The 144,179-nt window shown below is 35.4% G+C and overlaps 5 protein-coding genes, 2 long non-coding RNA genes and 5 pseudogenes across 20 annotated transcripts; 9 read left to right on the top strand and 3 right to left on the bottom strand.

Annotated features, from left to right (window-relative positions):
• The first annotated feature begins 21,653 nt into the window (after nt 1-21,653).
• Nucleotides 21,654-22,364, top strand: LOC147485529 (uncharacterized). Its single transcript, XR_015201797.1, has 2 exons — nt 21,654-21,749; nt 21,911-22,364. It is a non-coding gene; the product is annotated as an uncharacterized LOC147485529 (long non-coding RNA).
• A 9,154-nt stretch (nt 22,365-31,518) lies between these two features.
• On the top strand, nt 31,519-32,508 carry LOC147485530 (L10-interacting MYB domain-containing protein-like). The gene is made up of 2 exons (XM_086573542.1): nt 31,519-31,845; nt 31,930-32,508. The coding sequence occupies exons 1-2, from the start codon at nt 31,519-31,521 to the stop codon at nt 32,506-32,508; spliced, it is 906 nt and encodes a 301-aa protein (XP_086429668.1).
• A 3,006-nt stretch (nt 32,509-35,514) lies between these two features.
• On the top strand, nt 35,515-76,780 carry LOC147485531 (protein NRT1/ PTR FAMILY 5.6-like; annotated as a pseudogene).
• On the bottom strand, nt 40,168-43,918 carry LOC147485532 (hydroxymethylglutaryl-CoA lyase, mitochondrial-like). 6 transcript variants are annotated; one of them, XR_015203099.1, is made up of 5 exons: nt 43,560-43,918; nt 43,089-43,466; nt 42,359-42,482; nt 42,130-42,245; nt 40,168-41,541 (listed from the first exon to the last, which is right to left on the bottom strand). XR_015203099.1 is itself a non-coding variant. In XM_086575030.1 (4 exons), the coding sequence occupies exons 1-4, from the start codon at nt 43,652-43,654 to the stop codon at nt 41,515-41,517; spliced, it is 366 nt and encodes a 121-aa protein (XP_086431156.1). In that variant the 5' UTR covers nt 43,655-43,918; the 3' UTR covers nt 40,168-41,514. The 6 variants fall into 6 exon arrangements, 1 of the variants encoding a protein (XP_086431156.1); XM_086575030.1 differs by lacking the exon at nt 43,089-43,466 and having other exon boundaries at nt 42,355-42,482; XR_015203097.1 differs by lacking the exon at nt 40,168-41,541 and adding an exon at nt 41,604-41,755 and having other exon boundaries at nt 42,130-42,482.
• LOC147485533 (uncharacterized) lies at nt 44,158-45,850 on the top strand. 2 transcript variants are annotated; one of them, XR_015202944.1, is made up of 3 exons: nt 44,218-44,432; nt 44,642-45,646; nt 45,735-45,850. XR_015202944.1 is itself a non-coding variant. In XM_086574922.1 (2 exons), exons 1-2 carry the CDS (start codon nt 44,375-44,377, stop codon nt 45,496-45,498), a joined length of 915 nt encoding a protein of 304 aa, XP_086431048.1. In that variant the 5' UTR covers nt 44,158-44,374; the 3' UTR covers nt 45,499-45,850. The 2 variants fall into 2 exon arrangements, 1 of the variants encoding a protein (XP_086431048.1); XM_086574922.1 differs by having other exon boundaries at nt 44,158-44,432; nt 44,642-45,850.
• On the top strand, nt 48,237-51,892 carry LOC147485534 (disease resistance protein At4g27190-like; annotated as a pseudogene). Its single transcript, XR_015202774.1, has 2 exons — nt 48,237-51,107; nt 51,400-51,892. The product of XR_015202774.1 is annotated as a disease resistance protein At4g27190-like (transcript).
• A 1,400-nt stretch (nt 76,781-78,180) lies between the features above and the next one.
• LOC147485535 (uncharacterized) lies at nt 78,181-83,595 on the top strand. 4 transcript variants are annotated; one of them, XR_015202615.1, is made up of 3 exons: nt 78,181-79,142; nt 79,297-81,253; nt 81,415-83,595. It is a non-coding gene; the product is annotated as an uncharacterized LOC147485535 (long non-coding RNA). The 4 variants fall into 4 exon arrangements; XR_015202617.1 differs by having other exon boundaries at nt 79,297-79,360; nt 80,909-83,595; XR_015202616.1 differs by having other exon boundaries at nt 79,297-79,360; nt 80,941-83,595.
• A 1,850-nt stretch (nt 83,596-85,445) lies between these two features.
• On the top strand, nt 85,446-88,224 carry LOC147485536 (protein FAR-RED IMPAIRED RESPONSE 1 pseudogene; annotated as a pseudogene). Its single transcript, XR_015202736.1, has 3 exons — nt 85,446-86,116; nt 86,250-87,858; nt 87,958-88,224. The product of XR_015202736.1 is annotated as a protein FAR-RED IMPAIRED RESPONSE 1 pseudogene (transcript).
• A 167-nt stretch (nt 88,225-88,391) lies between these two features.
• On the bottom strand, nt 88,392-90,026 carry LOC147485537 (clathrin light chain 1 pseudogene; annotated as a pseudogene). The gene is made up of 2 exons (XR_015202737.1): nt 89,813-90,026; nt 88,392-88,931 (listed from the first exon to the last, which is right to left on the bottom strand). The product of XR_015202737.1 is annotated as a clathrin light chain 1 pseudogene (transcript).
• Nucleotides 90,027-92,025: 1,999 nt separating this feature from the next.
• On the top strand, nt 92,026-92,700 carry LOC147485538 (uncharacterized). The gene has a single exon (XM_086573543.1). The coding sequence runs from the start codon at nt 92,026-92,028 to the stop codon at nt 92,698-92,700; it is 675 nt and encodes a 224-aa protein (XP_086429669.1).
• A 2,736-nt stretch (nt 92,701-95,436) lies between these two features.
• LOC147485539 (transcription termination factor MTERF15, mitochondrial-like) lies at nt 95,437-100,709 on the bottom strand (annotated as a pseudogene). The gene is made up of 4 exons (XR_015202738.1): nt 100,700-100,709; nt 98,227-98,318; nt 95,835-98,112; nt 95,437-95,760 (listed from the first exon to the last, which is right to left on the bottom strand). The product of XR_015202738.1 is annotated as a transcription termination factor MTERF15, mitochondrial-like (transcript).
• Nucleotides 100,710-141,944: 41,235 nt separating this feature from the next.
• Nucleotides 141,945-143,532, top strand: LOC147485540 (uncharacterized). Its single transcript, XM_086571918.1, has one exon. It carries the CDS (start codon nt 142,062-142,064, stop codon nt 143,346-143,348), a length of 1,287 nt encoding a protein of 428 aa, XP_086428044.1. The 5' UTR covers nt 141,945-142,061; the 3' UTR covers nt 143,349-143,532.
• Nucleotides 143,533-144,179: the final 647 nt, after the last annotated feature.

Raw genomic sequence — 144,179 nt, forward strand, 5'->3', positions numbered from 1 at the left:
TAGCCTCAAAGAAGTTAGATAGACTCCTAATGTACTCAGCTAGACATTCAGAATTCTAATAGTTTGTAAGGAGTCAATTTGCACTTCAAGTTTTTTACTACCGATTATAATTCCCTTCATCTACCACAAGGCCTCCCTATGCAAATGATATCTTTCAAATTTAACCGTATTCTCATCCTCAGCCTAGGTAATGACTGATGAACTATTGTACTTAGCCTAGGGTTTTGTTGCATATGGGCCAGGCAGGCATGTTTCAGAAAAACTAATGTGCATATCCGTTTTCAAAAAGGAGGCTATCCTGCGTTGAAAACAGTTAGGTGACCAACCTGTGATACTCCTCTCCTTACAAGTGTATCCTCATTGCCAATTGTTCCTTTGCGCAAAAGTCAAAGTTGCAAAGAACGACGGTGACTTGCAAGGCAGGGGTACGATCTATGCATGCATGTTGAAAGAGTACTAATTCCCGGATATAGACCTTACGAGCGATATAGAAGGTCAAGAAGAGGTTTCATTCAGATCAACCAAATGAATCGAAACATCTCCTATGGTGATGTGCCAAAGGAGCAAAACAAGACAGGAGCTTAAGGAGTTTTAATATAAAAAAAAAGTGATGTAACTACTCCTGTTGACAAGGGAGGATATATCATTTCAATAAAAAGTGACAACAAACACAGTATTAAAAGGACTGCAAGAAAATGCCAGTCTAGAAAAAACCTCACTCAAATGTGAACATAAGAGTGATGGCGATGTTATCACTAAGGCCTTTTCATATAGTAACCTTCAGTGGTAACTTCTCAAAGTAACTAATAAGACGTACATGTATCATTGTGATGAAGTTGAACATATTTCAATATAGTATTGCAAGCACAAGTAAATTTTAATCTACAATGAGATATATACTAGAAAACTTGAAAGACATCAGACAAAGACTAATGACGAGATGATGAAAGTAACGATGGCTGTTTTACTAATCTAACTATTACTTCCCTTCACTCAATTCTACCCAAAGCCCTCATAACACAAATGCAGGTGATAAGAGCCCAAAACTGTAGTTTTAAACCCTTAACAATTGTACTTTTAGACCAATTATGTGAATAATAAGTAAGAGTTAATACTAATTATGTGTTTTTATGCATTTCAGGCTTCAAAGTCCATTATGTGCAGAAATTTGCCACTTTAGCGAGATAAAGGAGCAAAGGTCGGTTGCTAAGGAGCTCTGTGAATAAAGGCCAGGATTCAAGGAGACAAAGCCTTTGTAAAGCCCGGTCAAAAGCTGAAAAGTCAACACGGGCAGAAATAGTACACAAGTCAGCAGAACTTCCGAAGGCCGTATCTTTGGACTCAGACCTTGGAATTGGGTCTACCTTATGTCAAAATGACCGGCTCGGAAAGAGCTTTCCAATGGTCCAAGCCTTGACCCAATCAGAGGAGCAAAAGTAGACGAAAAGTCTGTTGAAGCCAAATCCAGCTGAAGAGCCCTTTCCGGACTGAAAGAATTGGGTTTTGGGCCCGATTTTCCGGCCCAAAACATGGCTCCAAGCCCATGCACGATTTTTGGATCTGAAAGTATAAAAACAAAAGCTTGACTCTTTGTTAATGGTAGATAATTAGGTTAGAAAATAAATTAGGTTAGGATAAGAAAAGTAGTCATTAAACCTGAGTTCTAGATTTAGTTTTAGAATCCATTTTTTAATTAGTTTCATATCTTGTTTTAAATTCAGTATTACATTATTGTATTGATTTTTATTAGATTAATAAATTAGTGTTCTTGATAATCTAGTTCATTTCCATTACTTAATTAGTTTAATTCTTAGATTCCATAGTTTGACTTTATTAGATTGAAATAATTCTTGCATGAGTAGTTGCTATTTGAAGTTTAAATTAAGCAAGTTTCAATCTTTATATCATGTCTTGTTCGAATTTGATTGGGAATGACAGCGTGATAATTCTCGGCTAAACCTCCATTAGAGGGGGTTGTGAAGCCTTGATGAAAGCTTGATTCGTGTTAATGTTGAATAGTCGTAATTTCCTTTCCACTCTAGAAATGATTAGTTCACCATGAGAATGGGTTTAATCATTCACATGTTAGTTATGAATTGGTAGAAATGCCATGTGTAATTAGGGATTAGGAAGAACCAATTGTTCTGCGTAGCAGTTCAATTCGGATTACTACGATTCGTCGTTAGTGGATTAAGTTGAGTTAAGGTGGAATCAATCCCCCTCTAACTCCTTATCATAGAATCAACGTAGTATTCCCATAGTTGTTTATTTAGTTGACTAGTTGCATCTTATGGGTAGTTGCATCGTAGTCTAGTTATCACTTCGTAAATCTCTCACTTGACTTAGAGTAGAGTAATTAGACTTAAAAAACACAGCATGCGGAAGGACTAGGAGTGGAACGAACTTCCTACTCAACTATATATGTTCAATAGATCGAGAGTAGACAATCTTTGATAAAACACCCCTTTCACAACATAGCAGAGAACCAGCTAGTTCTACTAGCGTTTAGAGTTCTCGCGAGCTTTATTCATTGGTAAAACTAGCGTTTTACTTAGTATCAGCAGGTTCACCAAAGGTTAGGTCTTTGGTGAAAACTAAACAGAGTCTACCTGTGTACAAAAAAAAGTCACGTTGTACAGGGAGATTAGGAGCAAGAAAGCTTCAAGGGGGAGCAGCCTAGAGGTCACTTTTAAAAGATCATGACAGAAAAGGGGGGGGGGGGGGAGGGGGGGAAAGTACGAATCGAAAATATAGTGTATTAACTAGTAGAAACAGAATATTTATATTTGCCTAACGAGGCTTTAAATTATTACTAATAAAAGAGGAGGTTTAAAATATCTGAAGTTAAGAACGAAACTACAGATATACATATATCATATATGTATGTACATGTGAAACCAGCTTTTTCTGAAATGCTTTTTAGTTAAAGGGATCTTATGTTTGTAAAATTTGAAAGCCAGGACTTTAGAAGCCAAATTTGAAGGAATCATGGAAATCTTTGATATACATCTAAGAGAAGCTCACACAATTTTTGAAAGTACTGCGCCTAACATACAGTGAAACAACGTCGTGGACACTGTTTCGGCGTCTGACATGGGTATGATATGTCAGACACATTGACCAACATATACGTGATAAGCAAATCCTATTAAAGAACCTGACTAAATGCAAGCATCATGGTTGATTACGCCTAGGATCAAATTATGAGAGACTTTCTTATTATGATTATTATACTTTTAATGCAGGAAGCAAGTAAATACATCAGTAACAGTATGTAGCCAACATCCTTAGATCTTTTTGATGATTCTCAGGCATTAGATATGCCATTCACAGCTGATTCCAAAGAGTTAGACCTAAGAATCAAGCAGAGGACCAAAGGCGACAACATATATCTCAATGGAAAGACATTTGCATCAGCTTCCATTGTATGCAAAGTCGTTAGAAAATCGTAAGTTTTCTCACTTTGTATTGATATCTTCATTGGTGCTATCTTATCATAATCATCACATTGATAGTTTGAGACTATAATAATATGATTACTCTGGCTTTCAATAGACTGCCTAAGGAGATTATAGTCTACACAGAGGGAACAACAAGGTTCATATATGGATATGCATTAGTTCCTTGGGATGTGAGCAGGGGCTAGAGCTGAACTATGCACTAATAGTACTTAGACTTGAGAATTAACTTTAGAAAGGGGTGGGGGGTGTCTTAGGCATTTTGAACGGAGTTTCTACTTTTGTCATAATTAGAACTTAGAAATGTGCAGTCCAAAAGTTCTCTTTGAAACTTGAAGTCAATCATAACTTATTTGTAATAGCCCCGCCTTTTCATGGGTTTTTCAAAAAAGTTGCTATTTCTCAAACTGAAAGTTTAAGTATGCCTCAATAACTATCTTATTGCTTACTGTATTAGGGTTTTTCTATCATTGCTATCTGCCTATCTAATAATAAGCTTAGCGCTTTTAGAGTATCGGTGTTGTTTTTGCACGTACTAGACATTCATTTTGCCTGATGCATGGATTCTTTCTTCTTTCCTTTTATTTTATGTTCTTTAGATATTTTTGTATATCACAAGAATGTATTATCTTACACGGACCTTTCATAAAGTGTTTATCAACTTTGTACCCGAACTTCACTGCGTTAGGAAGATACCAATGTGATTTGTTTTAATCTCCTAAACTAGCAAGGAAGTATACGGTCTAATTCCCAGGCCTACATAAGGACTTCTTCTACCAAAAGAATCATATTTATACTTAACTTCCTAAACAAACCTATCTAATAAGAATCCTATTAATACTAAACTTCTAATGACATTAGAAAACCTAATCAATTAACCTAAACAAACCTATATATATAAAAAAAAAACAACGATCCTCCTAACACAAAACAAAAAACAAAGGTAAACTTTCAGTTTTTTCTTTTAGTCTGATTTACATTAGTTTTACATATATAACTGAGTTCTTTTTCTTTTTTTCATTGCATACAATAGAAGATATTCAATCAAGGCTTCAGAAAGAGTTAACAAAAATGGATAAGGTAAACTATTTCTTTTCCAGTATCTTATTTAATAATTTTGTTGATTTCTCTTTTTTGATTCAACTAATGATAAAAAAATAATAATAATATTAATATTAAAGTTTAAACACATGAGATATTAGTGTAAGCCTGTAACGGTTTGTTTTTTCTTATTCTTTTAATTCAAAATTATATTGAACTTAAGACCTATATTAGTGTAACAACCACTCACTATTAATTGTTCCTGGAACCCCTCTTACCCCTCTTCTTTAAAATTCTTCTCAATATTGTGAAATCAGTGGGACTATGGGAGAGACAAGTCTCGAGTTGAAGCTATTGAGTCAATCAATCCAACACCACAATTATTTTATCTTAAAGAACTTCAACATCAAATCTTCCATTATATAATTTTCTATACTCAACAACATAACTTCGATATGATGAAATTATATGAAATATAAGAGCAGACCTAAGGAGAACATATCAACTTTCAAATCATCCATATGCTTTAAAATTTATTTCAAGGGGGGAAGGTATGTGTGTATAGGGTACGGTATAGTATATATATGTAAGTAGAGTATAAGAAAATGCATGTTTTTATAGCAAAATTATGTAATGCTGGAACCAAGTTTAGTGGTATATATATACCTGCTTAGAGTCTCCCATAATATCGGTTATAACTCTATATCCATCTTCCATGACATTTCTCCTTCCTCTCCTACTGGCCACAAAAAAATCTTTTCCTTCCATCTCAAACTCAGGAAAAGTTCCGCATGGAAGTAGCACCTATTCACTATAGCCCACTTTGACACACATTTGGTATCCTCCCACAAAGCCTACAAAACAGTAAAAGATCCATCAATAAAACAAAACCTAAAATTTGCATGTTCTAAAAATACCAAATTACTATATGCCCTGACAATGGTGAGACTGCATATTTCTGGATAATATAAACTAATGTAATTTTAAAAATGCAGCTCATAGAGTATGAAACCAAACACAAAATTTCACTCAAGACAGCGTTGAGGGAAATTCTAATCAAGGAAAAAATTCAGGGAGAACCAGTTTACATATCAAAGATTGAAAACAACCAATATGCTGCAGATGTCATAATAGATTTGCCGATAATGAGAGAAATCTTCAAAAATCCGAATTATCGTATAAGCCAATCATTTCTGGGGACGTATCAAACTAAGAAAGTGGACTCAGAAAATGCGGCTGCAGGAAACACTATCCACTTTCTACAGCAGCTATACAAATTTGAGGTTTTAGATGTCAACAACAAAGAAGTCATTACTAAACGTGAAAAGCTACATGAAGCAAATACTAGAGAAAAACAACTTCATCAATATATTGAAAACTTGAGAAAAGAAAATGCCTATTTGAAGTCAATAAATGAAGCATTGCTTATAGGAGGACCAAATTGGGATATGGACTACCTAAGCATCCCAAATAATTCATCAGATTTGGATAAGGATTAACGTAGTGTTTTTCAAGCTGAATTCTATATTGGATGAGGATTAGCACAGTGTTAGATCCATCAAATTTATGTTTTTGTTTTTTTCAATTTGAATTATCTATAGTTCATCATAACTTAATGAAATATTTATTTTAGGACATATACAGAGTCGTTCAGAATTTTCTTTGTGTTATATTTTCGTGTACTATAGAGATTCTTTCAAAGTTCACGTCATAGTCAATACTTATTCCGATAGTATTATAGACAAATTAAGATAATTGCAAGATCAATACAGTTCTTACAAGAAACTCACATTGAGCACACAAACAGAATATATGGTACATTAGCTTTGCAATCAAAGATACATAATTGCCAGTTTTATGTATGTATTGGTAGCATGCCAGTTTTACAGATAATGGAATTAAAAATGCAAATACACTAGATTTTGTGTTTCAGTAGTCAGGTACTTGAGAATGATACTCCGGGATTGGTTGAATAACCAAAATTTGCTGAAACAAGAAGTATACTGATCTGGCACAGAAAAGCTGCTTCGACACAAATTTTCATCCATTTAATGACATCAGTAGGTTAAAAAGAGTGTGTTCAAATAACCATGTCCAAGGATCAGGACGTGAAGGTACACTATTTGAGATTGAAAGTCTTCCACCTATGGATTATAAAGTATAAACCAGCACAAGTTTATGGGTTTACTAATTAAAACCTATAAATCAGAAAAACGATGCTTATAGTCCTCATGAAGATAAGCAATTTCACGAGCTGCACTAGCAGCAAACTTAGACCTGGTTCCCCATTCCATAACAGGCCTCCCGTCGCCTGAAAAATGTGAATGAGAAAATTAAGAGAAAAGCTAAAGATACAATTCTTGAGAACACATCCACATAATTAGATACATATCTTACCATGAAGATTGGAGCAATTTAGTGTGAAATGAAGCTGCGTGGAAAAGAGGTAGCAACTCAAATTTGAATTGAATTTGAGATACAATACCCGCTTAAAACATATGTTATAATTTGTTGGGCCCAGGCCCAATAGTAATAGTAAACTTAGAGGTTTCTAAACCCAATTGCTTTTACCTAATTAAAAAAAAATCTAATTTAAAATAAGGTGATTTAGCTTTAGGTCGTCCCAATAATATGGGTATTTGCATTGGACCCAAAGTTTTTCGTTTCTTAGCTTTAGGTAACCCTATCGTTAGTTAACGATTCATTTACCAAGTTTGACCGACTATTGTGGTGTGTCTGGTGTTATGCCCTTTCAAAATGCCACAACTACCCCTCACACGTTTTGCACGTGCCCACACCATAAAACTCAAAATCCAAATTTCAAATTACCCGACACGTGTCATAATCCATGCTCCTAATAGAGTGGAGGCTGCAAAAAAAGAGAAGCTCGTTGTTCCAAAATATCAAAATTTAAGAGATATACAAAACTAGAATCCTACGAAAAGTGAACTTCCAATCACTTAGTAAAACATAATCTATTAAACTCAAAAAAAACAATTGAACTACACATATCGAAAAACTAGGTAGCCTATTTTCTTCCTCTTCTCCATTATTTACAATTATTTACTAACTTCATTTTATTATGTATATTGCAGATAATGGCGTATGAAAATTACAGCTTATGTAAAAAAAAAATTGCTAAAGGAAATTCTAGAAGCAGGACTTAACATTCAACAAGATCCGGTCTACAACACAGAATTAGAGAGCGGACGATTCAAAAGCACTGTAACATTATAGGTACCGAAAGACTTATTCTTTAACAATGAAGACATCATAGTTAAAGAAATTGATGGAAGCACCACATATTCTGTTGCAAAAGCAGAGGATTCAGCAGCTTTTCACGCAATACAATTTATAAAGGATGAATGTGATATGGAAATTGAAGACTTTAATTTCAAAGAACTTATGAAGAAAAGAAAAGAAGTTGAAGAGAAACAGAATCAACTCGACATCCTCAAAAATATTATGCTAGATTGTTTGATTGATGATAAACACAATAAAGATAAGATATATTATCTCGAACAAAAAATTAAAGGAATGAAGGACATGGAGAGTTCCATAATAAAGAAAAGATAAAACCATGAGGATTAGTACTTGAATACCAAAATTTTATTATGTTGGTCACATAGTATTTTTTCTGTTAAACATTTATTTTAAACTTTATATATGAATTAATTTCATTTATTTACTTCATTTGAAGCAAAATAATGTTGTTTTGAAATATATTCGTAGTTAATGTGCTATTCGAATTGTAGCATTACAAAATAAGTCTTCTGATTTAACTAAAGTTCGTGCCTAAAACGAATGAACCTAAAAATGGACGGACAATAACCCAAATTTATTGGGGGAAGCAATGAAAATTTAACTCTTATAACGAGTAGTTAAGTGGGTCAAATGGCGCATACTTGAGGATTTCGAACATTATCTCCCAATAACTAAAAAAAACATATTTAGAAATATATGTGGGCCTAAAAGAATGACTAAAGATCAAGAATAGTGCTCCTTTATCTGTTTCGTCTTCAAAGATAGTGAGCAAACCATTTTCCGTATACTTTACCAGTAGCCAAGCTATATCCAATAATATAAGCATATGCCATGGTATAAGCTTTTTTCAAACTTGCAAAGTATCAAAACATATTACATTTCAAAACAAAAAAAAGTGCCCTCCAAATTCATAAAAACTAACACCAACTTTCTAAAACTAACAAAACAGCAGTTAGTATTTCTTAACAATATCCACAGCTAACATATGTGCTTCAGCATTGAACTTTGCTAACCATTTCTGTGTTTTTAGAGCTACACAGTTGTCTTCCCAATCCATACTCTGAAATATTACTCCTGATGCAAATTTACTACTAAATCTGTCGAATCAAACATAAAATATTCAATTCAACCTAAACATAAATTAGGAAAAGATAACACCCAAGTCCCCAACACATGCACATGTACAACACAGCCCATTTTGTTTCCTAAGTATCTTAAGCAATTGGACTAAAACAATATTTGACTAAAAGAACTTACACATCCATGGCGTCTATGGTAGTAGATAAGTAAGACTACAATGAATAAGAAATCAATATAGCAGAGAGCAACAACTATGAGTGTTTCGACCCCCACCTACGTGGCGAACGTCCATTGGTAGGAATCTCCACTTTATTCGTTTAATCGACAGGGCTAAAGCCCAATTGGCAATACCATGAATCGATCTACAGGCCCATTAACTCATGTGTCTAAGGCTGAACCTTAGCCACATGGCTTGCCACTAATGTACGTTAATTATCACAATGACTCAAGCTACAAGAATACTTGAGCTACAAGGATTCTCTACTCTATCTATATAAATACCAAACTATTTTTCATTCAGAACTACGTTTTTGAGACTTGATCCCATCGATAATTTGGGTACGTAGGCAACCGAAAGGTACAGTCTCATCATTCTCTCAATCACCATCACTTTTCTCACTACTCTTCTACGTTACTCACCTCTTTCGTCATCACTTAGTGTTTTGATCATATTTGGTCGAAACATAATTGGCGCCATCTGCGGTTCTTATACTACACCCTCGATCACGTTCTGCGAAAGTTATGACGCATACTCAAAGAGCTCAAGGTCCCGATGTGATTACTGACGATCATCACGAACATGATAGTCAAGGACAACTTGGCGCTGACAGCATAATACCTTATAATACTGTCGTTCCACTAATGCGCCAAATTATTCAGCACGAAGTTATTGCCTCTGACGATTCTTCGTTATCTGTTGCGGATAATGTCCATCATATGTCTCGAGGCATTCTTGTATTGAAAATATTACATTGGCCTTGTTTCATGCTGTCAAACGTCTTAAGTTTATTTCAAAGAAGGAATAGTCGAAGTTTATACTTGTCGAATATCCGCTGCGCAAGTTTTTTCGCAACGTCTACGGATCGAGTCGCAGAATGGAAAAGTTACCTTAGCGTTTACAACTTTGTCTCTGACACTCATACAATTAAACAGAGACAAACTTTGGTTTCGCTAATGACTGATTTTCTTATTGATGATATTCCTATGTCGAAAGCATTACTCAATGAGGAAAACGTCGATCTCTAATTGTCATTACCGATAGTTCGCATAATAAGTCCGCCTCCGGTCTTGTTTGTGTTATCTTGAAGCTGAATGAAGACATAATTGAGAGGTCTCTACATTGGGGATTTGACGCGTCAAATAATATGGCCGAGTCCGAAACTATCATTTGTGGTATACGCACAACTCTTCAGCTGGGGGCGACTAAGTTACGATTAATTATTCTAAGTTAGTCGTTAGCCAATTTGAATGATAATATGCGGCTCGCAATGATAAAATGGACATTTATTTAAACTTCGTTCAACGAATTGCATGAAATTTTACATCTATCATTACTGTATAGTATCCGCGTTAGGATGTAAGGCATCCTGATTCTATCGCATACTTATCCGTGGAAAATCAAGTCGTCACTGTTATGACAACACTGGATTAACCACTTATGCTGTAAGATGAGTCCAACGAGCTTGCCACTGATAATGTCTCAAGATTCATCGACGACGATCATCGCACCGACGATGCTCGAGAATTCGATGATTCTATCACGCGGCGACAAGTCTCAATCCTATCTTTCGTTGTTTTTGGGCGAATCGAACAATTTACTAGGCCTCGAAGAAATTCATTCAGACTATGTGAACACCACTCCGGGGCTAGTCTCGCTCACATAGCAATGACCCAATGGTATTGGTGGCTATACATGCCAAAGGATGTTAAGCGTTTGTCTGAGAAGTGTGTGCCTTGTCAAACACATGATATATGATATGGGTCAACTTCCCGCGACGAAGTGTCATCCAATCCATAAACCTTGGTCATTTGCGAAATGGGGCTTTGACATTGTTGGTTTATTTAGATAGCCTCTGACAGTGTTCGTTTCTGTCTCGTCACAACAAATTATTTTACTAAGTGAGCGGACAAAATTAACAAGTTGAACGAAAAACATAACAAAAATTTGTTAGTCTGTGTCCAGTTCAATTGTTTCTTTTCTGTTATTATCTTTGCACTTTTCAGGATTTGGTGATCAATAAAGTCTTTCTTTCACTTAAGTTATAATGGAATAATTATGTTTTCATCGCAACATTATTATCACTACGACAAAATCTGACGAAGTTACCGCGTTTAATTTCGTCGGTCTAAGTTTGAAAGCTTTTACGCTCGCTTAGTTCGTTACTATCGCTACAACAAAATCTGACGAAGTTACCGCGTTTAGCTTCGTCAGTCTAAGTTTGAACGCTTTTACGCTTTTCGGCTTCCGCAGTTCGTTACTATCGCTACGACAAAATCGAAAATCGAAGTTACCGCGATTTAGCTATCGCTCGACAAAATCGAAATTACGGTTTAGCTAAGTTTGAACGCTTTTACGCTATCGCTTAGTTCGTTACTATCGCGACAAAATCTGGACGGTTACCACAAAATCGCGCGTTTAGCTTTCGTCGATCTAAGTTTGAACGCTTTTATTCTCGCTTTAGTTCGTTACTATCGCTATTTACAAAATCTAATGAAATTACCGCGTTGAAGTTACCGAACGTTTAGCCGTTAGTTACTTTAAGTTTGAACGCTTTTCTTTGAACGCTTTAGTTCGTTACTATCGCTACGACAAAATCTAATTACCGAAGTTTGACGCTTTTACGCCGCTTAGTTTTACTATCGCCGACAAAATCGTAAGTTTGAACGCTTTTAAACGAACGCTTTAGTTTAGTTCACTATCGCTCACGACAAAATCGAAGAAGTTACCACGCGTTTAGCCGTCGGTCTAAGTTTGAACGCTTTTACGCCGTTTTACGCTTTTAGTTCATTACTATCGCGCTTTACGACAAAATCTGAAGAAGTTACCGTTTAACCGTCTAAGTTTAAGTTTGAACGCTTTTACAAAATCTGAGTTCATTACTATCGCTTTGAACGACAAAATTACTATCGAAGTTTACGCGTTTAACCGTTTCGCGATCTAAGTTTGAAATCGCGAAATTACCGTTTTACAAGCTTTGAACGAAGTTACTATTACTATCAACTTCGACAAAATCGTGAAAGTTACCGCGTTTACGATCCTAAGTTTGAGCGCGTCGGTCTAAGTTTGAACGTTTTTACGCTCGCTTAGTTCGTTATTATTAAGTTCTTTGACAAAATCGGCGAAGTTACCGCGTTTAAACCGTCGGTCTAAGTTTGAACGCTTTTCTTCGCTATCGCGAGTCGTTACTATCACTCTACGGCAAAACTCGGCAAAATTACCGCGTTTAATTTCGTCAATCTAAGTTGAACGTTTCTACGCTCGCTTAGTCGTTACTATCGCTCCGACAAAATCTAACGAAATTACCACGTTTAATTTCGGCAGTCTAAGTTGAACGCCGTTACACTCGCTTAGTCTTACTATCGCTACGACAAAATCTGACGAGGTTACCGCGTTTAGCTTCGTCAGTCTAAGTTTGAACGCTTTTACGCTCGCTTAGTTCATTATTATCGCTACGACAAAATCTGACGAAGTTACCGCATTTAGCTTCGTCAGTCTAAGTTTGAACGCTTTTACGCTCGCTTAGTCGTTACTATGACTACAACAAACTCTGGCGAAATTACCACGTTTAATTTTGTCAGTCTAAGTTGAACGTTTCTACGCTCGCTTAGTCGTTACTATCGCTCCGATAAAATCTGACGAAATTACCACGTTTAATTTCGGTCTAAGTTGAACGTCGTTACGCTCGCTTAGTCGTATTATCGCTTCGACAAAATCTAGCGAACTTACCACATTTAATTTCGTCAGTCTTGATTAAACGATTTTACGCTCGCTTAGTCGGTTACTCGCGCTATGTCAACATCTGATGAAGTTACCCCGTTTCGTTTCGTCAGTTCTGCGTCGGAGCATTTTTTCGCTCAATCTAATTTTGCAAGCTTAAAGTTAGCATTGGGGGCGTTTCATTCTATTTCGAGTCATTTATATAATTCAACAACATTGTCAATTTTCCACAGGTATGTTATCTGACATCACAATGATATTCAATTGCCAACACATACTTTATTTTATTAAAAAAGAAGTTTTAGCTCTATAGTATTGCATTTACACAATTATCTAATCAATTGTCTCTGTCAATTGTCTTACGGTTGTTCGATTAAATCTTCATTTTCTTTTTCGAAATTTGCATTCGCTTCGCTTAGCACTTTCGGTTAACTATTTTCCGCAGTTATTCTTTTTTCTAAGGCATTGTGCCAATCTTTCTACGGAACCTTGCCGAGCGAAAATTTTCGACAGCTTCGGCATTCTGCTAATCTTTCTACGAGTAATTTTCCGAGCGAAAATTTTCGACAGCTTTGTTTTTTTTTTGTTTTTTTTTCTAAGGCATTGCGCCGCTCTTTCTCAACGAAACTTCTGTCAGCTTCTTTAATTCTTCTTCAACATTAATTGACACCTTGTTACGCAAAAAATTTCTCCGTCGACTCTTTGTGAATATATTTTGCTCGTACTACTGCTGTTTCTCCGTGCGGCAAAAAATTCGCATTACTTTAACTTTCCGAGCGGATTGAAAATTCTCTTCACCTTATTTATTTTTTCCAATGCATTGAGATCATGCGGAGCGAAACTTTTATTCGCGGTCTTTTCGTGAATTTCTTTCTCCCGTCATACTGCCGTTTCTACCTGCGACGACAAGAATAAACTTTTCGTCAGTCTTTCAGACTTAACCAAAATTTTACGATAACTGATTAAAAAAAAAAAAAAATACTAACATATCTGTTTCCGACACCGCTTTGTCATATTCTCCGCACTTTTCTCCGTTTTCTTCATCTTCTTCGACAGGCCAAATTTAATTTTTATCAAAACTAAATAATTTAAGTTTAATATCCTAGCCGATCCAATTTGAAGCTGCTCGATACTGAGCTAGATTATGCTGCGGCCTCGTGTAGTCGCTGTATATGTCACCTTTTTTCCACCTTACCAAGTCTGCGATCGTCATCGAGTCTTCCTCTTCTCGATTATATTTCGCCCGTATAGTACGGTCGTTTCTACCTGCAAAAAAAAAAACCCCGAGTCAGATTGCTCAAAAATCGGATTTATTAACTCCAGTTAACCGGGTCAATTTAAGGCAACAGGTACGGTGCCCCTCCCTTCCTGGCGCTGCACCGTATCTTGTTTGGTTGTAACATGTTTTTCTGTATACTGGCGCCATCAGTATCGCCACCTCACCATCTTCTCCAGCCGATCTTCAGAGGGTCACTACAAACAAACCAAAGTTCATATGATAGACCCTTACAAGGTAAGGTGAGTTAAGGTCATTCGACCTATGGACAAAGACGGCTGGTACTATAAACACTTTCAACCTTTGGCTACATACTACTGTATCCCTATAAAACAATGCTGCTGTATCCCTACTTTTATCTTCTATCCTACTCCTGCACTATTAATGGAAGTATCTAGAAGCACTTCAGGGTGCGGTTCAATTTCAGTTGACATCTCTTCCACGGAATCTGAGGAAACTACTTCATTTCCTTCATTCTCGGACACATGACACTGAACCACAATGAACGGCATGTCTTCATGTACAGAAAGTGGAGCTTGACAGCTTCTAACCATGCTAGTGCTAGAAAAACTGGAGTAATTATCATTGCTGCCCAAGACTTCTAACTTGGAATTTCCTTCACAGTGACGACGAAGAAGAGAAGAAGAAGAAAAACCAAACTCAAGTATTACAGGTTCGAGGAAGCCCCTTAAAACAAAGAAAGAAGAATTGGTGTTTTTGTTGTTTTGAGGAGAAAGAGAAAAAAGATGCCCCACCACTAAAACAGTCACCTTTGCTTGCTTTCTATCACTTTAATAAAATTTCATAGCCCTTCACTATACTAAATCCAAACAGTACCATATCACACGGTTAATTCCCAACAATTTTCATAGTGGATGACGTACTTTCTCGTTGTCTCTCGCACTCGCAGAATATTTTCGTTCCTCACAGCAAACGACTTGAAATTTGCATTCTAGTGTCTTGCGCCACCAACACTTATATAATATTTCATAGATAAAGTTTTACTGGGTGGATTCTTATCTAACCCGGATTCTTATCTCATTCAGGGTAGCATACAGTTTTAGTCGCTCAAGTCTTCACTTTGAACTCCAATTCGTATTTCACTTATTTTTCTTACTATTATTACTATACTTCCCCTACGTTTAATTTTCAACGGTATAATCCAAGTATCGCTATTCCGTTGGCACGCATCGTCGAATTCAAATTTCGTATTATTACGTGACGCGTTCGATACAGTTTTTACCAATCGAATTTTTTTGCAATTTTATTTCTGTGCATATTTTATTTTTTTCTATGCATTTTCGGCAATCTTTTATTTAACTACATTGTGTCCCGTATACGTTAGTTTGACATTATTTCGTTCCCGATAATTCACGAATTTTTTTCGACAGTCAATTTTCCAATTATTTCTTTTCGAACGACACTTCGTTATACATTCCGCTCATTTTTCTTTCTTCTTTGCCATATGAACTTTGTTCTCATGCCAAAGAGGGGGCGGTGTTTCGACCCCCACCTACATGGCGAATGTCCATTGGTAGGAATCTCCACTTTATTCGTTTAATCGACAGGGCTAAAGCCCAATTCGCAATACCATGAATCGATGTACAGGCCCATTAACTCATGTGTCTAAGGCTGAACCTTAGCCACATGGCTTGCCACTAATGTACGTTAATTTATGTCCAAATTCGTTTCTTATCAAAAGAGATAATTATCAGTTGAGAGTTATAAATTATCACAATGACTCAAGCTACAAGAATACTTGAGCTACAAGGATTCTCTACTCTATCTATATAAATACCAAACTATTTTTCATTCAGAACTACGTTCTTGAGACTTGATCTCATCGATAATTTGGGTACGTAGGCAACCGAAAGGTACAGTCTCATCATTCTCTCAATCACCATCACTTTCCTCACTACTCTTCTACGTTACTCACCTCTTTTGTCATCACTTAGTGTTTTGATCATATTTGGTCGAAACAATGAGTTTAGGGGAAATTGGTTTGTGGCTGGAGGTGTAAGGAATGATGACGGAAGAACTTTTACACTTTGACTGAAATAAACTTCAAACATCATAAATTCCTATTTTATTGTGTTTAAACAATTAAATTTCAGCTTATGTCGTCTTCCAATGACAAATAAAACAAACAAAATAAACAGAAAAAACAAAATTGAAAATAACCAAAGACCAAACCAAAATAACATAACCTATTTCAAAGCCCATTTGAAAGCTCATAAACAAATGTTTACAATATGTCTTATTTTCAAAGCAGAAAATTTACACTGAGCCACTTATTTAACATTTTAACCTACTATTTAAATCTACTTATGTATCAAAACTCCTAATAAGTGCAAGATTATACATCAAAGCTAAGATAGTTGTTAATCCTAATAAGTTAAACAGCTCAACATTCGTTAGACTTAAAAACCAATGACAAATGAAATAAACGAAATAAACCGAAAAAACAAAATTGAAAATAAGCAGAGACCAAACAAAAATAACATAACCCATTTCAAAGCCTTACACAAACGGGGCAATTATATGATAAAGCAGAACATGTGGATAACAGTTACACAACCGAACTAGAGAAGACAAATAACCGTCCACATAAAAAATTTAGTGAAAGCCAATATAATATTCATATCTCTTAGCTTTACATAGTTACTAATAATTTTCATAATAATTTAATATACTCAATCACTATCTGTTTTCCCATTAATTTTTGTCATAAATCAAATTATTTATGTTTGTTGAATTTTTTTTTTTAATTATTAATACTATGTTTGTTTGTTTTTTTTCGATAATAATTATTAATACTATGTTGTAGTATTAGTGTTGACTTCAAAATTTGAAACACTACAATATTCTATAGTTAACACTTTTTGGCACATAAGGGCATCTCCAATGGAGAGTGTAAAAATCCACCTCCACGTAGGCTCCACATAGGTGCCATTAGGATTATATACTCTATGATATCCATGTGGTTTACCTCATCAAAAAGTTGTATATAATTACAATATATAGCTCTATACTCATATGTGTATAAAGGAAAGGTGTATAGACTGTATATGGGCATAGTATACAGTCTGATTATAGTCCACAATTTATGTGTCTTTATGATACCAAATCATAAATACTTGCAACAAAAGTTTCTAAAGTAATATTACACGTACATGTACAACTCAGCCCATTTTGTCTCTTAAGTATCTTAAGAAATTGGACTAAAACAATATTTGACTAAAAAAACTTACCCATCCATAGCGTCTACAGTAGTAGATAAGTAAGACTACAATGAATATGAAACCAAAAGAGCAGAGAGTGAAGACTATGAGTTTAGGGGAAATGGGTTGGTGGCTGAAGGTGTAAAGAATGATGACGAAAAAACTTCTACACTTTCACCGAAACAAACTTCAAACATCATAAATTCCTCTTTTTTTGTGTTTAAACAATTAAATCTCAGTTCACGTCGTTTTCCAATGACAAATAAAAGAAACAAAATAAACCGAAAAAATAAAATGAAAATAACCAAAGACCAAACCAAAATAACATAGCCCATTTCAAAGCTCATAGACAAGTGTTTAAAATATGTATTATTTTCACAGCAGTAAATTTACACCGACAAGAATTTATTTTTGCCTTGCAAAACACTATTTATGTTTCACAAACGGAGAAAATATATGATAAAGCAGAACATGTGGATAACAGTTACACAACTGAACTAGAGAAAACAAAGAACCGTCCACATCAATTTTTTTTTAAAGCCAATATAATATTCATACCTCATATATAGCTACATATATAGTTACTAATAATTTACTATACTCAACCACTCTCTGTTTTTCCATAATTTTTTGTCATAAATCAAATTAATTATGTTTGTTAACCTATTTTTTTCTTTTATTAATACTATATTATAGTATTAGTGTTGACATCAAAATTTGAAACTCTACAATATTTTATATATAGTTAAAACTTTTTGACACATAATAGTTCATGAAAACGATCATCATAAACAAGGATTCATAACTACTACAAAGAAAAGGTACACATTACAATAAATTTTTTTTCAATCTTATTAGATTTTTTAATAATATTAGTTAACATGTGTTATTTTAAACCATGAATTCAGTATAAATATTCGAACAGATAGTTGTATGCTTTTAGACTGTGAATTTCAACCCATGACCAGTACTAACCACCACAAGCCTAGGCATCCTATCAACAAGTCATAATTCCTTACACATATGAACCCAATCCGGTACTTCCCAATCAAACTGCTGCAAAATTTCAATCACACCTGTTTTCTGCCCTTCCAGCCTCAAATAATTCAAATAATTCACAAGATAAATAGGCAACTCAGCCGTAATCTCCTATCAAGACTCAAAACAAAAGCTCCATTCACAATAGGTTGAACCAATTGCACCATCGATATTCTATCCATAAGTAAAAACACAATGGCAGGAATACCACCAACAACGCAAAAAGCAAAAAATAAAACAATCATACCCAAATCTTTAAACTACCAGTATCACTAATCCCACAATGTTTAACCAATAAATCATTCATACCCAATGTTTCTTTGCCATACCTTTCAACAAAGCCCAAAACAAATTAGAATTACCTTCAAATGCACTAACAATATGGTCACCCATTCATTTTTACTCCAAATGCCACATCCATAAGGCAAAGTAGTCTTACCAATGCATGAATCAAATCAAGTTTTCCAATATTGCCTATCAAATTTTTATAATTCTTCCATATCATGTCTAATAGATTGATATATTGTTCTCAATATGGATCTACATTTAGTTCAGAATGTGTATTGCTACATTTAGTTATTTCAATTAAAAAAATAATCTTCTACTTAGTACAGTGTGAACATAACACTTTTTCTTAGCTATCTTATATAAAAAAAAAAACATAAAAGGATCACTATGGAGATGAGGCCAGAGTAGTATTCAAGAGGGATTGAAGTGTCATTCAAACCCATGCTGGAAGAAATAATGAAAGACCTAAATCTAGATCAACCTTTTTACGAAAGTTCATTTCATAACAGAATGTACAATGCAAGTGTCAGGGTGAGAAATGATGTAGTTGGTGTGGAAGGTGCGTCTGAAATCATAAGTTTTAAAGGAGTACCATCAAAATCCCTTGACGAGTCTGAAAACACTACAGCAAGACGGCCAATTGAATTTACACAAAAAGTTAATGAATTCGAAGTTGTTGACTACAACTTCAAGGAGTTGAAAATAAAGCGAAAGTTCATTAAAGAACAACAAGAAAGAATTGAAGTCCTCGAGAAATCAATGAATATCAAACAACGAACAATGGCAAGTTTTTTATTTAATATGATTTTTCATATGTTATAAATCACTAACTTTTAAAAGTTTAGGTTGGAAGAAATGAAGCACATCGCGGGATATCCAGTACAAATATTAGAATTATTATTTTAGACAATACCAAACTCATGATCAAAGAGAATAAAGAACGGTACTCGAGTCTTAACAAATTCAATAAAAAGGTAAACAAATTCAACATTCATATTTTGTTTGGTTAATTGTAATTTTCAAGTGTTTTACTAACAATAAATTGATGCAGCGAATCCAATTTCGGAAACTTATCCCTCTAAAATTCAAAGATATGCTAATGCACTGCACCAAAATATTAAAGATAGACAACCCAGAATTTCGCAACAAAATATTGGGAGAAAATCAATACAGATGTCAAATATCAATTGACATTCCAATATTTAACATCAAAGAAAATCACCAATTCGAAGGAAACTCAACAACTCAAGAAGATTCAGAAAATTCGGCATCAAAGAAAACAATTGATTTTCTGCGTAGTGAGATAGGCTTTGAAGTATTAGACTATAACTACAAAGAAATAGAAGAAATTTGCAACAAACTTGAGATTGCAGAAAAGAACGACGTGCTTAAAAATCAGTGCATACAAATTCAAAAAGAAAAAATTATGAGTCTGAAAGAAGATATTGATTATCTAAAGGCAATTATAAAGAGGGAATGGTAGAATTATGACTCTCTCTACTTAATTATCTGTTCAATCTTGGAAATGAGATGACTTATCAGACATTTTTACATATATGGAATCATATCTTTAGTAATTTTTAAATCAAACAATTTTCTATATGATTTCTTTGTGCGTTGTTACAACTCATTTTTCTGTTTCGTATAACATTACGAAATTGAAAGTAACCAGATACCAAATCAATATATCATAACCCATTTCAAATTTCATAGACAAGTGAGAAGCAAATGCAAGAAAAATATCCCAGTAGCTATGTAACCAGTAAGCTAAGGGGTTCACAATGTTCTGTGCTTGAAGAAACCTCTGCATTGCCAAATTCAGAGCAGAAGCATAGAGTTAAGGGAGCATGCCGCGAGCAAATATCTGGGTTTGATCAGCTATATCTGCTTAGGCCCAATGCTTGCAAGATTGTACTCGAGTACCAATATAGAAAGGAGAATAGTAATGCTGCTCCCAAGTGCAAAATTATGCCCTGTTGGCAAATGACAACGAGTAATGCGTAATTCTTTGCTCCATAGGCAAACATAAGCAAGCAGAGAGATAGACGTAAAGTATATCGAACTACCAAAAATTGTGTTTAGAATGCACAAGGAGGTAACCCTTGCCTAGAATGCATCAGATTATTCCTGCTCTTCCTTATAAATTCACCATTCCTTATAAAACCTCAAGACAAGTTCATCAACACAGTGAGGCCAGTGATTTCAGCATGGTGATAAGGTAAGTGCCATGGCACAAAATATTCATGTTGGTTTCCTTAAAATATCTTCTATTTTATCCTAGAAAAGAACAATGAAACATGCATAGAAAGAGGAAATGAAAGCTTCAATTCACTTGAAAAGTGAAATATGAAAACCAGTTATTGTCTCTTCTACTGCGCGTTATCCCATAAGATTAATACATAATCATAAATAACAACAAAGATGCAGTGATAACATTTCTTCTGTGCAGCTGCAGTTCTTTGCTCTTACTTTCTGCCAGTACAAAATTTTATGAATTTACACCATTTACATTAAAAGACTGAAAAAGACATCATGTCCAATCAACAACAAGTTCTATGTACAATGAAAGAGTTGTGGGATAATGCAACCCAGGATAATCTTTCTCCTCAAATCCTACAGTTTCCGGCAACCTTCAATTTACACATGTACTCTGTCCACAATCACTTATTTCCCAATTCCTTTACATAAAACCACAAAAATATAGCTGATAATGGATGTAAACTTTCAAAGATTAACACTTTTTTGCTAAACAGCAAGAAACCATTACTAAATGCTCGATATTAATTTATTAATAGTGTAGCCCAGTATAATTCTCTAATAACTAGATTGAAGCAATATTACGTGACAGCTATTTCAACTTTAGGTTATTTCAGCATCTTTTTTTTCAACATAAGAGATATACTGATTAATGATATTCATAGGAATCACATAAAAAATTTAGTGTAACCCAATATGATATTTATATTCATATCTCATAGCTATCCACATCAAAAATTAAGTAAAAGCTAATATAATAATTTAATATAACGGCACCCCTTCATAGAACGGTTCGAAAACTAGTTACAACCCCAAAAGCAATAGAACATAACTAGATAAGTTCGAAGTTATGTGTGTTAAGGAATTACAAATCAACTCGGACTATTGAGGTCTATAAAACTGGATCGAGCTTCTCTTCCAAAAACACTAATCTTGATATTCTCCTTGCTATAAAAATCGCTATACATAGCTTTCTTTGTTTATTAACACGATGGTAAAGATAACAACTACTCTTCTAGCATACTTGGCTGTGACTTGTGTTCTTTTGCAGACTGGAGTTTTTGGCTGGGTGTTTATTGAATGGCTCCGTTTTGCCAAACTGGAGCAAAAGGATTGGGACTTGTATGGCAAACACATCAGAGACAATATGTTATTTGTATTGCTTTTCTGTATTCCGGCTTTCTATGTCACTGTTTTTCCAATCCTAATATTCTTGGCGTCGAAAGATGGATCCGGAGTCAATGATGCTGCAGCGCAAGAAGCCACCCAAGCAGAAATCCAGTCCGACGCAACCAGTGATGATCATAAGAAAAGCCATTAAGGCATGTGTATTTTACTGTTTTCTTTGGGGGCATTGATTTTTTGGATCTTATGTTTTACCCTGGACAGAGTTATATATATATATATACGTATGTTACAATTGCAGCAATCTATTTATATATATGAAAAGTTCTTGATGTGTATATGTAATCGGCATTCATTAGTTAGTTTTTTCTGTCGTTCTTTGTTTACTTTTGATTACTAGATGGCTTTTCATGGTCTGAGTTGAAAATTATTGTGAAGCTGATTATAAAAGTTTTTTTTTTTTTTTTTTTGGCTAAATGGTAATTGTATTAAGCAATTGAAATTTTTACAGTTTACACATGTGAGCGCCTTCTTAGGCACTCCAACAGTTGGTGAAGAGGATACAACACTGTAAATCTGTAATAAGAAGAATGTTGGTTTTCTACCCGCCTATGCACAAATAAAATGAGGCTTGTTTGGCCACCATTGCTTCGCTCCCGGCCATAGGAAGCGCAGCACCTTTCTTGGCACATGAATATGCTCTCCCTCCGGCCAAGTGCTGGTGAGCAAGATGTTGGTTTGGTTTTTGACCCTATTCCATTGAGCCTCTAACGTGCCAGTGTGCATTGTCAGTTTGAAAAGGCTTGATAGCAGCTATGGAGTCAGACTCTACCCATGTAGCCCACCCCAACCTTATAGCTTTCCTTTTATGACTGCCATAGATTCTGCCCAGTCCACCAACGCCAGATCCGCCTACAACCTCACATGTACATGCACTCTGAGCATCACTCCCCATCCATCAGCATTGGCTTTTATCGTGTTAGGCACTGGTGCAGTCCAGTAGAATTCGATGGTACACTCTTTTGATAGCGGTAATGATTCGCACTTAAACTTGCCTAGTTGCCTTGCATTTGCCCTGCCCTGCATCAACATACAACACCTTATTTCTTGATTTCCAGACCTCCACCAGACAAGCAAGTGCTGCCTGCGGACCAATGTTCTCTAACTAATGAGCTCCTGCTCTTGTAAGATATCAATGTATCATGCTTGTTAGAGACTATATTGTGCAACTGAAATTTGATTTGTAGAGACTATAAAAAGGGTGCAAATTTTGTTATTTAAAAAGAAAGAAGTCTCTTGAATATGAAGTTTACTCCGATCCGTAAGCTCGCTGTTCTTTTATGATTGTTATTCTTGTCGAGTTGTTGTTGTTTTTCTATTGGAAAAGGGCCTAATACATTCAGTTAGGCCGACGAAAAATAAACAAACAGCATGTCTATGATTCGAGTAAGACAAATCAAAGCGAATATGAGACATGATGCTTTTTTTTTTCGCTTAAAGGTAATTGATTAAAAGAATAAAGGGTTATAAGGAAAAAGAATAAAAAGTGTTAAGAATTGTATAGTATGAGTATCATCAGTTGTGTACCCACCTATTACATCCTACATATAACTTATGAAACGGAAGTAAGTAGTAAAGTGGTTCTCCATATCTCTCACAAAAGGAGGTTTGTTGTCCCACCATTTACTTTCTCCATTTTGCAATGCTGCTCCATATCTCGCACAGCTATCCACACCTTTGTTTGTCTCCCTCCATGTAGCTGTAACATTGATCCATGATGCTTTCTCCCTGAGTTGCATCCATTTTGTTCTAACCCTCTCCCTCCATGTAGCTGTAACATTGATCCATGATGCTTTCTCCCTGAGTTGCATCCATTTTGTTCTAACCCTCTCCCTCCATGTAGCTGTAACATTGATCCATGATGCTTTCTCCCTGAGTTGCATCCATTTTGTTCTAACCCTCTAATGCATTGTGTCTTCCTGAAAGGCTTTGACTACCATACCGATGCAGAGTCGGATTCCACCCATATATATCTCCAGTCCCGATCCAGTGCCCTCTGAATCCCTTCTATAATAGCATAAGTTTCTGCCATATAGTTAGTACATACCCCAAGTCCTCCTGCTGCTGCCCCCAAAAAGTTACCCATGTCATCTTTGAGAATCACTCCCCAACCAGCCCTGCCTGGGTTCCCTCGTGAACTTCCATCAACATTAATTTTTATGATGCCAGGAGGTGGTAGAAGCCAGTAACATTCCAGAATTTTGGGTGCTCTTCTCAGTTTGTGTTGGAGATTAAGGGTGTGAAGAATTTTCATATCGGTCACTGTGTAATTTTGGGTGAGACATGATGCTGATACTCTATTAAGTAGTTACTTTTCCTCGTTGCTTTAAAAAAGTAATTAATTAATGACAAAAAAGTAATTACTTGGTGATAATGGATATGGATTACTCATAAATAAATCTATTCATCGGATTAATGAGACTACAAAATGATGGTAGTATAATACTTTGGAACTATCGCTGTTCTGTGGGCACTGCATTGGTTGTTTCGGAAAATTCTACTGGTACTCTTCAAACAGGTAGTCGAATACTACTGAAGTGTTTGCCGAATTGGTCATTTTGGGCTTGTCAAACAAGTAGCAGATGAGTACTCCGGCCTGGAAGGCGACCAAGTAGAAGAAGAGCAGGACATAAGGAGTAAGAAAAGAGTAAAGCAGTCCCTAATACTGGTCCCTTCCATTCCCTTTTTTAATGGCAACCAAGTTTAACTGTTTTAGGCCACCTACCTGTATGGAAAAGCTAGTTTGCTATGAAAGTTGTATCTAAGGTCTTACAAGCTAGTTGAATATAGTTGCAGATAAGCTCATATCCAAGGCTTCATACCTGAAAGATGTATACACTCCAACATTAGACTTGCATCAGAGAGATGATAGTTAAATGAGCTTTTGACAAAATGATTTGGAGGCAATTAATATTTATAGTATAACGAAGAATGGGAAAAAATGGTTAAATAAGGTGACATAGGCTGTCCCTCCTCAATTACAAGCTAAAAGATCTTGACTAAGACACATTTACATGCATATCGTCGTCACATAATATTGCTCAAATCTCTCATAAGGCAGCTCCCATTTCTGTGATAAACTTACCTCAGGATTCGTCTTGAGAAGATTTGGATTTTGTGAACCTTCAGGGCTGGGTGCATGCTAATGTCAAGATGGCTAAAATCTGTCTTGGTGAACGTTTGTCCCCTCAATCTGCTCTTTGCCTTAGCAGAAGATGTTATCAGTACATGAGTCTCTTACTTAACGTAACTTTAACATTTTTTTTCCATTTTTGCTAGAGGTACCTTTTTAGCAAAAAAAAGGTGAAGATGTTCTTAGTAGCTAGAGGTATCTCTGAGTCTCTCACCTTAGAGCTGTTACTGTCATCAAGCCAAGAATGGTCTTCAAAGGCGAAGGTGAATGCTTATGGGATTTCAGATATGGAACTGATGACTTTGGTTTATACATGAGAAGCAAATGAATGACCACTGAGACTACAGAGTTTTTTCGGTGATTGGCCATGCCAGGCATAAGAAAAGTTAGTTCACCATGAAGTTGCTGCTAGTAGAAGTCAGTGGCTGATTGGTCATGGAGCGCTTGAGAACCTGTTCAAATGTAATCTGTCCTGTTTCTCATAAACAAGTATAAACGACTTTACCGAGTCAATCATTCATTCATCATCTATTAAAACTTTGTTCACGTACCATACGTGTAATAATGCCGTGTATGCAATCCACATATAGCTTTGAGCCTGGCTCTCATTATGTAGTTATAGCCTAGTTGGTCTGCAACCTGAAACGGCATCAGATTCTTGCAATCCTTCTTGCAATTCTATGGATGGATGTAACTAAGCTGAGTTTGGAACCCTCACAAAAAACAAAAGAGGGAACACCGAGGTCTTCCCTCGAAATTCCATCATATTCTTGCAATTCTTCTCTGGAACTAACGAACTAGAAAATACCAAGTAAAACAGTTTCCTCCACCAACCTAGAAATCCAGTTTCATTCCTACTACTTCATGACAATCATACTTCATGACAGTCAGATTGAGATCGAAGAGCTAGAGAATGGATATCATATATTGTAACCAAACAACTATAAAATGCTTACCAAGGAAATCAACAAACAAATGAATACAACAGATAACTCATTAAGAATCCACATTTGAAACTTCATACCACTGCACATAACCACGAGTCATCATATCTTTGTACCAAAATGTGACCAGTTCAATTTCACATACAACACCATTGATGGAAATGTTTTCACAGTAGAAGCAAATTCAAAAACAGTGATCGAGCATATACAAACTATCACATGTTGTAACAAACAACTCACAAGTGGAATCGAAAAAAATACAAAAACTCGATCATCACGTCTCATGTGTATGCTGCTGAATGGGAAGTGTCTTCATCAGCTTTTTGGAGCAGACGAACTTGATGTATGTGTAGATCACCAAAGCTAGATGCCAACATTCAATTGTTGTGGCAAAAAGAAGGCTGCAAGTCCCCAAGTAATGAATGGTGGTGGGTATAGACAATGACAGCATGACAAACCAAAATCTCACGTAAGTCGACGAGAGATGTAAAATGCATAAGATCTCGCCTTTTGTTTCCGTGTTGTGTGGATTGAAAGCCATTTTTTTGGTGAAGTAGAACAAGGACCAGAGTGTGGCAGCCAGGTTTAATTCACAAAAAGCTTTCAAAAAAGGGTTTGGGATAATATGAGGGTAACAGTCTAGATATAGGGCTAGCAGGTTAAAGACGACATTCAAAGATGAAATTATGAACTCTTTTTTCTGAGCAGCAACATTGGTCAAGAAAATTTTGAGATACTTAGACGTGTAAGCAACAAAAGAAGAGGCAACAATGATCTGTGTCGTACCTACAATAAAGGCCACACTATGATTAAACAACATAAAAATAATCAGTTTTTCATATGGTAATAAGGTTTCCAAATTCCAACAACCCTGTCTACATTACCAATTAAACAAGAAAACCCAAACCAATTATGAAAATTGTCCATTAAACAAGAAATTTACTACAAAAGATCTTCACATTACATAACAAATTCTATTAAATTAAAACATCTAATCGACCAAGAAATCCAAAATTGGGCTGATATAAAAACCAGGGTCGGCTCAAGATAATCGGGGCCCTAAGCAAAGTTCGAATAGGGAATCTTCTATGATTAATATATACTAATAAAAATTGTTACATTTTTTTTATTTTTTTTCTCACAACATCTTATTGATTTGTTTACGTTATTTCATATGATCCCAACTTTTTCTTTTTGTCTTTCTTGAATAGTCTTCACACAAACTTGAAACTTCAATTGATTTATTTAACAACAAATTGCAAATAGAGAGAGAATGTAAAATAATTATACAACAAATAAAACAAATATAGAAAGGAAGAGAGATTATAGGGAAAAACCATAAAAGGCAAAAATATGATATAAGTAAGATTGAATTGTTGGCGTTATATATACTTGATTATTTGTTATAGGGTGATGAAGAACTTTAATAAATTATGGAAGCGTGCTACTTTTTGTTGGAGGAGGCGAGGGAACCGAAAGAGTTTAAGTGTTTAACACTATTTTAACAAATAAAAATTGTTACATCTTTTTTAATTTTTTTCTCACAACATCTTATTGATTTGCATACATTATTTCATATGATCCCAACTTTTTCTTTTTTCTTTCTTGAATAGTCTTCGCACAAAGTTGAAACTTTAATAGATTTATTTAACAAAGAATTACAAATAGAGAGAGAGAATGTAGAATAATTTTAGACAAAATAAAACAAATATAGAAAGAAAAATAGATTATAGGAATAAATCATAGAAGACAAAAAAAATGACATAGGTAAGATTGAATTGTTAGTGTTATACTTAATTATTTGTTATGGGGTGATGAAGAACTTTAATTAGTTATGGAGGTGTGCTATTTTCTGTTGGAGAAGGCGAGGGAACCAAAGTAGTTTAAGTGTTTAACACTACTTTAACAAATAAAAATTGTTACATCTTTTTTATTTTTTTTCTCACAACATATTATTGATTTGTTTACATTATTTCATATGATCCAAACTTTATCTTTTTTTCTTTCTTGAATAGTCTTCGCACAAATTTGAAACTTTAATAGATTTATTTAACAAAGAATTGCAAATAGAGAGAGAATGCAGAATAATTTTACACCAAATAAAACAAATATAGAAAAAAAAAAAAGATTATAGAGAAAAATCATAGAAGACAAAAAAATGATATAGGTAAGATTGAATTGTTAGTGTTATACTTAATTATTTGTTATGGGGTGATGAAGAACTTTAATTAGTTATGGAGGTGTGTTATTTTCTGTTGGAGAAGGCGAGAGAACCAAAGTAGTTTAAGTGTTTAACACTACTTTAACAAATAAAAATTGTTACATCTTTTTTATTTTTTTTCTCACAACATATTATTGATTTGTTTACGTTATTTCATATGATCCAAACTTTATCTTTTTTCTTTCTTGAATAGTCTTAACAAATTTGAAACTTCAATAGATTTATTTAACAAAGAATTGCGAATATAGAGAGAGAATGCAAAATAATTCTACCAAATAAAACAAATAAAACAAATATTGAGAGAGAGAGAGAGAGAGAGAGAGAGAGATTATAGAGAAAATCATAAAAGGCAAAAAAATGATATAGGTAAGATTAAATTGTTGGCGTATATATACTTGATTATTTGTCATGGGGTGATGAAGAACTTTAATTAGTTATGGAGGTGTGCTATTTTTTGTTAGAGAAGGCGAGAGAACTGAAGGAGTTTAAGTGTTTAACACTACTTTAACATGATTTTATGGTTTCCAATTTGCCAATAAAAACATTCATCCAACAGTTAAAAATAAATGAAAAACAATAGTGGCAATAGTGGGCAATGGCTGGATTATATTATAGGGGGGCCCTTGGGCTACGGGGCCCTAAGCGGAGGCCTACTTTGCTATATGGTTGAGCCGGCCCTAATAAAAACCGAAACAAGAATGAACATTAAATTCATACCGATTGCTTCAAAACGGATTTTTGAAACCAAGTTGCTCTTATGAAGTGATGGAGGTGAAGTAAAGTGTTGAATCATATCTTGTTGAATAATTGCGGAAGTAATAGCTGTAAAAAATCCAAGTAGAATAAGGAGAGTGAGGATTCTTGTTGACACCATTGTTGGTGAGTGAAGGTTTCTTTTGATTGTTTGAGGTGGAGAAGACAGAGAGTGAGAAGCAAGAAGAAGAAGCAAATGTGTTGAGGTGGAGGAGCGTGAGCGAGAGAGAATGAGAAATTGAGGCGGGAACTCGAAGTTGCCAGAAACCGAATTAGTTACATGTTAGTTATGTTTTCGTTAAGTCTGTTAGAGTTGTTAAAGGTTTTGACGAAAATAACCCCACGTGGCAATTATCATTACTTCACCAAGTTAGGATTACTAAGTTTATGAAAAAACTAAGATTAAACCCCTGTAATGTAAATGCAGAGTAACACCATTTTTCAGTGTTCATCAGAACTAGTACTCTTCCTCAGTGAATTTTCTTGAGCAAGGAATAACTTATCGTTTTTGGCTACTAAAAGCACTATAACTTAACATTGAGGCATACAAGTAATGAATACACATTGCACTTTGCCAATGAGCTTGTTGAACTTTATCTCTTCGACGTTAAGTATGACATAGAGACCTACCAGCTATGTACGTGACATGGGAGGAGGACAAAATTGACTTCTTGGCATGTCAACCTTGCACAAGTGAAGGTTTGTGAAAATCTGGGGTTCAAGTACATAGAATGAATGAAGTCTAGTATTACGGAGTATCAAGACTTAGGGGGTGTTTGGATCCTATTTATTTTTTGGCAAAAAGTGTTTATTAGTCAAAAAAAGTTTTTTGAAAAAATAAATGCATCTGGTCTCTATTTTTCAAAAAAATTGTTTTTCATCGAAAAAACATTTATTAGTTCGAAAAACTGGTTTTATGAAAATTAGGTAAAACTTGTTTTTTACGACAAAAAACTGTTTTTTCATCTCTTTCTCACATCTGCGCTAAAGGCAAACTGACTGCCCGGTTATTTTCTCCAAATAAAACTCGTTTTTTTTTTTCGATATCTCGTCTCGATCTCTCACTCGAACAGCATCTCTCACTTGATTTCTAAAGGTAAGAAGATCTTAAAAACGCGATTTTTTTTTTGTTTGAATTCATTATACATGATTTGCATCTATGGATCTATATTAGATTGATTCTATTGTGTGTTTCTGTATAATTTCTTACTCTAGTATTCATCTAAGAAAGTATACACTGCCTCATCCTTCTGTGACTTGCGTCGACTAAGCAAGGATTTGAGAAGGCGTTTACTTTTGCTTGAAAACTGTTCGACGTCATTTTGATTGGCCCTTTCAGCATGAAGATGCAGTTTTGATGGTTGTTACTAGTTTTGAAGTAACTGCTAATAAGTAGGAACAATTGGTAGTTGCACCTGATGTTGTGATGTTAAGTGGTGTTGTTGTTCTTTGAAGCGCCATTTTTATTTTGGAGTTAAGGTTGAACAATCTACTCAGAGTTGCTAGAGCCTCAGACAAAAGGCTTCTTGTAAAGAAAGGAGCATCCATGAAATAATAAAAGGTTAAGTGGGCATGCTCGCTACACTAGCTTAACGGCGTATCAGCCACTTAGAGTACACTACTTACAACACACTACTGATTAAGGATTCTAGATTGCAACACGTACATGACTTAGAGTTTCGACTCAACTCTGTTGAGTTTAATCAATGCTTGAGGGTGGGTATGGTTTGCTAATACTATTTGACTCCTTTGCGATTTTGATACCTAGGAATTCTTTTTGGTTATGTTCACCAATAGAGTTAGAGAGTTGGTTCGGTGATGCTTCTTTTCTTTTCCCTGCTCTTGTCCCTTTGTTTCTTGTTTTCTAGTGGTACCGCTACATCCACCACCCTTTGTTAGCAGCAGCATTCCTGTCATCTCTCTCTCTGTCACTCTCTGTTTTGTTGTTTTTGGTGTTTTGAGGTGGTGAGAATGAAGTGGTGTGTTTTGAACATAAGTGTTAGATTTGTTGTTGGGTTTTAAAGTGGTGTTTATTTTTTGAAGTGTTCGAAGTGTTCAGAAGTTCAAACGGCCACATGAATTCAAATCAAATGCTTCTTTTATCACTTTGAGTGTGTATAATTGTTGATACTTTTGGTAAAGTTCTAAAAATCCATGCCCTCATTGTAAATTGAATATGAAGCTCAACAAGGTTCTTGGCGTTGGTATGATTATATTGGTGAATTATATTTGAATTTAATTCAATTCCTAAATATGGTCCCTTGTGTCGGATATTAATTTGAATCATTCCATTCTCATTTTTTTAAGACTTATCAAGAATTTTTTTTTTTTTTATACTTGAGATGTTTTTGTTGCTGTCACTATATATAGAAGGGGTCATCTTTACTTGAGAGTTGATCATTAGTTGTTGTCACCATATATAGATGAGTAAAGGTACCACTTCTGGAAAAGCACGTGCAAATTGGAATGACAACCTTGATGTGATCTTTTCAGATGCGGTGGTTAAGGAGACTTTAGATGGTAATGTCACCCAAAATGGGTTCACCAAAGTCGGTTGGAATAATATATTGAAAGACTTCAACGAGCAGTCACAATGTGACTATAATATGGATCAAGTTCGTAACCGCTTGAATAATTTGAAGTCAAAATACAAAGTCGCAAAGGCACTTACTGTTTTATCTGGTTTTGGGTGGGATCCGACTACTTGTGTGTTCACCGCTAGCAGTGCTGTTTGGGATGAATACTTGAAAGTACGTAATGTTTATCGGAAAATGTATATCCATATCTTGAAGATTTTGATGTTATTAGACTATTAATAAAAGGAATGTACACAGGCACATCCAGATGCAAAATGTTTTAAAAAATCACCATTTCTCGTGTATGATCATATGGCTTTTCTATGTGATGGAAAAGTTACTGAAGGAAAATTTCGGAAGTCGTACCACAGACAACCAAATCAAGAACGGGTTTCTATCGACATACTTGAAGACACACAAGAGATAAGGGCAAATGGTGAGTCTTTGCCTTTACAGGATGAGCCAGTTATACAACGAGAAGAGTCTGTGCATTCACCTGATAACGAACGAAGTGTTACTAAAGATGCAAACAAGGGAAGAGAAACAACTAATGCTAAGCGAAAGGCTTCTAATATTAGTGAATTGTCTGAAGCTGTAACAGAGTTAGTTGAGGCACATCGATTTAGGGCATCTTATTTTCAATCGGTTGATGATCCTTACGGCTTGAACAAATGTATTACTACACTAGAGAAATTGGAAGGCATTGAAGAAGAAGAGATCTATGATGCAATAGAATTGTTTGAAAAACCTCATGCTAGGGAAGCATTTATGTCTCTTAAGCCACATCGTCGTTTAAATTGGCTTAGGAGGGAGCTTTCTCGACCAACTATGGTTTAGAGGCTCTCTTAATTATGTTATATATGTTTAGAACGATTGTGACGTTCCATCTTTTTACTATTTAAGTTTAGTTGTGTGTTGAGCTGGAAGAATCTTCCTTTTTGATGATTTAGATATTATGATGTCTATGTTCTTTTGGGATTTTAGTTGGTTTGAACGTCTTGGGAAAATTCTCTATGTCTGGTGGGTTTTTCAGTTTCTTCTTCCCCTTTTTTTTGCTTTATTCATTGATGTTTGTTTGTTTAGTATGATATATGAAGGTGATGTTAATATCATTATATATGAGACATGCTACATCTTAGATATATGATGCAGTGTGTTTCCTGTCAGTGAAAAAATACTTGTGACTTGAACCTCTTTCCTGTCAGTACCTTAAGACACTAAATTGATTGAGATCTTCAGTTTCTTGGCTTTAGAGTTACGTGAGTAGTTTGATTTCATCATTTTCATGGCTTGAAAGTGGAGAGACTTGTCTTTTGAGTCTCCCTCAAAATTGTTTTACTTTGTTGTGAATTGTTATGCAGTTATGAGATGAACTTGTTGGCATTTCACTCGGTTCTTTTTAATTCTCAGGCACATTAAGCAAAAGATGTAATGGTTTTTTAAGAATTTTGAACCTGTAATGAGTCACTTGTCAGTTGTCATCTTGATGAGGTGAAGATTTTGCTACTTATTATAGTTTTATCCAATTACAAAGTAATACCGCAGGTTCGAGTATTCACAAGTGGAAGTAACCGCAGCCATTAAACCGACAAGTTTCCGTTTCTAGTTTTATTCAATTACAAAGTAATCTTGCAGTCATGCTTTGATTGGAGATCTACTTCTTCTCTCTTCAGCAAGTTTGCATGCCACTTCAGCTGCCAAGTATTCAGCTAAAGCACCACTCCCGCTTCTCCTTGTCCCAATACCGTGTCATATGCAGCATCAATTTTTATACGTGTGTTGAGATTAAATCCTCATATTCCTGTTCAAACTCATGATCTAAAGTATGCAGGACACATTTGAAATTAGTAAAGTGAAAACAATTGAGTTAAGAGCTTCTGTTCAAACTCAATAATCTAAACTATTTCTGCCTTGTCGTAAAGTATCTCTGAAGTCATGAACTAGTAAGTAGTAATATCAGATGTGGTGTGAAAAGAATACGACCTTGTCGTGATGTTGTATTCGTATGATGAGTATATGTTGTATGTTATTGAATAATGATGAGTATTCTTAACAGGTGAGATATTTTTCAATTATGGATTTCGATGATGAGCTAGAAGAAATTGAAGAATACCTCATAGAACAGGTGATTGCATATGCTATTGGTATAATTGGAAGGCGTTTTGACAAGCAACCTTGTAATGATTCTATGCTTAGTGGTGGTGCCTATATGAATGAGGTTTTAGAGGGGCACAATGATCGATGCCGCAGAATGTTTCGTATGGATAAACCTGTTTTTGTGAAGTTTTGTAAGATTCTCAAAGATAATGAGTTGCTACAAGATTCTTTTACTATTAGTGTACGAGAACAAGTAGGAATGTTTTTATATACTATGGGTCATTGTGCGCCAAATCGGATTTGTCAAGAACGATTTCAGCATTCCGGTGAAACAATTAGCCGCCATTTTCACAATGTTCTAAATGCAGTTTTATCCTTATCAGAAGAGTTCATTCACCCACCTACAACTAATACGCCTCCTGAGATTCAAAATAATGAAAGGTTTTTTCCTTTTTTCAAGGTAATTTATAAACATTGTTTTTAGTTTAAAGTCATATGTTTTTCATTTGGTATTATGTATCTGACATGATTGACTATTTGAAAATTATAGGATTGCATTGGGGCTTTGGATGGTACTCACATACCTGCTAATCTTCTACTAAATCAGCAAGTTAGCTTTCGTAATAGGAAAAACGATATCACACAAAATGTTTTGGTGGCTTGTACTTTTGACATGCAAATTTGCTATGTATATGCCGGTTGGGAAGGCTCCGCAGCTGATGCACGTGTGCTAAAATCTGCACTGGAAGACCCAGATGCTAGATTTCCTCACCCACCTGAAGGTATATATGTTTATGTTGATTTCTAATTTATTTAATATGCATTCCACATTATCATATAATTATTTACTTAATTCTAATTTTGTTCTTGAACTAGGCAAGTATTATGTTGTTGATGCTGGGTATGCAAATACAAAAGGGTTTTTGGCTCCTTATTGAGGAGTTCGATATCATTTGCAAGATTACAGAGGGAGTAAAAATCCACCAAGAACTAAAGAAGAGTTGTATAACCATAGACATTCATCTCTTAGAAATGTCATCGAGCGTTGTTTTGGAGTTCTTAAATCTCGATTTCTGATACTTAAATTTGCGCCAGCCTATCCATTTGAGACGCAACGTGATATTGTATTTGCAGCATGTGTGTTACACAACTACATTCGTCTGGAAGGGAAAAATGATTGGATTTTCACTAGGTATGAAAATATGGCAGATGAAAACATCCCAAGTGAAGAAAATGACCAAGTGGAGGTGGTTGCATCACGACCAAGTGCGCGTGTTCAAAGAGTTAACCAATGCCAAGCTTCATTACTAAGGGATTCAATTGCACACGACTTATGGAGTGCAAGAGATTGAGCATATTTGATCAATCAATTTTATGATATGGGGTTGTTTTTAATTTTTATATAACTTGAACGGTTTGTAATAACTTTTTTTATTATATTATCTGAGCGAGTTTAGTTTATTAAGATTGACTATTTTTCCACGCACAAATTTGGACTCTAAATAAATACGTTTGGTTCCTATTTTTTAAGAAAAAAATATTTTTTTTTATAAAAATAGTTTTAAAAAAAAATCTCAACCAAACATGTTTATTCAAAAACTGTTTTTAGAATAAATATTTTTTCAAAAAAACACTTTTTGAGATAAAACTGATTTTTGGAATAAATAGGATCCAAACACCCACTTAACAACAGACAATGTTTAAATTTTACAATGTACCTAGATATTTAGTTTCTTAATTTCTAACATGTTTTTTTTTGTCGCAACGATTGAGTTTAGTGAAAGGTTGACTTATTTTGGAATTGCTACAAATCTTATTACCTACATACCTCACCAAAGTGATACATCAAAACCTCAAAACAGCAGCTGAAAGCGTAAATTATTGGTCAGGAGTAACCATGATGCCTCTCATTGGTGGCTTTCTTGCCTACTTTGGGAGGTTCATCATGGTTCTGATATCTTCGGTCATATAACTTATGTCCGGTAATTCCTTTCTTAACTTATTCATTTCCTCAAATATTTCCCTGTGCTGCCTGATAATATATTAGAATAAGGAAAGTATGTCTCTACTCGGCGTTATTGAGTCTTGTTTACGGTTTTGTCCTCAGGGTTTGAGCCTCTTGACAATGTCCGAGATAATCCCAAGCTTGAAGCAGGCCATGTCACATACTCACTTGTGAGAAGCCCAAGAAGCCTCATGAAGTGTTCTTCTTCCTGGTTATCTATTTGATATCAATCTGTAGGAACTGGAGGACACAAACCCTCTTTGGAAAGCTTTGGAGCTGATTAATTTGATGAAGATCACTCTGGAGAAAGGAAGAAAAAGATGTCATACTTCAACTGGTGGAACTTTGGACTTTGTTCTGGGCTGTTGCTAGTTGTTTACGTTCAAGACGAAGTGGGTTGGGCTGCTGCAGATATCATTCTTACAGTGAGTATGGCAATTGTTGTTAGTGGATAGGTTGGAGAAAGTGTTAGTAGATTGGATGAAGATGAAGAAAGATGGAGGATGGAAAACTAGGGTTAGAGTTCATTACTTACTCTACCCAAAATTCATATATATATATAGCAAAGTCTGATACAATAGAAACACGAAAATAGGAAACACATTCTATATCTGTCGTACTGACAAGAGGGAGCGCACACCCTCAATAAGCCCATACACAAAGGGCACGCGCACCTTATGCTTTAACACCCCCCTTCAAGCTGGAACATAGATATCACTCATGCCCAACTTTTGCAAAAAGACGGAATCTTTGGGCGGACGAAAAGAGTGGTTTGGTGAAGATATCTGCCAACTGATTACTTGATGTTACATGAGGAGTAGATATCTCCTTTGCTTCAACTTTATGCCTGACATAATGACAATCCACCTCGATGTGCTTAGTCCTCTCATGAAATACCGGGTTGGAGGCAATATGAATGGCTGCCTGATTATCACAATATAGTGGTATAGGCATCTGTACTGAGAAACCCAACTCACGTAATAGATTGTGTATCCACATTAACTCACCAGTGCCCTAAGCCATAGCCCTATACTCAACCTCTACACTTGACTTGGCAACAACTGTTTGCTCTTCCAAGTAACCAAATTACCTCCCAAAAAGGTACAATACCCAGTAGTAGATCTTCTGTCAGAAACTGACCCTGCATAATCAACATCTGCATATCCAACAACATCAAGATTGCCATTTGAACGATAGACAAGTCCACATCCTGGAGAACCTTTCAAGTATCGCACAATGCGAATAACGGCCTGAAAATGAGGAACTCTGGGCACATGCATAAACTAAGATACTACACTGACAGCAAAAGAAATATATGGACGAGTGATAGTGGCATAAATTAGTTTGCCCACTAATCGACGATATCCCTCAACATCTGCATACAACTCTCCCATATCTGACTGGAGTTTGTTGTTCGGATCCATAGGAGTCTCCACTGGGCGTGCTCCTAAATTGCCAGTCTCACTGAGCAAGTCCAGTACATACTTTCGCTGTGAAAGATGAGTTTCACCAGGAAACCTTGTGACTTCAATGCCTAGGAAGTACTTCAACTCTCCAAGGTCTTTGGTTTGAAAATTCTTCAAGAGATTAACTTTGAGACTAGCAATGCCTTCTTTGTCAGAACCAGTGACAACTATATCATCGACATATACAACCAAGATAATGATGCCTTGCTCGGTTTTCCTGTAAAATATAGAGTGATCATACTCACATCGAGTCATGCCATTAGCCATTACCACCTGACCGAATTTTGCAAACCAAGCTCTAGGAGATTGCTTGAGCCCATACAAAGACTTCTGTATGCGACATACTTGCCCCCCTTGAACAACAAAACCAGGAGGCTGCACCATATAGATTTCTTCTTGTAGGTCACCGTGCAAAAATGCGTTCTTCACATCTAACTGATACAGGCCCAATTGGGATTGAATGTAAGAGAGATCACAATACGCACAGAGTCTAACTTTGCCACAGGAGAAAAAGTCTCAGAGTAGTGAATACTATATGTCTGAGTGAAGCCTTTAGCAACCAACCGAGCTTTTAAACGAGAGACAGTCACATCTGGATTGTGCTTGACTGTGAAAACCCACTTACAAGCAACCACTTTCTTCCCAGGGGGGAAAAGAGTAAGCACCCAAGTCTGATTGGAATATAATGCACTCAACTCCTCTTCCATAGCTTGCTTCCAACCAGGATGAGATAAAGCGTCCCTTTAATTAGTAGGAATAGAGACAAAGAGCAACGAGATAGCAAATGCCTTGACAGGCGGTGGTAAATGATCATGAGAGATAAACTGAGAAATAGAGTACTGAGCATACTGACGAAGAATACATGTACTACTAGGAGGATGTTCAACACAAAAAAAAACACACACACACACGCGCGAACATGAACAATGTTTTTTCACTATTCATGTGAACAATGTTTTCTTGTAATAATTTTAAAATTAATTCTTTAATAAAAAAATAAAAAACATCGTTCACATGAATAGTATTTTTTAATAAAGAATTAATTTTTAAGATTGATTAAAAATTATTACAAAAAACACACACACACACACAAACGAACATGAACAATGTTTTTCACTATTGACGTGAACAATGTTTTCTTTGTAATAATTTTAAAATTAATTCTTTAATAAAAAATAAAAACACTGTTCACATGAATAGTGTTTTTTTAATAAAGAATTAATTTTTAAGATTGATTAAAGATTATTACAAAAAAAATGTTCACGTTAATAGTTTTTTTGTTTTTTTAATAAAGAATTAATTTTTAAGATTGATTAAAGATTATTACAAAAAAAATGTTCACGTTAATAGTTTTTTTGTTTTTTTAAGATTGATTTAAAAAAATACTGTTCACATGAATAGCGCTAACGTGAATAGTGCTAACGCCGTTAGTGAAATCGGACGGAATTGGATGGAATTGAATGGAAAATGTCTTGAGGTACTAAATTGAAACAAATTGAAAGTTCGTGGTACCAATATGCGAGAAACAAAATTCAGGTACCATTTAGAAAAAAAAGTGAAAGTACGTGGTACTAAATATTCATAAACTCATTTTTTTTTTTCCCACCGCTACATCCACTCCTCTCTGGGTTTTACACCAATCTTCTTCCACTTCGATTTTGTTTAATCCACCTATTTATTATTAATAACCTTAATAGATTACTAACATTCAAAAGATTGAAAAAAAGTTAAAAGATTTCTTACATTTTACTGATCAATGGATGGAGTGCAATCAAGATAACGTACTTTATTTTCATTGTTTAAGAAATGGGGTTGTGTCAAACTTTGATTTTTATTCGTCTTTTGTGTAGTTGGTTTGAAGACGAAAGAAGGTGTTGTGCTTGCTGTCGAAAAACGCATTACTTCGCCATTACTGGTAGAGGTAAGTTTACTACTGGTAAATTCATGGTAGAAATGGTGTACACAATTATGTAAAATGTCAAATTTTGAGAGTCTTTCGTTGATGAGTTGAACAATTTGTTTTTCATGGTATATATATTGAGTTGCATTCAATATATATTGAAAGTGGTGTTAAGAAAGTTGTGTTTTAGGCTTAATTTGGGCTCGCTTAAATGCATCCCTTGAATTCCTTAAACTTCACATTGTATCCACTACTTAAGTCGTATTACTACTTAATGGAGATGTTTGTCTTTGAGCATTTTTTTTACACGTTACTTCAAGTCTTTTTGAACACCACTTTGCATTAGTATGATTAGATTGCTCTAAAACTTCCTTGGATATTATTTCACTTAGCAATCCTCGAGGACTTCTTTTTTATGGTATTATATTTTCTTGGGGTTGATCCAAAAACTTTATTTCTTTTGGTAGGGTATCATAATTTGTCAATGAATGATTTGGTGACCCTTAAGATAATATATTGGTAGGGTATCATATTGATTCATAGTCTTCTTCAGATCATTGGTGTTGAATATATTGTGTTTTATCCCAAGCGTTGGCAGAAGTTGATTTATATTCTTCTTTATATCATTGGTATTGAATATATTGTACGTGTTGATTATATTGAGTTTTATCCCAAGTGATTTATGTCATTGAATGTTTTCTTTTCTACCTTTTTAGTGAGCTTTAGAGTGATGTATTGAGAGAATGTGTCACCCAGATCATGACTGCTTCAAAGGAAAAAAAGAAATAAAATTTGTGGAAACAGTTGAACTTTCGATTGGGCTGAAGAACTATGACCCACGTAAAAGACAAAGCGTTTCAGTGGTTTTGTAAGCTTCCCCATATCCCTCGCCTAAGAAGAAGGTCTGCATGTTTGGTGATGCTCAACACGTTGAAGAAGTAAGTATTGGTGTACTTGAACATATAATTTTTTGATACGTATAAATTGCTCATGTGTGTGTTATGACTTATGACAAATTATTTGAGATGCGGTTCCATTAATTATATGTTCAAGACAAATTTTATTTTTTTTCCTTTTTTTTTAAGGACAACTGCTCTAAGGTGAAATTTTTGTGTACCACTAGAATTGTGCCAATATATGGTTTGTGGATATATGCTCTGCGCACATTTCTATTGTATAAATCACCTTTGTTGTAGTTTTGGTTTGGGAATGACAGTACTGGATTAGGTATGTTAAAGAGGATGTGAAGTCTCATTTTATTTTTGGTTTGTGATTGAGGTTAAACTAAATAAGTCGTGTGAGGCACACATGTAGTATGCAGAAAATTTAGAATTTTGTTCAAGTTATTTGACTTGGGCCACATATACTTTTGATTCACAAAATGGGTTGGATACCAAGTTGGAGAAGTCATGCCCAGGAACACAATTGAAGGAGAGGAAGAATAGGGCTAAGAAGATCCGTGGAGTTACTGTAATTTCAAATATGTGGTTGTACAAGACTCCCTGTTTCACCTTTGGCATAATTCTTATGTTTTTTCCTGTTTTGCAGACCAAGGCCGGGGATGATGCCAAAGCTGGAAAGAAGAAGTTAAGTGGATGATCAAGATGTGTCTATGGCTCCTGTTTTTGTTGCATTTGGTTTCATTTTCTTTATGAGTAGGAAAGACATGAAATTATTGTTTTGGTAGTAGAGCCCATCTGTTGATTCTTAATTTTAAGGTCTTGCTTAACCATACCATCTCCATATTTCCATGTAAGTTTACTTTTCGAAATTCCATTTTGAATCACATTATTTTTTAACTTCAATAAAAATTCAATTATGTTTGTTTCAATTCACATGGTTTGATTGATTAAAATTTGTACGTAATTGATTGGAGATGAGGTTTTGTTTGAAGGTGTAGTAGAGATCGTGTACAATGAATACAAGTAAGTGAAATGCTCATGGAAGCTTCATTTGAAAACCTCATTACATACATATTAGTATATTACTATAATGTTTCCAATTGTTGTCAGGTTTGAAACTGAATTGAGGTGTAAAACAGTTTCCTTTTGTTGTCAGGTTTCATCTTATTGCAACTCAAGAGTGTAGAGTTATCGTCTAATGTAGATAGTAGATACCCAGTCAAGTTTGGATAGAGTAGGCTTGAACATTTGTGCCACGGAAATATCATGATCTATAACGACCCACCATGTTGATTATTTAGTCATTTGTTGATGCTTAGTTTTTTTTACACAATTTCAACTTGATTATTTGCCCTTGATGTTTACAGATCCAAAGTACATATGTATTACACAATTTCAAATAGATTATTTGCCCTTGATGTTTACAGATCTGCTATGAGAGTTTATCCCCACAATTTCCTCTTTCTTAGTAAGCTAATAGGCATCATGATGGCTTGGTTGCTGTTGCCGAAGAAAATACAAGTTTACACAATATCAGTATTTCATGGCTAAACAAAAAATTGATAAACGAAGAAGTGATTTGCTGGGTGGTTTCCTATTGATATTGGTTGAACCACTTTGTAATATCACTAATTTTGAAAGTCAGTTTCTAAGTATAACGAATCAAGCTTCAATAGATATTACATATCTAACATGGCTTTGCACGTAACTTGACCTGTAAGTTCATATGTTCAATGCGTCACTAAGCTTTTCTTGAAATGTTTGTTTCGACTGGACTACTCTTCATTATCAGTTACCAGAGAAAGTTAAGGCATGCTGTCTTCAAGAATACTTTAATTCATAATGAATCTAGGAACGTCGTTCATTTTCCTTTACGAAAAATCTCATGTATACTTTTATATCACACTGTCAAGGATGCCTCTTTAAGGAATCCATGCCGAAGGCACGAGCATTAACTAGTCAAGTAACATATGCTGTCCTGCTTCTCATTTCCCAAAACCCAACACAATCTTCAACCAAATTGATATTGACATGAGCAGGTCTCTGGATTGTTATGTTCTTAAAAAGTCAAGTATAAACGTGACTTACTTGGAGTGACGCCAAAATATTGGAAAGAGATTGCCCATAAGTGTCATGGAAATGAACATCGAGCTTCTCTAATGGAACGACAGCCATTACAGCTTCAAGCATTGGAACAACAGTACCTGTCAAGCATGAAGTGGAAATTAGAGAAACTCGATCTAAGAACCAAATTGATAGTTACATAGCTGACATAAAGGCAGAAGAAATGGTTCAGAACAGGGCCAGGTGTACCAACACCAATTGTATCACCGAGGGAAATCTCAGAGCAACCCATGTCATGAAGTTCTTTTGCCACATATGCCACCTTTGAGGGAGGCACTGATCCTTCTACTGGACACCCCACAACACAAGAGACATACCTAAAATTTTACTCCAAATCAGAAATGCACAAAGAGAAGTAAAAGGGATAAAGGAGCATGCTCATTATTTCTATACATGAAGTACTCATTAAGAGACAACAATACAAGGTTTCAAGAGGGAAATCACAAATGAAATTCAACAACCATAATAAGTCCAATATGAAATAGATCATAAACATGAATTGTTTATCACAAAGTAACTAATCCCAAGTATGTTATCATATATATTAAGAAAAAAAGGGCGCTTCAGGGACAAACAATATCTGATCGATATATATAGTGTAGACAGTAAAAGGGCTATTTTATGTGGAGAAACTCTCAAGCTAGATCTAGTAGACATGCTTCTTACCATCACACACTTAATACCAGTAGTCCGGTATGCATAACAGAAGTATAATTTCTCAGAATATAGAGAAAAAGCTTTGCTTCCACCTAAAATATCTCGCATTGAATATTCAAAGCATCATTTATCAAAAAAATTTATTTAATTTCATCAATAATTTAGCTTCCAATCCCCCCTAGACACTGTTACCTAACTTTAACATATTACAACTCCTACGCCTGCGAACACGAAGAAGATCACCAGATCATACACTGCTTTCATACCAAGAACATAGGCACTGTACACATTTTCAGTAATTTGAATCTCCAGAAAATAGGTTGCCTGACTGAAATTTCAATCACTTGTACAATGGTGAATTTTCGAAGATCTTAAAATCCAATAAATTCTTCAGCATCATCTTGCTTGATTTTAACTTCAGCGAGCCTCACACCATTGACATAGTCCCTGGGGCTATGTGAAGCGAGACCAGGAACTAAAAGCCCAAAAAACCTATAAAGAATTGAGACCAAACTCTCTTTGAAATATTTTCCAGGCCTTATTCGAGCGAAGAGGCCTCTAAAAAGGTCCAGTAAAGCATTTAAGTACTTTGATGGAATGTACAATGGGTTGAAATAGTTTTCATTGGGTTCATGCTTCAGCACCTGTTTTTCCATCAAGTACACAAGAATAACCATTACTTACACGATCGACACATAAATAGAGTTTAGGTGATCATAATCTGAACAATAACGTACCTCGCCTTTGTACCAGCTTCGAAAGTAGAGGCAACCACCAAAATGTGAAAATTGAGAGACTGGATCATCAAATGGAATCCTAGGGACAACATCATACCTGAAAACAACCCTATAATACCTCTTAAATATCACATTCAACTGTGACTTCATGAAATTGCCAAAAATTTTATCTCCAACTCTAGGCTGCCCAAAAGTATAAACTCCTAACAAGCTACTCATGATGGTTTCTTCTTCGTGCAATACAAGTAATGAAGGAAATAAGATGGCAAGTGCACCACCTAAGCTGTGCCCTGTAACTAAAATCCTAGCACCCTTGTTTTGTTCCAGCAAAGTCTTCAATGTTTCTCTCAGCTTGTAGTAAGCCAATTTTTTAGATAATTGATCTTGTCAATTATCTAAAAATTGTCAATTATCTTGTCAATGTCTTTAATTGTAGTCTTCAAAAAAGCTTCATGGTTCTCAATCTCAAGATAATTGATCTTGTCAAGCTTTCGTAAATCCTTACATTTGTCCATTCTTTTGTGTGTGTTTGTGCTGATGAGTCCAATGTGATCTGATCTCATGTCCTAAGAAACATATTACAAGAATTCTTCGGAAACTTTTTCAGTTATATACTTCTTCCCCTTCGGAGGTAGTTGTGGTGCTGCTGGACCCTCCTCGTGAAGGCATTTGACTCTTCAAATGTGGTAGAGCCTCTCCATGATTCTGGAGTGGAGCAAATATCTGGAGATTCGAGAACCCAAACAGGGTTAACTAATCTATTTAAACTTGTGATAACCAGATTGTCAAGTAGAGAACCGGACTTGATCTTAATCATGCTTCAGGCAGTTTTTCAAACACTGCAGAGGCGGGATACCATGAAATATGAAATTGGTAATCTTCTAGGCAATTTGTTTTTAATACTTGGAAATATTTAACAGATGTGAATTTTCCTTAGCTATTATTTCCACATTCTAACAAAAGAAAAAATGAGTTCAAGATCCATCATCAGTGTCATACTGACACTATTGTGAAGTTATAGAATTTTATCAGATCCCTCTAATGGCGTTTTTCCATTGTTTTTCTTTGTGAATCTTCCACAGACAAGGAATCTCTCTCATGCTCACAGTCCAAGGCTGAAGATCTTCAGATAGAACAACTCTCATCTCTGGTTCTTTGGCTAATAGAAGATTATAAAAGAGTAAAGCAGCATGCCAGTTCGATAGTACGTGGGAATGAAATCCACAATTCTTCAGTGGATATGAATGTTGTGCCAAAAGTAACACTAGCAGAAATCTTGAAAAAATGTTTATTATATTCTCCTGGCAATAGACAGCTTGCAAGATCCGCTATGCTTCTTGCACAGATAATTGGAAGTAGCTCTATGGTTGAGAGACTCAAGAAACTACCTTCATTAAGCTTACCAAACTTGGATAGTGCTGAGCAAAGCTCTGTGCGCGTTGATACTGCACACATTATCAACCAACAAGACTCATCCATCCGTCAGGCTGCAGAAATGCTGGAGTTCCTTAAACAGCGTCGGAACAAGGGTAAAGCAGCCAGTATGGTGGCAAGCAGCACTGATATAAACAGCAAAGGCAGGTGGAAAGTAGCTAAGGCCTGGAACCCATGCCCAATCGGTATGTTGCCTTGTGCTCTGGGTTCTACAGGTGTTCTTCCTGTTCTTGATAGGGTCGTCATCCTGCCTGAGGTTCAAAAATTACCTGGAGGCAAGGAGTCCTGGGAATGGAATACCTGTAGTGGAATGACATATGATGTCGGACTGTTAGAGAAAACAAATGCTATTGAGGAGAGGAATGCAGTTGAGGATGGTCAAGCAGATGACCCAGACTTGTTACTAAACCCCATCAAAGGTCAATTGATGATTGGCGGTGTTTATAAGAAGGTTTGGGCGGAGGAGTTGCTTGCTATTGAGTCTGCTGTCAGGATTTTGGTGTGACTCACTGACAACGGTACTGTTTTCTGTTCTAATTTATATTGAAGCTGTGTAGTTCTCCCAATGTAGGACCTTCCTGGTGCAAGATGCGAGAGATTGTATACTGCGGCCAACGAGAGAAGGACCAAGCACTCAACCAATGATGTTGTAGGTATATACACTTTTTCTACCGTTTGAGTTTGGTTATATGTAAACTTTGCTTGTGATCAGTTTTTTAGTAACAATTTGTGTCATGCCAGGTTTTATGATACCTGGAATATGATTACACTTAGAACTTTGATAGGACTGGTAAACTAATCCGTGGGACTGTGGGAGCCAGAAACTGATAAAGAAGTTAATGCATTGACTTTATTGATGCTTTGCTTCTGACCTTCTGTCACTCGGGTAAATAAATTGTGATGGGGAGGAATGATCCGTAAGATTAGGATTTGGACGTTATTTTCCTGTGCCTGCAGAAGAAAAATTCTATTTTGCAATGAACTTGTAAATTTCATTTTAAAATAATTCAAAGGAACAAAGTAACAAACGAATCCGATCACCTATTAAAATTAGTGGTGACTGGTGGAAAAAACGTGGAAGATTGTACGTATTTGGGTGAGGGAATAATTAAAGTTTTACTTTGATTGTTCCATGGAAGTTAAATGTATTCTCCTTTTGTGGCCTGCAAACACGCACCTTGGTAGTTTGGACTATGTATTATGTATATGATGCAAGAGGAAATTAAATGGGCAATTGAGTTTGTAATAGAATTATGGGTACCCTAGAATTATTGCAATCGACTTGGACCACCTCTCATTGTTCCTTGCTCTTATATTCACTGAATTATTTTCCTACATATATTCAAGGATCCTTCTCTCAGCTGTGGTCGTCCTTTGTTAAAGCAAAACAAACACATGAGCGTTCAAATATCCTCAAACTGTGCTAGCTAGCTTTGGCTTTGATCGAAATGTGTATACACGACTAAGAGCATCTTTATGAGAGAAACAAAAAAAAATATACCAAATTTTTTAACCAAACACCAAACCAAAAAAACACTAACCAATTTAAGCAGTAACATCAAATATTCACATCAAATGACACGGATTTGGATAAATTGCGTGGCCTGCGCCATATAGCCCACTCAACTTTTTCGAAACCGCGCCAATGAAGCCCATCTTAAAAGTCCACGCTCATGCGGTTTTCCAAAAACCGCGCGATGTACTTTATTTTTTTTCTCTTTCCAAATCTCTCGCGCGGTTTTCGCAAAACCGCGCCATAGAAGTACACTTAGCAGCCCAAGCCCACGTGGTATTAGAAAAACCGCGCGGTTTACCGCGTGAGAGATTTGATACAACACCAAAGCTGGAACCAAATTTTGGCCGATTTGGTGTTTGGTTTGGTATTTTTTTGGTGTTTTCATCAACATGTGACTCTCCTAAAGATGAAAAAACACTAAATTGTTGGGAAATTAGTGTTTGATGCTAGTAAAGTATCTCTCCTAAAGATGCTCTGCATCTTCAATAGTTCATCCATCTATAACAAATCGCCTGAATTTGGAGTTTCATTGTAGTAGCGCGATAATGATCACCAGGCAAGTGTCCGTGATGAGGAATCAACGCAAGTGTGATTTAATTGCTAGCGTCGTAAGCCGTTTGCAACAAAATTTACCACCTATTAACCTTTTAAACTGGTTCAACTGCCATCGCTAAAATTCTTAAAATAACAACATGAAATTTCTAAGTTTGTGTTATTCTCTCTAGAGCCACAACCATCCAACAATCAATGACTAACGCCAACTAGTGATGCCCGACGGTCGTGCCATTCTTCCCTTTCTTCTTTCTTTGTTCTTGATATAAACTCAATCTCATTTTTTGCATCATTATTCATCAATCATCAATAACAAAAAAGTTTTGCAAATCCAAAATTAATTAATAAATAAACGACATCAATTTAAGAGATGATTAATTAAACTTTAAATTCCAATGAACTGTTTGAAATTTGTATGATTTACAAGCTTCATGCTCGAGGAATTCGATCAGTATATTTCTCAAAAAGTTCTTAGTCGCTTTTCTGTATCTTGAAGCCTTGGGTATAAAGAGTTAAAGAGTCACTTTACTTTTGGGTGTTACGAGACGACCATGAGATACAAATTCAAAAGAAACATTTGACCCGAAATTGAAATTGCAACCTAATTATTAATATGTGACTTTTACGTCTTGTTGATATCATTAGGCCCTTAAGTTTTGTAGACTTGTAGCGAATGTATATTGTCTTTGCAGAATAATTATATAATTGACATGAATGACTATTGTGGTTAGACTTAAGTGATATTGATAAGAGTGATCAGGCTAGGAGATGAAGCATAGAAGTTAACTAGTTAAAAGGACGAAAAGATTAAGGGTGGATATTACATTGGGTTTAACAAAAAAATAATAATAATAATAATTGAAGTTCTTGGGTTGCACTGATTTATGCATTGGCAGTGAACCAATCACAAAAAAAAAATGTTTGTGAACCAAGCATGCAAACAGTGGCAGAGCCATAGGACCCAGGGTAAAAGAGAAAAAGTAAAAAAGAGAGGGGTGAAGCAGAATAGGAGAGAAGAGAGAGAGAAAATAATAATTAAAAGGCGGTTTCAGCTTCGCGGCATATCTGAAATTTAAATGCGGGTATTCATTCTTGCTACTTTACTTTCTTTTTCACTTTTTTTTTTCTTTTCACTTTGATGAGTACAAGCCAATATCCAAACATAGCATTCGTTTATAAAAGAGCTCTCTCGGCAAATATGTGTATCTCATCAAGCAAACAACTAATAACCTCTTCCTTTCCAAACATCTTCCACTTCATCATTTTATCATTTTGTAGTTTTTAATCACACCAGGTAACTACAATGGAGGCCGGCAGTGCCGTTGCTGGAGGACTAACCGCGCCTGTTATTACTCATGGTGAACGTGAGCTTAATTATATTATCCGTTTCGAAAGAAATATCAAAACCTCGGTGACAATATTGATGCACTAGAAGCAAATCGAAGAGATGTTCGGTCCTGGGTCGATGCAGCTCGGAATAATAACCATTTAATAAGGAAGACTGTCGAGACATGGCTGGAACAGGCAGATCGTTTATTTGAAGAAGCAACACAGCTAAAAAGTGAAGCAGGAGATATTAATAGCTGGTGGAAAGGGTGGGTTACTTGCTCTCGTTTCTGTCTTGGTAGAAAAGCAGCAAAGAAAAATGTTGATGTCCAGAAACACTTGGGAGAGGGGTCTAAGTTTGGCGAAAATAATGTGTCCGACCCTAGGCCTGTTCAAAGCTATGAACCCGAGCCTGTTGGTGATTTTAAAACTTTTGCATCAAGGGCGAAGACTGAATTTCAAGTCATCGCGGCATTGAAAAATGATAAAATCAGCTTAGTCGGGATATTTGGGATGCCGGGAGTTGGCAAGACCATGTTGATGCAAGCAATAATGGCACAAGTGAAAAAGGAGAAACTCTTTGATGAGTTTGCGAGTGTTGTCGTGTCTCAGAAGCCCGACTTGGAAAAGATCCAAGATGCTATTGCAGAGAAATTGGACCTGAAATTGAAAGGAGAATTGCTTTCTACAAGAGTAGCAGAACTGCGGGAGAGACTTAATCAAGAAAGAAAGACTCTTTTGTGCTTAGATGATGTATGGGAGCCAATGGGGTTAGTTGAAGTAGGCATTCCTTACAAAAATGCGGGAAATCGCTGCAAGGTCATTTTCACAACAAGGATCCAAGGCGTGTGTGAAAGTATGGAAATGGATGAAAAGATTGAAGTTGAAGTCTTATCGGAAGTAGACTCATGGAATCTATTTCGAAGTAAAGCTGGTGGTGTTGTCGATCTTTTCAAAACAGTTGCTGGAAACATTGTGAAGGAATGTAAAGGTTTACCCTTGGCAATCGTTACCTTGGGTTTGGCTTTGAGAAACAAGGACGATATTGCTGTTTGGGACGATACACTAGCACGACTAAAGAAGTCAATCTCTGAAGAGATGGAGCCTGTCAATGCTTCCATAAGATTGAGCTACAACTTTCTGCAAGACGAGACAACCAAAATGTGCTTCTTATTTTGTTGTATGTTTCCAGAAGACTTTCAGATCCCAACTGATGTGCTGTTTGGTTACATGATGGGAGAAAAGCTGATTAGAGATGTAGACACTTTCGAGGAAGGAAGGAACAGATTGCAGGCCACAGTTGAGAAGCTTACATCTGCAGGTTTGTTGTTGAAAGGCGACTATGGAGGCATTATGATGCATGATGTCATCCGCGATGTGGCAGTATCAATTGCAAAATGTAAAGAAAGAAATGAATTCATTGTTAAAGCTAAAATGAGTTTGGACGAGTTGCCAGATATGGAGTTGGAAAAATGCAAGCGATTATCATTGATGAATACAGAAATCAGGTATCATCTCCCCTCTCAGATTAAAGCTCCAAACCTCTTAACCTTATCTTTGAATAGTTTCAATGATTTAGATGAAATTCCTTCCAATTTTTTCAAGAAATGACAAACCTTTTGACTCTAGATCTAAGTAACACCAAGATTAGATCACTTCCAACATCACTCTCAAGCCTTACAAACCTCCGTACGCTTCGTATGAATGAGTGTTATAACCTGAAGAATATATCCCCAGTTGTAAAACTTAACCGCCTTGAAATACTTTGTCTTAATGAATCTGGAATTGAAAATTTTCCCGAAGAGATGGGTAGGCTAACTAGTCTGAAGTCGATGAACTTTTTTAAGTCGAACTTTTTTAGGACAACCCAGCCTTATACAACCATCTCACCGAAAGTTATATCAAGGCTGTTTCGGTTAGAAGAATTCTCTGGTCATCTAGAAAATCTCGAATTCTCTTCAGAAAAGGATGCTAGTCCATGGAAAAAGATGACAAGATTTAAAATTTTGCTGGGAAAACATGATATTCCAGGCTACTGGTACCTGATGGAAAGGATGGAATCTCGGAGAAGTTTGTTCCTTGCACTCTCATCAATTTCAATTTCAATTTTACATTTAATCCAAGTGTTGTTACCGAAAACAATCTTATTGTATTTAAATTGTGAGGGGATTGAGAATGTGCTACAGCTTGATAAAGAGGTGTCATTCCCTAACTTAAGGAAGTTAGTAGTAGTAGACGATGTGGGAAGTAGTAGATGTTACTTGCCACCTTCTCCAATTTTCCATAATTTAACAGATTTGGATATTGAAGATTGCCATAAGTTGAAGCACCTCTTCCCATTCAGAGTATTTCAACATCTTTCCAAGTTGGAAGTGATGTATGTGGCAAGGTGCTCAGCTTTGGAGATACTGTTTCCCAATGACAGTGATATGGAGAGTGGAGATATAGAGAAAGACAAGGCCAGTCACCCTCTTTTGAAGGAATTCGGTCTTTTCCATTTACCAAAACTGTCAAGTTTCAGTGGAAGCGATTCACTTGTTGTTGATTGGCCCTCCGCAAAATCCCTAATTGTGCTTCAATGCCCGAATTTGAAGAGACTACCCCTGGGTACTCACAGTGTACCCAAACTTGAAAAATTTTATATTACGGACCAGGAGTGGTTCAATAAGCTGGAGTGGGACGACCAAAGAATCAAGGCCGATTTGCAAACCCTTTTGGAGGTGAAGTGCTAAAACTTGTTTTCTTTATTTATGTTTCATCCACCTCAATTTTATTTTTGACACAAAATATTTTTCTTTTCAACTCATACAAGATGACTTTTTATAGGTAAAGTTATAGGTAAAGAAGTAAAGAAGTTTGCAAGCGGGTTGTAAGCTTTTTTGACTGAGTTCGCGATAGATGCAAACTGTCTACGTATCAAGTTCTTGGGGTGCAACTTCAATCAAGTCAGATATAATTCCTCTTTCTCTTTTATAGTTGAAGTTTTCCTCTTTCCTTTTTCTCATGTGCCAGGTCAGTTCTCTCTCACGGGGGAATTGAATGAGCTTTGATGGTGAGTTATGGGGGCTCATTGATGAGCGCTTCTGGAGTTGCGGCTTTGAAGGATGCAACTGTGATTGAGCATTTCTTGCCGACCCGACCTACGATACAAGAACATGACTCATAGGGGATCGGTTCGAAGTGTGACGAAGCGATGAGAGATCGTCTGGCTCGTGCGGGACACGTGAATAATAATATGCCTGAGTATATTAGTACCTCGCAGGGGCAATGAAACAACTAATGGAGGCAGTGAGGCAATCTATTATAGAATAGATTACAAAGAAGTGACAGAAGTTTCCAAAGAAGTGAGAGAAGATTCCAATGAGGCAGCAGATGCAGATTCCACCAGCCCTCAACAAATTTAATCATCTACTTCATGCAAGTTTGATTTACTTTTTCTAGACTTATACTTTGACCCAGCAGGGGAAATGTTTGCCAAACTCAAACTTGAAATATTGTCCCGGTCGTGTTCTACCTATGGCCAAATGGCAAAGAATTTACATAGCAACTTATTAAAAATAAGAGGATGATGTCCTGGTCACTTGGTGGAATAATTATAAGTTTCTTTATTTCAGATAATTTATCCGAACGTCCGGAGGTCTCTTGGGGTGGGGGAAAAAAATTTCTGACTTGGTTTTCCACTGAAATAAATTCAAATCTTCCTCTTCTCAGCTAAAATCTTCATATTACCAACTCCAATTTCATCTTTCCCATTCAAATTTCATCTTCTCTATGTCCTTCCTTCTTCCAGATTTTGGCTGCTTCGGTCTTCTTTCTCGCATTCCCGCCGCTAGCAGTATGCCAAGATTCTAGTAGTACTGATTGGAGTGGCTCAAAAGTTTGTCTAAGGTGAATAATTGGATATATATTCTTGTGTATTGTTTCTGTCAATAAAACAAAATGGTAATTGGGTTCTTTGTGATTCTATTCTATTTAATGAAATTCATTGTAGTAATACTAGTAATAAGTGTTATGTCCATAACATTTACAATTCAAATATTTTTGGTCGACACCATCGCAAGCAAAAAGTGGCTTTAAAATATTAGCAATTCTAGAGTGCGATGCACCGGTGTGATGGATTTAGGACTCTTGATTCAAGACTTTGTGGGGGCAGTACACACACCTTTTGCTGATAGGAGAGCCCAGATTCGAGAGTACAGGTACAACATACGTACTCTAGATTTTGCATTAAAATATTTTTGAGAAATGAAAAGAACAAGAAACCAAAGAAAGGTTTGCTGGCGATGCTTTTCTAAGGGTAAATTTGATATCCAAGCAGTAGATTCTTTTATCTTGATTTTCTGAGTCAAGAATAGCTGCATAAGCCTTTGCTCCACGATGAGCAATAGGAATATCAAGCTCAGAAAGAGGAGCAGGCGGATCAGCAAACAAAGGCACATGAGGTGGGGGCTGTGGAGAGCATGGAAGCGATGGCAAATGATCCTGGTGGGCGGCATCAAGGGGGCGCACGCCCTCAATTTGTGCTTCAGGAAGGGGCACGTGCCCTCCAGGCATGAGTTCGGTAACTGTGTCCTCTTCCAGTACTGGAGGAGGAGAATTCAAAGCTTCCTCGAAAGGTCTTTAGACACCTGTCCCTGGAGAGAATAATACAGTACATCCTCAGAGAAGGTTACATCAGCACAAACAAAAAACTTGCGAATGTGGGGATTGTAACACTTATAACCCTTTTCTGTACGAGAATACCCAATAAAGACACACTTAGTAGCACGAGGGTCTAACTTGTCACGACCAGGGTGAAGATTATGAACAAAACAAACACACCCAAACACCCTAGGAGTAAGAGAAAAAGATGGTTGACTAGGAAAGAGGACAGACATAAGAGTTTTTCCATCTAAAACTGAAGAAGGCATGCAATTAATCAAATATGTGGCAGTAAGGACTGCCTTAGCCCAATAAAACTTTGGAAGGTTCCTTTGAAACATTAAAGTACGGGCAACTTCAAGAAGAGGACGATTCTTTCTCTCAGCAACTCCATTTTGTTGTGGGGTGTCAACACAAGAGGTTTGATGAGTAATACCGTTATTAGCAAAGAAACGTTTAAACAGAGCATAATCATAATCCCTAACATTATCACTCCTAAAGACTTTTAACTTTGCAGAGTGCTGATTAGTGATTTCAGCATAAAATTTCTGGAAAACAGAAAAGACTTGAGAACGATTTTCCATTATATAAACCCAACAAACACGAGAGAAATCATCAATAAAAGTAATAAAATACTTGGCTCCCAAGAGGCCAGTGGTTTTACATGGACCCCAAAAATCGGAATGAACTAATTGAAAAGGATCACTAGAACAATTATTTAAACTAGTTTTGTAAGTAGCACGATGATGTTTAGCTAACTCACAAACTTCACATTGCAATGACTGGACACTGGAAGGAATACTAGGAACTAAACAACGTAAACTCTTCAGAGGTAGATGGCCGAGCCGCCTTTGCCATAGAGAAAGAGAGATAGAGACTGTAAGGGCATGTTTCTGTTGATGCCCCAAAAGTACTTTGAAAGTAGTAGATGCCACCTCGCTCATACCCCCCACCAACTAGTTCCTTTGTCTGTAGATCCTAAAAAACAACACGAGTGGAGGAAAACACGACAGAACAATTAAGTGATTGTGTGAGACTATGAACGGATAAGAGATTAAATGGAAAATTTTGAACAAGCAAGACAGAGACAAGAGACACGTGGCGAGTTAGCTGAATGGTGCCTCGACCAAGGATATTAACCTTAGCACCATTTGCTAATGTAACATATGAGACTTTACTGGAATAATCAAGAGTAGAAAACAACTGGGGGTTACCGTACCTGTCATATGATCAGAAGCTCCTAAGTGAATGACCCAAGAGTCGGTTCCACTAGTATGAAAACATATGTTACCTGATTCGGCTAGAGTTGTCGTGGGGGTATTGGACGAACTCGAAGGACTGGCTAGAATAACTTGTATTCTTTTCATTAGGGCTCCAAGATCTTCTTGCACCTTTTGGACTGAGTCTGTATCCCTGTGATCAGAAACTGTGACATTGTTGGCTTTAGACAATGATGGTCGTCCAAATGCTTCCCAACAAAAATTAGAACCATGGTTTGTCCATCCACAATGATCACATGGTGGCCAACCGCCCATACCACCTAATCCCTCCCCACTCCCCTACTACCTCCACCCCACTCCAACTAGTTCTGCCACCTCTACCTCCACTACCTCGACCAAAGGAGAAATTATTGTTGTTGTTACTTGGAGGAACTATTAAGGCTCACTGTCAGTGGTTTTTGAAGGAGAAGTAATACGAGAATAAGCTTCAGACAAAGTTGGGAATTTTGATTCAGCTTGTACTTGAGACTTCACATGAGCAAACTCAGGACGTAGACCAGATAGGAATTTTGAGACCCGGAATTCTTCTCTTTGTTTCTGCAACTGGGTAATATCTCTAGTCAACAGATGATAAATATTTAATTCTTCCACTTGCTGCGAAGAGAATTATAATACTCAGAAATAGACATATCTCCTTGATTCATATCAAAAATATCTTCATACAACTGAAAGATACGAGATGTATTTTGAGATTGAGAATACGATTCTTGTAGATACTCCCAGATTTCCTTAGAAGTCTTTAAAAAATTGAACAGTATTGCATACATCTTTTTCCATAGTATTCCACAGAAAGTTCTTAACCAAGGCATCATTTTTTGTCCAAGTCGCCTTTGATTTCTCATCTGTGGCGACAGGTGGATCTGTAAGATGTGTTTCCTTTCCTTTACCAGTGAGGTATATAGTAACTGCTTCTGCCCATTGAAGGTAATTGGCAACACCCTCCAATTTCACAGAAGTCATACCAACAGAGAAAACCGGCGTGTTTCCAAACTCATCGGTCTTTGGAACAACTACTTCAAACATTGTAAATCAAACTTGAATATGAAGAGATAGATAATTGTGCAGAAGCCAGACAATGAGTTTAACATAAAGCAAGACTAAAGCTTTAAGCTTTTAAACTTGATGTACCTCTAACCATGCTCCGATACCATGTTGTTAGTGGATAGTTTGGAGAAGGTGTTAGTAGATTGGATGAAGATGAAGAAGGATGGAGGATGGAAAACTAGGGTTAGAGTTCATTACTTACTCTACCCAAAATTTATATATATATATAGCAAAGTCTGATACAATAGAAACACGAAAATAGGAAACACATTCTGTATCTGTCATACTGACAAGAGGGAGCGCACACCCTCAATAAGCCCATACAGCAATGTCAGTCATAGTGTTCCTTATAGGGAAGCGGTTTTACTACTATAGGTTGCCTGAGGGAGCCCCTTAACACCAATGTTGCAAGTCCAGCTAGTTGCAACAATAATTAAGAGAGAACTTCCTCATTACTCAAACCCGGGCAGCTCTACTGTATGAACGTTTCGAGTCACAAAAGGGCAATGGGAGGCTTCTATGCCACACAAATAAACTCAGGTAGTTGTCCATTTGCTTCTGAATTCACTGATTGATAGATTGTATGGCTAAACTATGAAATTTACACAAAATTAAAATATGGGAGCATGATTCATGTGGAATTGATGTCAAAAATTACGACGAATGAGGTTATTGAGACCGTTAAACAAGGGCGGATCCAGGGGGGCTACAGCCCACCCAACTTTTCCGTAAAAAAAAAATACTAGTTATAATAGTGTATAATTTATTCCAAAAAAAATATATTTGTAGTGTATGTTAGTAGTAGCAGCCCCCTTTAGTGGCAATCCTAGATCTGCCCCTGCCATTAAATCCACTCAACTTGGTATGTTTCAAGTGGGATCAGCTGATATTTACACAATGCACATCATTAAATGATCTAAGATGTATGCGTTATGCTCATAACAAACTTGACACGAAGGAAATGAATATACAAGAAATTGGGTTCGACCCAATTTCGGAGAAAATAAAGTCTAGAGGACACGGTTTTTGGTGAGTAACTCACAAGAACAAATTCTAGCAATTAGTAACCTACGAACCCACAATTTCAAATTTAGTAACCCTCAAGGACAAAATAAGTTGGCCCGGCCCATTTGCTTTTTTTAAATGCCAGTTATACCCTTCCGTGAAATTGACCATTTTTTTATAATACTAGTTTAACCCCTCCGTGTTATATTTAAAGCAGAGAAATTTTCAAACTCAGAAACTACTTTACACTGCTCACTGCATTTTTAGTGGAGAGCGAAGATCATGAAACCAGGTTTCAATCTAAAAAGGTTTGTTCTATATTATTTCAATATGAGGTCCAATAATTTATAAACTTAAACTTGAAATCGTATACTTAAAATTGAAATCGTATGTTGAGGGTATACTTAAACTTGAAATCGTATTTTGAAATCATAAAATGTTATGATTTGTATACCCATTGAGATTGTTTATGATTGATGGTTTTTATGCTATCGGCTTTGTTTTGATTGAGGTTGTTTTATGATTTAGATTTTTTCTTGTTTTTTAGATCAGAATGGGTATGAATACTCATTGAACAAATAATATGAACACTTATTGTTCATAGTCTAGTTGAGTATGAACAATGTATGTTCATACCAATCTAAAGCATTGTGAATGATCATAGTAGTACGTGTACTATGAACATTTAATGTTCATGGTGAACACTTATTGTTCATAGTCTAGTGGAGTATGAACAATGTATGTTCATACCTCTCTGAAGCATTGTGAATGATCATAGTATTTTTTTTTATGGTGTACATCTCCTGAATTATATTTTTATTGTGTTTTTGTGGGTTGAATTTTGCAATTATACATGGAATTTAGTGTGACTAGAGTTTTTTGCTATAATGGCAGTACTTTGTCCTTTCGTTTTGGGTTGGATTCTTTGACTGATGTTGTGACGCGCAAGGTGTGTGACAAGTGGCCTGATTTGGGATTAAAGAGTTTTTCTATGTATTTCTCCCGTGATGCAAAAGAGAATCTGATTGAAACGGATGGGGATTTGCAATCCTTGGCTTGCTATTGTTATGGCATGAAGATTGCAACTGTGGAGATTAAAGTAAATGTGTATATGAGTTCAATGAGTAGCTGTAGTGGTGCAAGTACGTCAAGTTCATCAGGTTCATCGAGTTATTTATTGGTGGTGAGGTTGTTAGTCATAAAACTTACAAGTCTGATTTTTGGTGGCGTAACTTTGATGGTGGTGTTGGGCAAAGATTTACTTTAGGTGCTCCTGAGTTTAGATGTAAATTGATAGAGTACTCTATTGTGAGTGGTTACAAGTATGAGTTGATCAAGAATGATGATTTTAGAGTGACTACAGTTTGTCAGAAGAAGAATAAGCTAAATTGCCAATGGTGTATTCACTCTTGGGAGAGTTGTGGTTATTTTGAGATTAAGAAGATTAATCTCACACACACTTGTGGTTTTGCAGTTAAAGACTATGACCATCCACCTCTCACATTCTTGAAGACTCATACTCTTGATTTTACGAGAGATAAACCAGATTTGACATTTGGAGATATTACCGCTTTATATACTCATGAGTACGGGCTTAGTATTTCAAGGCACATAGCTTATGCGGATAAGAAGTTGGCACTGAAGGAGTTGTATGGTGATGTTGTGCTGTCTTACAATGACCTATTATGGTATACGGAGGAGTTGAAAAGAAGAGATCCTATGAATATTATTGAACTTGAAGTTAACAAGGAGAGTGGGAAGTTTGAGAGGGTGTTTGTTGCTTTTGAATCAAGTATCTATGGTTTTAAGTTTTGCCGCCCGATGGTGTATTTGGATGGAACATTCTTGAAATCTGATTACAAAGGGTGCTTGTTGGCTGCTACTGCAAAAAATGGAGATCAAGGTATTCCACTAATTTTACTACTTGCATTTTCATTAGTTTTAATTTTGTGTTTGGTCATGAACAATCATTGTTCATAATTGTTTTGGAGTATGAACAATCATTATGCATACACGTTTTTGTGTATGAACAATCAATGTTCATACACTCTGTATGAACACATAACACTGATGCTTTAAGTTATCTCATATTTTGGTTTTTTTGTTTTTATAAGGATTGTTCCCTCTTGCTGTTAGTGCTGTTGACATTGAAAACGATTCCAATTGGTATTGGTTTCTTGATATGTCTAAGAAGACTTTTGGGTATGAACGGAGGTATACGTTTTTGAGTGATAGGCATCATGGTTTGCTTATCAACATTCTTATTGTATTTCCTGATTCCTATCACTCTTTTTGCTTTTGGCATATGGAGAACAACCTTAGAACATGTTTGTCGAAGTCATGTGGTATGACAAAAGTGTTAGTTGCATTATTTAAGAAATGCGCTTATGCTGCCATACATGAGAAATTTGAGAAGCACATGGCTGAATTCAAGGAAATTGGTGGAGATGCGCTTTCTAACTTTCTTAATTGGGTGCCTTATGAGTATTGGGCTAATACATACTTCTGTGGGGCCCAATATGGTGAGATGTGCTCTTCCTTGGCAGAGTGCTTCAACAGCTGGATAGATAAAGAGCGGCATCTTCCCATCACAGCCATGTTCGATGGAATTCGGATGAAGATGATGAAGATGGCGTCTGCCTGGAGGATGGAATGCAAGAATTAGAAAAGTTTTCTTTGTCCTAAAATTGAAGCAAAGTTGCTTGAGAGGACCGAGAGGGCTCGTTCTGTGACTGTGACAAAGTCAGATGATCATGTATTTGAAGTTGATACGGAGAAGCATAAGCATCGGGTTGATTTGCTTAGGAGAGATTGTACTTGCAATAAGTGGGGCATAGACGGTTTTCCTTGCCCTCATGTTATTGTGAGTATTCATTGCAAACAGGAGTCAGTGTATTCATACATTGAATATGCATTTCTCTCCACTTATTTCAGTAGCACCTACTCTTATGGCATAACTGCAATTAGTAGTAACGAGATTTGTTCAGATGGTTCTGATGAAGTGCGAATTCTCCCACAAGATGTGAAGAAGCCTCCGGGTAGACCATGAGTTAAGAGGATTGAAAGCACGGGTGCTATGCATTATACTGCCCACAAGTACAGAAAATGCGACAGCACCAACCGACATGACCGAAAGAATTGCCAAGGGAAAATTGTTGATGTGTTAAGTACTTAGTAGCCTAGTGATGATATGGTATCAAGGTCTTGCCAATTATTCTAGGTGGAAAGCACTAATCAGGCAGTGTTAATGTTTTGTATGAACAATATATTGATTGACTAATTGGTATTAATACAATTTTCATATGATTTTTATATTAGGATGTTTAATGTTCTAGGTCGAATATATTTTAAAGTCTCATATGATTTATTATTCATTTCATTAATGTTATTGAGGTATGATTTTTATATTTGTTCATACCTACTGGAGTATGAACAAATATTTGTTCATACCTAGTGTACTATAAACATTCAATGTTCATGGTGAACAATCAATGTTCATACCTAGTACGTGTACTATGAACATTCAATGTTCATATATGGTGTACTATGAACATGATTTGTTCATACTTAACAATCACTTTTCATACACTAACAATCGTTATTGGACTATAAACATTCAATGTTCATACACTAACAGGTATGAACAATGAATGTTCATACATTGAGGTATAAACAATCAATGTTCATACCTACTGGAGTATGAACAAATATTGTTCATACATTGAGGTATAAACAATCAATGTTCATACCTACTGGAGTATGAACAAATATTATTCATACATGATAATTAATAAAAAAGAATAACAATAAGAGAACACATTATAAACATCAATAATAGTTCATACATTTTGTCATTGTGTACCAAAATCATGACCACTCAGAGAACACATTTCACTATGAATTACCACTGATTCACATTCATACACGACATAAAATATTGTTTTGTCATTGTGTACCAAAAAATATTGTTTTGTCATTGTGTACCAAAAAGACCACTCAAAAAGAACACATTTCACTTTGAATCACCACGTCAAAATATATTGTTCATAGAACTCTCCTTTTCTTAACGCCTCCTGGAACTCATGATCTTCCTTTGTCCATCTTCTTGGTTTATCAAAAAGCAATCCACATACAAGTTCTGGGCGCATATTGTGTACTTCGGTTTCAGTAGTTACATCACAAAAATCCCAACGACCTTGTTCATAAAGAATTTGCATCATTTTACAAACATGAACGCCGCAATCAACGCTGCAATTTAGAGAATATAGATCTCAGGTCAATTATTGTTTTTTGTATGTCTAGAAGTCTCCAAGAATGTCAGTGAATAATTACGTGCTTACCTATTGTGTTGCTGTGGACATTTTTTAGGCATTATTCTTCCTTTATTACTAAGGTTGTGGATTTTCTTCTTCTCCATTTTGATCCGACTGTTGATGGGATCAACCAGTCTTTTCCTCTGCAAAATAAAAAGAAGTTATTTCATTATGTTTTAAGAAAAAAAAAATCATGTTAGTTAAGTGTTTTATGTTGAACTCACCAGATCTTTCGCAACTTGGAGCGATTTTTTTTCGGTGATTAGGGAGTTGAAATGAAACCATTGCTCTTGTTGTCCCTCTCTCAACTTTATTACAAGAAGTGTCCAATGTGTATCTGAATGAACAGTAATAGCTATGAATTTTGCAGAAAAGTCGATGCTCTGCACTATTTTTTCCAAGCCTCCTTCTTCATCTAACATTTTCTGTGTCAATGATTGCGTGAAATAGTAAGAATGTGACAACATCTACAATATAGAAATGAAATAGAATTTTGCAATAAATAATTTACCTTTATGTTGGAAGTGATTAGACAAGTTTCGTTTTTTCCATGGTTCTTTTCTTGAAGGTGTTTAGACCACCAGTCAATAACCTGTTGAATTGAGCACTTTTTAAATTGGCATTATATATTTCATGAACAATGATTGTTCATAGTACAATATGGACTATGAACAATGAGTGTTCATAGCTTATGACTATGAACAATGAATGTTCATAGTCCAATTTTAGTATGAACAAAGAATGTTCATAGCTCATGACTATGAATAATCATTGTTCATAGTACAGTATGGACTATGAATAATGAGTGTTCATAGCTCATGACTATGAACAATGAGTGTTCATAGTCCAATTTTAGTATGAACAAAGAATGTTCATAGCTCATGACTATGAACAATGATTGTTCATAGTATAATTTTAGTATAAACAAAATTTACCTGAAAATCAATTTCCCTATCAAACAGAAGGTCTTCAACTAGAACACCTTGTACTTGTAAATTTCCATCTGACCATGCAATTGTGCTTCAAAAACCATAAGGAATTACCATAATAAATTACCATTAGTCAAAAATGTTATAGTAAACTTGTAAAACTTACAGTCTTGTTAGACTTACCCTTTGTCTGCCATCGTGAAGAAAGTGTCGACAACTTGTCTGTGGCTTTCTTCTAATCCCTCATAGTAGGGACTCGTCTTAGGGTCTTCGAGTGGTCCACTCTCAATATCATCGCCAAGAATTTGCTTGCCAATATCAACTTTGTTTATTTTCCCCTTCCCTTCAGCAGTGTATTCCTTGCCAATAGGCTTAGTTTTCCTTCCTTTCATTTCCTTGACTCGCTTTACTAGGGAACAAGGTTCTTTTGCTCCCTTACCCGCCTCAACATCCTTCTCTTCACCTTTATCTGTATCTCCCTCCTTGTCTGGAGGAGACAATGTAAGACGTAAGTCAAATGATGGAGCTTCACTTGTTGCACTTCAGCCAGGGGGGCTTGATCAGGTTGAGGTTGCAATTCAGCCAGGGGGACTTGATCAGGTTGAGGTTGAGGTTGATCAGGTTGAGGTTGAGGTTCAGTTGTATCCCCCTCTTGCCTTTCCTTTAACATCTCCTTTAATTTTTTTATTTCTTCTTCGGGATCAAGAAGTTGTTTCTCAAGTGTGATAATTTTGGCCAACAGTTCTTTGTTCTCCACTCTAAGTGCTTCATCCGTTCTTAAAGTAGGCTAGACTTCATGATCTATACTTTTGACTAAATCAATGTACATGTCACGAAGTAACTCCCTTTCATCCTCCTTTGCTGCTTCAGCATTGACAACAATCTAAGATGCAGCTACTATAGTAATCGGAGTCTTTCGGAACACATCAAACAAGGTCTTTAAATCCCACCTCGCACACCTAGGGAATTTACTTTCATGGTTCTGTACCATGTTGATGACTAGAGAGTGTTCACAAAACCAAAACTATAACGCACGTGACGAAAGCCATATTAGTTCACACACCAATAAACCAAAACATTAAAACAATCAATGTTCATACCTTAATAATAGATATGAACAATGAGTGTTCATACCTATCCATGTATTAACATTGATTGTTCATTAGGGTATGAACATTGAATGTTCATATCTAGTGTACTATGAACATTCAATGTTCATACCAAAGGACCATGAACATTGAATGTTCATACCCAAGGACTATGAACATCGAATGTTCATACCGACCAATTGAAAAAAAAAATTAAGGAGAAACAATACCATAAACATTATCGTGCAGCTATTGATTGTCAGTTTCTTCTTTTCCTTCTTGACTTTGTGCTCTCTAGATGCATCAATTAGGTCATTGTGGATAGCTATTGGCCAAGACAACTTTCTCAATGTATCCAAGTTGTCAACAGCAATTACCAATGGCCACATGATTCTGTAGTTGGCATTTGTGAAGAAGCAAGTTGTCAGCATGAAGAGAGACACCAACCTTGCAAAATCTTCAGCTGCGTGTTGCTCTTCTGGGTCGTCCAAGGTCCTCTGTATGCCATCTTCTACATGAGCCTTGGTATATCGGACGGTCTCATCACCAAAGTACTTCAAAATGAACCTTGTTTTTCGTTCATCACCTCCGACAATCTGGTTTAGTTGCACCATTGTCTCGGTCACAGGAATTCCAAACATTAGGCTGACCTCTTCTACAGTGAACTTGACAAGCTTTTTTCCAATCTAAAATGCCTCCTTAGGTACAATGAAATTGTCTAGAATATAAAATATTTCCTTGTTGCGTTTGTTTCCTTCTACAATAATGTTGTTGGACAATGCATCAAGCATATACCAAACGGCGCCTTCTTCATTTCATGGAGATGTTTTTCTGGAATGCCTCTCTGCTTGAGTTTTCTTACAAGACTTATCATAAAAGACAAGGTACTTCGCAGCTGAGTTACCTTCTCCTCTTTCTTCTTTTTCACTTCCACTTCCTTCTTGCCCTTTCTTTTTTTAGCAACAGATTGACCGGCATCAGTGGTCGGCACTGCCTTCCTTTTCTTCCGTCTACGGGGTAAGTTCTGCAAATTAATAAAAGCCATATATCAAGATTAAAAAATTAGGAAAGTATAAACATAATTTTTGTTGATATGATACATAAAATAAATAAACAGGTATGAACATTCAATGTTCCTACCGATTATTAGGGTATGAACATTGAATGTTCACATCTAGTGTACTATGAACATTCAATGTTCATACCCAAGGACTATGAACATTGAATGTTCATACACTAATATTTCCTACCATGCAACATGCATGAAGAAACTAATATTCACTAACATTGGAAACAGAGTTATGAACTATCATTGCAAAAAAAATTAATGAAAGCCATATATCAAAATTAAAAAATTAGAAAAGTATAAGCATAATTTTTGTTGATATGATACATAAAATTAATAAACAGGTATGAACATTCAATGTTCCTACCGATTATTAAGGTATGAACATTAAATGTTCACATCTAGTGTACTATGAACATTCAATGTTCATACACAAGGACAATGAACATTGAATGTTCATATACTAATATTTTCTACCATGCAACATGCATGCAGAAACTAATATTCACTAACATAGGAAATAGAGTTATGAACTATCATTGCAAAAAAAATCATTGTTCATACTAAAAAATGTACCTTTATTAGCACATCCTCTTCTTGTTCTTCTCCCGGTTCTTGTTGTAGTTGTTCTTCTTCATCTTTATTTTCTCCAACATTATCTGATTTCTCATCAACTTCTTTTCTACTCTTAAGGACAAAATTATCTGCTTTCTCATCATCATCCTCAGTAGTTTCTCCTCCTCCTTATTCCTCCATCAAATCATCCACCATAATATTGTCAATAACAGATGATATTTGTTGGATGTGTTCTTGACAATAAACTTGGTTTTCAAATCTAAGATTCGTGCAATTTCCCCCTCCCGAACAGTGAGGGGGGATACCTCCATGCAATTTCCAAATCAACAGGAGGAGTGTGCTGCCATTCCGGCAATAGCACAACAAACATCAAACTTACCTTTCGGTAAAACTTTGGTCATCATATCCGACCCGTTCTTGTCGGTATAGATCTTCTCAATGCACAAATGCTTGTCTTCGAGTACTTCTCTAATCCAATGATAACGCACGTATATGTGCTTGGATCTAGAATGAAAACTCGGATTCTTGCTCAAATGGATGGCGCTCTGACTGTCACATAGAACTACAAACTGTTTCTGCTTTAGCCCTAGTTCATCGAAGAACCTCTTCATCCATAGCAACTCTTTGCAACACTCAATGGCTGCAATATACTCGATTTCTGTAGTGGAGAGAGCAACACACTTTTGCAACTTTGATTGCCAAGAAACTGCTCCCCCTGCAAAAGTAACCAGATAACCGGAGGTGGACTTCATCGAGTCAACATCACCTGCCATGTTTGCATTAGTGTAGCCTTCAAGTAAGGGCTTACTTTCACCAAAGCACAAACACGATTTGGAAGTGCCCTTGAGATATCTCAATATCCACTTAACACCTTCCCAATGTTCCTTCCCCGGATTTGACAGAAATTTGCTTACAACACCAACGGCGAAAGCAATATCCGGTCTTGTACACATCATGACATACATTAAGCTGCCCACTATGGATGCATAAGGAATCTTTTCCATCTGACTCTGTTCATGCTCACCCATTTGAACACATCTCTTTGGTCATGCGGAACTGGCCACCAAGCGGACAACTGACTGGCTTCGCTTGATCCATGTTGAATCTCTTCAACACCTTCTCAATGTAGCTTTCTTGAGAAATCCACAACTTCCCACTCTTTCTATCACGAGTGATCCGCATCCCAAGTATCTGCTTTGCTTGACCCAAATCCTTCATCTCAAAGGACTTACTTAAGTCTTTCTTCAGCTTGGATATCTTGTTGATGTTTGGGCCAACTATCAACATATCATCCACATACAGCAATAGCACTATGAAATCCCCATCTGGAAATCTCTGAACAAACACACAATGATCGGAAGCAGACTTCTTGTATCCTTGCTTCACCATAAAGGAGTCAAACTTTATGTACCACTGCCTCAGTGCTTGCTTCAACCCATACAAGCTCTTTATCAGCTTGCATACTAGGTGCTCCTTGCCTTTGACCTCAAACCCCTCTGGCTGGTCCATGTAGCATCTTCTTCAAGGTCTCCATGAAGAAAAGTTGTCTTAACATCTAGCTACTCAACCTCTAGGTTCATACTTACGGTCATACCCAATACCACCCGGATAGAAGTCATCTTCACTACAGGAGAGAAAATCTCATCAAAGTAAATCCCTTTCCTTTGACCGAATCCCTTCACAACAAGGCGAGCTTTGTGCCTTGGGTAAGGATTGTTCTCCTCATGCTTGACTTTGTATATCCACTTATTCTTGAGAATTTTTTGTCCTTGCGGTTTCTCAACTAACTCATAAGTGTGATTCTTATGCAAAGAATCCATCTCGTCATGCATGGCCTTCAACTACTTTTCTTTGTCGGACCTTCAAGTTCCTATTGATAGTACATAGGTTCTCAACCATCCAATAGTAGCACGTACGTATGTGGTGGATACCTGGTTGAAGCTAGTCTCCCTCTGTCAGACCTCCTTGCCCCATCTGCTAGTGCCTCAGGAGGATGCATTTCTGCTTGCTCTGGTGGTGGTTCATGCATCTCATCTGCATCTTCTATACCAATAGGTTCTATCCCATCATGAGCAATAGGATTCTCATCATGAACTTCAAACTCATGGTTTTCTGCATTCTCAATGCCTTCCGCACGTTCCACAGTAGAAACTTCTAGTTCTGAATCAACAAGATCATTGGTGAAAGTCTGTAGCTTCTCACCCTCCTCAAAGTCTGCTATGGTTTGGTCTTCTAAGAACACAACATCTCGACTTCGGATTACCTTCTTGTTAATCGGATCATAGAGTTTGTAACCAAACTTTTCATCTCCATAACCCAGAAAAATGCACTCCTTGGCTTTGTCATCAAGCTTGCATCTCTCATCTTTCGGAATATGCACAAATGCCCTGCACCCAAATACCCTCAAGTATCCATAATCAACATCTTTGCTTGACCATACTCTCTCTGGATAATCACTATTCAGAGGCTTTGCCGGCGATAGGTTGATCACATGTACGGTGTACGCATTGCTTCTACCCAGTAGGTTTTAGGTAGCTTAGAGTGAGACAACATGCATCTCATCCTCTCTACAATGGTACGATTCATTCTCTCTATTATTCTATTCTGTTGCGGTGTCTTGGGAATGGTCTACTCATGACGAATCCCATGACTCTGGAAATACTCTTCAAATGGCCCAATGTACTCACCCCTATTATCTGAGCGAATACACTTCAACAACTTCCCAGTCTCTCTTTCCACCATGTTATGGAATTTCTCAAACACGCCAAGTACTTCATCCTTGGTCTTCAGACTATAGGCCCATATCTTTCTTGATGCATCATCAATGAATGTCAAGAAGTACGAAGCTCCCTGGTGGGACTTTACTCTAATAGGACCCATAAGTCTGTGTGCACTAGTTCAAGGACAGTGTCCTTTCTGTGAGACGGGAATCTTTGGAAAGACACCCTGTGTTGCTTTCCAACTAAATAATGAGTACATGTATTTAAATGTGTACCTTTAATGTCTTGCACGACCTTTTTCTTAGCAAGAACTTCCATCCCTTTTATGCCCATATGACACAGTCTCTTGTGCCACAGTTCGGAGGAAGCTTCTTCTTCTGCCGCATTCACTTCTGCTTTACACAAACTAGCCTGTGTTTTGTAAAGATAGCAAGTTTTCTTTTCTCTGGCTGCTACAATGGAACCTCTGCTTAGTTTCCATACCCCGTTACCAAACGAGTTTACAAAGTCATCGTCATCTAATTTCCCAGCCGAAATTAAGCTTAACCGTATGTCAGGGACATGTCTTACATCCTTGAGTGTCAAGGTGTAGCCGACATTGGTTTCTACATGAACATCTCCAATGCCTATAATCTTCGAGACACTACTGTTACCCATCCTTACTTCACCATATTCACCACAGCTGTAGGTAGTGAAGAAACCCCTGTGCGGTGTGACGTGATAGGATGCTCCTGTATCTATCACCCACTGATATGTATCCTAATATGAGGTACTAAGATAGCACACACCACAATCTGACACAATTCCCACTAGGTCATCGACTAGTGCGGTAGTATCTCTGCCTGTGTTTCCGTTCCTCTGCACCATGTCTTCATGTACACAGTTATTCTTCTCATCCCTCTTCAGTGTCCTGCACTCATATCTGAAGTGGCCCTTGGTGGCACAATAGTAACATTGCCTATTTTCCTTAAGAGTTCTAGCTTCACCCTAGATTTACTTCTGTCATCACCTCTAGAACGAGATGGTTTTCTGTTTCTACCTCTCCCTCGTTTCTCTGTGAAAAGTATCTCTGAGTGAGAGGAGCTGCTTTTTGCACTCCTTCTAGTCTCCTCATTCAACAAAGACATGGTAGCCATCTCCATGGTAACAATTCCATCCTTGGCTACTCCGTGTAGAGAGACTACTAATGTCTCCCAACTTTCGGGTAGAGAGCCTAATAGAAACAAAGCCTCAACTTCGTCTCCCAAATTAATCTTCATCAAATGCATCTGATTGATGATATTCTGTACTTCGTTAAGATGCTCAGACATTGAAGAACCTTCTTGGTACTTCGTGTCTGCAAACTTCTTAACGACCAGCACTTTGTTTCCGCCTGACTTCCTTTCATAAAGGTCTTCGAGTTTCTTCCACAGACTGAAGGCTGTAGTCTATTGGGACACATGGTGAAAGACACTATCGTCAATCCATTGTCGAATGTATCCAATCGCTTTTCTGTCAAGCTTTTTCCACTCAGCCTCATCAGTCTTTTCTGGTTTTACTCCTTCATTCTCAATGGGAAGTGCCAAGTCCTTTGCGATAGATAGCAAGTCTTCCAAATTTTGACTTCCGGATGGTGTAGTTCTTCCTATTTAGACTCATCATGCGAGTGTTCACGGAATGGTCCATCTCTACAAGTTATTTAACCTCAAATCTTCTCTCAGGAATTTCGTCAAACACCTTCATAACACCCTAGGCTATTCTAACCAAGGCTCTGATACAACTTGTTGGGGTTTATACCAATACCAATAGATTCCCCCACTACACAAATAACTTGTATTTGAACAATATCCAACTCTAGACAAATTCTAAATATCAACTACAACCTATACTAACATGCCCAACTCGCTAAATAACTATTAACAACAGATAATAATGTAAAGCAGTAAAAGCAAACCACAACACAACGATTTACCGTGGTTCGGCCAATGATGCATACTTCCACAACAGCTAGTCTTTTTATAAAGCGGGAAGGAATATTACAATCTCTCCTTTCAGTCTCTCACCTTACTAGATCACTCTTATCTTTTTACAGGGTTGTCTCTCTATAAAGGTTATTTCTCAATCTTGATAGCTTTCAAGATTGGGTTTTCTCTGACTTTTGTGCTGCCTCTTGTGTGTTTGGTTTTGCCAAAAATCTAAACATATAAGCCAAAACTCGCGGTTCCAGAAAAATAGAATCCTGCCAAAATAGGCATGGGCGCGGGTCGCGCTCGGAATTGTGTTGGGATGGGCGCGGGGTGCGCTCCATTTGTTGGACGATGTCCATGCGATTGGGCGCAAGGTGCGCTTGGTTCAAGACCAATCGGAGCGCGGGTCGCGCTCAAACTTCTCCAAGCATAAATCAACTCTTTTTCTCTCCTCATGTGAGGGATAATGCCAATACTGGAGGTCACAAACCCTCTTTGGAAAGCTTTGGAGCTGATTAATTTGATGAAGATCACTCTGGAGAAAGGAAGAAAAAGATGTCATACTTTAACTGGTGGAACTTTGGACTTTGTTCGGGCTGTTGCTGGTTGTTTACGTTCAAGACGAAGTGGGTTGGGCAGCTGCAGATATCATTCTTACAATGAGTATGGCAATGTCAGTCATAGTGTTCCTTATAGGGAAGCGGTTTTACTGCTATAGGTTGCCTGAGGGAGCCCCTTAACACCAATGTTGCAAGTCCAGCTGGTCGCAGCTATAATTAAGAGAGAACTTTCTCATCCCTCAAACCCGGCCAGCTCTACTGTATGAACTTTTTGAGTCACAAAGCAATAGGAGGCTTCTATGCCACACAAATAAACTCAGGTAGTTATCCATTTGCTTATGAATTCACTGATTGATAGATTGTATGGCTAAACTATGAAATTTACACAAAATTAAAATATGGGAGCATGATTCATGTGGAATCTGTTAGAAAAATGAATTTGCACAAATCTATTAAAATATGAATGAGTAGTTTGTCTCCCAAGTTACCCCACTTGAGATGAAATGGATTTTTTCTTAAAACAATACGTAATGTGAGAAAAACCTTTTCAAAATAATGCACTTGTTCGAAACAGTGCATTATGTTGAAAAGGTGCGACCTTTCGAACTGTGCACTAGTTCGAAACAGTGCATCATGCCGAAAAGGTGTGACCTTTTGAAATAGGCACTGGTTCGAAGTAGTGTTTTATGCTGAAATAGTGTGTCTTTTCGAAACATGTGACTTTTCAAAGAGTTGCTTACTTTTTCCCAAGAGCCACTGTGTTGTTTCGAAGAGGCACCACTCACCTATAAATAGTCGATGAATTTGGAGAGAAAAGGACACCAGATCACACAGAGTTCTGATCTTTCTCTTCTCCCTCTGTTCTTAGTCAAATATTATGTTGTGTTCGCTGATTCTATAGAATTGAAGTGCTAGCTTTCTATAGAAGAAATTTGTTCTATCTTGGGAGACAGGTTTCCCATCAACCTTCAAGCACCGTGAGGGGGAAAATCTGTCTTAAGGACATAGTGTATCTACACTAGGCTCGGATTTAATTAAGAAGTACAAGACACTTACAAGACAAAAGGTTTGTATAGTTTGGTAATTGGTAAATAGTAAGTACAATTAAGTTGTATATTCCTAACAACTTAAGACAAATCTCTTTTTTTTTTCTTCTTTACCGAACAGAATTTGTTTCTGTTTTCTTTTCCTTTTTTTTTGGTTTAAGGAAATAACAAAGTGTAGTTATATTTTAGAATATGGCAACACCACCAATTACTCCTGTTGTTACTGTTCCTACTGCTGTTTCCCATTCTGTTCCTCATGGGGAGAAGCCTAACAAGTTCAATAGAACTGATTTCAAGCGCTGGCAACAAAAGATGCTCTTCTATCTGACTACCCTGAACTTGGCAAGGTTTCTATGGAGTAAGGCTCCTGATGTAAGCCCTGATGAAACCGACAAGGAGAAGGTTTTGGCCAAGGATGCTTGGTTTCATGCTGATTTCTTGTGTAGAAATTATGTCCTTAGTAGGTTGGCTGACTCATTATACAATGTGTATAGTGTGTTCAAGACTGCTAAGGAACTTTGGGATTCGTTGGACAAGAAATACAAGAGTGAAGATGCTGGCATGAAGAAATTCATAGTTGGCAGATTTCTTGATTTCAAAATGACGGATAGTAAGACCGTCATAAGCCAAGTCCAAGAACTTCAAGTAATCCTCCATGATGTCATTGCTGAAGGAATGACCCTAGGAGAATTTTTCCAAGTGGCTGCTATGATTGAGAAATTACCACCATCTTGGAAGGATTTTAAGAACTACCTTAAGCATAAATGCAAAGATATGAATCTTGAAGAACTGATTGTCCGTCTAAGGATAGAGGAAGATAACCGCCTATCTGAGAAGAAAGGCAAGGATCCCATGGTGGCAAAGGTCAATGTTGTAGAAGGATCAAGTGCTAAGGGAAAGAGGAAACGCCAAGACAAAGCTCAAGGTGAAGAAAGTAGTACACCTACTAAGTTCATGGGAAAGTGCTACAATTGTGGGAAGGCTGGACATATGGCAAATGAATGTCGCAAGCCAAAGAAGTATAAGAAGCAAAAGACTGAAGCCAATGTGACAATGGACACGCTTTCTGACAACGTTAATGGCATTAACCTATCTGCTGTGGTTTCTGAATGTCTCATGATTGGAAATGAAAGGGAATGGTGGGTGGATATTGGTGCTACTCGCCACATATGCTCCAACAAGTCGATGTTCACCACTTATCATGCTGTGGAAAAGGAAGAACAACTCTTTATGGGAAACTCTTCTACGTCCAAGGTTGAAGGCAAAGGAAAGGTGGTGATGAGGTTGACTTCTGGGAAGGAACTAACTCTGAATGAAGTGCTCTATGTGCCTGACATTCGCAAGAACTTGGTTTACGGTCATTTGCCGAAAGCAAGAATGGCTTTAAGTTAGTCTTTGTTTCGATAAATTTGTACTAACTAAGAATGATGTATTAGGTGGGAAAGGGCTATCTTCGGGATGGGCTCTTTAGGATGTCTTGTTTTACTATTATACCAAAAGAGCCAATAAAGTTGAATCTTCTGCTTTACTTGATTGAGTCTTCACATGTATGGCATGGTAGATTAGGACATGCTAATTATGATACTTTGCGTAGATTAATTAATTTGGAATATATACCAAAATTAAAAATAGACCCACACCATAAATGTGAAACTTGTGTAGAATCCAAGTTGACCAGATCATCCTTTCATTCCATTGAAAGAAGTACTGAACCTCTAGACTTAATACACACAGATATATGTGATCTTAAGTACGTGCAAACTAGAGGTGGTCAAAAGTATTTCATTACTTTTATTGACGATAGCACTAGATATAGTTATGTTTACTTGTTGAGAAGTAAAGATGAGGCAATTAAAGTGTTCAAACACTATAAAATTGAAGTTGAAAATCAACTAAGCAAAAAGATTAAGGCTATAAGGAGTGATAGAGGAGGTGAATATGAATCACCTTTTGAAGGTTTCTATTTTGAACATTGAATCATTCATCAAACTACGGCTCCTTATTCACCTTAATCAAACGGTATTGCGGAACGCAAAAACTGAACTCTAAAAGAGATGATGAATGCTATGTTGTTAAGTTCTGGTTTACCCCAGAATTTGTGGGGGGAAGCTTTGCTTTCCGCCAATTACATTCTCAACAAGATTTCTAACAAGAAGACGCTTAAAACACCATACGAATTGTGGAAAGGTCATCAGACTTCCTACGAATTCTTAAAAGTGTGGGGGTGTCTTGCTAAAGTGGAAGTCCCTAAACCTAAGAAGGTGAAGATAGGACCCCAAGACTATTGATTATGTATTCATTGGATATGCAAACAATAGTAGTGCATATCGTTTTCTGGTTCATAAATAAGAGATTCAAGAAATACATGTTAATACAATTATAGAGTCAAGGAATGCTTCATTCTTTGAAAAGACATTTCCGTATAACATGTGTATAGAGTCAAGTTCAACAAAGTGAACTTTAGATGCTACAACTAGTAACCATCCTACACAAAGTGAAATTGAGGAGGCACCTAGACGTAGCAAAAGGTCAAGGACGTCAACGTCTTTTGGACCTAATTTTCTAACATACTTGTTAGAAAATAATCCTCAAACGTTCAAGGAGGCAATGTCATCTCCATAAGCTACTTATTGGAAAGAAGCAATAAATAGCGAGATTGAATCCATAATGCAAAATCATACATGGGAATTGGTGGATTTACCACCAGGTTCCAAGACTTTGGGATATAAGTGGATATTCACAAAGAAATTTAAGACTGATGGATCAATCGACAAGTATAAAGCTAGACTTGTGGTCAAAGGCTTTAGACAAAAAGGAAGGATTGATTATTTTGACACTTACTCTCCAGTTACAAGAATAACTTCCATAAGGATGCTAATAGCAATAGCATCAATACATGGATTTGAGATACATCAAATGGATGTAAAGACGGCATTCTTGAATGGTGAGTTAGATGAAGAAATATACATGGAACAACCCGAAGGGTTTATTGCTCTTGGACAAGAAAGGAAAGTTTGCAAGCTTGTTAAATCTTTATATGGATTAAAGCAAGCACCTAAACAATGGCATGAGAAATTTGACAATGCAATGTTGTCAAACGGTTTCAAAATAAATTAGTGTGACAAGTGTGTCTATGTCAAAAGCACTCAAAAGGGATGCGTCATTGTTTGTCTCTATGTAGACGATATGCTAATTTTGGGTAGTAATATGGATGTCATAAAATCTACCAAACAAATGTTGTCTAGTAAGTTTGACATGAAAGATTTAGGTGTCATTTACGATGTTATCCTAGGAATTAAGATCTCTAGGATGGAGGATGGACTTGTTCTATCACAATCTCATTACATTGAGACGATTCTTGACAAGTTCAAGAAATATAACATCACACCAAAAAGGTCACCAGTTGACGTAAATCTTCATTTAGCCAAAAATACTGGAGATAGCATATCTCAACTAGAATACTCTCGTATACTTGGTAGTTTAATGTATGTCATGAACTGTAAAAGGCCTGACATGGCATACTCTGTGAGCAAGCTAAGTCGATATATCGACAGTAATCCCGGCAGAGATCATTGGATCCGCCATATTGAGAGTTTTGGGATACTTAAAGTATACTCGAATTTTGGTTTGCACTATACAAGATATCCAAATTGTTCGTATGGTATCATGATGCTAATTGATATCGACACTAAAGACTCAAAGTCTACAAGTGGATATGTCTTTACACTTGGAGGTGCAGTTGTTTCTTGGAAATCCTCAAAACAAACGTGCATAGCGAGGTCCACTATAGAATCAGAATTCATAGCATTGGACAAGGCTGGAGAAGAAGCAGAGTGGCTTCGAAATTTCTTAGAGGATATTCCAACCTGGGCTCAACCTGTGCCAGCAGTGTGTATACACTGTGACAACCAATCTGCTATTGGTAGAGCACAGAGTAGCATGTATAACGGGAAGTCTCGACACATACGTCGTAGACATAATACCGTTAGACAATTGCTCTCAAATGGAGTTATCTCAATCAACTATGTAAGGTCAAAAGATAACATTGTGGATCCACTTACAAAAGGTTTAACAAGAGAGCAAGTAGAAAGATTATCAAGGGGAATGGGCTTAAAGCCTTTGAGATAATCAACCAAGAGTCATCATAATGGAAAAACCAACCTAGTTGACTGGAGATCCCAAGATCTAGGTTCAATGGGCCAACTGAATTATGTTTGTGACTCAGTTAGCACTGGAGAATAATATTATACTCTAACCCATTCCTATATAAGACAGTGCATATCTGCCGTGAGAACCAGGATAAGTCAAGTTTTTAATGATTTATTATATCTTGGAAAGTTATATTATCCAAGTGGAGTATTGCATGATACTCTTTATAGAATCACCTATGTTAGTGTGAAGTGGGGCCGCTTCTATGAGAATTTTAAAGGCAAATATCTTAAAAACACTATCTGAAACCAAGAAGTGTTCAAGGCCAAAATGAACACAAATGTGAGAACCAACAGTATTCGAGAAGGTACTGCGTGAAGATGATTGTCTAGGTTTATACAAACGGCTGACAGTTCAAGGACATTAATTGAAGTATATTGATCGTCCAATTAAATCCGATTATCTTTCACTAAGGCAAGTTCAAGGCCTCCCATGCTACTTGACCGATGCAGTATCTTTTCATTTGTAAAAGAATAGAAATCCGATGTTTATGATAGAAGAAGCCAAATTTTCATTCATGTGGGGGATTGTTAGAAAAATGAATTTGCACAAATCCATTAAAATATGAATGAGTAGTTTGTCTCCTAAGTTACCCCACTTGAGATGAAATGGGTTTTTTTGAAAACAATACATAATGTGAGAAAAACCTTTTCAAAATGATACACTTGTTCAAAACAATTGCATTATGCGAAAAAGGTGCGACCTTTTCGAAATGTGCCTTTGGTTCAAACAATTGTCGTCATGCCGAAAAGGTGTGACCTTTTCAAATAGGCGGTTCAAACAATGCTTTTATGCCTTAGAAATGGTGTGTCTTTTCGAAACATGTGACTTTTCAAAGAGTTGCTTACTTTTTCCCAAGAGTCACTGTGTTGTTTCGAAGAGGCACCACTCACCTATAAATAGTGGATGAATTTGGAGAGAAAAGGACACCAGATCACACAGAGTTCTGATCTTTCTCTTCTCCCTCTGTTCTTAGTCAAATATTATGTTGTGTTCGCTGATTCTATAGAATTGAAGTGCTAGTTTTCTATAGAAAGAAATTTGTTCTATCTTGGGAGACAGTTTCCCATCAACCTTCAAGCCCCGTGAGGGGGAAAATCTGTCTTAAGGACATAGTGTATCTACACTAGGCTCGGATTTAATTAAGAAGTACAAGACACTTACAAGACAAAAAGTTTGTATAGTTTGGTAATTGGTAAAGATTAAGTACAATTAAGTTGTATATTCTTAACAGAATCGATGTCAAAAATTACGACGGATGAGGTTATTGAGACCGTTAAACAGGGGTGGATCCGGGGGGATGCAGCCCAACTTTTCCGTAAAAAAAAATACTAATTACAATAGTGTATAATTTACTCCAAAAAACCTATTTGTAGTGTATGTTAGTGGCAATCCTGGATCCGCCCCTGCCGTTAAACCCACTCAACTTGGTATGTTTCAGGTGGGACCAGCTGATATTTACACAATGCACATCATTAAATGATCGAAGATGTTTCTTATGATCTAACGAGTACATCCAATTAATTTTGCGAACCGAAATATGAATAAATATAAGCTTAGTGGAGTTAATTTTCTTGTGCTCTTTTAAATATTATTTTCACAAAGAAGACAAGGAAACAGGATGTACAATGGAGCAACAGCAAAATCCTTGGAGATCAGCCACAGTGACCAAAGTTGAGGAATTGAAACTTCTTCTTAATATGCTCCATATATGGTTCACCACATTGCCATTTGGGTTAAATTAAATTAAATTTATTAAATTGATAATTAAAAATAGAATTAGATCTAGATAGATTCGAACCATCAACCTCTCAATTATTTGAGTGTTCTACCAGTTTGAGGTTATGGATCCATTGTATCACTAAATCCTATGCAAACTATATAATACCAATACCATCCATGTTACTTTCTCAGCAAACCCCTTTGCAAATACATCACAAGTCCCACAATAACTGGCTAACCATATGTTTCTCCCTGGAAAAATAGATCAACATAACAAAGTAAGACTCTTGATAAAGATTGTTTGCACAAAAAATCATTTTTGAAGCGATCGAAGATAGAGTTTTAAAATCAGAAATTGAAGTACTGACACACTGACACCCTTTTAGTAATACTATTACTTACATACCACCCCTTTTAGTAGTTAGGCAGATACAAGTGAGTCAAGTACTGAATGAAGGCTTATGGACCTATGGTCCAAACCAAGGCCCAATTTTTCGGGATATTAGGATATATCGGAGAGGCCAAAAAAAGATATATATCGGATATATCGATATGTCGGAGAGATTTTTGCCTATTTTTGATAATATTCAAAAAATCAAAAATCGAATATATCGAAAATATCACCGATATATAATGATATATCGGATATATCGTTTTATCGGTCAACTGGGCCAAAAGTCAAACCGTTAACCAAGTTCTATCCTTTTATATCTAATATATATCGATTATATATCTTTATATCGGTTTTAGTAGTTTTAAAAATTTTCAAGTTTGAGTCAAGTACTGAATGAAGGCTTATGGACCTATGGTCCAAACTAGTTATAAAATACCATCATCTATCGTTCTTGGAAGCAACAAAACATACAAGTAACACAGAAACACAACAGAAATGATGAACGCTGACCCATATCCGACTAAATGGGTGATTAAAAATTTGGAATAAGGGGTGACAATCATGACATTTGAAAAACAACATACATACACATGGTACAAAAATAAATGTTGAATGAAAAATCCACAAGAACAAATAACTAACCTTTGGGATCACCAGACCAATACCATTATTTAAAACCTAGGCTAGAAGTACACTTTGACAGACGATACAAGCTGCAGTCCCAAATTTAACATGATCATTTGATAGCTTGAAGTCCTACACAATTCATCAAGAAATGTTATATTAGAACCTGCTCCAGGACAACCTCACTACCTTTATGAATTCACAATCAACTAAGAAAAACTACCTACTTCACTGTAACTAAAAAATAATTACTAGTGAGTATGGATCTGGTCAGCACGAAAACTTATTTCTCACAAGAGAATTGAATATTGGCCAGGCCAGCCCAATAAAAAACTTCTAACTACGTGTGCAAAGGACCAGGCCATGGGAAAACGACTAGTCCATCATAATCCACAAACCAACAAGAACAATTATGCATTCAGGTTTACTCTCCTCCTAAATACCCACTTAAGAAACCAACAAGAACAATTATGCATTCAGGTTTACTCTCCTCCTAAATACCCACTTAGGAATCCAAGCTTAAGTATCCAATCTGCAAATTTAGAAAAATATGGAAGATAAATTACAGAATGGGTAAAAACCGGTAAACTATGACGCAAGAAATTCCAGTTTCACTTCAGAAGTACCTTTCTAGCTCTGCAACTCCTAAACCCTAAGGTCAGTATCATGTCAACAAGTGGTGAGCTCATCAGCAAGTTGATCAGACCCATGTGCCTGTCTCTCCACTGTCTCTGCTCTCCTCCTAAGCTCTTCCATTTCTGAGCTATTATAAGTCCAGGAAGATGAGACTGGCTCCACGCCATGCCCAAGCCCAATGATGAAACCAGGTTTCTTACCCACAATTTCAGCTATTTCATCCTCAGTCGTAAGGTCAGAAATTCTTCCAAGGGTAGAGACTTCGTAATTCATATCCAACATCTTGCTCTATAAGTTTAAATTTCAGGAAAGAAAATACAGTTAAACACGAATACCTTTCAAGCAACTCGTACTACAAGGACAAACAAGAAGTAAAAACAAAAACTCATTTCTTACATCCACTGATCCACGTGACTAGCCCATCCTTTTATAAAACTAAATACATCTTACGATAGAATTTAATCCTACCAGGTTGTTATTGAGTTTGTGGATCACGTTGTAACATGTTCACAACATCAAAAAAACAAAAGAAAAATAGATAAATAACAATAATAATAATAATAATCTTATATATAATGCGGATACTAGATTTCCCAATTAGTTCCCGTATTCCAAGTTTTACACCAAAATTTTTAATCCAAAGGGTACCGGAAAGTTGGACAACCACTTTTTTTTTTGTTCTTCGCTAAAAGGGTAAATGGGTAATGTAAAGCATTTTCAGGACACAGTTTTTCCCAATTAAAAAAAAAAGTAAACCGTTCGTTTTTCTTCTCCGTTCCTGAAACAATAACCCGACGCACCGTTTCGCTAATTTTTTCATGAATAAACGATAATTCACTTTCTTTTCGTCTCTCTTCGTCCATAACACTACCGGTGAAGAAACAAATACTCTATTCAAATTTTCTGATTTTGATTTGCAAGCAATCGCAGAAAAAACATTTCTTTTTCGCGAACAGGTTTTTTCCTCCCGTTTCTCTGTGTCTTCTTCACCACCTTCATCTTCTAAATGATTTTTTGTTGTTTGAGAAAAGCCTGATAAGATTTAACTGCCTTAACATATAAGATTTCCTATTTTTTCTTTTTGGAGTCTAATGATTTTGTCAAACACAGGTTGGCAAAAGGAATAATACTTCATTACAATGTCAATCGAATTGGGATTATGGGCTTCTTTAAGGTATGCTTAGAAGAACTCACTTTGGTAGGGTTCGTTCCTTTATGTACTTTTGTTTAAGAGTACTCATGCTTTAGATTCCTGTGTTTCCACAGTTTACAACTTTGGTTTGGTACAATTTATTTCGCCTTTTTCCAAGGCTTATTTAAGTGCTTTTTACTTTTACAGTCTACACTTCGTTATATGTTGCCTTGCAATAGGGTGACTCTATAACTTAGACATTTCTTTGCTTATTGTTTTTTTCCTTTCATTCTTGAATCATCAGATGGTTACTAATAACTAATTAAGTTATTAAGTTATATAATAATGCATTCTTGCGTTGTTGATGGTACAAAGCCTAGATAAAGGAGGATGGAAATAAAGAGTTATACTGATGTTGTATAACGTACTATATTATATTACTATTCCACCGCATCTTTCACGAGGTCTACTAACTTAGGAAAATATGCCCTTTTACAAGTGTTTAGTAATTGTTAGGAATGCATTTATCATATTTGTTATTGTGGGGAATGTATTTATCATATTTGTATATATTATTGTACATAGGGTATAAATGAGTTATTCAATGAATCTAATATTTGTTTATCCTAACACTGGAAAATGCCCAGTTCTTTTCATCCCACAAGCGCTGCAAGAGTTGTTTACATGTTTGTAGTAGTCAAGTTCTGTTTAGAGTTTAGGTGACTAATTTCATTTAACATATTGACTTTGAATACCTCCAAACTAATGTTATGGCTGTTAATGGTCTGCGCTTGGGGCATGTATATATTCCAGAATAGAAACTCCATCTTTTCTGAGTCCCCTGTGATCTTATGCCGTCAAAGAAACTTATTGAAAGGTCCAGGACCTGCTTATGACACGCATGTTACATTGGGCTTTTAATGCCTAACACAAATCTTATAAAAACCTGTTGAAGGAGAGAAAACTGGCTAATGATTTTTAAGAAAATCAAAGGCAGAATCGCTGCCTTGCAGCAACCATTAGGATTTGTTCTTGCTTTAATCCTTTTTTGTTCCGCACAATAGCTCCTGAATCCTGATAGTGTCCCCTGCTACTCAGGTAAAGTCGTGAAGTGTGAGGAGCTACCTATTCCGTACTTACTATTTACTACTTAGAGATGTTTTGCAAATTACTTTAGCCTAGTGTTAGTTGGGCAATTTGGATGAAGGCTTAATACACTTTCCTTTGTTGTCAATTGTCATTTGATGTAGTATTTTGTTCGTTTTATCTCCAAAAAAACTCACATGGTCTTTTCCACTGCATTGTTTTCATGCACTAGACTCCTAATGAAAAGCCTATATGGTTCAACTCCTCAATTGCGATAAAAAAAAAAAAGGGTGTTGACATTGGACTCGAGTAACATGTCTCTGGTAGAGCATTTTAGTAGCTCCCTAAGACAGTGATCGGTCATGCCTCATTCATAATCAATGGAGCACTCTTCCATGTTGTAGGACTTACCGTACGCTGAATTTTGAATGTTTTTTGGTGTTATGGGTAATCAATTAGCATCTTTTTAATAACAAAAAAATTATTGTTGTACTCTGATTGTAGTATAAAATAGTATAAAAGATACTCCATGTCAGGCACTAGATCTTTGTGCCTAGGAGGATTATATCTAGCGGAAGAGCTTTGGTGGAAATGATTGAAGTCGACAAAACAGTTAAATTAGGCAGAGCATTTCAATTGCAATTGCTTATGTGTTTTGCAAGTATGGACTTATGGATAAAGCCTCCAAGGTATTCAAGGAAGGGGACTACAATATCTACAAACCGAATGCAATAACTCATTGTCATTTCACATGAAGCGGGGTGAATGGAAGAAACCTTGATGACATGGAAGGTGGGGATGGATCAGAATATTACAACCATTGTTAACATCTTAATAGATCTGCACAAGGTTGGTTCACTAGGAAGAGGTTTCTTCAATTTTCCTCTTTCTAATTTCAATATTTTATCTAAGTGATTACAGATAACATGGCTTATTTTCAGTACATCGTTTACTTTCTATTGGTTTGGAGCATTCTATCGTTCTACTTATAAATTTCTTTATTTCTACAGTGATAGCAATCATTGTACATTTGCGCGCCTTATCAATTACTAATAGTGTTCTCCTTAGTTCAGCGATCATTTACCAAGCTATGTATGACACAGTTCAGAATTTATGTTTAATTTCATTTTTAGTTTCTTCCTTTTGTTGTGAATGATTTTATTGCGCTAGCTCCATGAAAATTTTCGTCTCTGGGAATCTACTAGTCTTTTGTGGGTCTGTGTTTCGCGTACATGTTTCATGTTGTCATAAGACATCTCTTTCCATCTCCAAAAAAAAAAAATCCTCTTGCCCTATGGATGCATTCCATTGAAGGGGTTAGATTAGTGTTCATACTATCAGATATTAGTGTTTAATTTACTTTTTCAGTTTAACCTATGGACAAATGGTGTTATGTAAATCTTACAAATTTTCAGATATCCAATTGTTGTTTCATTTCAATTAGCTTCAAAGTTTAATCCACTTTCACTCGCCCTCTTTTAGTTCTTTCCTACCATTCTTATGTGGGTTTGACCGTTTGACTAGGAACAAACTTAAAATTTATCAACTTCTGGTCTCGGTTAAGTGTTTTCATTTTCTATATTGACTGCATTCTTTTTTGGTTTTGTCTGTTATGGTTCCGGTTGCGTATAATGCAATTCTAAGGATGACTTTTCTTCTTCCCAGAACAATCGTTCCAATGTATTTTTTTAGTTAAAGTCACTGATTCTCTAGGTGTCAAGATGATGTAGAATGGACAAGAGGATCAGAGTTAATGTTATAATTCCCATCGGTTTATTGAGAATTTTTAGTTTTATTTACTCCTCAATATGTGGTATTTTCCCAACATAAGTTGCCATCTGAAATATGAATGCATTCAAATTCATACATGTCAAGATAATTTCTCAAGTTTTAAATGTATGTTATTCTCTTATTTCAGTTTTAAATGTATGCTATTCTCTCATCAATCATATCCTGCCGTTACACCATTCTGTAAAGATGTATCATTCTTTTCCCATCTACCCTTTTGCTTAACAGTTTCATTGCTTCCTAATCCCCGATGTACATCACCATTGAAATCAGCATTTTTGTGGATGTAAATTAGTTCTAATATGGCTCTTCTTTTTAAAGGATTATTATAGTTAGTTTTTATTTTATTTTTTCTCTCTCTATTATGCATTTTATGTTTAATGCATCATTATAGATGTAAACTAATCACCATGGATAGCCTTGGACAAAATGTAAACTTGGATAACATAAATTGACAGCACAGATATAAAATTAATGTTTGTCGTTGGGCTTCAATACTTCTTCTGTAGAAAAAAATTAGTAGTGGTCCTTTTAATGTTGGATTTGATGTGACCGTAAGGAAAGTATTTTTGGGGGTTCATAGTCACTTACTGAACCTGTATATTGTATATAGAGACTAATAAGAAGTCTATATTGTAACTAAACAAGAAGTATAGTCCATAGTAAATAAAGTAATGTACTGATGTTTCCCACTCTTTTTTACCCTCATACGCAAGTTTAGTTTTCCTCCATTGCTTTCGTTTTAATATATGTACATCCTTGAGAGTAATATGTTGATTTTGTACTCTTATTTGTATTATGGTTATTGTTGACAGTATTATCATAATAATCTGTGTCGACTTCCTTTCAAAGTACTTCACCAGACTCTTTACAGGTCACCCTGACAGGACCTTTAAGGCTTATTGTTGACAATGATAATGCTAAAGTAATGATAGCCCTATATGAGATCGAACTCATTGGTTACCAACTGCCCTAAAGGTGAGAACAGATGTTGTATTATGTCCATCGGCCATGTTGTACGAAGTCTTAAGAAGCTTTGCATTGTTCAGGAGATATCTGCTCCGAAGGTTATAACTGGCAATGTTGCATTTGAACTCTGCGAAGGTTTCAATTGTGGCAAGTGTGGTGTTGCAATCTTTGTACAAAACAAGTTCCGCTAGATTTTAGGCTCTTAGAACATCTCCAAGATGGAAAATGTTTGAAAACTGATTCAGCGTATGTCTAGATTGAATTGTATAATTGATTTACTTAGCATTTAAGACTGTTTTTGTTTCATTTGGTCAGGGGAAAAGGGAAATCCACTAACTCTGATAACAAGTACCTTCTGTAGTTCTGTGAATATACAAGACTTAATTTCATATTACAATATGGAAAGAACAAGTTTACAATTACACATTTACACATATTTCTCCCATATTTCTTTGCTGTTTTTGTATAATTGTAAATTATGCTACATTTATTTAGAAACTATTAATTAGTAAAAGCTTTGATTTATGCTCTTACTGTTAGCATTAAAAGTCTCCAACACCTTTGAAATATTGTGGATCCTATGATTCCTGGCATGGGGTTCAGTGGTAAATTGACAATAAAACTTGGAAGAACATTGTCGTGCATGGTTGTTATTGATGCCAGGTATCGATTAATGGTTAGATCGAAGAGACATTACTCTAACTAGCAATTGTCTTCGTTCATATCCACAGTAGTTTAATTGTTTGCAATCTAAGAGTAATGCGGAGACTGTGAAGAAAATTTATGTTTCTAAGCTGTAGCAAACGAGGGTATGTCATATCATGTAGCCTTCATAGAGCTCATGTCAAGGCCAAAACTATTGCTCTGGAACTCCCGAGGAAAATGCTTCTTGGAGGAGTCTAGCCATTTGCTGGGACATACATTCTCATGAAACTAGCTAGCAGAGTAGTTTTGGACTTGGCCTATGTTTTGGAGTTTTACAAAATCAAGTTACCTGCTCATGATAGAGAAAACGCCTAACAATAAGGCATGAAAATTGAAGATTAGTTACATGTAATTTGTTGCACATTGTCAGCATTATATCTACGTTGTTAATATATTATTACTTTTGCATGCCATGAATCCTATGTCTATTTATTTTCTTCTCTTACAAACCATGTTAATCAATGCGATTAAGATTTAGCATATAGCAAAGTTGTGTACCTTAAATATTTTTGAAACTAGAACAAGTAACTAAAAAGTTATCAACTAACAAAAAAATTGAAAACAAATAGTACGATATTTTAGGAAATTGATAGGACAATTCAATTTTCATCAGAAGAACTTTAATCAAATCAAATGGCTAGCACGTGCATCGCATGTGCCCGTTTGCTAGTAATAATAATACTAATAAGGATTATTATAAAGAGAAATCCTGAAGCAAGGCTGAACGTATTTTGATAACTCAATTAACATATATTCAAGCATTAAAATAACTCTACAACCAAAATTTAATGTTGATTGACATGGGTAGAACTGACTGCGTGTGCTAACGCCAATATTAGCCAAAAGTAAAATGCAAACAAGTATAATGGAAACAAGTAAAATGCAAACAATTTTAGTTTAGAGTTCACACTGGTTAACAAGAGTTCACACTGCCAATATTCATGTCGAGGATTGCTAGCGTCCTGACCCTTAAAGGGGTAGGACCATTCTCACCTGTCGAAATAAAATACGTGTTGACCTATTCCATAAGTTTACCATTTTAATTAGTGAAACTCATAAAAAAAAGCTTAAAACAAAAAGAAACTCAAAAAAAAAGCTTGAGGGTTTTAGCCAGTGGCGCGAAACCAGACAACCTGATGGGAAAAGGTAATTTGTATGAGGTACTTTGTCTGCTTCTTCTCTCCCCTCATTTTCACTGGTATACATTATAGAAAAATTTAAATGGTAGTTTCACTTGGGATCGCTATGGCACAAGCGTAGCGCAGTGGATATCAAAGCAACCCCAGCAAGCAAGCACCACTTACAGAGATAAAAAGATTGAACATTCAGTCATCAAATATTTCAAATTAGTAGCTACTGCCATGAGGCTTTAACTTGGATGATGGCACTCTCATTTCTATTTGATAATTGTTTGGGTTTTCCTCCGTCTCTCCTATCCTTGAGTGTCCCCATTGAATTTCATCGAAATTGAGTCATATTTAATTAGGAACAATTTATTGCAGTCATTGTTCTTGTTTTGGTTGAGCAAAAAAAAATGTTAGCAATGATGTACTTTATTGTTTTGAATCAATGTTGTGCTTATCAGGTATCTAGTTAGCAAGTTTATTTTCAGTTTATCATCAATGAAATAGAATTTAGATAATTTACTAAATTTTTTAATCTTATCTATATTGAACAGAGTATATGGATTACGTTGACGCCATGGATAGTCCAAGACACTTGAGTTTTGAACAAACAATAATGGATGATGCAATATACATTGATGGAAACGTGGTTGTGGAGAAGTCCATCTTCAATGACAGCATTAGAAGTGAAGAGACTAATGTTTACATGGAAGAAGCTGACGGTGAAATTGACAAGGAGTTCGCCGAAAATGAGAATGCAATAGTAGATCCCTATGTTGGTTTGGAATTTGAATCTGAAGAAGAAACTTATAAATGTTACAATGACTATGCGAAGATTATTGGCTTTAGTATTCGTAGACAGCACATGAAGCATTCGAAACTGAACAATGATGTGATTGGTAGGACTTATGTGTGTTCTAAAGAAGGCAAAAAACGTGCTGCAAAAGGAGTTGAAAACCCACGACCGAACACAAGGACAGATTGTAAGGCAATGATGAAGATGAAGAGACTCACTAATGGAAAGTGGATTTTGCTTGATATTGTTAAAGAGCATAATCATGAAGTGGAACCGGATAGTTCACGCTTTTTCAGATCACAAAAGAAGATTAACACACCGGAAAAGAACGTAATTAGAACTCTCTCATCAATAGGAGTAGGTGTTCCGAAGATCATGGCAACAATGGTGAAGCAATCGGGGTGGAGTGAAAAATCGACTTTCCGCGGATAAAGATCTTAGAAATTTTCGTGACAAAGAAAAGAGAGAATCAATGTCAACTGGGGATGCGCAGATCATTTATGAATTTTTTCTGCGTTCACAAGTTTCAAATCCTCGCTTCTTTTATGCTATGGAGCTAGATGAAGGGAGACACTTGAGGAATGTTTTCTGGATAGATGCCAAGTCAAGGATGGCTTATGCACACTTTGGTGACGTTGTTACTTTTGACACTACATACTTGACTAACAAATATTCCATGAAATTTGCCCCATTCGTAGGAGTTAATCACCACGGGCAATCAGTGTTGCTTGGATGTGCTTTACTAACGGATGAGACTATACCATCTTTTGTTTGGGTCTTTAAAACATGGTTGATTGCAATGGAAGGAAGAGCTCCTAAAGCCATTATCACGGATCAAGACCAGGCGATGAAAGCAGCAATCAAAGAAGTTTTTCCAGGAACAACACGCCATCGTTTTTGCTTGTGGCATATTCTGAAGAAAGTACCTGAGAAATTGGGCAGTGTTTGTGTAGCCAATCCGACCTTCATGTATGAGTTTAACAAGTGCATTTATGATTCATTGACAGTCGACGAGTTCGAAAGACGGTGGAAAAAACTGATTGAAACATATGAGCTTGGTGATCATGAATGGCTTTTAGCATTGTTCGAATGTCATACACAGTGGGTTCCGGTGTGCTTGAATAATACTTTTTTTGCAGGAATGTCAACGTCTCAACGAAGTGAAAGCATAAATTCTTTCTTCGATGATTATGTAAACCGTAAGACTTGTTTGAAGGAATTCGTAGATCAATACAATTTAGCTCTACAAAAGAGATACAATGATGAAGAGAAAGCAGATTTTGAGACTCGCCAAAAATCCCCATATTTGAAGACAACGTCGCCTTATGAAGCTCAGATGGCATCTATATACACATTTGGAATATTCAAGAAATTCCAAGAGGAAATATTACGAATTCCTTCGTGTAATAGAGGTACAGTTCAGCTAGATGGGGAAAAGGAAATACATGTAGTGCAAGAGTTGGTAGTGAAGCCAAACGGTAAAAAGAGAACGAAGGAATACACAGTTGTGTGGGATGACTCAAAAACCAACGTTTCTTGTATTTGTCATCTATACGAGTTCAAAGGTTTTCTGTGCAGACACGCAATGGTTGTTCTATTTGCAAAAGGTGTGTATGAGATCCCACCTCACTATGTACTGAAACGTTGGAGTAAGGATGCAAAATCTTTGGATATCGTTTATGAAAATTCTACTAGATCGTAAACGAGGATAATCCGAGTTTAAAGCGAAATGCTTTAGTGACTTATGTGTGGGCTGTATCAAACTTGCTGAAGAAGGTTGTACATCCAAAGACAAGTACATACTTGTAAAACAGATTTTGAAAGAAGCAGCTGAGAAGTTGTCATCTTTAGATAATGTCACGGGTTCTTCACCGCAAAAAGTTCAAGATGGATATCAAGTTGAAGGCATGACGCCCACCGTAACAGTACACGATCCAGTATCCACAGGTTCTAGAGGTCGACCATCTAAGAGAATCAAAACTGGGGTGGAAGTGAGCCAAGCAGGAAAAGAAAGAAAAAACAAGTGCAGTCATTGTAAACAACCTGGCCACAACATCAAGAGCTGTAAAGAGGTGGGACCCTTGACAAGTTTACAATTCTATATAGCCTTTTTATTGACACAGGCTATTAGTTAGCTGATGCTTGTTACTTCAAATTTGAATATCTTGTAGGTACAACAACAACAACCACTGAGTGCTCTCGCAACTGAAAATGGTGATGACTACAACATAGCAGTAAGCTTGCGACAGTAACGATTGGTGAATGGTGATTGGAAGAAGATTTATGGACTCCTTATACTTAAAGAAGAAGAAAGAACAAATGAGACCTCAGAACAAATACAATTAATCGACATATTTTTGTGAGAAGATGTAAATTTTGTAGTGTGCAAGAGTCATTTTGTGACGATGTCAATATGGACACTAAGTATTTTGTAAAAACTAGTTCTCTAATTCTCATGATCAATGATACGAGAGCAGTGCTGTTTTATCAGCAAAGACCATGCAATTTCCTATACCTAGCTGTTTTTATTCTCAGTAACGAATGACGGATGAGGAAGTAAGCAGTGAGAGATTCAATTAAGTAGTAAAGAAGAATATGAAAGAAATCAAATACTGAAATAGAAAAACCGTTGTATGCAATCACTCTGCAGTTTCTGGCACAGCCTTTGTAGCTGGCTGATCCTCAGCTGGTTCAGCCTCTTGTTTGAAGAGTCGCCAGGAGTACCATTAGCCACAGCATCTTTAGTACCTGTACCTACAGCAGTTGCTCCAGCTGCATCCGGTGCAGTTTTTCCATCACCCTTGGCATCCTTTCCATCTTTAGCGTCCTTGGCATCCTTTCCATCTTGTGCGTCATTGCCATTCTTTGCATCTTTTCCATCCTTTGCAGGTGTAGGAGGTGGTGGTATCATGTGAGGTGGGGGTGTGTGCTTCAGCTTCAAGAGTACCTGACGCATCCATGCAAGATCCGTGGGCTTCCCAGGTTTTGGTCCCTGCACAAAAACAATTGACGGTTTCTTGTCTGGATCTTTCCTTCCTCTCCTCTTCTCAATATTGGGGACTTCATGTGGAATAAGCTCTGCAATTGCTTTCCAGTATTGTTTGTCTGCCTCTTTGTGGAACTTCTCTCGGTCAGCCAAGTATAGCTGTTACAAAGGCAATGTGAACTTAATTAAAGTAATCAGTTGTTTACGTAGAGAAACTAGAAGGGAAAAACAGGGACCTATTCTAACAGCTCATTGGATGCAGTCTTGTGCTAAAACTGCAGAGTTGTAAGCTGATGGATCCTCACACTGCAAATTTTTAAAAAGAGGAGAAATACTATCCAATAATGTGTTGGTCTGAGATGGTGGAATATACCATAACCTACCAAGGGCATCTGTAGTGATTCTGCATTGTGTGAGTTCCACTTAGGACCAAATAGAAGGCACAATGGCGAAGGGATGGGGGAGCAAAATCAAATTTTACTGGTTCTACATCCAAGTTATGCTGATGCGTGCAAAGGAAATCTGTGCTGATAGAAAAAACCACTTGTCCCACCTTTTAATCAGAAAATAAATGGTAATATATTTGTAGATGTCCTGGAACCTGGCTGGCGTTTTTTCTTACTTCATAATTGATTGTATAGAAACCTAGGGAGTGCAACTCACAACTGACTCAAGACTGCCTCTCAATCGTATTACATCCCATATGTTGTGATATAAGGCTTGATACAAATCAAACAGGTTGAAGGATTTGAAACCCCCAAAGGAGTAGAGTCTTCTATAGATGAAAGAATAGGCATGCTCATGGGCATCTACAAGTATATCATTTAGAGGCCTCAGATTTAAGGACCAAGTATTGGGTGGGAGAGCTTAGCTTCAGTCTCTTTTTATTGCCTTTTTAGTTCATATTCAGATTCTATCAAATCCATTTTGCCCTTTTTGGTTCAGCAATACATTTGTCACTTTTGTTGAAGCCAAAAAGGAAAAAGAGAGAACAAGAAGAGGTATGTAGAACAAAAGGAGGCACTGGAAAAAGCTATTACCTTCTCTTTTTCTCTGTTATTAGTCTTGTTAGTCTCACAATTAAGTTTCCTTTTTTCATAGAAAGATCGCTTGTACTCCTCTGCTTCATCAAGTATCTGGTTTCTCATGTCTTTCTCCTGTTTCTCCTTCTCTTCAAGATGAATTGCATTTAGTCTGTAACAAAAGAGAACGCGTACATCAAACCCATACAAATGTGAATACCAGGCAATCAGGTGCTTCGGGGATAGAATCAAGTGAACAATCTAAATGTATATTAAAGTATTAATAAATAGGCATTACAAAGTTTATGCAGCAGAAGTCAGAAAGCTAAAAAAAAAACACTGATTCTGACTAGATGGTTGTGGCCGTGCAGTCATCCTACATTGGTGGTGTGAATAATACTACTATAAGGGTGAAGTGTGAACAACCAAAACCTCCTGAATATCAGATAAATGAGGCTTAAAACTGGTGCTTATTGGAGTCTAAAAAATCTGGATGCTACTAATCCTGAAAGAGAATGGAAAGTAGTAAAGCTAGACCGGGAGACCTTGGAGGAGTATAACGTAAAAGCTCTAAGGACCCCAAATGGCAAGGGAAAGACAAGAGCGCGAAGAAGGGAACATATGAAGGAAAACAGTTATACAGACATTGATTACTATTCTCACCCAAAAATACCCCCTTCTGGTCATCTTTTATATGGTATAAATTTCCTAAAGTTGGTAAATCCCTTTCAGAGAACCTATCTAGTTTTAACATCCAAAACAACACCATTTCTCAGGCAGTTCAGAAATTTATACATCCAAATCAAGAAGATATATAGGCTAAATCCATCAAATATAATAAATGTTTACACAAGATGCTAAGAATCAAACTTAAAATCCAATACACATGGAGATTATTCAAAGTGAACAATGATTGCAAGTAACCAATCCTAAGTATGTGTAATTGTGTATTCCTAAGATTCGGATTCTATCCCTTCTTTTAAAAAGAACCACGTAAACAACTGAAACCACATTTAAAAGGAAATATGATCATACATTTATACAAAGTACAATAAGATGCAAGGAGTCAGTTAGCATCCAAAACTGGTAGGTATAGGAAATTGCTGTTTTTATGGCAGTATTACCAGCAGTGTTGCTAGGTACAGTGAAATAGTGTTACAGAGTTACAGTTCTATGGTTTAGATATCAATGGGTCTTGGTGGATTTGAACCACCATCATCTTGAGATATTTAAGTTCGTCTTGAATTTCTCAAGTGCTCTTCCAATTTGAGCTAAAGACCCAGCCACACAAAAATAAAACTCAACCAAAGAAATTCACCTAAAAAAAATAAACAAGAAGATACAGAAACATCACAACAAAGTAAACATTTTTCCAATTCACAGCAAAGTAAACACCTTTAACAAAGTCACAACAACCGAAATGAAATTGTTGAGAAGTTTATTTATTTGGAATACATACCAAATGAAATTTGATTGGGGGCGGATGCTTTCAAAGTCATGAGAACTAGAAGAAAGGAATACGGTAGTTGCCGACTTGTCGGGATTTATTTCTTCGCAACCCTGTTCGATAGTCTTGGAGATAAAAATTGAAAAAATAGAACGAAGAAGATAACTCGGTTTTTCTCTCTGTTCGATCTCTTCTCTTTTTTCCTCTTTTTTTTTAAGCCCAAGTGAGAACTTTGGAAAGATTTCACCGGTTGAAACATTACCCTTGTTTTCTTTCTCGTCTTTTAGCGGGTGAGAATGGTCCTACCCCTTTATAGGGTCAGGACGCTAGCAATCCTCCAAAATGATTAAACATTGTAGAGAAAACAATCTATTAATTGGAACTTACAGATAACAGCGCCTGCCTCCTTTCTTTAAACAACCGAACTCAAACCCTGGTGGACAATATTTCGACCGATATTTTTATTAAGGTCTCTTTTACCTCAATATATCGAAACAAATTTCGGCAATGGAGCAAACTTGATGGTACTTTTACGGACAAAGTTCGGAAAAAAAATATACATATTATGCCGTGAGGCTCACTCCTTTCAAATACTATTTTCTTTCCTCCTTACAAAAAATCAAATTACCAATATCGAAAAAAAAAATACACTTTTGCTACTAAAAAAACTTGGTTTCCTACTGAAAAATTAGATTAATTAACTTTTAGTAATCTGTTGGATTAGTTATTTCTTCTTTGTCTATTCAAATTTTTGTTGATTTAACGAAAAAAAGAAAGAAACATCATGTCTAGTGATCACCTGCCCGTCGAGCATTATAGGGTAAGGGTTGGAAAATATGGAGCTGTTTGGTGCGAACAGGATCATGTGGAGAACGTGAATGATTCATGTGTGATCATCAAAGTGGGCATAACCGTAGTAGACCAATGCACTACAATTGATGGTCGTCTAAACTCAGAGAGACTTCGATTCAGCTTCTTGCGTAAAAGTAATGTTGCTCAACACATTCCTCATCTCGGGTTTGTTCTTCAGTCTTATCCTATTGAGGTATCTTTCCTAATCCAGCAATATATATCATGGATTTGTGAGGAAGCTGCAAACGCAATTGAGGGACTAAATCCTAGAGAATTTGTCATTGTTATTCCAATAGAAGTTACAAGGACAGTAATATGTGATGAGCAAGATGATCGGCTTCTGCAGTCTCTTTTGGAGTTGATGGAAGAAGCCAGTGGAAACAAACTAGTACCTGCGGCGCCATCTTCTGTTGAAGCATTGAAGTCCAAGAAGTTTGACAAAAAAGACTCAAGGAGAGAACCATGTGCAGTTTGCTTGGATGAGTATTTAATAGGAGTCGACGTTACAGTAATGCCTTGCTCGCATATGTATCATAAGCACTGCATTGAACCCTGGTTAAAGAAGACAAATACTTGTCCTCTATGTCGCCTAGAGATGCCAACTTAACTTTATTAGTATTCTGTGAATCATTGGACTACCATTCCGTGCTTTCACATATACACGGATGATTTGGATCAAGATCTCTGTTTTTAACTTGTAACTTCTTCTATTGTGAATTCTATTTGTTTTTCCCTACCGAGCATAATGGATTTCTTGCAAGCTTCCAACGCAGACGTCTGTGTTGTGGTTTACTTAAAAAATTGAGTTAATTGTTATAAGCATAAGTCGTAACGTGAAACTAAAGATTCAGTTTTTGTGATTGTCTGGTTCTTGGCATTTGATGAAATGTAAGGCACAATAAGTTTGAATTGTGAAAATTGTACTCATTTGCATGTAAAGTTGTCACTCAAAGGCCTAGAGTGATTTTTCTATTTGGGTAATTGTTGCTCAGTTGGAAAATTCGTAAAGATTTAATTAATGCAAGAAAGGATTTTTGTGTTAACAACAAGAAAAGTATGACTAAACACAGTTTAATGCCTTGAAGGTGAGTTTGTATATCTATCTTATAGTTTTGAGTGACCATTCCCAGAAAATGTTTTTTTGTCAATTCTTATGGTCATTACTTTTGTTATGAGTTGCATTCTCACTGGTAAGAATGATGAATGGCATAAATGAGAAGAAAATGATTGGAAGAAAAAGAAAAAACAGAAGAAAATAATTGGAAGAAAAATAGCTCAAGTCAGTTGGGTGAAATGAAAAGGAGTAGAAGAGGTTCAGTATCTTGACTGATCAAGTCGAGAGTTTTGTGCAGTTAATCACCATCTCAGTTATAAACAACTGCGCCATCTCCAAATACTCTAGATACAACTAACTTGACTTTACGAACTCACTGGTTAAGTGGTTAATCATTCAACCCATCATACAATTTGGAGAAATGGTCCTCCACGCTGAGAAAAAGGACACTTTCAAGCTTCAGGAAGCTATTTCGGTGTCCATCCTTCTGTCCACAGCGCAAGTCCTTACTACCATCTGAGATTTTGAACCACAGCACTATACCAGACTGCGTATTTTGAGGTGACACAAGCTTCGCATTTTTTCTTCTTCTTCAGCTCTGCTGTCATCCCCGTCTTCCTCGAGGAGATTACCCTTAAGTAATAAGCTATGATAGTATGAGGTGTGTACTATGGTGAAAACTTTAAACGATATTTTCAAATACTACGATGTGTGTTGATTCACAGTATTACAAAAGGACTACTTATTCACAGAGGTACCACACTGCTACTTGAAATTGATAAGTACATAGGGTCAAGAAAATTGATTTATTGGTTTGGAATTTCAGTGGATCATGAACACATACACAAAAGAAGTTGACCTGACAAACACAAGGCAAACTTCTCAAAGATGGTGCTCGTAATAAAATTCAAAAGTTTCTTCCTGATACCCAAATAGAGCAAAATAATCTCAGAAAAAAGTCAGATATGATGAGCGGCCAAACGGAAAACTTTTGAAGACACTGCATTATCATAATAACATATTACGAAGGCAAAAGTTTCTGCAAACAAGTGCCATGGAACTTGAGAAGTTCTTTATAAACTGTGAAGTACAGATTCTACAGTTTCTCAGTCTTACATCCATATTCCATGGAGACAATGTGTAAACCTCGAGTCCCCATCTTTTGTTGGTATTCCTCAAGCAGTTCTCGTATCTCATGATGATGCTCAATCACATACTTCTTCAAGAAGATGTCTTCAGCTACTCTTAATGCCTTTCCAATAACATTCTTACCTATCAAGCCCCTTGAGAGCAGAGTTTGAAGTACGTAACTTCTTGGTTTGACTCTCTTTTCCAAGCTAAATGTAAGACACTTGAGTTGTTAGAAACATCAAGTCGAGTCCAATTCAAGCTCTTCATAAGAAAATCTAATGCTGATCTTATTTTTTCCACTGAATACCGCATGAAGATGGGGTACTTCTTGAACATAGAGATAAATTCATGTTCGGACCAACCAAAACTCCTAAAAACCACCAACTTCACTTCCCATGTAGTCTTGTTAATTTGCAAACGGATACTTAGGCCTTTCATGAAAAATTTAGTGTTGGGACTAAATCCCATTTTCTTGATCTCCAACAGCAATTCATGAAAACGAGCAGATTTATTACACAAAGCTTGAGGGCTTGTCATCAAGGACATTGAGATATTGGATTCAGGGACACCATGGTATCGCAGGATGGCGATGTTCGGTCCCAATACCCTTTCTACATTATAGAGCACCCGAGCAACCCGACTAAGAATGATGGTGAATCTATCATCTGTGGGTGCGAGGCTCTTAAGGATATCGACAGAAGGGACAATTCTCTTCTGTAAGCTTGATGTCAACAAATTTGAGTCCGTGGATAGGAGTTTACCAAGATTGGGTCCTGAAATGCCAATGTTACTGTAATATTCAAGCTTGGGTTTCAACGTTTTCTCCGGAGAGGTTAGGAGAAGTCGAGGGTCGTAGGCAATGAGTTTTGAGATGTGGGCATCAGCGAAACCATAGGATTTGAAGAGAGACAGAACAGAGTTAGGTTTAGCAATTGTGGATTTCTTGATAACAACTTTTTTGGAAGCTTTGAGAGCTGATTCTAAGGTTAACCCACACTTATTTATGAGGTAATCTACTGTGAAACTTGCTTTCTCCTCCTCATCATTGGGTTTTGGGAATCTGAATGGTGATGGTTTTTGGAACAAATACAAACAATGGCTAACTTTCGGTCTTGAATCTCTAACAATATTTCTGCATACATAATGAAATTGATGGAACATTGTATAAAAGTAAGTTTAGTTGAAACTTACAGAATAGGTTTCCATTCATGTCTGCTCTTCATAATCCTCTCTCAAAATGTGAAACTGAGCCCTAAACAAACCCAACGGGCAGAGGGACACACATGATCGGTGGCTTTTAAAGGGTTGCACCGGTGCTACCCTTCCAACTGAAGTAAACCGTCCGCAGCAATATCTCCAACTTGAATCTGCTTAACGCTCAGAGTTTCGCGCAGTGCTAGTTTGCAAATAGAACATAGAAGAACAAATGACTAGTCAGCCCCGTAATGGCATCACAGAATGTAGTGGAAATTGATAGAGCTTCTGAAGCAATCGTTAGGAACTTGTTATATAAAATTCAAGACAAACGTACATACAAGCTGATAATCAAAACTCACAATTACAAGCACTTTCTTTCTTGAGAAATGCCTATGAGAAGTCAGTTGAAGTATGCCTGCATTATGTTTCTGTTTCAAAATCATTATAACACCATTTGGCACTTTCCATAGTTTCATATTCTGATCCATTTTGTGGGATATGGTTTCTCCCATGTTTTTCAACTCAGTCAACTTTGGCAGTTGGCACCATACTACCATAGACTTTGGCAGTTGGCACCATACTACCATAGGAGTATATGACTCCATTGCAGTTGATCTAATATGAACACTTCAGAAGCCAGTTCAATTCTCACAACATATATGGGTTGGTAAGGACGATGGGATACTCCAACTACTTAGTGGAGTCTAAAAGTTGAGTTTGTCAAATAATTTCAGAACAAGCATTTTAGAACAACTCAAAGAATTGACGTTTCACAAGAAGAGTTTTAGCACTATAAGGGTTGCTAGTATAAATGCAAACGTAGATCTCACATAGGTAATACCGTATGTCCAATGCTAGCCACAGTTAATAGTGCAAGTAACACAACCAGACCAACTCCAATGAATGGAAGCATCAACAAGGAAGCATCATAAGTTTGAGAACCACAAGAAGGAAGCATCAATTTTGTCCCGTTGAATAGTTTATACAGAGATACATCTTTGCCTATTTTAATGAGCCTAGAATTTCAATGAGAAGAATGAAAAGTTAGATATTCAAGAATTCAATCAAATTCCAAATTTGATCTACGATAGGAATAGAACAAACATGAATTTGAGTAATACCAGTAAGTCTATGTTATTTCAAACAGTTTCTGTTGAAAAGGAAAGGGAAATCACTGAAACTACATAAACTATAGAAACAATACGGCCAAACACAAGTTCCACGAAACTTAAAACGACCGTCAGAAGTGATAGTATATGGCCAAAGTGCCAAACACAAGTTCTTTCAGCCTTTCAGCTGATTCCTTGTAACAATCAGGTAAAAGGGCATACACCTTCAACCCAAGATGTAAAATATGGAAAAGAAAAAATACAGATACAGGCGAAGCAGACCAAATGAGAAATTAGTATATGGGCACACCAAAGACTAGAGTTCACGAAAAAAATTGATCACAACAACATATCACAAAGCCACATCTTTATGGAAAAAAGTAACATAGAACATAAGATGTTTAATCTTTCAAACTGTTAACCTGTAAAGAAAACATTCTACAATTTCTCAGTCTTACTTCCATCTGTGGAGCCAATATGTACACCTTGAGTACCCATCATTCGTTGGTATGCTTCAAAGAGTTCAGGTATCTTATCACGATGCCTGATCACATATATCTTCAAGAACATGTCTTCAGATACTCTGAAAGCTTGACCCATACCGTCCTTACTTATTAGACCCTTTGAGAGCAGAATTTGAATAACATAACTTCTTGGGATGATTCTCTTTTCCAAGCTAAATCCTATAACAACTGCGTTTTTTAGAAAAATCTGATCGAGTCCAATTCAGGCTCTTCATAAGAAAATCTATAGCTGATTTCAATTTCTCCACAGAATAGGCCATAACAAAGGGTTGCTTCCTGAACATAAAAATACACTCATCTTCAGACCACCCAAAACTCCTAAAAAACGCCACCTTCGCTTCCCATGTAGTCTTCTTTAAACCCAAAAGCACAAATAGGCCATTTATAAACGTAGTACTCAAGGGACTAAAACCCATTTTCTCAAGTTCTAATACTATTTCGTTAAAACGGTCAGATTTATGACACAGGAGATTAGGGCGAGTCATTATGGACTTTGATATATTGGATTCCGGCACACCATGGTGTCTCAGGATCGCAATGTTTGGTGCCATTAACATTTCTGCTTCATAGAGCACCCTACTCCCCTTCCTAAGAACAAAGCCAATGTTTTCATCTGTATGAACTAAGCTCCTAAGGAAATTAACTGAAGGAATAATCTGTTTCTCTAAACTTCTTGTCAAGACACTTACATCAGACACCACAAATTTTCCAAGATGGGGCCCAGAAATGCCGAGGTCACTGAAAAATTTAAGCTTGGGCTGTAAAACTTGATCTGGATTGAGAAAGAGCAGTGAGGGGAGTGTTGTGATGATATTTGAAATGTGGGTATCAGTGAAACCATAGGATTTCAGGAGGGAAAGAACCGAGTCAGGTTTAGCTGTTGTGGGTTTAAGTAGAATCTTTTTAATTAGAGCTGATTCTGGGGGTAACCCACATGAGTTTATAAGGTAATCTAGTATTCTAGTGTGGTATTTGAGTTTGAGATTGCATTGGTAGATATGAATCTAATGAGTGATGGGTTTTGAAGCAATTGGCTAATATTTGTTATTGAACTACTTCTGCAAACATAAAAATGGAACATTATTGTATGTGATAATTGACGGTAAAATTTAACTTACAAATATTTGACGTTCCCTTAAAGTCTGATATGCATCATCTCTTGAAAATGTTATAAGAGCACAGCGGAACAAAACCCTGTGAAAGAAAAACCCTAAACCCAACGGTCAAAAACGTCATGCACTTGCTGCTACTCCATTACGACTAACCCAAACGTCTAATGCAAGTCTGACCGTTCTCTTGTGCCTATTTGATGATACTGATCCGTGAAATAACACGATCATCAACTCGTTGTGATCATAAAAGTTTGTTTAACTTTTAAACTGTTGCATCAGTTTAGGGAGATTCTGAATTTTTCATTCATTTGCATTTCCTTTTTGCACTTCTCATCCAAATGGGTAACTCCTATTAGATTTATATGGTCACTGAGAACCAGTTTAATTGTCATCTCGAGGATCTGTTAATCCAACGTTTCGATGAATTATCTCGAAGTGAGTTTCTCAACAATGGAGCACAACCACAATCTACACATACAGGCAGACAGACTGAATGACGAGCAGCTAAGATATCATACAGTTGTCCAAAACTACAGGGATTATAGCACTTGGACAAGAAAGAGACGCACTATGCTTAATGATTTATGCCGCTAAAATCTATATACTGGAAGAAGTTTTTTTTTGTTTTCCTCCTATAAACTATATACTGGGAGAAGTACTTTGTGAAGTAAGTTCTATCTTGTAAGTACAAAATATAAGCGACGATCTCTCACTCCCAAATCTGGGCACATTCCAAAGTTGAGTTGCTTAACAATGAAACACAACCATCAACAGGCATAATATATGTCAAGATCCCTGCCCACTCCATACAGTGATCCGTACCATAAAAAGGAACCCTGTAGAAGTGTAAAGTTTAAACCATAACAGATGCCAGTCTAACACCAATTATTGAAACATATCGACAAATCAACTCAAAGGGATACATAGAAAAGCAGTCTAAAGATTGGTCTTACAGTACTCATGCCATTAAATTTGCCTTCATTAAACTAGCAAATAGGCACGCGTGCGCCTGCAACTGCTAAGATGCATAAAACCATGATATACTGCATAAGCCAAAGGGATAGTACCAATCATTGTGTAGAAATTCGATATTCAGGGGGCTTTCTAAAATTAATTGGAAACTCAATTTTCCAAACGTAAGTAGATTTTGTATAAAGCTCAGTTTATGGTATTTGATAGTATTGAATCAGTCGGAGCTATTTAAAAACACCTTCCTCAAGTTATTAATGTGATGGTTATTTTATATGGATATAGATGGGATATAAACGTGTGGAGAGAAAACCAAGGCAGACTTTAGAAAGGAAAATTTGGATCTTAACTAACTGTTAAAGCATGTCTGTTGTTCTAAAATGGAAGCGATGTCTTCTAATAAAATGATGATAAGATGTAGTCAGCTAAATAACAACAACATACAAAGTAGATTGCAGATGCATCTCAACATTTTGAATACATTGTGAAACTATTTACAACAAAAATCATCATTGAGCATTGCTCCTCAATATCAGTGGCAGAATGCTCTGTCAGTCGTTGTATCATGAGTCATTTTGACTTTATGGTCCCTATAACCTTCAACATACCATAGACTCGTGACTCTCCACAATTCCATTTCATATGGAAAAACAAGCAGCAGGTGTACAAAAGCAGGCGTACAACAACCTGAGGGCATCTCCAATGGGAGGTGTAAAATTTACACCTCCACATAGGCGCCACTTAGGTGTCATTAGGATTTTACTACTCCAATTGTAAATTAGTGTCGAGTCCATAAATATACACTCTCTATTGTTCCCAATGGAAAAGTATAAAAAAGTTCAATTTTAAACTCGGACGTCACTTCAAGTGACAGACCTCTTTAAATTAAAGTGGGACGTCACTTCAAGTGACGTCCGAGTTTAAAAATTTTAAATTGTGACTTTAGAAATAAATAGGGACGACACTCCAAGTGAGGTCCGAATTTGTTTTTACTCAGACGTCTGTTCGAGTGTCGCCCGGGCTTTTTATTAGCTGATAGCGAGAGAAAATTCCCCACCCTCTCTATCAACTAATACTCTATTACCTACGGTATAACACCCCCATTGGAAAAGAGTTTTTTGACATTTGGGGTATAAAATTTCCACTCTACGGTTTACACCCCCCATTGGAGATGCCCTGATGGAGATGATATATTAAGGAGACCATAAGTTGGAAACTTGTGCCTATCCGAGACATTAGTTATTGTTTCACATCAAAACCAACATGAACCAGCTGACAACAGATACATGCCCAAATTTATCCTTGATTTTTTAGCATCCTAGCAATATTTGATCTTCTTAGAGCATAAATCATCACGCCAACCCCAGTACTCTATAAAAAACAAAACCATTTTGAACCACGTCACCATTTTGAATGACTTAAAGTAAACATTAAGATGACATGTCACTTGAAGATGAGGCCAAACGTATATTTTTCCAGTCGAAAATGACTTAAAGTGAGAAACGATTACCTGCAATCATTTTTGTTCTCTCTCAGATCATTGATAACAAGCTTGGAAGATGAGGCAAATAGAAGCCACTACAGTGTGGGATATTTTTCCAGTCGAAAATGTTAAAAACAACATGGACTTCTTAATATCTTTTTTGGTGACCAAAATGAGATGTAGCACATACCATATCTCGCCGAAAATCATTTTTGAGTGTTTGCTGGAAAATTATTAAAATCCAAATAAGATAATATTCTTTAAAAATTAAAACACAGCCACAAACATTTGATATATAGAAATAAGAGTAAATAGAAGCACAGAAGTAGTATGTACTGAAGTTTAATTTCCCACTGAAATCTGTTGCAATACACCCCAATCGACCTATAGTAGTAAGAGATTTTGGATCCGTCTCTCACCTCATTAAAGGACAATAAGATCCTAGAAAGAAGTAACTTGTTTTCATTCAATGTAATAGATCCTCTAGATAGGTTAGTAGTAGATACTCTAGATGGGTTAATATCCTCTTGACCTTAATGCAACGTTCATGAAGAAAATAAGAATTGTACTCGATGAATAAGGAGACTTCAGTGTCACACTTCTTTCTGCTACCTAGAATGGTGCATTGCACTATATTCAGGGAAGAATGGTTGAACAAAGATATTCCACTGTGATGCTTTGCACATTATTAAGGGGGGGAGCGCAAAATAACACCAATGATATGATCATGGATATTTCTTAGTAGAAAAATTACACCACGTAATCAATAATGAAGAAACCAAAACAAAGAAAAAAGAAATGTCTAAGAATAAAAAGTCAATGGATGTCTAAACATTTTTTTTAATAAAAAGGATCAAACTTACCCCCAAATTGTACCATCTAAAATTGTACCATCTAAGAAAAGAAATAAAGAAAAATACATTCTCAAAATTTCTTATTTTTAAGTGTAAAAGCAATGAAACTGTGTAAGATACAAAGAAGAATAGAGAAACACGATTAAGATATCAAACACCTACACTTACCTGAAAGAATCTAAGCTTAATTTAAGAGCAATTCAAAACTAACAAATGACCCGGAGACGCATAAAGAATATCCAACTCTGTTCAAGTATAATAAAATTATTTACAGCACAAATAACTTCCCAACGAATGCTTATCCGTTAATGGCGGTGGAAAGAGAATAATAGTGAGGGTTCTCGACCCCGGATCTCTTAATGGGATCGCAGAGTCGAGAATGGGCATTTGTAGCGGCACAATGTAGAAAGATTGGACTAAGTGTAGGGGATAGGAGGCAACATAAGTAAGGACAAGGGGGAGTAGCAAATCGAGACCGCGGAACCCTAGTCCACGGGGTGGCAGGTGTACGGTCGGCAGGAGGGTCGTAGGATGACAAGACAGATGGGCCGACCAGATGAGAGGGGGGACAATATAAAAAGGAGAAGATGAGGAGAAAAAGGGAGGCCACGAGGGGAAAAGAGAGGATAGGAACATTGAGAGAGAGAGAGAAAAGAAAAGATAAAAAGGGAGGCTTGTAGAAGAGAGGGTTTTTGGGGTCTGTACACCTTTCACAGTGCAACAGAACTGAAGAACTAAATTGTAGATTCTAAGCCACTGAAGTGAAGTGATTGATCATACAATCACACATATCTAACTCTAGTGACAGCTAGACACTGCATCTAACTCTAATGCAAGCTACACAATACAGCTGGACAAATCAACTACTTCAGCAATTACAACTTAAAACATTTCTAGGTGGTGGTAGTATCACCTCAAAATTTGAAGAAATTGGACGCAAATTTTGACCAACTCTAGGTGGTAGTATCAATCGGACGCAAATTTGATTGTAGGGTCTACCACACGCCATTAGTAATGTCGTGCGTGCGTGCCAATACCATAAGCCCAAGTTAAAAAAAATGCGACATTCCCATTGTCGCACCAAATTGAAAAGTAAAAAATAAATAACCCACGCAACATTGGCAATGGCGCGGTGTGCTGGTCAAAGTAATGGGGCGGTATACTGGTCAAAGTAAAAAAAAAAAAAAAATTGGGGCGACATTACCACTGTCACGCCGCATCCGCATCTGCATCCGAAATCCCAATTTTGCTACTAGGAATGCGGCTAAACAGGTGATGCGGCTATGTTTGTTGCCACCTAGAGTTGGAAAGTCACGAAATTCCAACGCAAATTTGAAAATCTGCAGGTGATGCTGCCACCTAGAGATGCTCTTACAACTACATTCTGTAATTTTTGTTACAAAAAATCACATGTATCACCACTACACCAGAAATGGCTGAAAACGATGGTTAATTCCGTCCCAAATTGAGATTTGATCCGGAAATGGTGTCCCATACTCCACAAATAGTGCTATCATTAATATTAACGACAGGAAAGAGCGTGGTAAACTGAATTAGAATTGTGATGGGTGTGTTGAGATAGTTTATCCCGTTATTACATATAGGACACTCAAAACCGTCGTATATTTGCTTTACAATGGATCTTCATATTTTCACTAGCTTTCGAACCCGTCCTAGGAACGGGTGCCGTTATATTAAATTATTGTAAAAATATTAGCAACTATGAATAGCTATGAGATATGAAAATTATATTAATCGATCATTCAAATTTCTTGCACTACTCTCTATAAAAGGAAGCACCAAACCTTGATAAAACTCATCGACTTTTTTTTTGTTATTAGGTTTAATAATAGAAGTTTGATTGAAGTTTTGTGAGAATGCCCAATGTGGCGAAGATAATATTGAAACTACTTAAATAGAAAGACATTCTTAATCATAATAAAAAAATTAATTATGATAAACACTACTTAAAATGTAAAACTATATTTGTCGAGACATTTATTTCCCCTACATATAATACAAACATGTTTTAGGGTTATCAGTTCAATGCATTTGTATCAAGTTTATGATTTTCCATTAATTATTCTTTGAGGTTAGTTCAATGTAGTACGTTGCATTCAGTTTCCAATTTCTCATTAATTATTCTTTGAGGTTAGTTCAATACAGTTGCATCAAGTTTCTGATTTTCTGTTAATTATTATTTGAGGTTAGTTCGTTCAGTACGTGCAACTGCATCCACTTTATGATTTCCCGTTAGTTATTCATTAAGGTTAATTCAGTGTAGTTGCATTCAGTTTTCGATGTTTCGTTAATTAGTCTTTGAGATTAGTTCAATGCATTTGCATCCAGGTTCCAATATCCCATTAATTACTCTTTGAGATTAGTTCAATACATCTTTATCCAGTTTCTGATTTCCCAATAATTGTTTTTCTAGGTTAGTTCGATAATTACAATTTCTAGTTATTTATGCTTTGAGGTCAGTGTAATGCAGTTATATCCGGCTTCCGATTTCCAGTTAACTATTCTTTGAGGTTATTTCAATGCATTTGCATCCAATTTCTGATTTTCCGTTAGTTAATCTCTAATATTAGTTTAATGTAGTTGCATCCAGTTTCTGATTTTTCGTTAATTATTCTTTGAGGTTAGTTCAATGCAGTTGCATCCAATTTCCGATTTTATGTTAATTGTTATTTGAGGGGTTAGTTCAATGCGGTTTTGCATCCATTTTCAATTTTATGTTAATTGTTATTTGAGGTTAGTTCAATGCATTTGTATCAAGTTTTCGATTTTTCGTTAATTATTTTTTGAGGTTAGTTCAATGCAGTTACATCAAATTTATAATTTCCTGTTAATTATATATTCATTTAGGTTAGTCTAGTACTTCAGTGCAGTTTCATCCATTTTTCAATGTTTTGTTAATTAGTCTTTGAGATTAGTTCATTGCATTTGCATCCAGTTTCTGAATTCCCGTTAATAACTCTTTAAGATTAGTTCAATACATCTGCATCTAGTTTCTGATTATTTATGCTTTGAGGTTAGTTCGATGCAATTACATCCGGTTTCTGATTTCCCGTTAAGTATTCTTTGAGGTTATTTCAATACATATTTGCATTTAGTTTCTGATATCCCACCAATTATTCTATGAGGTTAGTTCAATGCAGTTGCATTCGATTTTTGATTTTCTGTTAATTATTTTTTAATTTTAGTTCAATGCATTTGCATCCAGTTCCCGGTTTCCCATTAATTATTATTTAAAGTTTGTTCGATGAACTTGCATACCGTTTACGATTTCCCGTTAAATATTTTTCAAAGATTTGCATCCAATTTCTAATTTTTCATTAGTTATTCTCTGACGTTAGTTTAATGTAATTGCATCCAGTTTTCAATTTCTAGTTAATTACTTTTTGAGTTTAGTTTATTTTCGATTTCCCGTTAATTACTCTTTGAGCTCAGTTATGTATTTGAATCCAGTTTTGATTTCCTTTTAATTATTCAATGTGGTGTGTAATACCAAATTCTAATCGATCCATCTCAGATGTCCTTGCAAACATGACATAAAAATAAATTATGTTTGATTTACTATGTGGGATCATCGAAGATTATCCAGTTCTCGATTTTCCATTAATTATTCTTTAAATTATGCATGACTCACTATGTGAAATTTGCAAAGATTATCTACGAACGGGTGTTGTTATATTAATTATTCTAAAAAAAATTGCAAATATGCAGAACTATTATATATTAATATTATATTGATCACTCATCCAAATTTCTTATAATGTGAAAATCTCACTCCCCATTAAACAAAAACAAAAAAAAAAAAAAAAAAAAAAAAAAAAAAAAAAAAAAAATCACCTTTGATAGAACCCTTCAACTTCATTTTGTTGTTTAATAATAGAAGTTTGATTGAAGTTTTGTGAGATTGCCTAATAAGGCGAAGTTCATATATACTGAAGCTACTTGAATAACAAGGAGTTACCAATCATACGGAAAGAGATAAAATAAACATCATTTTAAATGCAAAACTATACTTATTGAGACATTCTCACAACATATAATCCAACTATGTTTTGAGGTTAGTTCAATGCATTTGCATCCAGTTTCTGATTTTCCATTATTTATATTTTGAGGTTAGTTCAATGCAGTTGAATCCAATTTCCGATTCCCGTTATTTTTTTTTAGGTTAGTTCAATTGCATCCAGTTTCCGATTTCTCGTTAATTATTCTTTGCGGTTAGTTCAATACATTTGCATCCAATTTCGATTCCCATTATTTTTTAGGTTAGTTCAATGCGGTTGCATCCAGGTTTTGATTCCTCGTTAATTATTCTTTGCGGTTAGTTCAATACATTTGCATCCAATTTTCAATTCCACATTAATTGTTCTTTGAGGTTCACTTTCAATGCATTTTAAAATCCGTTTCGATTTCTCGTTAATTATTCAGTGAGATTAGTTTAATGCATTTGCATAAAGTTTCTGATTTCTCATTTATTATTTGGTAAAGTTGCATTTGCATCTATTTTCCGATTTCTCGTTAATTATTGTTTGAGGTTAGTTCAATGAATTTGCATCCAGTTTACAATTTCCCGTTAATTATTACTTGAGGTTAGTTCAATGCATTTGCATCCAGTTTATTTTTTAAGATTAGTTCAGTGCAGCTGCATCCGGTTTTCGATTTCCCGTTAATTATTCTTTGAGATTATTTCCATGCATTTGCAACATGTTTCTAATTTATAATTAATTTTTCTCTGAGGTTAGTTCAATGCAGTTGCATCTAGTTTTTGATTTCCCGTTAATTTAATCTTTGGAGGTTAGTTCAATGCATTTGTATCTAGTTTCTGATTTCCCAACAATTATTTTTTGATGTTAGTTTGATATATTTGCATCTAAGTTTTGATTTTCCGTTAATTATTCTTTGAGGTTAGTTTAATGCAGTTGTATCCATATTTCGATTTTCTATTAATTACTTTTTAAGATTAGTTTAATGCTGTCATTTGCATCCAGTTTCCGATTTCCCGTTAAATATTATTTGAGGTTATATTAGTTCGATGCATTTGCATCCAGTTTTCGGTTCCCCATTAACCGTTCTTTTGACATTAGTTTCATTCATTATTATATATGTTTTTTAAAATATTTGTCATTATTGCTTTGCGTTATTTTTTTTTTCATCTTCTATTATATATTTATTGATGTTATTTTTTGTATAATTTAATTTTCCACATGTAATTTGTTTTGGTTTGGTATATAATTTATTTAAGCCCAACGTCCACTTTAATCTGAATCTATATATATATATATATATATATATATATATATATATATATATATATATATATATATATATATATATATATATATAGGTGTGCATGGGTACCCAATTACCCGAACTGGAACCATTTATAACGGTTCTGGGTCCTAAAATATTAAACCCATTTAAAGTGGGTCTTCAAGAACCGAACCGATAAAGAACCGAAACCATTAGAACCGAATAGTAAAAAACCGATGGGTACCCGAACTGGAACCAGAACCGATTAGTATGATTTTGATATATAGAATTTAGTATTATATTACACTAAATAAAGGTAAACCCAAACATTATTATTATATATAGTCTATATTTATTAGGTGTCAAATTATACTAAATATATATAACATTTAGCATAATAGTCAATGTGTGTTATTAAATGCATCTTTTATAATATTACATTAAATATGTGTATTATAAATAATAATAATAATATTTACGTGTCTACGTCTACACGTACAGTCGTATACTATGAATTAACTAATGCACTGTCTATATTAACTAATGCATAAACGTGTACGTGTTTGATATATTACATTTGTATATATTGGATAATGAATACGTGCAATGCTAACTAACAATTGTGGTACATGTGATATTTATTCTATATATGACGCATTACGTATAGTATAATATACACATGTTCGATTTAAAATATACACATACGTATAATGTATGAGAATGTATTTAAAGTTTTTAGATAACTTTCAAATACTATTATTGAATTTATGACCATTACTTCTTATGAGAGGACAAAAATATCGATGACAAGTGTTATAGTCGCCGTAAACCAACTTTTATATCGGTTATATAACTAAAACTAATAATTTTAGCAATAAAAATATATAACCCGAAAAGGAACCGAAACCCGAACCGGAACCGACTTAATTAATGGGTATGGGTCCGGGCTTTCAAAATATAAGAAAAAACCCGAAAGAACCGAACCTGATAGGAATCGCTAAAAATAGACCCAGAACCGAAACCGATAAGAACCGACCCAAAACCGACCCTTGAACACCCCAATATATATATATATATATATATATATATATATATATATATATATATATATATATATATATATATATATATATACACCAAATAATAATTTTAGCAATAAAATGTATAACCGAAAAGGAACCAAAACCGACTTAATTAATGGGTATGGGTCCGGCTTTCAAAATATAAGAAAAAAACCGAAAAGAACTGAACCCGATAAAACCGCTAAAATAGACCAAGAACCTAAACCGATAAGAACCGACCCATGAACATATATATATATATATATATATATATATATATATATATATATATATATATATATATATATATTATGGCCAGAATTGTGATATATATATAGTGTTGAAAATTTATAAGTTCATAAATTTAATTGGAATATGTCGTAATTATTGTGGTCAGAATTGTGATTTTTGGAATCCTTAACTATGAATAAATGTTTAAATCACATTGTGGATGACGCATCAAATCGAAAGGGTTTTTGGAAAATCGTTTTCAGTGTAAACTATTGTTTTTAGAAATTTAGTTTTTTGTCTTATATTTAGTTTTTCGTAATTAGCTATATTGTTTAGGAAAAGTTTGAGACTATGTGAAACTCTAGGTGGGATTGTTTTTTCGTAATTAGTTATAGTGTTTAAGAAAAGTTAGAGATTTTGTGAAACTCTATATGGGATTGTTTTTTTTATTTATATCTTACTTTTTTATAAGTAGTAATAGAGTTTAGAAAAAACTGGAGTATCTGTGAGTGTTCCAAAAAATAGATTGGTGAGAGTATAACTATAATATATATCTAAAGAATTGGAATATGTCGTAATTATTGTGGCCGTAATTGTGATTTTTTGAATCCTTAACTATGAATAAATGTCTAAATCACACAGTAGATGACGCATCAAATTGAAAGGGTAGGTTTTAGGAAAATTGTTTTCGGTGGAAACTATTGTTTTTAGCAATTTAGTTTTTTGTCTCCTATTTTTTTTTCGTAATTAACTATATTGTTTAGGAAAAGTTGGAGATTCTGTGAAACTCTAGATGAGATTGTTTTTTCGTAATTAGCTATAGTGTTAAGGAAAAGTTGGAGAGTTTGTGAAACTTTAGATGGGATTGTTTCCTTATTTATATCCTAATTTTTTATATTTAGTAATAGAGTTTAGGAAAAATTTGAGTCTCTGTGAGGGTATATCTATAATATATATATAAGGATAAAGATAAATATTTGTTTCCTATTTTATCTCATACTTTTTCTTAATTAGCCATGACACGTGGACACTCTAGAAACGTTCCCTCAATTGAAGAGGGTAGAGCTATAATATATCTACTATATATATATATATATATATATATATATATATATATATATATATATATATATATATATATATATATATATATATATATATATATATATATATATATATCTATATATCTATATCTATATACTAAAGCAGAGACCTTTAATGAAGGATTTTTTCTCTCCTATGTAGCACTCTAATATGAGAGTTATTTTTTTTTCTCTCCTATGTGGCACTCTAATATGAGAGTTAATTTTTTTTTCTCTCCAATGTGGTACTCTAGTATGAAAGATATTTTTTTTCTAATATCCTACAATCCCACGTACATTGAACATCCTCGGAGAGTTTGAGTGTATTTATAATTCTTATATTTAGAGAGTTTGAGTATATTTATAATTCTTATATATTTGATCAAATAAAAAAAATTGCTAAAAAATATGTGATTTGTAAAAGGTAATTTCCTATTACAAATCAAACACTTTTAGTATTCCAATTCTTATATATTTGATCAAATAAAAAAATTGCTAAAAAATAGGTGATTTGTAGAAACTAATTCCCTATTACAAATCATACAACTTTAGTGTCTATGATAAAACACCGACTTATTTTGAATATATCATTAACACGACCTCAAAACACAGTTAAAAACAATTATACAAAAAATAACATTACAAAAATATATAATAGAAAATGAAAAAAAAAAAACGGCAAAGCAATAATGACAAATATTTAAATATATATATAATACTGAATTAAACTAACGTCAAAAAATAATTAATGGGGAACTGAAAACTGGATGCAAATGCATCGAACTAACCTCAAATAATATTTTACACAAAATCAGAAACTGAATGCAAATGCAAATGCAAATGCGAATATTAAACTAATCTTAAAAAGTAATTAATAGAAAATTGAAATATGGATACAACTGCATTAAACTAATCTCAAAAAATAATTAACGGAAAATCAAAACTTGGATGCAAATACATCAAACTAACATAAAAAAAATAATTGTCGGAAAATCGGAAACTGGATGCAAATACATTGAGCTAACCCTCAAATATTAAATTAACGGGAAATCAGAAATTGGATGCAATTGCATTGAACTAACCTAAAAAAAAATTAATTATAAATTGGAAACATGATGCAAATGCGTGGAACTAATCTTAAAAAATAATTAACGGGAAATCGGAAACCGGATGCAACTGCACTGAACTAATATCAAAAAATAAACTGGATGCAAATGCATTGAACTAATCTCAAGAAATAATTAACAGGAAATCGGAAACTGGATGCAAATTCATTGAACTAACCTCAAACAATAATTAACGGAAAATCGGAAACTAGATGCAAATACAACTTTATCAAATAATAAACGAGAAATCGGAAACTGGATGCAAATGCATTAAACTAATCTCACAGAATAATTAGCGGAAAATCAGAAATTGGATGCAAATACATTGAGCTGACCTCAAAGAACAATTAACAGGAAATTAGAAATTGGATGCAAATGTATTGAACTAACCGGAAAGAATAATTAACGAGAAATCAGAAACTGGATGCAACTGCATTGAACTAATCTCAAAAAATAAATAACGGGAATTGGAAATTGGATGCAATTAGATTGAACTAATCTCAAAATATAAATAACGGGAAATCAGAAACTGGATGCAAATGCATTGAACTAACCTCAAAATATAGTTGGGTTATATGTTGTGGGCCGCAGAAATGTCTCGATAAGTATAGTTTTGTATTTAAAATGATGTTTATCTTATCTCTTTCCGTTTGATTGGGAACTCCTTGCTATTCAAGTAGCTTCAATATATATGAACTTCACATTATTAGGCAATCTCACAAAATTTCAATCAAACTTCTTTTATTAAACAACAAAATGAAGTTGAAGGGTTTTATCAAAGGTGATTGAGTTATTTTTTTTAATAGAGAGTGAGATTTTCACGTTATAAGAAATTTGGTTGAGTGATAAATATAATATTAATATATAATAGTTCTACATATTTGCAAATATTTTTCAGAATAATTAATATAACAACACCCGTTCATAGATAATCTTTGAAGATTCCACATAGTAAGTCATGCATAATTTAAAGAATAATTAATGGGAAATCGGGAACTGGATAATCTTCGATGATCCCACATAGTAAATCAAGCATAATTTATATTTTATGTCATGTTTGCAAGGACACTACAGATGGATCAGTAGAAGTTGGTATTACACACCACATTAGATAATTAAAAGGAAATCGAAAACTGGATTCAAATACATAACTGAGCTCAAAGTTAAGAGAATGTAATTAACGAAAAATCAGAAACTTTATGCAAATGCAATAAATTAAACTAAAAAGTAATTAACTAGAAATCGGAAACTGGATGCAAAAAGTAATTAACTAGAAATTGCATTAAACTAATGTCAGATAATAACTAACGAAAAATTAGAAATTTGATGCAAATCCATGAAAAATATTTAACGGGAAATCAGAAACGGTATGCAAATACATCAAACAAACCTTAGATAATAATTAATGGAAAATCGGAAACTGGATGCAAATGCATTAAACTAAACTAAAAAAATAATTAACAGAAAATCGAAAACCGAATGCAACTGCATTGAACTAACCTCATAGAATAATTGGTGGGAAATCGGAAACTAAATGGAAATGCATTGAAATAATCTAAAAGAATAATTAACGGGAAATCAGAAACCGGATATAATTGCATTGGACTAACCTCAAAGCATAAATAATCATAAACTAGATGTAGATGTATTAAACTAACCTTAAAGAGTTATTAACGGGAAATCAGAAACTAGATCCAAATGCAATTAACTAATCTCAAAGACTAATTAACGAAACATTGAAAAATGGATGAAACTGCACTGAACTAACCTAAATTAATAATTAATGGAAAATTATAAATTTGATGTAACTACATTGAACTAACCTAAAAAAATAATTAACGAGAAATCGAAAACTTGATGCAAATGCATTGAACTAACACCTTAAAGAACAATTAACATAAAATCGAAAATTGGATGCAACTGCATTGAACTAACATAAAAAAATAATTAATGAAAAACCAAAAACTGGATGCAACTACATTAAACTAAAATCATATATTAACTAACGGAAAATCAGAAATTGGATGTAAATGTATTGAAATAACCTAAAAAAATAGTTAACTGGAAATCGAAAGTCGGATGTAACTGCATCGCACTGACCTCAAAGCATAAATGTCCGCTTTTTTAGCCTTCTCACATGAGTAATTAGGAGTAATTAGGAACCCAAAACGAAAGTGAGTTTATAAAAACAGACTCTTACATATATGCAAACTGTATAGAAATTGTAAACTACCGAACTAACCTAGAAAAACAATTAACGGAAAATCAGAAACTTGATGCAAATGTATTGAACTAACCTCAAAGAGTAATTAACAGGAGATTGGAACCTAGATGCAAATGCAATGAACTAATCTCAAATACTAATTAACGAAACATCGAAAACTGGATGCAACTGTATTGAATTAACCTTAATAAATAACTAATGAGAAATCATAAAGTGGATGCAATTGCGCTGAACTAACCTCAAATAATAATTAACGGGAAATCGAAAACTTGATGTAACTGCATTGAACTAACCTCAAAGAATAATTAATGAGAAATTTGAAATTGAATGCAACGTACTACATTAAACTAATCTAAAAAAATAATTAATGGAAAATCAGAAACTTGATGCAAATGCATTGAACTAATAACCCTAAAATATATTTGTATTATATGTAAGGGGAATAAATGTCTTGACAAATATAGTTTTTCATTTTAAGTAGTGTTTAACATAATTCTTTTATTGTGATTGGGAATGTCTTGCTATTCAAGTAGCTTCAATATTATCTTCGCCACATTAGGCATTCTCACGAAACTTCAATTAAACTTTTATTGTTAAACCTAACAAAAAAAAGAAGTCGATGAGTTTTATCAAGGTTTGATGCTTCCTTTTTATAGAGAGTGGTGCAAGAAATTTAAATGAGTAATTAATTTAATTTTTATATCTCATAGCTATGTATAATTGCTAATATTTTTTTGAATAATTTATTATAACGACACCCGTTCGTAGGACACGTTCATGTGATAAAATTTTCAAGTGGGAACAGTGTATTCTTTGAAGATATGGAAACAATCAATCTGTTTTAATGATTTGTACACATTAGTACGTAAGCCGAGCGGTGATGATTTACCGCTAAATCACCATAAATCTAATAAAACTATTATACAAGCTAGATCGAGTTTAAGATAATTCTATTTGAAAATTACGGATTAATATCCTAAACCACAAAGTGAAGAGGCTATCTCAATTTGATCCCTTAGTTTCCAAGTACTTATGCACCATAATCGCTGCTCATTAACGTATTTCGGTTTATTTTCAATAAAAATATATTCTGATTCGAAAATTTGCCGCTAAATCACCATAAATCTAAGAAAACTATCATACAAGCTAGATCGAGTTTAAGATAATTCTATTTGAAAATTATGGATTAATATCCTAAACCACAAAGTGAATAGGCTATCTCAATTTGATCCCTTAGTTCCTAAGTATTTATGCACCATAATCACTGCTCATTAACGTATTTCGGTTTATTTTCAATAAAAATATATTTTGATTCGAAAATTTTCCGCTAAATCACCATAAATCTAAGAAAACTATTATACAAGCTAGATCGAGTTTAAGATAATTCTACTTGAAAATTATGAATTAATATCCTAAACTACAAAGTGAAGAAGCTATCTCAATTTGATCTCTTAGTTCTCAAGTACTTATGCACCATAATCGCTGCTCATTAACGTATTTCGATTTATTTTCAATAAAAATATATTCTGATTCGAAAATTTGTGTGAGACATTTTGTAAAGCCTTTTCAGCACACAAAATATTTAATAGATTCCGGGCGTATGCCCGGATCCAAAATCTAGTATATATACTAAAGCAGAGACCTCTAATGGAGGATTTTCTCTCTCCTATGTGGCACTCTAATATGAGAATTAGTTTTTTTTCTCTCATATGTGGCACTCTAATATGAAAGATAATCTTTTCTAATAGCCAACAATCCCACATACATTGAACCTCTTTGGAGAGTTAGAGTGTATTTCTAATTCTTCTATTTGGAGAGTTTGAGTGTATTTCCAATTCTTATATATGTGATCAAATAAAAAAAATTGCTAAAAAATAGGTAATTTGTAAAAGGTAATTTCCTATTACGAATCAAACACTTTTAGTGTTCCAATTCTTATATATTTGATCAAATAAAAAAAATTGTTAAAAAATAGGTGATTTGTATAAACTAATTCCCTAACACAAATCATACAATTTTAGTGTCTATGATAAAGGAACGACTTATTTCGAATATATCTTTAACACGGCCTCAAAACATAGTTAAAAACAATTATACAAAAAATAATATCACAAAATATATAATAGAAAATAAAAAAATAATAAAATAATGACAAAGCAATAATGACAAATATTTTAAAAAATATATAATACTGAATGAAACTAAATTAAAAAAACAATTAATGGGGAATCGAAAACTGGATGCAAATGCATCGAACTAACCTCAAATAATATTTAACGGGAAATCATAAACTGGATGCAAATGCAAGCATTAAACTAATCTTAAAAAGTAATTAATAGAAAATTAGAATATGGATACAACTGCATTAAACTAACCTCAAAGAATAATTAACGGGAATCCAAAACTTGGATGCAAATACATCAAACTAACATAAAAAAATAATTGTCGAAAAATCGGAAACTGGATGCAAATGCATTGAACTAATCCTCAAAGATTAAATTACTGGGAAATCGGAAACTTGATGCAACTGCATTGAACTAACCTCAAAGAAAAATTAATTATAAATTGGAAATATGATGTAAATGCGTGGAACTAATATTAAAAAATAATTAGCGGAAAATCGGAAACCGGATGCAACTGCACTGAACTAATCTCAAAAAATAAACTGGATGCAAATACATTGAACTAACATCAAGAAATAATTAACGAGAAATCGGAAACCGATTCAAATTCATTGAACTAACCTCAAACAATAATTAACGGAAATCGAAAACTAGATGCAAATGCAACTTTATCAAATAATAAACGAAAATCGAAACCGGATGCAAATGCATTAAACTAATCTCACGTATAATTAACGGAAATCAGAACCCGATGCAAATGCATTTAACTGACCTCAAAGAACAATTAACATAAAATTGGAAATTGGATGCAAATGTATTGAACTAATCGAAAAGAATAATTAAGGAGAAATCAGAAACTGGATGCAACTGCATTGAACTGACCTCAAAAAATAAATAACGAGAATTGGAAATTGGATGCAACTGCAGTGAACTAACCTCAAAATATAAATAACGGAAAATCAGAAACTAGATGCAAATGTATTGAACTAACCTCAAAATATAATTGGGTTATATGTTGTAGGAATGTCTCGATAAGTATAGTTTTGCATTTAAAATAGTGTTTATCTTATTTCTTTTCGTATGATTGGGAAGTCCTTGCTATTCAAGTAGCTTCAATATATATGAACTTCACCTTATTACTTAATCTTCTGAAAACTTCAATCAAACTTCTATTATTAAACAACAAAATGAAGTTGAAGGGTTTTATCAAATGTGAGTTCTTTTTTTTAATGGAGAGTGAGGTTTTCACGTTATAAGAAATTTGGTTGAGTGATCAATATAATATTAATATATAATAGTTCTCCATATTTGCAAATATTTTTCAGAATAATTAATATAACAACACCCATTCAGAAATAATCTTTGAAGATTCCACATAGTGAGTCATGCATAATTTAAAAAATAATTAATAGGAAATTGGGAACTGGATAATCTTCGATGATCCCACATAGTAAATCAAGCATAATTTACCTTTTATGTTATGTTTGCAAGGACACTACAGATGGATCAGTAGAAGTTGGTATTACACACCATATTGGATAATTAGAAGAAAATTGGAAACTGGATTCAAATACATAACTGAGCTCAAAGAGTAATTAACGGGAAATCGGAAACTTTATGCAAACCGAATATAATTGCATTGAACTAACCTCAAAGCATAAATAATCAGAAACTAGGTACAGATTTATTAAACTAACCTTAAAAGAGTTATTAACTAGAAATCAGAAACTGGATCCAAATGCAATGAACTAATCTCAAAGACTAATTAATGAAACATTGAAAAATGGATGAAACTGCACTGAACTGACCTAAATGAATAATTAACCGGAAATTATAAATTTGATGTAACTGCATTGAACTAATCTCAAAAAATAATTAACGAAAAATCATAAACTTGATGCAAATGCATCGAACTAACCTCAAAGAACAATTAACATAAAATCGGAAATTGGATGCAACTGCATTGAACTAACCTCAAAGAATAATTAACAGAAAACCAAAAATTAGATGCAACTGCATTAAACTAAAATAAGAGATTAACTAACGGGAAATCAGAAATTGGATGCAAATGCATTGAAATAACCTAAAAAAATAGTTAACTGGAAATCGGAAGTCGGATGTAACTGCATCGCACTAACCTCAAAGCATAAGGTCCGTTTTTTCAGCCTTCTCACATGAGTAATTACGAGTAATTAGGAACCCAAAACAAAAGTGAGTTTATAAAAATAGACTCTTACATATATGCAAATTGTATAGAAATTGTAAACTATCGAACTAACCTAGAAAAACAATTAACGAGAAATCAAAAACTGGATGCAGATGTATTAAACTAAGCTCAAAGAGTAATTAATGGAAGATTGGAACATGGATGCAAATGCAATGAACTAATCTCAAATACTAATTAACGAAACATCGAAAATTGGATGCAACTGTACTGAATTAACCGTTATGAATAACTAACGGGAAATCATAAAGTGGATGCAATTGCACCGAACTAATCTCAAATAATAATTAACGGGAAATCAAAAACTTGATTAAACTGCATTGAACTAACCTCAAAGAATAATTAATGAGAATTTGAAAACTGGATGCAACGTACTACATTAAACTAACCTCAAATAATAATTAATGGAAAATCATAAACTTGATGCAAATACATTGAACTAATAACCCTAAAACATATTTGTATTATATGTAGGGGGAATAAATGTCTCGACAAATATAGTTTTGCATTTTAAGTAGAGTTTATCATAATTCTTTTATTGTGATTGGGAATGCCTTGCCATTCAAGTAGCTTTTAATATTATCTTCGCCATATTGGGTATTCTCACAAAAACTCCAATCAAACTTCTATTGTTAAACCTAATAATAAAAAGAAGTCGATGAGTTTTATCAAGGTTTGATGCTTCCTTTTTATAGAGAGTGATGCAAGAAATTTAAATGAGTAATTAATATAATTTTTATATCTTATAACTATGCATAGTTGCTAATATTTTTTAGAATAATTTAATATAACAACACCCGTTCGTAGGACACATTCATGTGATAAATCTTTTCAAGTGGGAGTAGTGTATTCTTTGAGGATATGGAAACAATCAATCTGTTTTTAGTGATTTGTACACGTTAGTACGTAAGTTTGCGGTGATGATTTACCGCTAAATCACCATAAATCTAATAAAACTATTATACAAGCTAGATCGAGTATAAGATAATTTCATTTGAAAATTATGGATTAATATCCTAAACCACAAAGTAAAGAGGCTATCTCAATTTGATCCCTTAGTTTCCAAGTACTTATGCACCATAATCGCTGCTCATTAATGTATTTCGGTTTATTTTCAATAAAAAGATATTCCGATTCAAAAATTTGCCGCTAAATCACCATAAATCTAAGAAAAATATTATACAAGCTAGATCGAGTTTAAGATAAGGGTTATTTAGGCTTTAGTCCTACTTTTTATGGGGTATTTAGGCTTTTGTCATAAAATTATCGATTATTAGGTTTTAGTCCTACTTCCATCTGTGACAGTTAGTCATCTCAGTTGACTGTGGTCAAATTGTTTAATTCTTTTCGATTTTCTTAAGTGACCAGAATACCCTTAGAGCATGTTTGTCACGCGACTTGAAATTGCATAAAAGTAAGACTAAAACCTAAATACCCTACAAAAAGTAGGACCAAAACCTAATTTGCCCAATTACAGGAGGGATAAATCCTAAAAAAGGGATTCTAACATGCACTAAATTCTAAGATTTTCTTAACATGTTTTTTTCACAGATTTGTCAACTTTAACTCCACTACTGAAACAAATGAAGTTCTGTTATTAAAGTTGGGGTATTTAATGGAGAAGATGAAGTTTGGTTAAGGTTTCAGTGATGAAGTTTGGTTAGGAAAGAAGATGAAGTGTTGAGTGTACGTGTCTGAACGAAATGGAGGGAGTGAGAAGAATTTTCCCTCATTATCTCACATAATTCATCAAGATGGAAAACTATCGATGATCGAATGGTAGATGTAATTTATGTAGGAAACTTATTTTAAAATTATACTTATTGTTAAGTAAACAAAAAAATCAAATTGATAAAACAAATATGTCATGAATAAACCTTTAGTTCAACAAACTAGCTTAATTTACCAATGATTAAATTTGAGCCTAGTGATAATCACTATGTCCTTATTAAGACAAATTTGCTCCCTCTCAGTGCTCAAGGTTGATGAACAATTGTCTCCCAAGATAGAACGGATTTCAATCCTATGAATGTAGGGGTAAAAAGACTATCCTACCCTTACCTTGTAATTTAGTATATCAAGCAAGGGTTTGATCACACGCTCTCGCGTGCAACGGTCTAAGTTCGCGCACGCTATCCAAAAATTACTAAGCTGTCGTCAAATGACTTGTCCAGTTCTAAAGTTTCCGGGTTTACAGGTGACAAACTCGTATTGACTATGCAAGTATTTAGTTATGCGTACACGAATTTACTATGTATCGAATTATTTTATCACTTATTATTTATCTTCTTTTTTCGATCTTCGTATATTCTAAGTAACTAATGATATGAAACCTTAGAATTTTTCAAGTGGTTTTCCTGAACTAACTTGGTTTCTCAGTTGGTGTTAAATTAATTTACGTTACGTCAGGCTAAACGTCTATCCGACTGGCCACGTACGTAATTGTCCCTAAGGTTCACGTGTCTTTTACTAATTTACCCTTAATAAGAATTCAGGACTTTACAAAAGCCTAAATAACCCTTAAGATAATTCTATTTAAAAATTATGGATTAATATCCTAAACCACAAAGTAAAAAGACTATATCAATTTGATCACTTAGTTTCCAAGTACTTATGCACCATAATCGCTGCTCTTTAATGTATTTCGGTTTATTTTCAATAAAAATATATTATGATTCGAAAATTTGTAGGGGTGTGCACGGGTCAGTTTGGATCGGGTTTGGGTAAAACCCGACCACCGAACTGACCATATCGGTTTATGTACAACACTACAACACTAACCGAACCGAACTAATACCCATGACTTAACCGAACCGAACCCGACCAATCTCCAAACTAACTGATACACAACACTAACCGAACCGAACTAATACCCATGACTTAACCGAACCGAACCCGACCAATCTCCAAACTAACTGATACCCGATCCAAACCGACAATGAAAAGTTAGAAAACTCCAAAATGACAGTCCTTCTTCTTCTCTTCGGATGTTGACTCCATTAAAATCAGGAAAAACCAACTCGCCAAAAACCAATAAATATATCTTCTTCTCTTTGAAGTCTAGACCAATTTGTTGCTTTTTAATAGAAGGAATTGTTTCATTGAAAAATTTCGAGATCAGCTGCAATCACTTTGTAATTCAAATCAAATTATGGAAATTACCGGGTTTCCTTTGGAGAGAAGGTTCTTTGGACCAACAATTTTTGTTCATAATGATTCTTTTGCTTCTCGATACTTAATCTTGAATTATTTAGTTGGTATATGGGTATGGGCGTATGGAAGAATTGAGAATGGAATGGTCAATGGTGTTCTACAGTTTTCTCTCTTTGTTTATTCATACTCTGTACTTTTCTAGTTTTTTCACTTTTTTGTCTCTACCTACTTTATTAGTTGGGACATCAGGTTAGCACGTTAGCTGCAATATACAATATTAGTCAGGTTTTATGATAAATCTCCTTGCCCGGTAAAAAGTTCCTTAAAAAACCTCCCAAAACATATAAACCCATAAAACCCTCCTGTTTTTAGAAAAAAATACAAAGACAAAAATACCCCCTGTGAACTCTAAATTTCTATTTCGAATTTAAAAAAAACGGGGCTGACGTCATCAATCTTTACTTATAATTTCGGCTTAAGGACAAACCGGGCTGACGTCATCTTATGTAAATTTGTATTTACATATGACAATATAAAATTACACAGTCTTCTTAACCTATTTAAATTTAAATTTTCATATGAATTTTTTTTTCATAGAAAAATTTAAATTTATATTCTGTCAGGTGTCGTCGGAAAATTTTCAATCCCAAAAGTTACTATGTAAATTTAAGTTTTCATAGCTCCAATGACTATATAAATATAGTTTTACATATATATGACTATGCAAAAATACATTTACATATTCTACACATGCATCGGAAATTTTCAATCCCAAAAAGTTACTATGTAAATTTAAGTTTTTATAGCTCTAATGACTATGCAAATATAGTTTTACATATATATATATATATATATATGACTATGTAAAAATACATTTAAATATAGTCGGGAAATTTACAATCCCAAAATGGTAAAAAAGGAAATAAGATAAAATGGGAAATAAAAACAGACCAGATTTTATCTCTTTTTGGGAAAACATGGAGGTTATTTAACGAAACCAAAATAATAGGGAGGTTATGTGATATGGATCGATGGGAGGGAGTTTATACTCAACCGAGTTAGAACCAAGGGGCTGAGCCTCATTTCTTGCAATACTAGTTGGGTCCCATATTAGTTTATTATTTTACTGATGTGTAGTGTATTCTAACTTTCTAAGAGAATATATATTATTCCATATTTCCATGTATCCAGCAGATGGTGGGTCGGGTCGGTTACTTTCGGATTTTACAAATAATAACCGACAACTGAACCGACATAGTCGGTTTTTCATATTTTCAAACCGATTCAATTCGATGCTAAATGGATAACCGACCCTTTTGACTCGGTTCGGATCGGGTCGGTCGGTTATCTCGGTTGTTGCGGATTTATGCACACCCCTAAAAATTTGTGTGAGACATTTTGTAAAGCCTTTTCAGCACACAAAATATTTAATAGATCCCGAGCATATTCCCAGGTCCAAAATCTAGTATATAAAGAAAACTGAAACTCAGCTAACCGTCATAAATTTGTGTCCTAAGTGGACACGCATTTCTCTCATATTTCATTTTGGAAAGTCAATTAACGACAATGTTCCCCAATGTTCCCCGTCGTATTAGTTTAAATAATTTTTTTTTTGTAGATTCTATTTTTCTAGACACCCCTCCTACCTAATTTAAATTTTCTACATATTCTGTAACTCTGGAGTAGAAACAAAAGAGCATCTCTTCTTTGTATGCAGTTATGCTCAAGTTGTATGGGAGGGATTGCTAATTAAAGCAGGCTATAACAAGACCAGAGAACAAACATGGCAGGAAGAACTGAATTGGATCATGAACAGAAGTAAGGGGAAGAGGGGGAAACAAGATGCCCCAAAACTCATATTCACAGGATTCATATATTGGGTTTGGCGTTAAAGAAACTCAAGAATATTTGAACACAAAGTGAGCAGTGAAATACAGGTGGTGCGATAATGAAAGAGGTAAAAGTGAAATTACATGCGGTCAAGATAATAATGGAGGAAGGACCAGAGAGGCACGAGTTTGAACAAGTTTGGACCAGACGAGTAGAGGTAGTGGAGCACAAAAGCTTAAAATGCAAATGGAAGAAGCCAGCAGTAGGAAATTTCATTTTAAACACAGATGGGAGTGTAGATAGCTTGGAATTCGCCGTTTAATTCGCAAATTATTCACGTATTATAAGGATTCCTGTATAAAGCGAACAAGATGACGAATATTTGAAAGATGCGGTTTAATATACGAATTTCTTGGGCTGGCTTATTATTGCCGATTTATAAAGTCCGAATTATTGAAATTAAAAAAAAAAAAACAGGGCTTTTATTGTAAAAGTTGGAAACTGGAAATGGAAACACTCGTACTTTAATACTTGGAAAAACTCAACCGACTAAAAAAGTAAAGATTAAAGAACCCCTATAAATGTTTAGACTAAAGAATAAGAAAAGCATATGTTTAGTTCTTGAAGGCTTTAAGCCATAGCTAGAAAACATATTCCACCATTTTTTAGTTTTTGAAGCCATAGCCTTGAAGATCAAAACTCAAAAGCAATCTTGTTTATCAGGAATGGATGTGTTGGTTGTACGTTTTTAATTTTGTTTGTGTTAGTAATAGTAAGTAGAACAAAAATTTGACATTTGTATTATTTTTTCATGAATAAAATTGTAAAAATAAAAATAAAAATGTTATATACTTATATATCAAAGTTTTAAATGTAAAATATATAGTCGAATTTTAAAAGAATGCATTCGTATTATACCCGTTTAAAACATGTATATCGTATTTTTGTCGTTAGCATTTTATTAGACCAAATATTTAAAAGTATTATTGTTAAACATTTTGAATCTTAGGCGAATAATTTCCATATCGAACTTTTGTCGTCCACAAATTTACTAGCTATGGAGTGTACAAGGACTGAGAGGGTAATGAGGAGCAGTTATAAGAGATGAAGATGGGGTAGTGATGGCAGCAGCTCATGGGGTGTGGGACCATCATAATATAGCGCTGGTTGAATTACAACGCTTGGATCAAGGCATCAGGTTAGTATTGGGCTAGAATATTGGAAGAATAGAAGCCCAGACAGACTCAGAAAATGTGGTGGCATTCATAAAAAACAACAAGTACCCATGGAGAGCTAGGAAGCAGATCAAGAGCATACAAGATATGATAGAAGGAATTACTTTTTTCTCGATAGAACATATACATAGGGAAACAAACATGCTAGCAGATGCAATAGCTGCAAATTGTTCAAATATAAGTTATAATGAAATTGTAATTAGTTCATTAGCAGAAGATGTAATCAAAATAGCACATGATGATGCTATAGGGAGAAAGTATAAGAGGAAGTGTTGTAAACACAAACTTTTTATGATTAGTAATAGGGGTAGGGGGTCCCCGTTAACAACATCACTTGCCAATCAAAAAATAAAAAAATAAAAATAAAGTTTCTTAGATTATAAAATCAATTAGTGAAGCAACATACTAAAACAACATATTTCAAAAATTGATATATACATTGATAACTTCCAATTTACAATGTTTTCAAGATTTTGATTGCCAACAACTAGGCTTTCAAAGTATACAAGGAAGAATAAGAACATAATGAAAAACAATTTGAAATTTGAGATTCCTATCTTCATCACATTTTATGCGATTTTGTTCTTTTATGTGAATCACATAGCCTTTCATGACGGTAAAAACAACTTTGAGAGTTTTCTAGAGATGGAACAATTAAGCAGCCAACCCGGCGTAGAGGTAAACAACACGGCAAGAGCATTATCAACCGATGCCACTCCACACGAGAAGTGAGTTCACAAGAGTTGACTTCAGTTAGTCCAATGAAACTAGAAGTTCTTGTACAAGACTACGTACTTATGGCCAGATCAATAAATAATATAATACTCATGCACATAAGGAATACGAAAATAAAGTAGTTAAGTTATAGTAGACAACCTTGTCTTCGGTATGCCAAGATCCAATTTTTCCTGGTAATGCTAGCCCAACATGAGCGGAACCTGCAGGTATATCGTAGTTGTTGATGCACCTATACATAAGATAATCATACTCTTATAGGTTTCTTTTCTAAGTTAAGTACCACATGCAACAACTATGAAGTTTGTACCCAAACTCTCATATCACAACCACGTGCAAATAAGCTTCTTAATAGATATGCATAGTCTAAACTCAAATCCATTTACCAATCAGGTCACCACATAAATAAATGGTCTAAACTATCAACCTAACTACATTTGTGCAAGCTGTATAATACCCACTCTTACTAAATATAGTACAACCATTGCACCTCATAAAAGAAGTTAAGTTGTGTCTTGCTATAGTTGGCTTGACCAATGAAAACTATGGTACCATAAACAGTAGAGTTGAACCTAGTGAAAAACTAACAATAGAGTTGAACAAACAAGACATCCCTAGCATAATTGGAAGGGTCTGGACACAGTCAAGGAGGTGCTAGTTCAGTGCATCATCAAGCAAAGAGGACTAAATATGTACGAAGGCAAGTTTCGTGTACTGGATTATCTAACAAAAAAAGGGATAACCAAGTGTTCATTACAATATCAAATGCTTGAGTGCATTCTTTTATAGAATAAGAGTGTATTCTAGCTCATAACGAAAACCGGTGTAATCATGAACAAAGTTTCTATTCCATAGTAATGCTTGCAGTACTCACCTTTTTAGCTGAAAGTGAACAGGAGCCTAAGCGTAGTGTACGTGTGGGTAGACTATCAATGCAAGACTGAGAAACCCCCAAGCAATTGCAAATAAAACACAATGACAATTGTCTAGCAAATTACCAATAAGATCATATTGTGTGGAGAATGTGAAGGTTGGAACAGGTGCATCAAATTAAAGTGACCCATTTAAAGCTAAAAAACAAATAAGTATATATCCTCGAACAGAAAAGCATAGAAATCAACAAGAAGTTTAAATATAGACTTCTACCCAAAAAAAAGCTTGAATATAGACACTAAAATTACAAAACTAAATCAGATAATCAAAGAAAAAGAGAATCTCGCCAGATTTCGAGCCTTAAATTTGTTATATCTGCATTATGCTTGCACATAAGTGAACTACCTACGATGGTGTATTCACCAAACCAGCCAAACAAATAGCTTCAGATGTAGCTTCTCTTTCTAGCTGCATAAGCATTAAGCTAATCGATTAAAGTGCATCTTAAATGTGCATCATCTTGCAAATACTCAAAGCAACCCATGCAAGAGAGTAAGAGAGTTCATGAGAATAGTAACAAAAGAACCAAGACACATACATACTAGTAATCTACACAGACAAATGTTATCAAAAGAACCCCACTCTAACAGCACAATTGCTAGCAAACAATAATGAATATAAGTTCCACTAATCAAGTAGAGCCATATGCTACGAGATCTTTAGCATGAATAAACATCAACGACATGTAAAGATTGTTTACTATTAGTTTTCCACCGTCAAATAGCTAAAACTAACTAGTGGTTTTATTTCTAACTGAAGCTAGAAACCTGAAATTCCACAAAGTAAACAATAATTATTTTTTCTACATTTTTCAGTATACAAGGGAGTAAAGGAATGCACTGAATAACATTTGGAATTGGTGCAAAAGACATTATAAAGGAATAAAAGACACTTAAAGCATCTCCCATTAATATAAACAAACACCATTCTTAAAACAAATGAATTAGCTTGGTAATATATAACAGCCACATATATCTTAATCAACACTTAAGAATACAAAATTAGCATATGAAAACTTCCCAATATCCAAAAGAGTATCAAACAGTCGAGCACCTCCTAGCATGAAAAAGCACCTCCTAGCATTATCTACCTTATATACACATTTATCTAGTTCAAATCCTATGTGGAAAGCCACCTACTTAACGAGAATTTCTATATTTCCAGTTAAACTTATACATAGTAAAACTAAAACCCATGTCAAGCTTATTTACGCAATAAAATGTATACATGAACAAGGCATTACATAAAGTATGCATTGAAAATATTTATATGGAAGGTGCATTCGACCATACCTGAGAAGAACTAGAACCATGGGAGAACAGTGCGTTTGAACCTTGCTAGATTTCATCATTGCTACATTCTTTTGCATTTCTCCATAAAGCAACTTCAAATCCTGGGACCTCCCCCACAAGAGCTGATGTCATCTCCTTCTGCATTTTAAGTTGATTTGTTGCTAGAGCTGAAGCCTCAAGTTCTCTTCTACTAACTCCACTACCCAGGCCATGAAAGCGAGTATTGGTATAACGACCCAATAATTGTGCAACAAAATCATGATCCATATCCAACATAGTGCTTGAGGGATCACTGGCAGCAATTTCCTTTATACATACCTGTATAACAAATAAGAACATGTACATATAAAATCTCATGCAGTGCCCTTAATTGGAGTTGGTATGCATGTTAGGTCCTTATGAAGTGCATTGGATTGATAGGGCCTTGTGTACCAATGGTGCTAAAAATGATGATAGTATAAAACTTATTGTAGGTCAAGCGATTCACTTAATAGTAAATGCATGTGCAAATAACATCTTTAGATGCTCATAGCCTAGATCTAAAATAAAACCAAATAGCAACACTGAAAGGCATAAATGGTAAAAATGCAACCGGGAAGGTAAAAGTGCAACAGTTGAATGATATTACCATCTCAAAAGCAATTCTAGCTGAACCTTTTCTACCGGATCTCTATCGTGCTTTTGTAGCAACATGCTCAGATTCAATGGCAATAATTAGAAACGAACATGCAGATGAAAAGATTAAATACCATACATAACATGCTCATATTCAGTAGCAATAATTAGAAACGAGCATGCATAAAAGACTAAGTACCATGCATACATAACATGCTCTGATTCAGAGGGATGTGTCACAATCTAGCTAAAACCACATAACCAATTTTAACATTTCAACTTTCAATAACTCATGTGACATTCAAAAACAGTTTAGCATGTAACCTATATAACCCCATTAAAAAAAAATCAAATGGAATGCAAGCAATGAAATGTACCACTAAATTAACAAATGGAAGGGAAACATAAGAAGAAGAAATAAAGTATCATTTCTCCTTTATTTTCAGCAAAGGAAAACAGATGTGATCAAACGAGATTCCTTACAATTTTCTAACATCACTTCTATGACCCTTTTTGGAGGAGGTAATGTGGCAAGTGGAGCCAGAAAAAGCCACAAAAGAAGCACTTGGTTGTGAGCCTAAAAAAACACAGCTAACGTAAAATTTGTTAAATTTTGAGAAATAGGAACATACACTTCGACAATCAGTTCTACATTATTAAACTAGTATCAAATAGTAACAAACAAACACGTAACATTCTAGAAACAATAAAACCATGAATCTCTATGGAGAAGTAACATGTCGTTCCTACAAATTAAATTATCCTCGCATCTAAGGATTGACCGCGAAAACCACTAGTCCACTGGACACCATATATATTGTCGAAATAATTATACAATGAGCCCATTATTGAGTCGAAAAGATGAATTAGAAAACTACAAGTATGATTTAAATACATTTAAATGGGGCCAGTTATAACAAAGAACTTCAAGCAATGATATGAGGATATTCTTGTGGCTAGCAGACATGTGAAATGAGATGTGCCAACATTACAAGGCATGAGAGGCACATCTAAGGGTCACACTCACAGACACGAGGCATGCCTACGTATAATAAAATTTGACATTCAAAATGGTTACATGTATATTCTTGACTAAACACGTGTCTAATAAGACATACACGCCAAAATATGCTAAAAGCATGCATGAGAAGTGCAAGGGCATGCAAATGATGCAATACAGTAAAATGTTTGGCTCAGAGGAGTCTAAAGAGCAAATGCACTTATGTTTTTGGTTTTTTAGTCGACGGTGTAAGAATATAGTATATGCCGGAAACTAAAATAACTTCAAATTAAATTAAAAAAAAAATAACAATTACAGAATCCAAATATTAACTACTTAACTATCAACTCGGAAACAAAATCTACGAAAAACAGCAAACAAGTATTAACACAACAAGAATACAATCCAATGATCTATATAAAAAAAAAATCTCAAATCTAACCGTGGTTGACATATAAGAAAATGGAAAATGCCTCGAAGTGCGTGCATGACATAAGTTATGTGAGAAAAATGAATCTAAATTCATAGATAGTGTCAACCCGAATCAAAATATGACTAAACGGCATAAACAACAAGAATAGGAAGTTGAGCGAACAAGAATGGAAAGACCAACACTCCACCCCCAAACAAATTTTGAAAACATGGTTTAGAAAATTTGTTTAAACATGTGGGTCTTTTAAAGTCAGATTCCCGAGACTTGCTAGATTGGTTTAGAAAATTTGTTTAAACACGTGGGTCTTTTAAAGTCAGATTCCCGAGACTTGCTAGATTACAATTGTATATGGTTTAAACTTTTTCTATTTTTTAAGAATAAGTTTTAATATAAAGGAAAACAATAAAGCAATAAAGACATAATTCACACCATAGAGAAACATGACTCAAAAACTGAGAAAACATGCAAGAGTGGAAAACGTGAATTATAGTAAATGTGGACTTAGGATCTGGTACTTACAGCCACACACTCCAAAGGGAGGGCTCGGTTACCTGAATGGTGCACTTACTAAAATATAAGAGTGGAATGGAGTACACCGAAGAATAAAATGAGTCGTTTATAGGCAGATACTCGAGACTTTAACAAATATATATATATATATATATATATATATATATATATATATATATATATATATATATATATATATACCCTGCAGTTTACCATATATCAACAACCAAAATAGTCATGGATCTTGCCATAAATAATTATCACAGAAAACACATCCAAACACAATCAAGCACCATGATTTCCCATGACGTGGCATAATAGAATGAGAGTGAATACTGATAATTCTATAATCTAACCTAGCATGCAAAGTCTTCTTGTTTTTCCAACGAAAGGGTGGGCAAGTGAATGATTGTGAGAAAATGGATGGTTGTGGAAGAAATGGTGAATATGGATGAATTGTAGAAGTAAGAAATGGAAGAAATGAGAGAGTGGGTTTATCACAAAATTCATTGGTGGAGTGGGTTGGTATAATCACATAACTGAAAATGAAAGTATCAGGTGGCTCTGTAGGTAGTAATTTCATACTAGGAGTATTTAGAAATTCATTAAGCATAGGAGAAACAAGAGGGTCAAGTAAAAAAGTCAAGGGCCCTTTGAAAAGGTGGAGGGCGGGGAATCGAGGTGGGTGGTGTGCTAGGTAGTTCTTGAGAGAGTGGATCATCACAGGCTCTAAAAAACTCGTCGAATTCTTGATCTAGCTTGGTCGTATCCATATGATTATGGTATACCTCTGCATCTTTGAGAAAGTCATCAATCTCGTCAAATGAGTCAAAATTGTGATTTTCGTCCTCGTCCATAAGATGGGTATCAACTAGTGTAGGGACGAATACGACGGAGTTGGAGCTTCTGAAGGAAAGAAATTTGGGCATCTGATTATCAGGAAACGTGTTATCAAAATAATCCTGAGCTAAGCTCTCGATCATGCTAACCTCTCCATCGATAGTCATATCTAGGAACTTTTGCATTGTTTTAAAAACATTTACCACAACAAAAAGATGGCCAAAGGACAAAGACATCGAACCATCGCGGCAGTTTATGAGCGCGTTGGTAGTAGCGACTTCTGTGTCGAGGATAACTAAATCGCCTGGGTAATTAAAATTTTTAACTTTAACCAACACGTTTTCAACCACACCCTTAGGATACTTAATAGAATGATCAGCTAATTACAACGTCATTTTAGTTGGTTGCATATCTTGTAGACAGATTTGTTTATAGAGATAATAAGGGAGTAAGTTAACACTCGCCCCCAGGTCTAATAAAGCAATTGTCGTGTGAGTATCCCCTAAGGTGCATTGTACGGTAGGACGACCAGGGTCCTTGTACTTAACGATTCTATCATGTTCGGATAAAGTTGGAAACTGTTCAGTTAAAAAGGCGTATTTAGGAATATTTGTTTTACGCCTACCAGTGCACAACTCATTTAGAAACTTAGCATGTTGTGGTAACTTTTTAATAGCTTCAAGAAAAGGTAGGTTTATTGTTTGATTTTTAAAAACTTCCCTAATCTCATCAAAATTTGTATCCTTGTTTAACATGGCTAATCTCTGGGAAAACGGTGGTTTCTCTCTGATAAAAGATAAAATGATAAAAGTCTTACCTACGAAATAAAGCGATGAAACTCATAACGTAAGTAAAACTAAAACTAGATTATCAGCCTATATTTTATCAAAGAATTCTACTCTCAATCCTATGAGATATAGTGGAGTAGAGTGATTCGTTCCACTCCTAGTCCTTCCGCATGCTGTGTTTTCTAAGTATGAGTATCTTCTTAAAGTCTATGAGAGATTTACGAATGAGGCAACTAGACTACGATGCAACTACCCACAAAATGCAACTAGTCGGTTATCAAAATAACTAAGGGAATGCTACGTTGATTCAATGATAAGGAGTTAGAGGGGGATTGATTCCACCTTAACTCGACTTAATCCTATTAACGACAAATCATCGTAATCCGAATTGAATCGCAGAACAATTGGTTCTTCCTAATCCCTAATTACACATGGCATTTCTACCAATTAATAACTAGCATGTGAACGATCAAACCCATTCTCATGGTGAACTAACCGTTTCTAGAGTGGAAAGGAAATTACGACGAATCTACGATAAACGGAATCAAGCTTTCATCAAGGCTTCTCAACCCCCTCTAATGGAGGTTTAGCCGAGAATCATTACGCAATCATTTCCGATTAAATTTAAACTAAACATGATATAAAGAATTGAAATTTACTAAATTAAACAATAATGAAATCTAATTTAATAACTAAAATGAAATAAGGACAGGAATTGAAATTAGATCTAGAAATGGAAATGACAAAAATTGAAATTGATAAAAAAAAATACTACTTTATTGATCTAATCAAATTGAAGAACAAGATTCAAAGGTTTAATCTAATACAATAATTTAAATGGAACTAAACTTAATTAAAACAATTAAATCTAGATCTAGAAGCTATTCTAATGGCTACTTTCTATTCTAAGCTATCTACCCTAATTCTCTACTAAAAAATCTACCATTAACAATGAGCTAAGCTTTTGTTTTTATACATCCAGATCCAAAAATCGTGCATGGGCTTGGAGCCATGTTTTGGGCCAAAGAATCAGGCCCAAAACCCAATTCTTTCAGTCCAAAAAGGCCTCTTCAGCTGCAGTTGGCTTCCACAGACTTATCGTCCACTTTTTCTCCTCTGATTGGGTCAAGGCTTAGACCATTGGAAAGCTCTTTCCGAGCCGGTCGTTTTGACATAAGGTAGGTCCAATTCAGGTCCGAGTCCAAAGATACGACCTTCGAAGTTCTGCTAACTTTTGCTCCTTTATCTCGCTAAAAGTGGCACATTTAAATACATAATGGACTTTGAAGCCCGAAATGCATAAAACACGTAATCGGTGTTAACTCTTAATTATTACTCACATAATTGGTCTAAAAGTATGATCATTCTGAGGGGTTAAAACTACAGTTTTGGGCTCTTATCACTCTCTATATCTAGCATATGGATCAACAGGATGTTTAACCTTGGCCTTTTGTTTCTTAGGTTGTGGTTTAATTGGTACCTCTACAGGGGTAGGATCTTCAATTTCTATTTCGATATCTAATAAGTTTTCATTTGGTATGACCACAGGTGGTGTAACAGTGGGCATAGTTACGGCGTTATCAACCACTTTGCCAGAATGGAGAGTAATGATGGCATTTAACTCACCTATGTTTCTCTTTTCATTACTAGTATTACCGGTTACTTCAAAGGTTGTGTTTGCCATTTTAGGATTAGGTGTAGCTTAACCTGGAAACACACTTTTTAGTTGTACTTTCTCTTGGGTTAACTGCTGTAAGGAATGTTGGATGGATTGTAAAATCTATTGTTGGGTTTGCATGAAGGCGTCGAAACGATCTGGTTGTGGATGTATAGTTGTTATAGGTGGTATGATAGGAACTATCTCACGCTGATTAATAACGGGTGGGTTGTGATAGTTGTTATTAACCGAAACGATACCTCTATTAGCATTATAATTATTATTGTTATAATTATTATAATTACCTTGTCCTTGTCCTTGTTGTGGTGGAGCTTGGTTGTAATTGTTTGCTTGCCTAACATTTTGATTACTAAACCCTGGAGGTGTAACTTGATGATTATTTCTCTAACCGAAGTTGGGATGTTGTCTCCAAGGTGCGTTAGGTTTGCTATTAATGGAACAAGCATTATCCGGTTGAACGGATGGTTGTTAATAGACTAGAGGACAATAGGAGTCGGGATGTTTCAGGATGTAACAGAAATTACATGGAATAGAGTTAACATTCATGACAGGGGTAGGCTTTTGTTGAACAAAAATAGCTTCTACCTTTTTAGTGAGAGATTCGATTAAAGTTTTAAGCTCGGGATCAGATTTAATCCCAAACATACTGGCAGCCTTAACTATTGAAGAAGAACTAGTGGAGCGGGGGATATCATTACTCGCCCCTTATTATTACGCTTAGATTGATCTTCTAAAAACCTATAAGCCTCTGAGGCTCCTTTACTAAGGAAACTACCCACATTCATTATATCAAGAACCTCCTTATGGTGGTGTAAAAGCCCTTTGAAAAAGGCACGAACTAGCGTGTCTTTCGCAAGATTATGATGTGGACACTCAATGAGAAGATCAGTGAAACAATTCCAGGCCTTTGAAAAGGATTCATGAGGGTTATGGCGGAAAAAAATGAATTTTATATATCATTTCATCTGTCTTCAATGGTGGGTAAAACTGTTTCATAAACAATTGAACAAGTTTGGCTCATGAGTCCACAGAATTAGGAGCTTGGGCAGTTAACCAAGACGTCGTCTTATCGGCTAGGGTGAAAGAAAACACCTTCAGTTTAATTTGTTCCGTGCCTACAGTAGGATGATGGAACGTGGTTAGAACTTGTTCTATCATATGCATATGCTGATAGGGCTTCTCATGATCTAACCCATGAAAAACTGGTAACAAATTAAAAATATTCGGGGGAATTTGAAAATCCCCCACTGGGTCTGCAAGAACGATGCAAGACTTAGGGCTATCGATCAAGACTTTGTAAAAGTCAGAGAGAGGAGTCTCTCTTTCTTCAGCCATTAATGCATGTGTAGTGTGTGGTATTCTAGATAGGCATTTGCGTTGACGTTTACGATAGATCACGTTAGTCGGTTTTTTCTTACCTGACCTTAATCTCATGCAAGGCTAAGTCTAATATTAAAGAAACACGACAACAGTCAAAACAACCCTGATATGCTAGAATAAATCCTCTAACAGGAGAGGCGAGGAGTGGAAGAAGGAGTACATGAATGTCTCCTTGCTACGCGTTTGAATACCATCTTGTATTCGCGATTTCAGTGTATTCAAGAAGATAGCAACACTGAATAACTTGAACAAATGAAAGTTTGAACTAACCTATGAAATTGGGAGTATTCAGAATGGGGCGCAGGGCGCACTTGGAATTAGCCTAATAATGGTGCGGGACGCGCTCTTACCTGACTCGAAGTCCAGGCGGTTGAGGGCAGGGCGTGCTCTTGCCTGAAATCACAACTTTTGCTCCTTTATCTCGCAAGAAGGACACATTTCTTCACATAATTGACTCCAATGCCTGAAATACATAAAAGCATGTAAACAGCATTAACTCTTATTTATTAATCACATAATTGGTCTAAAAGCAATATTGTTAATGGGTTAAAACTACAGTTTTGGGCTCTTATCAGAAACTAATATTCTTCCCACCAGTCCAGAGCTCATTCAACAATAGAAACGTAACAAGGTGTTACTATAACAAAATAATTTGTTAAAACCCATCCTGATATTAATAACCAATCAAATCCTCATAAACCTCCACCTGACTATCGTGAGAATTCCAGATCTTATGATGATGACTATATGCCTGAAGTCACAGTTTCTCTCACATGCCTTAATGCATCATCACCCAAAAATGAGAAAACTCCGACAGACGAAACTCAAGAACCTGTGTTGGAAATTAACTCGACAAACTGGGACAATGACATTGAGAAAATTTATGAAGATATAGGAAGAAAGGAAAAAGAAAATCAAGTGCCCGAAAAAAAGGATATAAAATCTATAGTGTCAAGGATTTCAATTTAGTTTGCCCGTTAAAGACTTATTGATGGAGCAAATTTGTGACATCCTTACTATTACAGATATGAACCACATTTTTTTTAAGATCGCCAAAAATGGATGAAGAATTCTCTGAGTCCTTGAGATCATGTGAAGAACCACCACCCAACCATCACCATCCCAATTTAACACCTCTTGAAAGTCATCCTCCATTCATAAAAAATCCACAAATTTCTGAGGACTGCACCACTAAACCATTTCAAAGAAACCTTCAATTCGCACTTGAGCCAATTGCCTTAGAGGCCCTTCATAATTTTCTCAACCTTCCCAGTAAAGAGACTTTGCCTAACATACAAACTCAAGACTCTACCATTCTAGTAGTTGAGAAGTCGGGTATGTCCTATTTCGAATCATCTGAGCTTTATGAAGGACAACTTCTACCACACTCATCCTCTCTTGGACAATTCAAATATGATGGGTTATTGCATAAGTTCCATGATGAGTTACATAAGCTTTCTCTTATCAATCTGCATCTTACACTCTAAATGCATCATTTCATTTTGTTTAGGGGTATATGCTTTCATAAGTTTTTCTATAAAGATCTATAACTGTTTAGACTATTAGTTTATAGCTAACAACATATCATCCATCTTATGCATAGTCTTGGGGAACCTGACTTAAAGTATACCCACGTATAGTCTAGAGTATTTGACTTTAAACGACTCATCATATTTTCTCGATGCATTCCTTTCCATTCTTATATCATGGGAGTGCATCCTTAAGGTAACCGGACCTTCCTTTTGGAGTGTGTAGTTGTAAGTGCCAGAACCTTAGTCCACGTACATCTCGCATTTTCTTTGTAAGACATTTTTTACTCGTTGTTTGAGTAAGTGTCATCCTATAGAGCGAGTATACAAATTTCTTTTTCTTTATTTTACATTTCTTTTTCAAAATAGTTGTTTTTCTCCATTCTCATAATGAAAGATTCTCTATACAACAATAGTTATGTGATTTTCTACAAAACAAAAACACGGGCAATGGATTCCACATAGACCAACCTTTAGAAGTACGCAATCTCCATTTTTCTTAGGGAGGTTTGAGGATCAGTTATGTGTTACTAAGGGTTGACCATATCACCATATTTTTCGTACAAGACATCTTACGTCTTGCATAGTAAATTCCCTAACACACATAACTGAAGCCACAGTCTGACTGGATTGGGTTCAATAAAGAGGCGACATGAAAGTTGTCTAAGATAACCTGTTATGGTTTGTTTTCAAACTTAGCTTTAGAAATCACAACTTTTGTACGAGTTATCTTTATAACATCTCTAAATAGTTTTTCAAAAACTTAAAGATATAAAAAATGAATATCTTACGTCCCAGAGTAACCAAAATAATACTAGATAAACGTATGATTTTATCTTTTTGTAGAAACCCTCAATATGGTTAGAGATACATTTAGATTGAGAAAAACAATTACCCTGAAAACACACACACACACACACACACACACACACACACACATCATATGTGTCCGTTTAGATAGTTGTTTACATACTTTACATTTTGCACTTTTTATTGCTTCAATTGATTAGTGTAATAATAATTATAGATGCATGTTTAGTGTTTTATATGGAATTTGGTATATGAGTAGAAGGTAATACAACTACATCATGTCAGCTTTTCCAAATTTTTTACTACTTATGTTTTCAAAATATAAAAACCCAAAAATTTCATAGTAGAATAATTACGTAACTTACTATTACAATAATCCATGTATTTCTCGTTCTATAACAACAACCCACGATCCAAACTTGTTTGGGGGTGGTAGATTGTCAACACGAAGAACAGAGTACAGGTGTACTGTCGTTTTGCTCATGTTTCTATAGTAATATCTTTCCTTATCTCTTCATACTTTGAGGACAAAACATATTTCTGTTTGGAGGTGGTATAATAACATTTTGCAAAAACTAAACATTTCTTATATTAGATATATTAGTATATTTCTTTCTTTCTTAAATTTTTTTCAAAAAAGACCAAAAATATTTTTCTGTTTAGTACTAAAATTCTTGTTTTCTTTTTCTATGATGAATAAATAGTCTAGAAGTCTCATTATAACAATAGAGTAAGGATTCATTCTTCAAACTTTGACTAATATACGTACAATAGTTTCTACATCATTTGATGAATGACATGCATAAGCATTTGATTGTATATAGCAGTAAGTTTATGAGACCAAGGTTAGAACAATTAATTAAGTTCCATATCCTGTAAGAATCTAGCCAAAAGCCTCATCTGAATGATTATTGAGTGATGACACAAAGGATGTCCGGATAGAAAGAACACACGTCCACTTGCTTGATCACCACACCATATCTTTGGAGAGAATTTAGGCCCTTTTGGATCGATATAGCCAAATAAATGTTAAAAAACCAAAAAGATAAATTTCCTCTAGTTACCCCTTTTTTAACCTTCAAAATTTCTAAAAGCTTTTTTATTCTTCACCATCAATCCCCACCCGTTACAACACACAATAAAAAAGCTTACCCTACTGACGAGTTGAGAATTGAATGAGTATCAGAAATAGATAAGAGAAGACCTTGTACAAAAACAGAGCAAATCGTTGCTTCAAAAAAGAAATAAATGAAAAAAAAAAAAAAAAAAAACCATCAAAACAAAAACTCCAAAAGTCAAGGATCGAGTCAAAAATCAAATCTCCCAAAAGTTCAAAATCAAAAACAAAAAAGAAAAATTAGAACTCCCAAAAATCAAAATCATATGGAGTCACAAAACCAAAGGGCTAAAGAATGAATCATAATTCGGAAGCAAAGAACAAAACTAGGTATTTCTCTAGTTACAAGTATCACGAAGACCCAATTTTTCAACTTATCATATTTGTTTTTCCCTTCCATTTTTCTTTCTAAACCATCATCCTAGCCCCGTAATTCCTAATAAAAGACATCTAGCTCGATCAGGAATAGGTTGGTGTTATAGTAAGTGGCAATTGTGATCAATTGACCCCGATTTCCTTTAGACGTAATTCATGTATGTGAGGAATATAAATTCTCATTGCATTTGAGAGAACGAAACTTGAGTGTGAATCTATCAGAGAGTTTGTGTTTTAACAAATCCCTGTGATAACCCACCTTAAGGACGCTCTCCAAAAGTTTTGGAAACGACTCTGCTTTTGCATTTCATTGCTCATGTTTGGACATTTATGTTTAGATGATTTAATTACTGTACATATGTTATCCTAAGTTCAAAGGAGCTTGTTCTTATTCCCCGCTAATGAGATGTATAGACTTCTGAGAATAAATAAGGAGACAAGACCCTTTGTACTAGATAGAAGAAATTTGTGAGGACCTTCTCTGGAAAACTCTCACGAGGCTTAAGATCGTTCACTAGGGAATTCCTAGTGGTTTAAGGCCTTGTTGCATATAGTCAATGCAATCGCACTCCGTGAAACGAGATTAGTATAATAAATCACACATTTGTGATCTTAGTTTTATCTCTCTCATATTTGCTTGAGGACAAACAAAATGCTGTTTGGGGGTTGTTGATCAGACCCTAAATGTGCATTTTATTACCTTTACAATGCAGCAAATATGTCATTCTTATACTCAATGAACAAAAAACTCATGCTTTTACTGCCATTTGTAGGTTACAGACATTTTCAGACCACTTATTGTAAAAGATGTATTTTAGTGCCAAAATGAGCTTTATTAACGCTTGTTATGAAAACTCTAGCTTGTAGGAGAAAATGTTGAAAAGTCAATGTCAAAGTCAAAATCAATGGTTAGCGGTCAAGGACACAAACCCAAAAGACTGAAGCTTATGACCTTGACTCAAAGGTAGCCTTGCATAACCAAAGCTTGCTAAAAAAGAAAACCAAAACCAAAAGTAAAAAGCATAAAGCATAAAGCATAAAGGAAAAAAAAACAACTTATGAGGTGTCTTGCATCTAGAGAAAGCATAAAACAAACTCATGAGGTGGCTTAAATCCAAGGGAGGAGGGCAAATCTGTAACTTGGAAAAGGTGTAGTATATAAACCAAAAAGTAAGAAGAGAGGGAGCACCTAGACTTAATCTATGGTCATATAGGATTAGTATAGTTTTTCAATTCAAGTCCTTTACTTTCAAGTTTTTATTTGTTTTATTTTCTCTTTTGTTCTTTATCAAGTTTTCAATTCAAGTTGTTATTCAAGTTCTTCAATACAAGTTTTCATTCAAGTTCTTATGTTTTTTGCAATCTCTACTCAATGATTTTTATTCAAAACCAAGTTTCACTTCATTAATTCCATTCAAGTCATCATTTCAATATAAGTCATTTCCTTTTTACAAATAAATTACGTTATGAACTTTAAAGAATCAACTACCTTTCCCCCTTCATCAAACTCCGATCCCATTCACCCATCTTTAACATTCTATGGTGAATCTCAAACTCCCCTATTTCTACTTCAACATCCACTCTAAGCCTAATGTCTCCACCTTAGATAACGCATGTCAGAAATCAGATGCAATATCTTGGTCCAATTAAGTGTTGCGTCCAGTGCCTGCTTAAAGGTCTAGAGGTCTTTTCTTGAGAACATTAACCATGAGTTCATCTAGCTCATTACTCATGTTTAGCTTAGTAGGATAAAGTAAGGACCAAATATCTGAATCGAGAAAAGGAAAAAATAATTAATAAAGAAAGGTCCAATTGCAAGATATCCTTAATGATTGGTGGATTAGTGACAGAAGTTTGTAGCTTACCTATATTTTAGTACGTGCTTGTTTTTTGCCTTGGTTTGAGAGGTTATACCGGCCCTTATCCAACTCAACGTTGTTCTCATTGTTATTATCATCAGTTTTTTCACCTTCACCATCAGAGAATTTCATTCTCTTTTTAGCAATGGATCTCCTTCTCCTCCTTACATAAATATTGCGCCACCAAGGTTATGCCACATCTAGTTTACATCAGCTATACTCTCTTTTTGAATACTCAAACACATATCCGATCCTATTTCTCATAATTGATGTATTATGTGTGTACCGTACATTATATTTCCAGTCCAAAGTGTACTCGAACCATGGACCGGATATGGGCCCAGCGGCGGACCAGTCCAGTCCAAATAAACATTTTTGGACCATTCGGTCTTCTAATCCGTCAAAGTTCAGAACAAATCCAGGGCCCATCCGAGTGGCCCAGATCCATGGATCCAATCCGTTCGGATGATTCGGATCCAATAATCCGATCCGCGGAAGCAAAGAATCCTAGTGCAATCCGATAAGATCTTGCACAAGGATAGAATGAAATCTTGGGGAATGATCCTATTTTAGATAGGATCATACTAGGATTCATCATGGAAGGCAATCTCCGAGAATCCCTTTCTTGGCCGCCAAGGCAGGGGATTGCTATATATACGGAGGCTTCTGCATCCTCCAGAACTACGTTTTAAGAGACTTGATCCCGGATTCTTCACTGGGTACGTAGGCAACCAGAACGTTGGTGCAGTCTCTCTTCCTCAAAAATCCCAATCCACATCTCTTCCTAGCTTTCGGAAGCACCATCACATCGGGAGTGTCGGGTTAACGTTTTGCCCCGACATATTACATTTAGTTATAATACTAAAAACAAAGATGATTTCCCTAGTTGTTGTAGAAACAACCAATACAAATAAACACATCATAAAAGATGAAGCTACAAAGTTTTTGGTGGGTATTGCTATGCATTTCTTTGCTCTACTTAAAGAACTACTTGGTTTGAGAAAGCTCGAGTCTTCTAGCGTGCTCAATATAATTGTCATCTGAAGAGAAGGGTAAAGTCCTAACAACAAGCTATATGTAAATAAGGAAGTAACCTAATTCATGTTTCCCTAAACCAATCTGTAAGTCAGTCAATTACCATTTATTATCAATAAATTATATATATAATCTAGATTAAAAATGTAAAGTGTAATAGTCTTTAAAAATTATATATATAATCTAGATTAAAAATCTTTTAACTTGCTTACTTTATCATAGAAATCAACATGACATGGTCGGGCCTGTTAATTATTTGGGTCATTTTACTGTCATCGAAGGTTTACATTTTATAAAGCTTGGACAGATGTTCATATTAAGTCATGGAAAATCTACGCACCTTTAACCTACGATAAACTTTCAGATTGATCTTGAAGATATGTTGTTGAGCTGAAGCTCTGAATTGCTCTTTTGATGGTGTTGGAGTACTCATCAATGGAATACGGTTTGTTCATAAGATTTAAAAGAAAATGACAAATGTTAAGAGGCAGAAGAAAAGGACATTAAACCATATTAACTCATCAACCTTAAGAAGCACCAAAACAATTATGCTCGAGTTATAGATATTGCAAAGTACACATACCAAAGTCACATATACATAGACAGTAAATCTAGGACTTAGCATAATAATCTAGGAAGTATGTACAAATGTAAATTAAATCTAGTATTTAGTCTTATCATGGATAGGACCTTGGTAGATTTGAACCACCATATATCTCCTGAGATGTACTTCTAATGAACCATCATTAAGTGCTTTTCCATTGAGCTAAAGATCCACTTCAAAAGATATTTGCTCTTGCTACAATTAAAACAAATGTATAGCATAACTAATTAAATACGGATTGTTCTCTGACAAATGATAAAGGAAGCATTGACTGAGAAGGCAGAGTAATGCAAGCCTAGACCGGAGCTGGTGGTCTAAGTTCAGTTTTATTCCAAGAAATTAAAGTCGTTTTGGTAGGCCGACAAGGTTGCCTGAAGATTCAGACACTCTGAGTTGAGGTTGCTTTTGATTTGTTAAGGGCAGCTACAGAATGCCTAAGAAACCAACAAGATATTCCTAACACAAAATGCTTAAGACACATAACAAAGTACCCTAGATCAAAGTGTCTAACCACCTATCACTTCCAAGCCTTCCTTTGAGTGGCTGATTGTTATTGAACTTGTGGCTTCTGTGGATGCTTCTGTTGCTTGGTACTGATGCCTGATTGTTGTGTTGCTTGAGTGGACGCAATTGTTGGTTGAGTGGATGCCACTGGTCCTTGAGTGGGTTCTTGTCTTCTCCTACCTCTTCTTCTATCAACTGGTGCTTGAGATGACAAGTCAGATGAATGTTCAATTCATTTCTCCCCCCTCTTCCTTTTCGCATCTGTGACTCCTAAGTTGGAACTGCTGATTCAGCTAGTGCTTCACCTTCGACTTTAGGGTTTCTGTGTGTGTGTGTTTTTTTTTTTTTTTTTTCAATTTAGGATTTCTGTGTGTTTGCAATTTGGAGGGAAATGATCTCACGTAATGAAAAAGGGGGAAAAAACAAGCTTGTGGCTTTAATTAGATGATGTGTAATAAAGTTTTTAAATTTGCTATGTTTTTTCCACGGCTGAAAAATAATAAAGTTCCACAGTTGATTCCACATCACACATCACCTAACACATCATCACTCCGTCAGTCTAATTTGGCATGAATTAGAGTCTTTGTATTAATTGGTTAAATTGAGATAGTTCATTGCATAAATTGGTACAACAAAATAGTATATTGTCCAAAGTACACATTTTGAAGTGTTTTAGTCTTAACTAGCCGGACCGGGCTTAAAGGCTAGTTTTCTAAAACTCGGTAATGTGGCCAGAGCATGAGAGGCTGTGAGACACGTGGACCAATACCGCCCACTGTCAACATACGCACAAAGAAGCCCGTGTGGCAAGAAAACGCGTTTCCAAACTCCTAAATTGAAACGGATGTCTATTCTGGGTGTATAAATAAGATGTCCAAACCAACCTAAATTTAATTTGATAAAGTTCATCATAATTTATCTAAATCATCTTCTGCAATTGATTTTTTTTTCGTCAAATTCACCAATGGCCTCGGGAAAGAGAGGAGATTGCGAACGGTGTGCCGATAGCCTCTACGAAGTCATCGAGAAGAAGAGAAAGATAGATGATGATAAAAGCAGGAGTGAAGTGTCTGATTCGAAGGTCAGCCCTTTACAGTCGTCTCTGCGTGGTTGCTCATACCTGGAGACGAGGGATGATAAAGTCGGGAGCGAACTGTCTGATTTGAAGGTCAGCCCTTTAGGGTCTTCGTCCTCGTATTTGCGTCGCTGCCCAGGCTTGGAGATGGCGGATGATAAAGGCAGGAGTGAACAGTCTGAATTGAAGGTCAGCCCATTACGGTCTTCATCCGAACATGTGAAGGAATTGTTCATCAATTATTCTCTGGAAAACGGTGTTCATTGGTACAAAATCGATCCTAGGAAGAATATAAACTGTTACAGTAGTGAATCTGTTTTAGCTCCAGTTTGCATAGTCCCTTACCCTGAAATTGCTTTGTATAGTGGTTCTGTTGCTCTAGGGTCCAAGATCTTTATGATGGGTGGTTATATTCGTGGAAATTTGAGTGAGATTCTTGCTCAAGGTTCTGCTGATGTCTTCTCTTTCGATACTAATAGCAAGGTTGACAGTTTTGAATGGCGAAAGGAGCCCACTCAGTTGCTTGCCAAGAGGGCTACTCCTGCACTAGTTGCTACACACGGCAAAATCTATGTGTTCGGAGATAATAAATTTTGTCCAAAACCATGGGCTGAAGTCTATAATCCTGAAACTAACCTATTCTCCCCTCTTGCCGACCCTCCTCCTGAACTCACTATTAAGGGTTGTGAAGACATTTCTACAGCTCTTGTTGCTAACGGGGATAAGATTATTTGGGTTCAGGGTGCCCGTGCATCCTCTTTTGACGTGATAAATGGGTTGTGGACTCAAATCTCAGTTCCTTTTTGCAAACCAATGGGTTGGTCTCTTGGATCTGTTGTTGTTGGGGATTTAATATTTAGTTTTGACCATGGAGATGTGCTTGCTTATGATTGTGCTAATGGTGTTTGCTTTGAAAGCCCAGTCCAAGGTTTAGATATGTGTGACACTTGTTTTGGACGTGTTCTTAATTTAGGAAATGGATCTTTATTTGTTCTTTGGTACGACAGATGTAGACATTGGGGCACATATGAGGAACAATATGGTTTTGGATGTTTGACATTTCAAGTTACTAGGGTAAACTCCGCACAAGGAAGCTATTTGTTCGCCAATGTTCTGAATCGGTCTGCTTACTGTGTTGGTGGTGGAACCAATTTTCAAGATTGTATTGCAATGTAATTTTCATTGTCTTGTCATAGAAAGAGAATTCTATCGATCAAAAAAAAGATTCATAGAAAGAGAATTCTACTGGTATATTCAAGTTTCATTCTGTTTCTGTTTTTTTCGATTTTAATGTTAAGTTCGAAAGATTAAAGAACACATTCGATATTTCTTCAATTTTATGAAGGGAACTTTTGAATGATTCACTAATCTACATGAAACACAAGTCATATTTTTTAGACAAGTAGAAATTTTATGGGAAATCTGTATAAATAACCCCTTTCCCCAACCCAAGTAGCCAGTTTTTTCCAATGGTAACACATATAAATCGGTATCAGATCATCAGCATCCACAAACCAATGCGCAATATGTGATCTTATGTGGAAATTCTAAAATTGCCATAACCAAGATCAGATAGTTCATCATGAATAATTGAATTATATTATTCTATGCTCTTAAGTTTGATAATCTTTCTGTTATACAACGCCCTCCTGAAGCTTAGATAGTTTGATAATCTTTTGTTTATTCTCAACAGCGAATTCGGATGTTTTCTCGATGAGAAATTGAAGAAAGAGATCAGTAGATAGAGATACTAATAAAAGGGCTTATGATGTTACCTTCTTTATGTTTTGGCCTAGTTTCATTATCTTCTTTAGTGGTCGGATAATGTTACCTTCTTTATGTTTTGGCCTAGTTTCATTATTTTCTTTAGTGCAGGTCCGAGTGGGAATCTCTGTTTCTTGGTAGTTGTTAGTGTTCTGGGTGTTATTATTGATTACGTTGAAGGAGGATAAGAGATCTACCATTTTCAAAATTATTTCCTTTGCTTCTCGGAGATCTCTACATCGA

The sequence above is a fragment of the Coptis chinensis genome, chromosome 7 (genome assembly GCF_015680905.1).
Source record: "Coptis chinensis isolate HL-2020 chromosome 7, ASM1568090v1, whole genome shotgun sequence".
Lineage (NCBI taxonomy): Eukaryota > Viridiplantae > Streptophyta > Magnoliopsida > Ranunculales > Ranunculaceae > Coptis > Coptis chinensis.

Excerpts from the sequence above, each read along its gene's own strand:
- LOC147485530 (XM_086573542.1), top strand. The coding sequence starts at position 31,519 with ATGAGTAAAGGTACCACTTCTGGAAAAGCACGTGCAAATTGGAATGAC. Across the intron at positions 31,846-31,929 it reads TTTGGGATGAATACTTGAAA|GCACATCCAGATGCAAAATG; the intron begins GTACGTAATGTT and ends GAATGTACACAG.
- LOC147485532 (XM_086575030.1), bottom strand. The coding sequence starts at position 43,654 with ATGATGTTGTCCCTAGGATTCCATTTGATGATCCAGTCTCTCAATTTT. Across the intron at positions 42,246-42,354 it reads CGGTGATACAATTGGTGTTG|GTACTGTTGTTCCAATGCTT; the intron begins GTACACCTGGCC and ends CATGCTTGACAG. Across the intron at positions 41,542-42,129 it reads ATATTTTGGCGTCACTCCAA|CAACCAAGCCATCATGATGC; the intron begins GTAAGTCACGTT and ends CTTCGGCAACAG.
- LOC147485533 (XM_086574922.1), top strand. The coding sequence starts at position 44,375 with ATGCTTCAGGCAGTTTTTCAAACACTGCAGAGGCGGGATACCATGAAA. Across the intron at positions 44,433-44,641 it reads TACCATGAAATATGAAATTG|ACAAGGAATCTCTCTCATGC; the intron begins GTAATCTTCTAG and ends AATCTTCCACAG.
- LOC147485538 (XM_086573543.1), top strand. The coding sequence starts at position 92,026 with ATGTCTAGTGATCACCTGCCCGTCGAGCATTATAGGGTAAGGGTTGGA.
- LOC147485540 (XM_086571918.1), top strand. The coding sequence starts at position 142,062 with ATGGCCTCGGGAAAGAGAGGAGATTGCGAACGGTGTGCCGATAGCCTC.